General features: G+C 50.3%; 7 protein-coding genes across 8 annotated transcripts in view; 3 read left to right on the top strand and 4 right to left on the bottom strand.

Moving 5' to 3' along the window:
* Window positions 1-31,570, bottom strand: part of TKTL1 (transketolase like 1) — a 34,742-nt gene extending 3,172 nt beyond the window's left edge. Inside the window, exons 1-10 of one of the 2 annotated variants that reach the window (XM_030807196.1) lie at window positions 31,378-31,570; window positions 21,661-21,778; window positions 17,662-17,759; window positions 16,053-16,244; window positions 15,842-15,969; window positions 14,316-14,509; window positions 11,768-11,932; window positions 6,420-6,576; window positions 4,045-4,175; window positions 1,725-1,808 (exon numbers count right to left, since the gene is read on the bottom strand). In XM_030807196.1, coding sequence (XP_030663056.1) covers window positions 1,725-1,808; window positions 4,045-4,175; window positions 6,420-6,576; window positions 11,768-11,932; window positions 14,316-14,509; window positions 15,842-15,969; window positions 16,053-16,244; window positions 17,662-17,759; window positions 21,661-21,778; window positions 31,378-31,511 — 1,401 coding nt within the window. In that variant the 5' untranslated portion in view covers window positions 31,512-31,570. The remainder of the gene's footprint in view (window positions 1-1,724; window positions 1,809-4,044; window positions 4,176-6,419; window positions 6,577-11,767; window positions 11,933-14,315; window positions 14,510-15,841; window positions 15,970-16,052; window positions 16,245-17,661; window positions 17,760-21,660; window positions 21,779-31,377) is intronic. The other variant, XM_030807197.1, reaches the window with a different exon arrangement.
* Window positions 31,571-32,102: 532 nt separating this feature from the next.
* Window positions 32,103-52,558, top strand: LOC100596609 (testis-specific protein TEX28). Its single transcript, XM_003279303.4, is given in 6 exon segments — window positions 32,103-32,180; window positions 35,322-35,421; window positions 39,608-40,335; window positions 51,448-51,583; window positions 52,203-52,431; window positions 52,434-52,558. Coding segments are annotated over 5 exon segments (1,230 nt in total). The 5' UTR covers window positions 32,103-32,180; window positions 35,322-35,409.
* A 323-nt stretch (window positions 52,559-52,881) lies between these two features.
* On the bottom strand, window positions 52,882-67,262 carry LOC115833262 (medium-wave-sensitive opsin 1-like). The gene is made up of 6 exons (XM_030806799.1): window positions 67,151-67,262; window positions 60,959-61,255; window positions 58,803-58,971; window positions 57,169-57,334; window positions 55,371-55,610; window positions 52,882-53,098 (listed from the first exon to the last, which is right to left on the bottom strand). The coding sequence occupies exons 1-6, from the start codon at window positions 67,260-67,262 to the stop codon at window positions 52,988-52,990; spliced, it is 1,095 nt and encodes a 364-aa protein (XP_030662659.1). The 3' UTR covers window positions 52,882-52,987.
* Window positions 67,263-69,849: 2,587 nt separating this feature from the next.
* LOC115833324 (testis-specific protein TEX28-like) lies at window positions 69,850-86,974 on the top strand. Its single transcript, XM_030807417.1, has 4 exons — window positions 69,850-69,861; window positions 74,046-74,773; window positions 85,862-85,997; window positions 86,618-86,974. The coding sequence occupies exons 1-4, from the start codon at window positions 69,850-69,852 to the stop codon at window positions 86,972-86,974; spliced, it is 1,233 nt and encodes a 410-aa protein (XP_030663277.1).
* A 323-nt stretch (window positions 86,975-87,297) lies between these two features.
* On the bottom strand, window positions 87,298-101,754 carry OPN1MW (opsin 1, medium wave sensitive). The gene is made up of 6 exons (XM_003279299.2): window positions 101,567-101,754; window positions 95,370-95,666; window positions 93,214-93,382; window positions 91,580-91,745; window positions 89,786-90,025; window positions 87,298-87,514 (listed from the first exon to the last, which is right to left on the bottom strand). Exons 1-6 carry the CDS (start codon window positions 101,676-101,678, stop codon window positions 87,404-87,406), a joined length of 1,095 nt encoding a protein of 364 aa, XP_003279347.2. The 5' UTR covers window positions 101,679-101,754; the 3' UTR covers window positions 87,298-87,403.
* A 2,431-nt stretch (window positions 101,755-104,185) lies between these two features.
* On the top strand, window positions 104,186-121,568 carry LOC115833323 (testis-specific protein TEX28). Its single transcript, XM_030807416.1, has 4 exons — window positions 104,186-104,281; window positions 108,466-109,193; window positions 120,307-120,442; window positions 121,063-121,568. Exons 1-4 carry the CDS (start codon window positions 104,270-104,272, stop codon window positions 121,417-121,419), a joined length of 1,233 nt encoding a protein of 410 aa, XP_030663276.1. The 5' UTR covers window positions 104,186-104,269; the 3' UTR covers window positions 121,420-121,568.
* A 174-nt stretch (window positions 121,569-121,742) lies between these two features.
* On the bottom strand, window positions 121,743-136,486 carry OPN1LW (opsin 1, long wave sensitive). The gene is made up of 6 exons (XM_030807418.1): window positions 136,321-136,486; window positions 130,123-130,419; window positions 127,965-128,133; window positions 126,029-126,194; window positions 124,232-124,471; window positions 121,743-121,959 (listed from the first exon to the last, which is right to left on the bottom strand). The coding sequence occupies exons 1-6, from the start codon at window positions 136,475-136,477 to the stop codon at window positions 121,849-121,851; spliced, it is 1,140 nt and encodes a 379-aa protein (XP_030663278.1). The 5' UTR covers window positions 136,478-136,486; the 3' UTR covers window positions 121,743-121,848.
* Between the last annotated feature and the right edge of the window lie 3,246 nt (window positions 136,487-139,732).

The following is a 139,732-nucleotide window of genomic DNA, read 5'->3' as shown; positions in this document are numbered from 1 at the left end:
TGGCTCAGGGCAGCGCTGGGACCCACAGCCAGGCGGGGCTGACATCGAAGCCCTCGCTCTCAACAACGTACTATTCTGCAAGCAAAGACAGAGTTCCTGGGCTTCTTTCATAGGTTAGTTGCCTCCAAAACTACCCATCGGAGGCATCTGGAATTATTCTCCACTTCCTCTCTGTATAGGTTTCCCTGTAGCTAAAGAACCATTGCTGATAGTACAGAGAGGGTTTCTGAGCCACCCCATTCTTTAAGGATGTCCTGGCCTCTTAAAATACATATACACGCAGGCACACATATCCATGTCCGCTTTGCAAAGCCCAGCCCTTTAACGATCCATGCCATGCATGTTATCGCACACATTTAACTCACATCCTTTACTATCAGTAAATTGATTTTTGTCAGGACAGGAAAATTATTAGAAAAGAGACGACAGAAATAAGCAAGCTCTGCAAACCACGTGAATGTCAAGAGACCCTCCCCATAGACACAGAACCTGTAGTTAACACCAAAGGTGAACACTAACTTTCCATTCGGTGGCGTTTTCCAGCCACCTTATGGCACACAGTGGACAGTTCTGGAAACACCTGCTTTATGGCAGCACTCTGGCCCTTCTGAGCACTTGCAACTGTGAATTCTGGAGCAGCCTAGTCCTTAGCAACCAAACCGGATGTTACCCGCTGCTCTTTCAAGAGTGGCTATGGGCAAACCTTTCGATACAGTATGATCTCAACTGTGTAAAATATACATGTATGCCGAGAACAAAGACAGGAAGGAAGCATGCCAAAATGTCTACAAGCCCCACTCCCTGGGTGATGAGCAGTCACTTATTTTCTCCACAGACGTTTCTGGTTTTCTCCATGCATGGCCCTGACAGGCAGGCTGAGCAGGGGATGGTCAGCGTGGTGGGCAGGCCTGGGGAGACTGGGCTCACTACTCAGGCCTGGATTCTGGTCTTGGTACTCACAAGCTGTAAACCCTTAAGAAAGACACTTACTTTCTCCAATCCTCTTCTACAGATAGGACTGATAATCTGAACTTCTCAGGGCTTTTGTGAGAATACCAGAGATCATGTTCCCTTTTATTCCTGGCCTTAGATCTGTAAAATCTGAACCTAACAGATTATTCATTTCAAGTGATTTCTATTATTTTTTGTCTTGTTTTTAGAGACAGGGTCTTACTCTGTCACCCAGGCTGGAGTACAGTGGTGTGATCCATCATAGCTCACTGCTGCCTTGAATTCCTGTGCTCCTCCATCCTCCTTCCTCAGCCTCCTGAGTAGCTGAGACCACAGGTGCACGCCACCACACCCGGCTAATTTAAAAAATTTTTGTAGAGATGGGAATCTCGCTGTGTTGCCCAGGCTGCTCTGGAATTCCCTGCCTCAAGCAATCTTCCCGCCTTGGCCTCCCAAAGTGCTGGCTTCTGTTTTGTTTAGTTTGTGGCCAAGATAAATTATAGCCACGACCGCTCAAGTGGTTTCATGTTACTATCTTTGAGCTCAACAACAACAAAAGACTCCATTTGGAAAGCAGAAAAGTTCAGGCTAAGTTGAAATTCGTAGAATGTTCCTTCCCAAGGAAAAGCAGGTACAGGTCACAATTGTTTTTTAAAAATATGAGAACAAAGAAAGGATGATGTCTCAACTCTGAAGATACCTGGTGACAGATTCAGAAGTGTTCTTTTTACAGGAGACGATACTGAATAACACAGGAGTGCTTAAGCCCTTACCTTGGCCTGTCCGATCTCAAAGCGTTCCTGTGGGGTGTAAATAACCATAGTTTCTGGTCTGGTGGTCCGAATGAAGCACATCCCCTAGGGCATAAATGGAGCCATGGTTTAGAAAAGCAAACAATGAATTTCCAACAACAGACACTGAAAGAAGTGAGGGAGGGGTGTGAACAGGACAGCTCTTTCTACTAAAAGCACAGGCTTTGGAGCAAGGGGTGAGCATCTACAACCAGTGGACGACAGGTCCCAGCAGGACCCTGGGGCTGCCCTGAAGGCCAAGCTCCCCGTGCCATCACAGCAATCCCCCTGGAAGATTCCGCAATACTCACTGACTTGTTCTGTGCCGACAGAACATTGACTCACGGCAGGAGCACTGACTCACACTGACTAGAAAAGCCCGAATAAAGTGTTAAAACATTAACCTTTGCCACAATAACTTGTAATGCTTCATCCTTAGAAAGACCATAAACATCTATCTGAATACAAGATGACCGGCCCCTTTTCCAATAAAATGTAAATACATTTTTATGACCAATTTGAACACATAAACATTTACCTGTATAAATGAACACTTGTATGTCTAAAGTATTTGTTAATTTACATACATATTAATGGATGCATTATAAACGAATATAGCAAGAAACGTCCCTACTGTTCATTCATACGCTATGACCCATCTTTATTCAGTATCTTCACCAAGGCATAACTCAGCTGCAGTGAAATGCCCTTCCTGAATGCTGCATCCACCATGGAACCCTCATCCAAGCCCAGCAGCGCTTCCGCCAGCAGAGTTCCCTTGTGCCTCCTTCCAGTCAGTCTCCCCCCACTACAAAGCAACCTCTACTCTAATTTCTATCACCTAATCTTGTTTTGCGCCTCTCTTGACCTTTCTAGAAATGAAATCCTCTAACGTGTGAAATCACAGAACAATCTCCAAGATAAACTAATTTTAAAAGTACACAATTGGCCAGGTGCGGTGGCTCATGCCTGTAATCCCAGCAACTTTGGGATTATTTTTTGTCTTGTTTTTAGAGACAGGGTCTTACTCTGTCACCCAGGCTGGAGTACAGTGGTGTGATCCATCATAGCTCACTGCTGCCTTGAATTCCTGTGCTCCTCCATCCTCCTTCCTCAGCCTCCTGAGTAGCTGAGACCACAGGTGCACGCCACCATACCCGGCTAATTTAAAAAATTTTTGTAGAGATGGGAATCTCGCTGTGTTGCCCAGGCTGCTCTGGAATTCCCTGCCTCAAGCAATCTTCCCACCAGCCAAGGCAGGTGGATCACTTGAGGCCAGGAGTTTTGAGACTAGCTTGGCCAATATGGCGAAACCCCGTCTCTCCCCAAAAATACAAAAATTAGCCAGCCGTGGTGGAGTGCACCTCTAGTCCCAGCTACTCAGGAGGCTGAGGCAGGAGAATCTGGGAGGCAGAGGCTGCAGCGAGCCGAGATCGTGCCACTGCACTCTAGCCTGGGCGACAGAGTGAGACTCTATCTCCAAAAAAAAAAAAAAAAAAAAAAAAAAAAAAGAAAAAGAAAAAGAGTACCTAATAATATGTAAAGTGGGAGCCCATTTATAAAAAAAATCAAAGAAACACCCATGAGTGCTTGGAAAGGGAACGTACAGTCCCCATCCCGACTGTGCCAGGGGTTACCTGTGTGGGGCATGGGCGAGGTCCAGGGTGGCAAGAGGAACCTGCTGAACGTTAGCGGAAAAGGCTGGAAAGATCAAGACCACACTGCCTTGTCTCCCGTGCCGCTAGGTTCTGAACAGGAATTTGATTCTGTCCATCTGATGCCCTTGCATGAGGTCCTACACACTCTTGGTGCCCTAAGCTGTTCCAAAGGCAAGCCAGGGCCAGGGAACCCGGGTTCGTCTGTAGTGGCATCCTACCACCCGCTCTCCAGCTTCCTGGATGTCAGGACACAGCAGGAGCTTCTTCGCCTCTGGCTGCAGCTACTGGGGGCTAAACACTATAGTCTGGGACTCTGCCTGGAGCTTGCTCCTGCGGCTTCTTAAGCACCCTTTGTTAAACACCTTCTCCTGTTTACAACACGCAGAATGGTCCCTGTTTCTTCTGCTGAACCCTGACTGAGACAGGCTGTCAGGTTTTGTTCAGTATCCTGTACTGTTTGACTCTTTTACAAGGCAAATGTGTTTGTGTGCATAATCACCTGTGTTTTTGTAAAGAATCCTACCACCAAATTTCCTATAATGGATATCACTTTTATGTTGAGAAAAAAAAGTCCAATCATCAGTATGAAACTAGTAGAGTCCAGAAGCGTTTTCTGTCTGAAACTAGTGTCTCCTTACAAATACCTTGGCATTGGCCGCCAGAACAACAGCATGCTCCGTGGAGACGGCATCAGTTGGGTAGAAGATCGTGCATTTGGGAATGGTTCGGAACATGGCTATATCCTCCAGGGCCATCTGGGAAACACCATCTTCACCTGAGAGAAGCAGAGCCCGATGAAAACAGGAGCATAACCCCATTGGGAACCTGCCCCCCACCCGCTTCTAGCTCTGAAGAAGCAATTATTCCTATTGCCACGGGGTGTCCCGAGCTCAAGCAGGGCCCCATAAACGGTCCCGCTGCATCCTCGTAACTCATTTACATTGTGTTCTCGCACACCTGTCTCCCTTGACATCACACTGTGACACCTCGCGTTGATGGATCACTCCAAGTTACTGTCCACGATGGCTGAGCATTGGTGGCCCAAGTTTGAACTGCTAAGCCTCTGAACCCGTTCTCTTTAGGAAGGTCCTCAGGCTTTGTTCTCCCTTTTCTATATCCAGAGACTGGGTTTTGCATACCAAAGTGGTCTTTTTCATTTCTCCAGGCCTTCCAAGTAGCCAACACACCTTTAAGGCATATGCTGAGGGTACTACAGGGTACTTTAGGGTCTATCTGGGAACGTAGTTTCTAGCCAGAAATGTGAAAGAGAAATCTTAATGTGCACTGGGCGGCTTAGCTCTTCTCAGCTAGGAAGGGGACTGTCACCATGCACACTGCCTTGCCTAGGACCACTGTCTAACCTCAACAGCCCAGCTCTTTTTTTTAAAAAAAATTAACTATTATTATCTTGAGACAGAGTCTCGCTCTGTTGCCCAGGCTTGAGTGCACTAGGTGATCTCGGCTCACTGCAGCCTCCACCTCCCAGGTTCAAGCGATTCTCCTGCCTCAGCCTCCCAAGTAGCTGGGATTACAGTCATGTGCCAACATGCCTGGCTAAGTTTTGTATTTTTAGTAGAGATGGGGTTTCACCATATTGGTCAGGCTGGTCTCGAACTCCTGACCACAGGTGATCCACCTGCCTCAGCCTCCCAAAGTGCTGGGATTACAGGTGTGAGCTGCCGCCCTGGCTTTTTTTTTTTTTTTTTTTTTTTTTTTTTGACAAAGTCTCTCTCTGTCGCCAGGCTGGAGTGCAGTGGTGTGATCTTGGCTCACTGCAGCCTCTGCCTCCTGGGTTCAAGCAATTCTCCTGTCTCAGCGTCCTGAGTAGCTGGAATACAGGTGCGTGCCACCATACCTGGCTAATTTTTCTATTTTCAGTAGAGAAGGGGTTTCACCAAGTGCTAGGATTACGGGCATGAGCCACTGCGCCCAGCCTTCCAGTTCTTCTTTGGATGGAACCTAGAGCCACTTTCTGCACGTGACTATTTCAAAACTGATACTGAGCACAGCCACAGGTGGGCTCAAGGACCCTTTCCTAGGCCCCTCTGCCCCTGCAACACTGCCACGCCTCCTCTCCCTGGCCACCACCTGTGCCTCCAGCTTCACCCAGACAGCCGTGACTCCAGCTCCATGTAGCGCCATCTCGTCCAGCCTCATTCTCCCAGGGAGTCCCTGAGATGGCTCCCCAGTGTGCATCTCCGGCATTCTAGAAGCAAGTGTGTGCAGCCACATCTACTGAGCCCATCTGCCTGCCACAGGCACACCAGCTGGCTCATCTTTCCCATGTCATTTCTGTCATTCACGAAAATGACCCCCTGACGTTTCCCAAGTGAGGAATCCTGGAGACTCGTGTGTTTTGCTCTTCACACCATTGCAGAGTGCTCCATCTGCTAGGAGGCACACTCACCTCTTTCTTCACTCTCAGGTCCCCCCCTCCCCACCCCCCTGGTTTTCTCTCTTACCACCTTGCACACCTTGTTTCAATCCCCTCTCTGGCTTCCCGTTTCCTGTGCTGTGGTTTCCTCCTAGCCCACCTGCCAGGTGAATACTATTCTGAGAAGGGTGTGTTTGTAAGAGTTCCTGCCTCGTGTCATGCTCCATGGTTCTCGCTGCCCCAGGCAGGAAGGTGGGGATGGTGGTCCCAGCCCCCCTCCCACCTGAGCAGGCCGTGCAGCCAGCCAGAATGCTCCTCGTCCTCAGACTGCAACCACAGCGAGGGCAGAAAAGGCTCCGTGACTCTGCCAGTCCTGTTCATAACCTGCGCACAGCTCAACACACAAGGGGCACTCAGGATAAGCAACTGTTTCTGTCTGAAACAACAGTACCACCGAGAGATGTGCTTCAAAAGTTGCCCTGAGAGTCTGACACTTTTAAAGTACAATATGGCTTTTTCAAGAAAAAGGCTTGAATAATCAAACTTCATGGAACCATAAGGAAATTCATGGTTTCACCCATCACGTGCTAATCTTTCTCTGTGAAGGAGGAAGGCTCTCGAGATGATGGCATTTAGAACTCTTACCAACAGACACCCCACAGTGGGAACCAATAATGTTGATGTTGCTCTCAGAGAGGCCTCCTATCCGGATGTGATCAAATGCTCGAGTCAGAAAGGCAGCAAAGGTGCTAGCAAAAGCAATGGTCCGTCCACGGGAGGCACAGCCCAGCGCCACGCCCACCTGCAACACAGAGAACATGAATCAGAACATCCCTGGGCACTGCCCCCACCGCCCCTTCCCCCACAGTCCCCATGATAACCTCCATTCTGCACCTGGTGAACTGCTCTGAAGTTCTAGCATGCGTCCTTCCCACACCCCTCTTTCCTCAAACCCTGGGCACCCATCCGTCCCTCCTGCTCAGACGGTGCCCTCAACTCATAGCTCCTAGGGAGCAAGAGATGAGTGTCTCCTGCCTGCCCTCCTGGTGCCCGCAGCTTTCCAGGGTCCACGCCCCGACAGAACATCTTGAATCTGTCCTGTTCCTGCTTTCTCACAGGTCCCTCTAGCCATGTAGCTCCTCCTCCCCTCTTGTGCCACTTCCCTTTCTCTTGGATCATTCTATTTCCATTCAGGTGTGCGCCAGCACCTTTTATCCTCACACCCCCATTTCCGCCTTGTCCTGCTTTCACATCTGTGTTCTCCTTCGCAGCAAACTTCTCAAAACTTGCCTACAGTCATTGCCCCTGCCTTCTCATTTTCCACGCTCTTCCCAGCCTACTTCATCTAGGCCACCATCCCCACAAGGGACCTCGAAGCCACAAAACCAAGAGGCTGCCTGACCTTGAGTGGCCTGTGACTTGACTTGGCCCCTGATCTCAAGGCATCTCCTCCTCTCGGTTTCTGCAGTGTGGCAGTGGCCCGCTGCTGTCGCCTCATGGGCGCTGCTGGGGCAAGTCCTCAGGGCCCTGTGCACCCTCGGGAAGTCGCATCTGGCCCAATGCTCCCCTGATCTGCATTCTGGTAATGGCCCCCACTTTACATTGCCATTCCTTACCCCCCTTTCCCAGAAGTCCGGGCTCAAATACCCCAGTAGGCTTCAAACTAGAATATGAACCTCTCTGGGGCTACACACAGGCTTTCCAAAGGGGATGTGGCTGTGGGTGTTACACTCAAGATCCCAAACTCCAGACCAACTCTGTCTACATTCATCTGCCAAAAGGAGGGTCTGTGCTCCCCTCACAGTCTTTTTTTTTCTTTAGACAGGGTCTTGCTCTGTTGTCCAGGCTGGGGTGCAGTGGCGCAATCTTGGCTCACTGCAACCTCCACCTCCCGGGTTCAAGCGATTCTCCTGCCTCTGCCTCCCGAGTAGCTGGGATTACAAGCACCCGCCACCACGTCTGGCTAATTTTTGTATTTTTAGTAGGGACGAGGTTCCACCATATTGGTCAGGCTGGTCTCGAACTCCTGACCTCAGGTGATCCACCCACCTTGGCCGGCCTCCCAAAGTTCTGGGATTACGGGCATGAGCCACTGCCCCTGGGTCTCCCACTGTCTCTTTTAACAATCACCTTCTAGCAACCTGATCCCCAAAGGGCATGCTCTCAGCCACCTGACTCTTACAGGGGGATCATCCTGGAGTGCAGAACCTCCAGACCCAAGTAAAGAGGACAATTTGAAATAACTATGCTGGTGGAGAGAAAGTGAAGAACTTAATTAATGAAACTGTCAACTCTGTAAATAATTTTTATAAACAACTTTACATGAAAGATCACTATGTGATTTTTTGGCTTACAACTGGGAAGGAATTCAAAGAATTGAGTGACATTCCTCTAACAAAACTTCCCTTCCCATCTACTTATTCATGTGAGTAAGGTTTCATAGCACATCATTAAAATCAAAAACAGGAACAGAATCTGTTCTCAATGCTATCACATTCAAATCACAAGTATATTCATCCACTAACATACCAGCTAATAATAATAAAAACTCTCAGTCCAGAAAAAAAAAAACCTAATGCTTAGAGGCCTATATTACAATTTTTTTAAAAAGCTACCAATTTATATGCATATTTTTGTTGCAGACAAAAATGACAGGACAATCAATAAAAAGCTTTCATGCATAAAGATATATTGGGGAAATGAATGGAATGGAAATTGGAAATCAAGTAGAAAAAGGGATTTAATTTCTGACAAAGAAAAGTGGCTTGGAATGAATTTTTTTTTTTTTAATTACAGACCAGGTCTCACTATGTTGTTCAGGCTGGTCTTGAACTCTTTTTTTTTTTTTTGAGACGGAGGCTCGCTCTGTCACCCAGGCTGGACTGCAGTGGTGCGATCTCGGCTCACTGCAAGCTCCGCCTCACCAGTTCACGCCATTCTCCTGCCTCAGCCTCCTAAGTAGCTGGGACTACAGGCACCTGCCACCACGCCCGGCTAATTCTTTTTTTTTGTATTTTTAGTAGAAAAGGGGTTTCACCATGTTAGCCAGGATGGTCTCCATCTCCTGACCTCGTGATCTGTCCGCCTCCGCCTCCCAAAGTGCTGGGATTACAGGCATGAGCCACCGTGCCCGGCCTGGTCTTGAACTCCAGCAATCCTCCAGCTTCAGCCTCCCAAAGTGCTGGGATTACAGGTGTGAGCCACTATGCCCAGCCAGTGTCATCTTTAATGGCATGATTTGAGTATTAAAGTATCAAAAATGTCAATATATGAACAACTACATCCTTTGCAACTATTTAAATTTATGATTAAAAATTTCGATGTGGCCAGGCATGGTAGCTCATGCTCATAGTCCCAGCTCCTCAAGAGGCCGAGGCCAGAGGACCCCCTTGAGCCCAGGAGTTTGAGGCTGCAGTGAGCCATGATTGTGCCACTGCATTCCAGCCTGGGTGACAGAGCAAGACTCCATCTCTACAAAAAATAAAAATAAAAAATTGATGTTAGCTTAAAACTAGGCCAACGGATATGCAGTTTAGAAAACTGCATTTAGCGGTGTGGAGCGGCCACATGTGAAAATGACTGACCGACCTACTGCCCAGCCATCTGATACCACTGTCTCCCCTCTGTACATCTAACAGGTGACCCAACCCCCCAGGCCCACACAGAGCTCCTGATGGTGCCCCCCAGTCCACTTCTCCCCCAGTCTTGTCAATCTCAAGAGGTGACACCACCTTCCCCCAGGTGCTGCCACCTACACTCAAGCGCCAGCCTTGGTTCCTGTCCTGACACCTGCCATCGGCATCCTGCTGGCTCTCCTGCCAAGGCAGTATGCGACAAGTCTGCTTCCCTCCGACTCCACAGCTACTGCCCTGGTCCAAGTCACCCTCTCCTTCTCCTCCCTTTCCTACGTGAAGCCATTCTCCAGTCTTCAGAGTTTTGGAAAACGCAGGCTGTTGCTTTCCTGCTTAAAGCCCTCCAGTGGCTTCCCAGCAAACTGCAAGAGAACCAGACCCATTGAACAGGGCGCCTGTAAGACCCTGTATGACCTGGGCCCTGGAGACCTTTCTGCGTTCACCATGCTTCTACCACTTGGCCTTTCCTCTGCTCTCCAAACATTCCAAGCCTGGGCCTGCCTACAGCTGGCCATGCCCCCTGCTTGAAATGCTGTCTCCCACATCTGTACACGGCTGACCCCTCGTCACCTGAGACTCAGCTTAAGTATCACCTTTTCTATGAGGTTGTCCCTGACCACCCCTGGTCAAGCTCTACACTGTAGCCACCTCTTTCAGCATGGCACTGAATACCACCTGCTCGCCTTTTCTTTACAACTTTTTTCCAACTATGAGAACATATCAGCAGGCACGGAGTAGACTACATGGCTGTGTGCTGAGGAAATCAGTGAGGTGGAGAGCAAACTTTCTGATAGGAGCATTAATCCAGAAAATTACGGATTGCATTGTTTTCCATTCAAAATGAAAACAGCTTAATGAGCCAGGCTTGGGGGCTCACGCCTGTAATCCCAGCACTTTGGGAGGCCGAGGCAGGCAGATTACCTGAGGTCAGGAGTTGGAGACCAGCCTGACCAACATGGTGAAACCCTGTCTCTACTAAAAATACAAATTAGCCAGGCATGGTGGCGCATGTCTGTAATCCCAGCTACTTTTGAGGCTGAGGCAAGGGAATCGCTTGAACCTGGGAGGCAGAGGTTGCAGTGAGCTGAGATCGTGCCACTGCACTCCAGCCTCGGTGACAGAGAGACTCTGTCTGAAAAAAAAACAACCCAAAACCAAAAAACAAAAAACCCAAATGGCCCAGCAGAGCACGGGGAGCTGTGGGGGCGCCCATCTCAACAGGGGTGCTGTTTGGCTTCCGTCAACTGGCGTCAGGAGGGAATGCTACCCTATGGTAGTAGTTCTTCCCATTTTTCAAAAGAATCCAGCAATGTGTATTCTATATAAGACCTCCTGCTGCTGGCCGGGCGCGGTGGCTCACGCTTGTAATCCCAGCACTTTGGCAGGCCGAGGCGGGCGGATCACGAGGTCAGGAGATCGAGACCACGGTGAAACCCCGTCTCTACTAAAAATACAAAAAAAATTAGCCGGGCGTGGTGGCGGGCGCCTGTAGTCCCAGCTACTCGGAGAGGCTGAGGCAGGAGAATGGCGTGAACCCGGGAGGCGGAGCTTGCAGTGAGCCGAGCACTCCACTCTAGCCTGGGCGACAGAGCAAGACTTTGTCTTAAAATTTTTTTTTTTAAAAATACTACTTGTTCCAAATAAAGTCACTGGTGGTCACATAAGACCTGCTGGCCTGTGGTTTTCTGGCATAACGACAGGAGCTGGGCATCATCTTCTATGACGCTCAGAGCTTTAGAGTTCAAAGGGTTTATTGGCCGTAATTCCTTCCTCTCGAGAGGGGTGTGCTTGTGTGCATGTGCTTGAGATACTCCCTGCATTAATACCACTCTGGGGAGAGACTGAGGCACAGATAAGCAGAATGGCTCTGCCTAAGGCACCAGCTCTAAGCATTGATATTCTTGTGATTGCAGTAAGTGCAATATTTGCATTTCTGTGATATATTAGGTCCCTCTACAGTGGAGAGAAGGAAACTGCATTCCCTGTGACTCCTCAACCAATGTGCCTCTGGGTGGTTGCAGAATTGGGCAGAAGGAGCTACTAGGGAGCCTGGGATGCTTCAGGCCCAGAGCCCTGGGTTCAGATGGTTCTAGGCTCAGAGGACCCAGTGTCTGTGGCCTTGGGGCTGCTGCCCTCAGCCAACTTGGAGACTCCAAGTGCCGAGTAGTCTATTACGGCCCTCCTAGCAGACCTAGAAGCCGCCTCTCAGACTCCACCTGGCTACCTGCCTCCTGCTTCCCGGGAATTTTTTTTCTAGTCCTTTTGCTTTCATAAATGGAAAGAAAAACTAGCACAGGCTGGGCCTCTTGTGTCCAGTGGGCCATTGATTGTAAGCAGCCCTGAGAGACACTACACACTCACCATGTTTTGCTCAGCCATAAAGCACTCGATGAAACGCTCAGGGTACTCTTTGTTGAATATCTCAGAGAAGGTAGAGTACTTGGTGTCACCGTCCAGCACAATGACTCTGTTGTTTGCATGGCCCAGCTTGGCCAGAGCCAAACCACATGCTTTCCGAGTAGCTATCTAGAAGAAAGAGAGAATCAGGTGGTAGAGTTTCTTCAAATGCATTTAGAAGGAACGACTACAGAAGGTACCATATTGTAGAATGACAAATTATCATCTATCTTGAAGAAAGTAAATTTGTGACTCACCAAAAATTTCCTTTAATGTCATAAACATGGATTGCTGGCCAATCTTAAATCCATACTAAACAGCTGATGTGGCACCCAAGTTTTTCTCAAATTGTGCTCTTTTAGGTTAACATCCCCCCTCCCCCAACCCCCACCTTCTAAGCAGGTAAACACTCCACAGCTGAAGAGGGAGGTTTCCGACCTTAACGGTCCTCGTTATATTTTTCAAATTACTTGGCCGGGTGTGCTGGCTCATGCCTGTAATCCCAGCACTTTGGGAGGCTGAGGCAGGCGGACCACCTGAGGTCAGGAGTTCGAGACCAGCCTGGCTAACAAGGTGAAACCCCCCATCTCTACTAAATATACAAAAATCAGCTGGGCATGATGGCGGGAGCCTGTAATCCTAGCTACTTGGGAGGCTGAGGCAGGAGAATCGCTTGAATCCGGGAGGCAGAGGTTGCAGTGAGCCGAGATTGTGCCACTGCACTCCAGCCTGGGTGACTGAGCGAGACTCCATCTCAAAAAATAAATGTTGAATTTTATGAATTGCTTTTGTTTAGTGTGTAGATGATGATCACACTTCCCCCTTCCTTTGACCTAACACTAGAACAGTGAATTCTATTCCTAGGTCTCCTGGCATGAGTCATCTGCATTACTAATTTGAGCTCACTGATTCATTTAATTTTTTTAATGTACTAATGAAGTTGAGATGGGCTAATGTTCTATTTAGAATTTTTATATTGGTATTCATAAAGTTGCTCTACAGTTTTCTTTAGGCTAGCTTTGTCACATTTTCGCTTCATAAGTAAATCGGGATGACATTTTCATCTTCCTCCGTATTTGGAAAAATACGACACAGTTTAGAAATTACTGTTTTCATAAAGGTTACAAATGAGTCACTATATAACCTGGTGAGCCTGGTGCTTTGGGGCTACAGCACTTGGAAAATTTTCTCCATTTTTTTCTAGGGCTATTGATCCATTTAAGTTTTTTATACCTTTTAGTCAATTTTGATATTTTATGCATTCCTAAAAATGGTCCCCCCCCCTTTTTACACATTTTCATACCAATTATACAACTATGGAGTTATATAGTTTTCTCAAACTTTTTTTTTTTTTGAGACAGTCTCGCTCCGTTGCCCAGGCTGGAGTGCAGTGGCCCAATCATAGCTCACTATCCCCTCAAACTCCTGGACTCAGGTGATTCTCCTGCCTCAGCCTCCAGAGTAGCCAGAACCACATTATGGCACCATGCCTGGATAATTTTTAAATTATATGTAGAGATGGGGTCTCACTACTTCGCCCAGGCTAGTGTTGAACTCCTGGGCTCGAGTGGTCTTCCTGTCTTGGCCTCCTGATAGTGCTGGGATTACAGGGGTGAGCCACTGTGCCTGGCTCACCCTTTGTTGATACACCTTCTTCTTTCTTCTGGTTTTTGTCTTCTGATTTCTCAAGTATTCAAAATTCATTTATTTTTAACCCTCATTACCAGGCTAAGAAAACTTAAGCAACACTCAAGATTTCTCCAAATAAAGAAGGTTCAGAAAGTGTGTCCTTCCTCCCTAGGCTCGCCACCTTACTTCCTCTAGGCCATAAAGAACTTGCCTGTGTCAGGTCTGCTATGATATACCAGAAGGCAGGATGTAAATGTGCTAAAAACCAAAAAGACTTGATTATTCAGAGTTTTGTGCATAATTTGATTCCTTTTTGAGGTTTCTGATGAATTGGCCTGCCCCTCTGTGTAATTCAAAGAGTAAGTTCAAAAGATCAGCCTGCCTGGGGCCAGTCTTCTTAGCGGAGACACAGAATTGTGGCACTTCCGTGCACAAACCAAAGTTAGGAAGCTATAAAAAGGCACACCACACCAGGAGCTAATAAATAGCAATTGACCAATCAGAAAATTCAGACACACACGTGAAAGCCAAAAATAAAGATCAGACCTAATAAAAGAGAAGCGGGGCCAGGAGCGGTGAAAGATCAAGTACCTACCAGGTGCAATGTCCACTACTCCGATGCTGGGTGCACTGAAAGCCCAAACCTCACCACCACACAGTTTCTATCCATGTGACACAGCTGCACTTTGGACCCCTAAATGTATTTTTTAAAAATGGCAAACCTCTCTTTATTGCCTACAAACTGTTAGTTACACGTCACTCTAATAATTGGTTCGTCCATGGAGACCAGAATAAATGAAGAATCCTGCGTACATACGAACAAGATTAGAGAACAAAGCAGTTGACGTACCTGATTTATTCAATTATCCACCTTTCTGCCTACCTTGTCACCAACTGTGTAATCAGGTGGAGAGCTCATCCTGACATCTGTGATGTTGACTTCAGGTGAGTCCTCAATGGGGAGCTGTGGCTCAAGATTCCTGTTGGTCTCTATCTGGCTCTCAATTAATTTGATAATGGCATCTGCTCTTTCTCTTGGCATTGGCTTTCCATGCCAACTTTCTGCATCCTCAATACCTGCAATGAAACGAATAAAAGACATCCATTCCATAAATATTTAGTGAGTGCCTATGAGGTCACCTGAAAAACAGACCCTGATGAAAAAGATGTCACCCTAGGACTCACAGGAGGAACACCTGGCACAGAGGGCCTGGGATGCTGCTGCAGCCAGAGAGAACAGCTTGGACAAAGGCCCTGAGGCTTTCTGAGACAGGGGTCTCACGCTATGACTCCTCCCCAAGCTGGAGTGCAGTGGGTGATCATAACTCACCACAGCTTCCAACTCCTTGGGCTTGAGTGATCCTCCCGCCTCCACCTAAGTAGCTGGGATTATAGGTGCAAGCCATTGCACCTAGCTATGCCCCTGAGGGCCACTGGTGAGTGGAAGGGAGAATGAGAACAAGGTTGGAGAGACAGGTAGGGCAGACCATGAAGGGTGGGTCTTGTGGGTATGAGAAGTTTGAGTTTTATCCAAAGCAAGATTGGAAACCATTGAAGGATTTGGAGTGGGGAAAGTGACTGATCAGATCCACTGTAGAAAGACCACTGTGGCAGCAGTGTAGAGACTGGTGTGGAGGGAGGCCAGCTGGAACTTTGGGAGAGATGATGGGTGTGCCAACAGTCATGGTGGCAGAGATGGGGAGGAGTGAATGGGTCCAAGATGTAATCTAGGGGACTGGATGTATGTGTGGGCATATGAGGGGGAGGCAGAGGCAAGGACAATACCCAGGGTCCTGCCGGGAGCACACTGGTAAAATAATTTACTGAACGGAGGGTACCAGAGTAAAACTATATTTTCGGTAGCAGTCACAGAACAGTTTTATTCTAAAATGTCTATAGTCTTTTAAAAAAATCCAGGAGCCACACTCTTTGTGATGAGTTAAACTTGAGATAAACAATTTCAGCTGTCAGCCTTGAAATGTGATAGTTGGTGATTCCAAGCTCCCTTCTTCCCCAATTCCCAGGGTTCTTCCAGAAGAGAGTGGGCCTAGGCGCGTGTGTAGGTATGCACTCTCATTTCTGCACCTGCTCATACGCACAGCACACTTTCTGATTCTACTAACTGTAGAGATTGTTCCCTGTCAGTCCTCCAATGGGCTGTACTCCTAGCCACTCCCTCGTGCAGGCGGCACATCACTGTTCACCTGCTAGGGCTTTTGCTATCTCCTATCCTAAGCAGACACTAGCTAGTGAAAATAAGAGAGCAGGAGCCTCCAGCATATACTCCAGGCAGAATTGCTAGTCACGAAATGAGTCATCTGCCTAGGCCCATCTAAGCCTCTCCCGCCTCTGCTGCTGAGCGGACAGATGCTTTTAACAACCAGGAGCAGGAGGAAAGTGCTTGCTTACTTGGGGCGCCCCGGCCCTTGAAGGTCTTGGCCACCACAGCAGTGGGCTTGTGCTTCACCTGAGAAGCCTGCCAGAATACCTGGCACAGGGCCTCCACGTCCCGGCCGTCCACCACATAAGTGTTCCACCTGCCAACAGAGGAGCAGGCTGGGTTACAAGAGATGAAGGGGGCAGGACAGAATGGAAATCAAGCACAAGAGAATACAGTTACCCGAAGGCTTCGCAGCGCCTCTGATAGATGTCTATGCAGTGCTCGGCGGGCAATGCACCACTGTGTCCCAGGCGGTTCACATCAAAGATTGCCACAAGATTGTCCAGACTGTAGTAGGAAGCAAAGGCCATTGCCTCCCAGACAGAGCCTTCTGAGGACTCGCCGTCACTCATGAGGCAGAACACCCGGTAGCTGGAGCAAGACAAGAGAGGTTTAGGACCCCGTGGGGGATCATCTGGGCCAACCAAGCAAATGCATTTCAGGAGGAGAAACGGAAGCAACCAGAGCAGCTGCTCCAGACCATTCGCTTCCCACAGTTTCCCTCCCCACAATTTCCCTCATCAACTCTGCCCCAGCCCAGCAGCTAAGAAAGCCGAGCTTGAAAAGCCTGGGGCTCACAAACAGGCTTTGCCTCTGGCTAGTTTTCTCGTTCTAGCTGTAAAGCAACTTTTAGGTTCTTCTGCCACATTTCCTCATCAATAAGCAAACAGGGCCAGAGGGGAAGGGGAAGAAAGCAGCACCCTTAAGTTCCCCAAACATTTACACACTCATTTTTCTGGTAAGTTCCCTTTTAAAGCATTGCCACCTTCTAATTTTTTTTTTTTTTTTTTTTTTTTGAGACAGAGTTTCTGTCACCCAGGCTGGAAGGCTGGAGTGCAGTGGCATGATCTTGGCTCACTGCAACCTCCACCTCCCGGGTTCAAGCGATTCTCCTGCCTACAGGCCCACGCCACCATGTCCAGTTAGTTTTTGTATTTTTTAGTAGAGAGGGGGGGTTTCGCCATGTTGGCCAGGCTGGTCTCGAACTCCTGACCTCAGGTGATCCGCCCACCTCGGCCTCCCAAAGTGCTGGGATTACAGGCGTGAGCCACTACCTCCCGCCGCAACCTGCTGGTTCTGTTCTTACAACTTATTTACAATAATCACAACAATCAAAACACCCCACCTTGGAAACGTGTTCTGCTGTGAAGTAAATTCCTCCACAACCAACGACGTGAGTGTTCGCATCAAGAAAACACATCTGGCCAGGCACAGTGGCTCACACCTGTAATCCCAGCACTTTGGGAGGCCAAGGCAGATGGATCACCTGAGATCAGGAGTTTGAGACCAGCCTGGCCAACATGGCGAAACCCCATCTCTACTAAAAATACAAAAATTATCTGGGCGTGGTGGTGCATGCCTGTAATCCCAGCTACTCAGGAGGCTGAGGCAGGAGAATCACTTGAAACCGGGAGGCAGAGGTTGCAGTGAGCCGAGATCGTGCCACTGCACTCCCGCCTGGCCACAGAGTGAGACTCAGTCTCAAAAACAAACCACACATCCCAGACCCCACTAAACTGCTGGAAGTTTTAAAAAAGCTATCAACCCTAGGATAAGAATGGAAAGGCAACAGCAGCTGAAACCTTTCAACAGACCTGTGGGAGAGAAAGTGGGGCAGCCACCTGAGGAGGGGAGAAAGCACAGGGAAGGCCTTCCAGAGGGGTCACCACGGGATGTGATGGGGACTGGCCCTTCAGGGCTCTCCACCTCACGGAGACAGGTGGCTGCCGCCCGAGACTCTAGGAAGGGGATGCAGGGCAGTTAAATGGCTTCTGGGGAAGAACCTCACCTGGCCCTGTCGAAGTACTTGCCAGTATATGCCATTCCACATGCAACTCCCAGTCCTTGTCCAAGCCATCCTGTTGCCACATCCACAAACGACAGTCTCTGTAAGAGAAGGGACCCAGTGAGCCCGGACGCAGCTGTAGGACATGGTATCAGGTGGACTCACGCACTAAGTGCAGGCTGCTCCTGGCAGCTGTGTAGCAGCGTCCCATCCGAACAGCCCCTCGCGCCCTGCTGGGTGAATTCCTCTTTACCACACCCATATGCACCCCAAGCTTCCGATCAACGTTACAAGAGGAAAATGGGTCAAGCCCAGGGCTCAGCCTGGGCTGGAAACTCAGGTGACTAAGGTGATGAAGACATCCACTGTCCCTGCCCGGGGAGTCACAGGTAATCCATACAGTATGGCAAGGGTGGCTGGAGCTTTGGGAATAGAGACGGGGAGCCTAAATACAAAGCAGAAAACGTGAAGTATGATTCTTGCCATTTTCCCATGGCCTTTCCCAGTCATGCACAAATCACATGTTCAATCCTACGGAGGATATGGATTCTTAAAACAGAAACCAGAAACGGAATACTCTGGTTCCCTGGTTTATAAAACTCAGGTCAACTGAGATCTTCCAAGTGGTCATCTAGAAGTGCCCATGCTAGAAATGAATCCCTTTCTACTAGCATTTACCCCACCCCCAACATCCTGTTTGCAGGCACAGGGTCATCACTATCCCAAGCAGAAAATGTGGCCCTCTGTGGGCCACAAGGTCATGCCAAAGAGCTGCTGCACTGACTGGAGAAGCGCAACTTGCAAGCATACTGAATTTACCCAACAGCTTCTGCAGCCACCGTTTCGACCTGGTCTTCAACATCCGTTGCCTCTGTCACTGCAGTGGCCTCCCAGCCTCCCCCACAGCCATTCTCAATCTAGCCACAAGGGGGAGCCTGTTAAAACTGAAGTTGACTGATCACATCTCTGTTAACTTTCTAAGGTCTTCCGACCTCCCACCAAGTAGAGCTCAACTTTTTGCACCTGTCTGCCCCCCCAGCCCCCATCACCTCCATTTCTCCCTCCCACTGCTCCGGCACCCTGGCCTCCTTGCTGCTCCTTGAACACAGTGGGCATACACCTGCCTCAGGGCCTTAGCACTCATGGCACCCACTACTGGAGTGCTTGTGCCTGGATATGGGCACAGCTCACTCTCCTGCCTCTTCCAAATCCCTGCTCAAGCGTCCGCACTGAGGTCTTTCTGGACCACTCTTTTTCAACCAGTGCGTCCTACCTCTTCCACTTTTACCTGATTCCAGATGCTTGGCCCCACCTGACAGTCCATCTATTGACTTAAAAGTTTGTTTCCTGCCTGTCCTCCTCCTCTGCTCAAACGTCAGCGCCATCCGAGCAGAGATGAGCGGGATCGTCACTACTGTAGGTGGATGGATGGTATTTATGATTCTCAGATCTCCTGCTTCTTGCTTCCTACCCTCTGCTACTCCCTGGGTGCTCTTGACCTTCCCCGGAATTCTCTGCATGCTTTGTGCCCACCAGAGACTCCCTTTTGGTTCTGCATTTCCAGCCCAGCGGAACTGCCCCGTTCAACTCAAGTCTCTTTTGACTATGCCTCTAGCCACATCTCCCTCCCTATGGCATCCACCACACTCAAGTAACAAGCTCTGGCTCCCAGTCGCCTTGCATGCCCTTGGAAGTCCTATAACATAATGGACCAAGGCTGGGCTCAGCAGTCAGACCAACTCTGCTTCCCTCTGGCTGTGAAGTGTGAGGCCAGTGGGCCCATCTCAAAGACTTTATGGGTGCAATGGAGTCCAGAGCCCCCTTAGGTGAAGGAGGTCAAGGATAAAGTGAGGATAGATTGAGAAAATGGTGAAGCATCAGTGTGATGCCTGTTACGGCAGAAGTGCTCCCACGTGGGTGTTGTCTATCTCAAGAACCCTTATGCTGTGGGGGAGACGATTCACGGAGGTGAAAGGCTAGAATAAAGATCTGCTCTGCCTGGAGTATGGCTCTTTACCCCATTCCCAGGCAAACCACAATGGACTACGCTTCATGTTTTCTCTTTCGTTCCAATTTCATCGGCCAGCTAAATCTCATGAACACACAAATTCTGGCAGCCGAACAGTGCCTGGTGTGCTGCTGCCCGGCAGAAAGCCTCTTCATCCCCTAAGGCCAATGGCTCTGATAGCAGCTGTTAGATGACAGTCTAGATTTTTTTTTTTTTTTGAGATAGGGTCTTGCTCTCCCAGGCTCAAGTGATCCTCCCACCTTAGCCTCCTGAGTAGCTGCAGGCATGCACCACCACGCCCAGCTAATTTTCGTATTTTTTGTAGAGACTGGGGTCTTGCTATGTTGCCCAGGCCAGTCTCAAGAGATCCTCCTGCTGGAGCCCCCCAAAGCACTGGTGTGAGCCACTGTACCCAGACTTTCCTTATTTTAAACCAGAAATCTAAACACTCATATTGCATTTATATATCTTTTTTTTTTCAATTTTCCTTGTAAAGGGGGCTGGAAGCGGTGGCTTGTTGGCTGTAATCCCAGCACTTTGGGAGGCAGAGGTGGGCGCTTGGGCCCAAGAGTTTGAGGCCAGCCTGGGCAACATAGTGAGACCACGCCTCTACAAAAAATACAAAAATTAGCCAGTTTTGGTGGCGCATGCCTGTAATTCCATCTACTCAAGAGGCTGAAATGGGAAGATCACTTGAGGCCAGGAGGTCAGGGGTGCATTGAGCTGAGACCAGGCCACTGCACTCAAAGCCTGGGCAAGAGCGAGACTCTATCTCCCCGAAAAAAGAACAAAAAAAGATGTAAAAAAAACTTCAAGTTTATAGACATGTTTAAAGACTAGCATAGTGAATTCCTTCCTGTATACTGCTTACCTCCAATAACCAACTGAAAGCAATGGAAGGCATTTACTTCATCTCTCTCCACACATGCGTGTACACATGTAAATTCTATTATTTTTTGCCAAACCATTTGACATTATGGTTTAGACACCAAGACAAGGGTCACAATTATGACCTTTAGGCACTTCAGCTATGCCCAGTTTTTGTCTTTACTTCCTACTGTGCTAATCTGGCATTTCTATTTGGACACAGTACTCTACCCAGCCAGATTTGTCTTTTTTTTTTTTTTCCTCTTTTGAGATGGAGTCTCGCTCTATCGCCCAGGCTGGAGTGCAGTGGCACGATCTCGGCTCACTGTAACCTCTGCTTCCCAGCTTCAAACAATTCTTGTGCCTCAGCCTCCCGAAAAGCTGGGATTAGAGGCATGTGCTACCACGCCTAGCTAATTTTTGTTTTTTTTTTAAAGTAGAGACGGCGTTTTGCTATGTTGACCAGGCTGGTCTCGAACTCCTGGCCTCCAGTGATCCGCCCACCTCAGTCTCCCAAGGTGCTGGGAGTACAGGCATGAGCCACTGTACCCGGCCCCTAGCCAGGTTTTAATTTGCTTCGGGACGCAGTGTACTTTGAGATGGCATCAAACCAGCCACACATTCTCAAATTGACCTTGTTTTTAAGGTTCTTTTTCTTTCCTATCCCCCATGATACATCATGAAGTGGCTGGTATTTTGCCCCATCTCATGAGAAGTGCCCCATCAGTTTCAGGTCAGATCTGCAGAAACATAGAAGAGGAAGCTGACTGACAGGGGTGGGATGTCCCTCCCAGTTACGCTCAAGTTCCCCCAGGCTCAGTGAGTGGGATTCACTGAGGCTGCCCGCCTCTGCTCAGGCAGCACAGAGGGTGGGAGCAGCATAACCCTGCCATGGGGGAAGTTTCGTGCTAAGTGGGGCGAGGCAGGGTATGACCAAAGGAAAGGAAGGACAGTCAGCTCTCCCAAGCCACCCTTCCTACCATGCCATCACAGGGCTCCAAGTGGCCCTCACTAGAACACTAGAGCTTTAAGATGCAAAGAAAGAAGAACCAAAATAATAAACGAGGCCCATTTCAGGCCTTGCTCCCACACAGCGGCTGTTCAAACTGGGCTCCCCACCGGCATACCTTTGCGAGGACAAATCGGTCATTGTCCGGATTCTCTGGCTCTGACTGCTTGTACTTCATGATGTAGAACAATAGCACAGACATGATTTCGGCAGAACTGCTACATGATGTAGGGTGGCTGAAAGACAGACATGACGCTGGTCATTTCTCACAGCAACTGACTTCCTAGCACGTGACCTTGGCACACGGTCTCCTCATAGAAGCAGTCATTTCTCCTAGCCCGGGAAGAATCCAACCAACGGTAAGGAATGCCGGGCTCACAGGTTGGAAGGGTGCTTTAAAGGCCAGTAAGCTCACCACCCCTCCCCCTGCGCACAGCGAGGCCAGCTCCTAACAGCAGGGCACTGTGGACTCGGGGCAAGTTTCCTTCATGCCTCGGACATGAGTATTCTTTCACGTGCTTAAATTCATCTGTGGCCTTTCCACATGCCGAGGAACTTTCAGGAGCATCGTGAATCAGAAATGCCATGGAGATCCCATTCTACGTCCCACAATGAATTTCTTTTAGGAAGTGAATGGTGACAGACTGAGTAATTTGTCATGGTAGAGTAACTGAGGCCCTTTCTGAATGCTGCCAAAGTAACTGCTGCTCTTAGAAAGCGGCCTGCATGTGAGTCCAGCCAGGCCCTAATTAATTAAAAAGGGGGAGGGGACAAGACAGCAGGGGACAAAACCAACTCCCTGGAGCTCTGCCCCAACTGTAAGTAAAAAAAGATGTTAGGCCCAGCTCATATTAATCATCTCTCATTTCAAATTTCACTAAGAAAGCCCCCATTAAGAAAATGGGGACTGTCCCTCCCCCATTTTCTTAATGGGGACCCGTGAAGGGATGGGCCCTCGCTCTGTCACCCAGGCTGGAGTGCAGTGGCATGATCATAGCTCATTGCAGCCTCGACCTCCTGGGCTCAAGTGATTCTCCTGCCTCAGCCTCCCAAGGTGCTGGGATTACAGGCATGAGCCACGCACCCAGCCTGATAAAAAAAAAAGCTTCAAAGGACACAAAAAGAGGGCTTTTGTGCACATGCAACTGTCGAAGGTGATTGATGAATGGTTTTGGGGGGTTGATGGCAGAGCCCACCAGGCTGCAGGGCTGGCGTGGACATTCTCCTGCAGGGCTGGTGTGCACGTTCTCCAGGACCCCTCGTTCACACTCACTGTCCTGGACATCTTCCCTGCATTGCTAAGACACCTTGTTCTTTATTCACTAAGCTCTTTCCTGGCTCAGTGAGAGAAAACCGAGAGGCCCCGGCAGCAGAGGAATAACAGGCTTCAGTGGAGAAGGGACCGCAAAGGAAGTAATAAGAAATCTCTTCTTCCTCCCAGGTTCTATCTCCTCTGCTCACTCCCCGCTGCTGAGGGTCAGTAGAAAGGGGGATGACACACTCCCACCCCATCCTTGTCACACTGTGATCTCCCCCAACACATCAGTGCCTGCACCTTCCAGGCTCCGGAAAGACGACGTGCCCTTTCTATTTTGGAAAATCACAATTCTCAGAAGACCAACAGAAATACATGTAGAAAATGATGGAAATTACTGGGTATCAAAGGACACGATGACCTGAACGAGCAAGAAGATGGTGGGGGGCAAGGGGTAGGGTGGAAGCCAGCTAGGACTCGGTAGTGACAAATGCATAACTATTTGCTTATTTTCAGTGCCTTTTGCTTCAAATGAGAGGTTTCTGCTCTCCCACGGTGAAGTGTGAGCCATCAATCCTGCTTCATTATGGGGGACTTCCAAGGGAGTGGCACAGAGCCTAGGAGTCCCCCTGGCATGATGAGGGGGAAGTTGGGAAAGAGAAGCAGAAAGAAAATGGAAGGGGGCCAAACGCAGGAGGTGTGAGGAGGAAAGCCAAGGAAGACGAGGGGAGAGGGAATGATAAAAAGGAGGGAGAGACTAGGCTTGGGGGCTCACACCTGTAATCCCGGCTCTTCTGGAGGCTGATGCAGGAGGATTGCTTGAGCCCAGGAGTTTGAGACCAGCATGGGCAACATGGTGAAACCTCGTCTTTACAAAAAAAAAAAAAATTAGCTGGGCAAGGTGGCATGCACCTGTAGTTCAAGCTACTTGGGAGGCTGAGGTGGGAGGGTCGCTTAAGCCCAGGAGGTCAAGGCTGAGTAAGCCATGATCACGCCACTGCACCTCGAGGCTGAGCAACAGAGGGAAACCTTGCCGCAAAACAAACAAACAAACAAATAAATAAATAAAAATAAAAAAATGGGGAATGAGAGGTAGGGTCTAATAAGTAGGAGGCAAGGTAGGAGGCTGGCCCAGGAAACGAGTCGGGGTGTTATTTTGTGCGCTGATGCAATGGGTTAACGCATTAGTTTCCTAAGGCTGCCAGGATGAGTTGCCACAAACTTGATGGCTCAAAACAGAAATCCAAAATCCAGGTGGCAGCAGGGCCACGCTCTCCCCCTAGGTCCTAGGGGAGGATCCCCCTCGCCCTTGCCTCTCCAGCTGCTGCTGGCCCCAGGCGTTCTTCGTCTTGCAGCTGGGTCACTCCCGTCCCCGCCTCTCTGCCTTCACAGGACCTTTTCTCCTGCATTTCTGCACAGTGTCTGTGTGTCTCCTATCTCCCCCTTCTTTCTCGTATAAGGACACTAGACACTGGATTTAGGGTCCACCCTAAGTCCAGGATGATCTTATCTCAAGATCCTTAACTTAATTTCATCTACAAAACCCTATTTCCAAATAAGATCACATTCACAGGTACGGGGAGCCATGGACTGAATGTGTCCCGCCAGAATTCCTACGCTGAAATCCTAACGCCAGTGTGACAGTATTTGGAGGCGGGGCCTTTGGGAGGTGATTACGCTGTGAGAGTGGAGCCCTCATGAATGGGATTAACGCCTTTATGAGAAGAGGCTGGAGACCCACCATGTGAGGATACAGGGGGAAGGTAGTGCTCTTGAGCCCAGAAGCAGGTCCTCGCCAGCACTGACCATGCTAGCACCTTGATCTTGGATTTGCAGCCTCCAGACAGTGAGAGATGAATGTCTGCTGTTTAAGCCACCCAGTCTTGGCATTTCTTATAACAGCCCTAAGTGATAACTGATTTGGGTGCCCCTATTCAACCCTTGTTTTGACTTAGATGACATTCTCTACGGGGAAAATTTCTTAGGACTATTGGACAAAATGTAAAGTTCTTTTCTTGCTTTTTGCTTTGTTTTGCCAGAAAAAAGAAAGATGAATGCGTCAACCAGAACATCTGGAAAGTCTGGAATATCACTGAGGAAACACAGGGCGATTGAGAACCCGAAAGTGAATGGAAACCTACGATAGAAGTGAGATATGCTTTTCTGTTGTCACCTCATCAGACTGTGTGTGATGACACAAGTGCCAATAGCCGGCAAACAGTGAGGAAACGAACATGCTCCTGACAGTTTCAGGAGTGCCCACGCTGAATGATTTTTAAGTTGAATATCTGCCTAAAATAAATAATTGTCTCATTAAAAAAAAAAAGAAAAAAGAAAAAGAAAATGGGGACTTAGGCCAGGCACGGTGGCTCATGCCTGTAATCCCAGCATCTTGGGAGGCCGAGGTGGGCGGATCACCTGAGGTCGGGAGTTCGAGACCAGCCTGACCAACATGGAGAAGAAACCCCGTCTCTACTAAAAAAAAAAAAAAAAAAAAAAAAAAAAGAAAGAAAATGGGGACCAAAACCTCTTGCTTTGCAAATGTCCTCTAAGTGGATGATTTAGATTTAAAAGCCACACAGATCCCTTGAGGACGCAGCCACCTGTTACTAATTTTGAAGGTGAAGGGAACAAAATGAACATGTACAAATTCAGACATATATGGTTCTTAACTGCACCCACACTGTCCTTTCTTTTTTTTTTTTTTTTTTTTTTGAGAAGGAGTCTCGCTCTTTCACCCAGGCTGGAGTGCAGTGGCGCGATCTCGGCTCACTGCAGACTCTGCCCCCCGGGGTTCACGCCATTCTCCTGCCTCAGCCTCCCGCGTAGCTGGGACTACAGGCGCCTGCCACCTCGCCCGGCTAATTTTTTGTATTTTTAGTAGAGACGGGGTTTCACCGTGTTAGCCAGGATGGTCTCGATCTCCTGACCTCGTGATCCGCCCGCCTCGGCCTCCCAAAGTGCTGGGATTACAGGCGTGAGCCACCACGCCCGGCCCACACTGTCCTTTTACTATCTAGCCCAGGCTCTGGAACAAGATTTATTTCATTTATTTATTTTTTGAGACAGAGTCTCACTCTGTCGCCCAGGCTGGAGTACAGTGGCACTATCTCGGCTCACTGCAACCTCCGCCTTCCGGGTTCAAGCGATTCTCCTGCCTCCGCCTCCCAAGTATCTGGGATTACAGAGGTGCACCACCACGCCTGGCTAATTTTTGCATTTTTAGTAGAGACAGGGTTTCACCATGTTGGCCAGGCTGGTCTCAAACTCCTGACCTCAGGTGATCCACCCACCTCAGCCTCCCAAAGTGCTGGGATTACAGGCAGGAGCCACCGCGCCCGGCCAACAAGATTTAAAAAGACATATTGTACTAAGTATTTTCTCTAACCACAATGGGATGAGGTTAGAAATCAGTAATGGATGGAAAACTGGAAAATTCACAAATTTGTGAAAATTAAGCAACACACTCTTACACAACCAAAGAGCAATGGCGAAATAAAGGGCATCCAAATTGGAGAAGAGGAAGTCAAACTAGTGCTGTAACAATGATGATACAATCATACAGCTAGAAAACCCTAGGCCAGGCGCGGTTGGCTCACGTCTGTAATTCCAGCACTTTGGGAGGCCTAAATGGGCGGATCACCTGAAGTTAGGAGTTCAAGACCAGCCTGGCCATGGTCTGGTGAAACCTTGTCTCTACCAAAAATACAAAAATTAGCCGGGTGCGGTGGCACACACCTGTAGTCCCAGCTACTCGGGTAAAGCAGGAGAATCACTTGAACCCGGGAAGTGGAGGTTGCAGCGAGCCGAGATCATGCCACTGCACTCTAGCCTGGGTGACAGAAACTCCATCAAAAACAAGCAAACAAAAACAAACAAAATCCTAAAGACTCATCCAAAAGACTCTTAGATCTGATGAACAAATTCAGTAGTCTCAGGTTACAAAATAAATGCACACAAATCAGTAGCACTACACCGACAACGACAAAGCTTGAGAATCAAATCAAGAACTCAATCCCTTTTTACAACAGCAAAAACAACAAATAAAACCCACCCTAGGAATATACTTAACCAAGGAGGTGAAAGACAGCTACAAGAAAAACTACAAAACACTACTGAAAGACATCACAGATGACACAAACAGAAAGATATCTCATGCTCATGGATAGGAAGAATCAATATTGTGAAAATGGCCATACTGCCCAAAGCAATCTACAGATTCAATGCAATTCCCATCAAAATACAGCATCGGGCTGGGCACGGTGGCTCACGCCTGTAATCTCAGCACTTTGGGAGGCCGAGGCGGGCGGATCAGGAGGTCAAGAGACCGAGACCAGCTTGGCCAACATGGTGAAACCCCGTCTCTACTAAAAATACAAAAATTAGCTGGGAGTGGTGGCATGCCTGTAGTCCCAGCTACTCGGAAGGCTAAGGCAGGAGAATCGCTTGAACCCGGGCAGCAGAGGTTGCAGTGAGCCAAGACTGCACCACTGCACTCCAGCCTGGGCGACAGAGCAAGACTCCGTCTCAAGACAAAACAAAACAAAACAAAACAAAACTGAAAGTAGTAGATCTACCATCTATCTACCATTCAATCCAGAAATTCCATTACTGGCTATCTACCCAAAGGAAAAAGTCATTATATGAAAAAGGTACATGCACACACGTTTATAGGCAGCACGATTCACAATTGCAAAGATAAGGAACCAACCTAAGTGTCCATCAACCAATGGGTGGATAAAGAATGTGGTATATATACAACATAGAATACTGCTCAGCCATAAAAAACAATGTATTTTGTAGCAACTTGGGTGGAGCTGGAGGCCATTATTTTAAGCGAAGTAACTCAGGAATAGAAAACCAAATACTGTATGTTTTCACTTGTAAGTGGAGCTAAGTTTTGGAGTGATATAATGGACTTTGGGGAGGAGAGTGAAGGGGGAGGGTAGGAAGGAGGTGAGGAATAAAAGACTACATATTGGGGACATTGTACACTGCTTGGGTGATGGGTACACTAAAATCTCAGAATTCACCAATATAGAATTTATTCACCTAAGCAAAAACAACTTATACCCCTAAAACTATTAAAATTAAAAAAAGAAAATGAGAGGCTGCGTGCGGTGGCTCATGCCTGTAATCCCAGCACTTTGGGAGGCCGAGGTGGGTGGATCGCCTGAGGTCAGGAGTTTTAGACCAGCCTGACCAACACGGAGAAACCCTGTCTCTACTAAAAATACAAAATTAGCTGGGTGTGGAGGCGCATGTGTGTAATCCCAGCTACTTGGGAGGCTGAGGCAGGAGAATTGCTTGAACCTGGGAGGCGGAGGTTGTGGTAAGCCTAGATTGTGCCATTGCACTCCAGCCTGGGCAACAAAAACAAAATTCCATCTCAAAAAAAAAAAAAAAAGAAAGAAAAAGAAAAAAAAAGAAAAAGAAAACGGAAAATCCCTTAGAGACAAATGAAAACAGAAGCACAAAATACCAAAACCTATGTGATATAGCAAAAGCAGTGCCAAGTGGGACATTTCTAGCTGTAAACACATTTTTTAAAAACCCCTCAAATCTGGCCGGGTGTGGTGGCTCACACCTGTAATCCCAGAACTTTGGGAGCCGAAACGGGCAGATCACTTGAGGCCAGGGGTCTGAGACCAGCCTGGCCAACAGGGAGAAACCCCATCTCTAGCCTGGGCGACACAGCAAGACTCTGTCTCAAAAAATAATAATAAATAAATAACCCTTCAAATCAACAACCTAACTTTACAACTTAAGGACTAAACCCAAAGCTGGCAGGAGAAAAGAAATAAAAAAGATCAAAGCACAAATAAAACAGAGACTAAGAAAATAGAAAACCAATTTTTTTTTCTTTTTGAGACAGGGTCTCACTTTGTCACCCAAGCTGGAGTGTAGGGCACAAACATGACTCACTGCAGCCTCAAGCAATCCTTCCGCCTCAGCCTTCCAAGTAGCTGGGACTATAGGTGCTCGCCACTTCTAGCTAATTGTTGTATTTTTGGCAGAGACGGGGTTTCCCCATGTTGCCCAGGCTTGTCCTGAACTCTTGAGCTCAAGTGATCCAGCTGCCTCGGCCTCCTAAAGTGCTGAGGTTACAGGCGTGAGCCACCTCCCCTAGCCAAAGCTGGTTCTTTATAAAAGGTCAACAAAACTAGCTATTAATAGATGGGCAGGGCATGCTGATGTGCACCTGTAGTTCCAGCTACTCAAGAGGCTGAGAGAGAGGCAGGAGAGTCGCTTGAGCCCAGGAGAGTTCCAGGCTGCAGTGAACTATGATTGCACCACCAGACTCCAGCCTGGGTGAAAGACCAAGACCCTGCCTCAAAAAAAAAAAAAGTACAATCAAGTTAAAGTGGAGTCATTAATACCACTTCTACAGAAATAAAAAGAGTGACAATGTACTATGAATAACTGCATGCCAACAAATAGACTAACCTACAAGAAATGGATGAATTCCTAGAAACAGAAAGCCTCACAAGACTTAATCAGGACAAGAAATTCTGAATAGACCAACAACTAACTAGTAAGGAGACTAAAGCAGTAATTAAAAAAACGCCCAATAAATAAAAGCCTCATTGGTAATTACTACCAAACATTTAAAGAAAAATTTACAACAATCCTCTTCAAACTCCTCGAAAAAAATTTTCTTTTCCTCTACAAGGTCTCGCTTCCTCTGTTGCCCAGGTTGTAGTGGCGCAATCTCAGTTCACTGCAAACTCTGTCCCCCGCGTAGCTGGGACTACAGGCACGTGCCACCACGCCCAGCTAATTTTTGTAACATTCTGCACAGGGGATTGCCATCTTGCCCAGGCTGACCTCGAACTTTCTAGGCTCACATAATCCGCCTGCTTTGGCCTCCCAAAGTGCTGGGATTACAGGTGGGAGCCACCACGCCCGACCTCTCCAAAAAATTTAAGATGGAACACTTTGAAACTCATCCTATGAAGCCAGCATTATACTTTGACACCAAAAGCAAACACTACAATAAAACTATAGACCAGGCCAGGCGCGGTGGCTCACGCCTGTAATCCCAGCACTTTGGGAGGCCGAGGCGGGCGGATCACGAGGTCAGGAGATCGAGACCATCCTGGCTAACACGGTGAAACCCCGTCTCTACTAAAAAATAGAAAAAAATTAGCCAGGCGTGGTGGCGGGCGCCTGTAGTCCCAGCTACTCGGGAGGCTGAGGCAGGAGAATGGCGGGAACCCAGGAGGCGGAGCTTGCAGTGAGCCGAGATCGTGCCACTGCACTCCAGCCTGGGCGACAGAGTGATACTCCGTCTCAAAACAAAAAAACAAAAACACAAAAAAACTATAGACCAATATCCGTTATACTGATGCAAAAACCATCAACCGCATACTAGCAAATCCAACAGCTCATTTTTGTTCCAATTCGTACTCAATTGCCAGTTTCTTTTATTTCTGGTTTTTTTTTTTTTTTTTTTTTTTTTTTTAGAGACAGGATCTCACTATTTGCCAAACTGAATGCGAACTCCTGGGCTCAAGCGATCCTCCCGCCTCAGGCCCCACGTACTGAGACTGCAGGCATGAGCCACCGCCCTCAGCTAGGTTTAACTTTTTTTTCTTTGAGGCACGGTCTCGCTCTTGCCCAGGCTGGAGTGCGGCGGCGCAATCTCAGTTCACTGCAACCTGAGCCCCTCAGCCTCCTGCGTAGCTGGGACTACAGGCACGTGCCACCACGCCCAGCTAATTTTTGTAACATTGTGTACAGAGGCTCGCCATCTTGCCCAGGCTGATCTCGAACTAGTTTCTAGGCTCACACGATCCGTCTGCCTCGGCCTCCCAAAGTACTTGGGATTACAAGTGGCAGCCACTACACCCAGCCACTACAAAAAATTTAAGATGGAACACTTTGAAACATCCTATGAAGCCAGCATTACACTTTGATACCAAAACCAAATACTACAATACAACTAGAGACCAATATCCCTCAAACTGACGCAAAAACCATCAACTGCATACCAGCAAACCCAACAGCACAAGCAAGCTTCCCGCCTCAGCCTCCCGAATAGCTGGGAGTGCAGGTGTGCACCCCCATGCCCGACTCATTTTTTATTTTTGTTGTTTGGTAAGAGGCGGGGTTTTGCCATGCTGCCCAAGCTGGAATTTTAACTGCTTTTTATCCTCACATCCTGGGTTACGGTCGCTCATTCACCCTCAGGGATCCACTACAACTGCTTACCCGGGAAGCTCTGCTCCCCGCTAAAATGAAAACCACAGCTAGCCCAATCTGATCCCAGCGACATCCCCCCGCCACCTCAGTCCAGTCTGGATCCTTGTCTCCCAACTGGGGATCTTGGCAACCTCCAGAACTTCGGCCGTGGGTAAACGAGGGGTGGGCTCCAGAGCCCGTGGCCGACCGACCCTTGGGCTGGCGGGAATAGTGCCTCGCCGCCATCTAGGGTGCTCGACCGGGCCCCAACAGCCCAAGACAGGGCGTCTACGACACAGCCCATTGTGCCTCTGAGGGCTCTCCCTTCACCACACGGCCTCATGGCCACCGGGCCCGTGGCCCTGCACGACCCAGACTTCAATGAGGGGAACCTACCCAGAGCTCGTGGAGCATGTGGCCCTGATGGAATGGATTCGCAAGCGGCTGGCCATATCTCGCAGCACCTGCAAGGTGCCCCTGTCGGGTCTGGCCTCCTCCTGCAACTCAGCGCTCGCCTCAGCATCCGCCATTAGTCCAACCCTTTTGGTGTCTGAAGAAGCAGCCCGATCTCTCCGGCGTCTGAAGAGCGAATGGCACCTGTGAGCTGCCCCGTATTTATGTGATGTCGGTGCAGCTCCCTCCGCGGGCCGCATGCCGCGTGCCGCTCCCTCCGCGTGCCGCTCCCTCCGCGTGCCGCTCCCTCCGCGTGCCACTCCCTCTGTGTGCCGCTCCTTCCGCAAGCAATTCAAGGGATCTGGAATGTTTGTGACTTGTGTGTGTGAAGTTATTGAAAATAGTCCTATTCTCATCTTCTCTCCTGCAATCTCAAAAGGGCTCCCTCCATGTGGGTGCAGGGTCTTCTTTCTGTGCGCAAAAAGTTCCGGCACTAGCTGTGTGGTGCACGTGTCAGGGGGTGGTGCTGCACGTGGCACGTGCAGCTGCAACTGTAAAGGGGGGGAGGGGGAGCTGCTTTGGCGCAATTTTTTGTTTTGTGGTAAATGCTCACCCCTCCCCCACAACAGCCCAGGCTGTGGCAGGCGGGGTGGGGGTGGGGCAGTGCTCAGGGTTCTGAGACTGCTGGCGCCTGCGCCAGCCACCTTTCCCTTTCAAGAACATTCTATGAGGCAAGCCCCATGTGATTGTTGAGGAGGGGTTAGCGCATTGCCAGCCTGTGACGTGACTGACTTGAGTGAACCCTGGTAACTAGGGAATGTGCTCGCCCTCTGTCTGAAATGCCCTATGTCTGGTGGTGCCTGCACTAGCCCCCATGTCGGTCTCAGAGAACCTTCTACCCACCTCTGAGGTGAGCTACCGACCCAGAACTAGTATGAATCCCAACAGCGCCAGCTCCACAGCACCGTGCCCAAGTCCAGACATTTGGGATCCCAAGTGCTGTTCCTTGGTTCAAAAATGCCGAATTTCTACGTGAGCTCAAATCCGGCCGCCTGGTCGCGCCACAGGCTGAATGCCCTTGGGTTCCCATGTTCTGCTGGGTTAAAGGGAATGTGTGTTTCTATATTTTTTTTTTTTTTGAGACAGAGTCTCGCCCTGTTGCCCAGGCTGGAGTGCAGTGGCTCAATCTTAGCTCATTGTAACCTCCGCCTCCCGGGTTCAAGCGATTCTCCTGCCTCAGCCTCCCGAATAGCTGGAATTACAGGCATCTGCCACCACACCTGGCTAATTTTCTGTATTTTTAGTAGAGACGGGGTTTCACCGTGTTGGCCAGGTTGGTCTCCAACTCCTGACCTCAGGTGATCCACCCACCTCGGCCTCCCAAAGTGTTGGGATTACAGGTGTGAGCCACCACACCAGGCCGTGGTGGGCACCTGTAATCCCAGCTACTGGGAATCTGAGGCAGGAGAATTGCTTGAATCCAGGAGGCGGAGGTTGCAGTGAGCCGAGATGGCGCCACTGCACTCCAGCCTGGGCGACAGAGCAAGACTCCATCTAAAAAAAAAAAAAGTGTCTGGGCACAGTGGCACACATGCCTGTAATGCCAGCACTTTGGGAGGCCAAAGTGGGTGGATCAACTGAGATCAGGAGTTCCCGACCAGCCTAACGTGGTGCAACCCCGTTTCTACTAAATACAAAAAAATTAGCGGCCGGGCGTGGTGGCTCACTCTTGTAATCCCAGTACTTTGGGAGGCCGAGGCGGGTGGATCACGAGGTCAGGAGATCGAGACCACGGTGAAACCCCGTCTCTACTAAAAATACAAAAAATTAGGTGGGCGTGGTGGCGGGCGCCTGTAGTCCCAGCTACTCGGAGAGGCTGAGGCAGGAGAATGGCGTGAACCCGGGAGGCGGAGCTTGCAGTGAGTCTCAAAAAAAAAATAAATTAGCTGGGCTTACTGGCACATACCTGTACTAGCTACTTGGGAGGCTGAGACAGGAGAATCACTTGTACCTGGGAGGTCGAGGTTGCGGTGAGCCATGATCGAGCCATTGCACTCCAGCCTGGGCAACAAGAGCAAAACTCTGTCTGAAGAAAAAAAATTTAACAGGCCACCTAATTGTGACAAAAAAAAAACAAACAAACAAACCCTGAACCTGTTTAGATTCCCACTTGCAGGGTATGTGACATCACCTTCTGCCACATTCTCGCCAGCCCTGGTCATTGTTAGGCTTTTTAATTTTTGGCGTTCTGGTGGATGAGAAAATAGTATTTAATCGTTGCTTTTTGCTTACTATTCCTGGATCACCTTGCAATTACACGTTTTTTCATACGTTTACTGCCTTTCGTTTTTCGTCGTCTGAGATGTCCATGGCTACCCTTTAATGTCTTTATAGTGGGTTATTTGCTCTTAGTTTACTGATTTGCAGTTCTTTATATATTGTGTTGATTAGCCTTTTATCTATCAGATATATTTCAAGCCTTTTTTTTTTTTCTTGTTTGCTTTTATTTATTTTATGAGGTGGGGTCTCAGTCTGCCACCCCAGCTGGAGGGCAGTGGTGGGATCATGGCAGCCTCGACATCCCCGGGATCAAGTGATCCTCTCGTCTCAGCCTCCTGGGTAGCTGGGACTGCAGGTGTGCACCACCACTCCAGGATAATTTTTGTATTAATTTTTTTTAATAGAGACAGGGGTTTCGCCATGTTGCCCAGGCTGGTCTCGACCTCCTGGGCTCAAGAGATCCATCCACCTGGGCTTCCAAAGTGCTGGGATTACAGGCATGAGCCAGCACACCCAGCCCTTGTTTTTTTTTTTTTTTTTTTTTGCTCCCCCTTTCTTTCTTTTTTTTCTTTTTGATTAATCAAGTCCCATTTTTTTCTCCCCTTGGTTATTTGGATGTTATGTACATATGTAGCTTCTTTTCTAGTGATTACTTTTTTTTTTTTGAGACAATCTCACTCTTTCAGTCAGGCTGGAGTGCAGTGGCGCAATCTCAGCTCACTGCAACCCCCGTCTCCCCGGCTCAAACAATTCTCCTGCCTCAGCCTCCCCAGTAGCTGGGATTACAGGTGTGTGCCACCATGCCCGGCTAATTTTTGTATTTTTAGTAGAGACAGTGTTTCACAGTGTTGACCACCATGGTGGTCTCAAACTCCTGACCTCAAGGGATCCACCCGCCTTGGCCTCCCAAAGTGGTGGGATCACAGGTGTGAGCCACCACGCCCCTCCCTTTTTTTTTTTTGAGACAAGGTCTCACTCTGTCACCCAGGTTGGAGGGCAGTAACACAGTCACAGGTCACTGCAGCCTCTACTTGCTGGGCACAAGTAATCCTCCTGCCTCAGCATCCTGAGTAGCTGGGACCACAGGTGCACACCACTGCCCTGGCAAGACTTGCTTTTTAAACAGTTGTTGAATTCTTACATTTGTCAGTGGTGTACTGAACTCCTTCATGTCTAAAAATGTCTTTAGTCTAACCCCACAGTTGACAGTTGGGGTGTAGAATTTTAGGCTGGGAAATCACTTTTCCCTCAGAATTTCGAAGGCAGCACTTCATTGTCTTTTTTTTTTTTTTGAGACAGAGTCTTGCTCTGTTACCCAGGCTGGAGTACAGGGGAGTGATCTCGGCTCACTGCAACCTCTTGGGTTCAAGCGATTCTCTTGCCTCAGCCTCCTGAGTAGCTGGGATTACAGGTGCCCACCACCATGCTCGGCTAATTTTTTATTTTTAGTAGAGACAGAGTTTCCTCATGTTGGCCAGGCTGGTCTCAAACTCTTGACTTCAAGTGATCTGCCTGCCTGGGCTTCCCAGAGTGCTGAGATTACAGGTGTGAGCCACCGTGCCCAGCCAGCACTTCATTGTCTTCTAGTTCCCCATGCTGTTGCTGAAGTCTGAAGCCATTCTGACTTCTGATTCTTTGCATGTGACCTATTTTTTCCTCTCTGACAGTTATTCTCTCAGTGTATCGAAGATATCAGTCAACTATCTTCTGGATTGCATTGATGCTATTGAGAAGGCAGCCTGCAGTCTAAAAGTCATGGTTTTAAAGGTAATCAGCTTTTTTTCCTCTGGTTGCTTTTAACATCTTGTGTCGGCCGGGGGCTGTGGCTCATGCTTGTAATCCCAGCACTTTGGGAGGCCGAGGTGGGCGGATCATTTGAGGTCAGGAGTTCCAGACCAGCCTGGCCAGCATGGTGAAACACTGTCTCTACTAAAAATACAAAAATTAGCTGGGCATGGTGGTGGGCGCCTGTAATCCCAGCTACTTGGGAGGCTGAGGCAGGAGAATCGCTTGAACCCGGGAGGCAGAGGTTGCAGTGAGCCGAGATCACGCCACTGCACTCCGGCCTGGGCGACAAGAGCGAAACACTTTCAAAAAAAAAAAAAAAAATCTTGTGTTCATGTGTGGACTTATTTCTGTCTTCCCTGCTTAGGATTTACTGGGCTTCTTGAATTTGTGAATTTGTGTCTTTCTTCAGTTCTGGAAAGTTCTTAGGGAGTTATCTCTTAAAATGTTGCTGCTGTGGCCGGTCGTAGTGGCTCATGCCTGTAATCCCAGCACTTTGGGAGGCCGAGGTGGGTGGATCACCTGATGTTGAGAGTTCGAGAACAGTCTTGCCAACATGATGAAACCCCATCTCTACTAAAAATACAAAAGAATTAGCTAGCCGTGATGGCACGCGCCTGTACTCCCAGCTACTCCGGAGGCTGAGGCACGAGAAGTGCTTGAACCCGGGCAGCAGAGGTTGGCAGTGAGCTGAGATTGTGCCACGGCACCCCAGCCTAGGCGACAGAGTGTGACTCCGTTTCCATTTAAAAAAAAAGAAAAATATATATATATTGCTGCTGCTTCATTCTCTGTCTTCTCTCTCTGGAGTGACAATTGGATTTTTGTTAGACCTACTCATGCTACCTTCCATGTCTTCTATTTTTCAAGTTTTCTATTTCTTTGTGCCTCTGTGCTGCATTCTGGATACTTTTTTTCTTTTCTTTTCTTTTCTTCCCCTCCTTCCTTCCTTCCTTCCTTTCTTTCGTCTTTCTTTTTTTGAGATGGTGTTTTGCTCTTGTTGCCCAGGTTGGAGTGCAGTGGCGCGATCTCGGCTCACTGCCACCTCTGCCTCCTGGGTTCAAGCGATTCTCCTCCCTCAGCCTCCCAAGTAGCTGGGATTACAGGTGTCCACCACCATGCCCAGTTAATTTTTTGTATTTTTTAGTAGAGACAGGGTTTCACCATGTTGGTCAGGTTGGCCTCAAACTCCTGACGTCAGGTGATCCACCCACCTTGGCCTCCCAAAATGTTGGGATTACAGGTGTGTGAGCCACCGCACCCGGCCTGGATACTTTCTTTAGCTCCTCTGTGCAATTTACTGATAGTGTCTCCAGCCATATCAAAACTGCCATTAAATCCATCAATTGAACATTTATTTATTTATTATTTATTATTTTTTTGAGACGAAGTCTCACTCTACCGCCCAGGCTGGAGTGCAGTGGCGCGATCTCAGCTCGATGCAACTTCTGCCTCCTGTGTTCAAGCGATTCTCCTGCCTCAGCCTCTCGAGTAGCTGGGACTACAGGCGTGTGCCACCACGCCCGGCTAATTTTTGTATTTTTAGTAGAGATGGGGTTTCATCATGTTGCCCAGGCTGGTCTCGAACTTCTGACCTCAAGTGATCCTCCCACCTTGGCCTCCCAATGTGCTGGGATTACAGGCGTGAACCACCAAGCCCGGCCTTGTTTATTCAATTTTTGAGACAAGGTCTCACTGTGCCACCCAGGCTGGAGTGCAGTGGCATAATCTTGGTTCACTGCAACCTGTACCTCCCGGGTTCAGGTGATTCTCCCACCTCAGCCTCCCGAGTAGCTGGGATTACAGGTGTGTGCCACCACGCCTGAGTAATTTTTGTATTTTTATTTTATTTTATTTATTTATTTTTGAGATGAAGTTTCGCTCTTGCCCAGGCTAGAGTGCAATGGCACGTTCTCGGCTCACTGCAACCTCCGCCTTCTGGGTTCAAGCGATTCTCCTGCCTCAGCCTCCCGAGTAGCTGGCATTACAGGCATGCACCACCACGCCTGGCTAATTTTGTATTTTTAGTAGAGATGGGGTTTCTCCATGTTGGTCAGGCTGGTCTTGAACTCCCGACCTCAGGTGATCCACCCGCCTCGGCCTCCCAAAGTGCTGGAATTACAGGTGTGAGCCACCGTGCCAGGCATTTGTTGTTGTTGTTGTTGTTTTCTATTTTGTACAGACGGGGTTTCACCATGTTGGCCAGATTGGTTTTGAACTCCTGACCTCAAGTGATCCGCCTGCCTCGGCCTCCCAAAGTGCTGGGATTACAGGCGTGAGCCACTACACCTGGCCTATATTGAACATTTAAATAGTTTGAAAACTGTGAAATCTGGCGTATGTATATAAAGGTGCAGAAAACATTGATGTATGTTTTAAGAAATAACGATAAGGTGAACACACGTTTAACCACTACTCAGGCCAGGCACCCCAGCCTCCACAGTCACCCCAATCATAATCCCCTTCTCCCGCCCTAGTGGGAACCACCATCCTGGGATTTCTGTTGCCAACATCCATGCTGCTCTTTATGCTTTCCTGCCTGTGTAGTCATCCCTATATAATATTGTTTAGTTTTGCCTGCTCTTGGAATTTATGTAAATGGAACCATATATAGTATGGATTTTCTGTCTGGTTTCTTTTGTTCAACATTATGCTTGTGAAATGCATTCATGTTTTTCAAGGCTGTAGTTCATTCTCATTGCTGTACAGTAGTATATTGTTGCATATATTACAGTTTACTTACACTTTCTGGGCAGGTGGTTTGTTGCTAGTTGTTGGATATCGGGAACATCAGTGTACTTGTCTCCTGGGAATATTGCCTATGAATGCAGTTGCTGGATCATTTGGTATGCATGTCTTCAACTTTGTGATACTGTCAAGTGCTTTCCTAAGGTGGTTGTAGTACAAATTTTCTTCCCACCAGTAATGATTGAGAGTTCCTGTTGCTCTATATCCTTGCCAGCTCTTATTGTTGTCAGTCTGTCTGAGTTTGACCAATCTACTGGGTACATAGCGGTATCACTTTGCGTTTTAAAAATTGAGGCATAGGCCAGATGCGGTGGCTCACCCCTGTAATCCCAGCACTCTTTGGGAGGCCAAGGCAGGAGCATCACTTGAGGTCAGGAGTTGGAAACCAGCCTGGTCAACATGGTGAAACCCTGTCTCTACTAATAATACAAAAATTAGCTGGGTGTGGTGGTGCACACCTGTGATCCCAGCTACTGAGGAGGCTGAGGCATGAGAATTGCTTTAACCCGGGAGGCGAAGGTTGTAGTGAGCCGAGATTGCACCACTGCACTCCAGCCTGGGTGACAGAGTGAGACTCTGTCTCAAAAAAAAAAAAAAGTAGAAACAGAACAGAGGCTGCACCTGAGCTGCCCCCCACCTCCCTCTCCTAGCTCCTTGCTCTGGTGGGCTGGGTTCCAGCTATGCTGCTCTTGCCATCTTTATTTTACAGGTAAGAAAACTGAGCCTCAGAGCAGTTTATTAACTTGCTCAAGGTCTCAGAGTGGTGGAGCCAGGATTTGAACTGGGCTCTTTGTCAAAGGCAATGTTAACCCCCTCACCATGTGAGAGACTCATTCTTTTGTGTTACGATAGAATTTTCTGCCGTAGACCGTCAGCTGTATGAGATCAAGGAATGTATCTGGCTTCTGTACCACGTGGTAGGCACTCAGAAAATACGTGTTGAATGAATGATTGGATGAATGAATGAACCTCTTAGGAGGCAAATCTCTCTGCCTAACCCTTCCTGTCTCCCTGGGAGTAGCAATACAGCAAGCTGTAAGGGTTAATGGAAATAAGTTTATGCCATACTTTACAAGAATAGTTCTTTATAAATGAGACCCACAACTGGTAATTTTTGGAAGAGAAAATAGGAGTGCAGTGCAAAAACAGGCAGACGTAGAAGGCAGTCTGGCCACCTGTGGGTCTTAGTGAGGCATACATGTGGAGCAAGGAGTCAGACGCTGAAAAGGCGGAGAGAGGGGCCCTGAAGATGAGCATCACCTCCTCAGTCTGTGTCGGGCCCATCTTGAATGCACGAATCTTGCGTGTGTAAGTATCCATGTGCATGTGGAAGTGTTTTATGGAGTCATAACGTGTCCAATTCTCCCACACTTTGCGGCCCACAGAGCACCGTATTGTGATTTCTTGTTTCCCAATGTAGGCGGAACACACCAGGAGCCCCAGCGCAACCCTCCCCTCCAATGTGCCTTCATGCAGGTCCCTGTCATCCAGCGAAGGCGGCCCCAGTGGCCCTTCCAGCCTCTCGGATGGGGGCCTAGCCCACAACTTACAGGATAGTGTCAGGCACCGGATCCTCTACCTCTCAGAGCAGCTGAGAGTGGAGAAGGCCAGTCGGGATGGCAACACTGTGAGCTACCTCAAGCTGGTATCCAAAGCAGACCGCCACCAGGTGCCGCACATCCGGCAGGCCTTTGAGAAGGTGAACCAGCGCACCTCTGCCACCATCGCCCAGATCGAGCACAGGCTCCGCCAGTGTCACCAGCAGCTCCAGGAGCTGGAGGAAGGCTGCAGGCCCAAGGGCTTACTGCTGATGGCAGAAAGCGACCCAGCCAATTGCGAGCCACCCAGCGAGAAGGCCCTGCTTTCAGAGCCCCCCAAGCCAGGTGGGGAAGACGGGCCTGTCAACCTGCCTGATGCCAGCAGACCCTTCACCTTGGAGAGTCGCTTCCAGAGCTTACAGCAGGGGACGCGCTTAGAGACAGAGGATGTGGCCCAGCAACAAAATCTGCTGTTGCAGAAGGTAAAGGAAGAGCTGGAAGAAGCCAAGAGGTTCCACCTCAGCCTCCAGGAGTCCTATCACAGCCTAAAGGAGAGGTCTCTGACTGACCTGCAGCTGTTGCTGGAGTCCCTTCAGGAGGAGAAGTGTAGGTGAGGCCTTGGCTTTGGGGACTGGAAGCAGAGGAGGAACTGCTCCCAGCAGCCACCTATGGGAGGGTGAAAGGGAGCCAGGACAGGAGCCTGGAGAGCCAGGGTGAGGGGCCAGTTGGAAGAGCAGGTCCACGCTTCTCTTAGCGACTGGGCCCTGCAGTGGGGCGAGCCAGCCCTCTCCCTGCAGTCTCACACCTGCCTTGACCCTTGCTGGCGAAAAGGCTCCAGCTCGGCAGCCCCTGCCAGGTGGTTGCAGCACCACAGCGGCTGGCCCTGACTCTGTGGTGGCAGGAGACAACATGGGGGTGGCAAGAGTCCGCTAGATACCTGGCACTAGTTAGGGAGGTGGCGTCCTTTGGTCGCAGTCGGCTGGGAAGGTGGGAGTCAGGACCAGAATCACCTCGCCAGCTCTGGTCTCTTCACATGTGCTCCTAGCTGAGCTGGGGCACAAGTCGGGTCTCAGATACTTATTTCAAAAATGACTGCCTTCTGGCGAATGCTTTCTCTGCACCATGCAGTAGCTCGATTTTCTTTTTCTTTTTTTTTCTTTTGAGATGGAGTCTCACTCTGTCGCCAGGCTGGAGTGCAGTGGCACGATCTCGGCCCACTGCAACCTCCACCTCCCGGGTTCAAGCTATTCTCCTGCCTCAGCCTCCCGAGTCGCTGGGATTACAGGCACCCGCCAGCATGCCTGGCTACTTTTTGTATTTTTCAGTAGAGATGGGGTTTGGCCATGTTGACCAGGGGTCTCGAACTCCTGACCTGAAGTGATCCACCCGCCTCGGCCTCCCAAAGTGCTGGGGTTACAGGTGTGAGCCCCTACACCTGGCTGGAGGACATTGCTTCTTACCCCATTTCTAATTCCCAAGACCTGCCTTGGCATCAACTCACTGAAGGCTCCACTTGGTGACAAGGAACCAGCTTATTTGGAAACAGGGTCCTTGCAGATGTGATGAGTTAGATTTGGACGAGGTCGTTCTGCAGAGGGGTGGGCCCTAATGCAATGTGACCTGTGTCCTGACAGAAAGGGGAGACGGAGACACAGACACACCCAGAGGGAGAGCACGGTGTGGAGACAGAGGCTGAGGCCGACCTGCCGTGGCAGAAGCCAAGGAAGCCCGCAGATGGGCAGCAGGGCAGAAGCTGGGACAGAGGCCCCGAGCGGAGGCGCCTTCTCGGTCCTTGGCAGAAGCCCGCCCCGCCTGCGCCTTCCTCTCGGACTGCTGGACCCCCAGCCAGGAGAGAGGCCATCTCTGCTGCGAAAGCCACTCAAAGTTTGTAACGCTTTGTGATGGCAGCCACAGGAAACTCCCACACTCAGCTTGTCCTTTAGGCTCTGCTCTGATGTCCTCTCCTCAAAGGGACTTCCCAGGCTACCACGTTCAAATGGCCTCTTCTTTTATTCTTTTGGAAGCGGGGTTTTTTGAAGTAAAGTTTTTTTTTTTTTTTCAGATGGAGTTTTGCTCTTGTTGCCCAGACTGGAGTGCAATGGCGCGATCTCGGCTCACTGCAACCTCCGCCTCCTGAGTTCAAGCGATTCTCCTGCCTCAGCCTCCCGAGTAGCTGGGATTAGAGGCATGCACCACCACGCCTGGCTAATTTTGTATTTTTAGTAGAGATGGGGTTTCTCCATGTTGGTCAGGCTGGTCTCGAACTCCTGTCCTCAGGTGATCCACCTGCCTCGGCCTCCCAAAATGCTGGGATTACGGGAGTGAGCCACCGCGCCTGGCCTTTTTGAGGTAAATTTTATACAGTGAAATTGCATTGAAGTTTAGGCATACAGTTTAACAAGTTTTGACAAAGGTTTACACCTGGGCAAATAAATGCCAATAAAGAGCTTTGCCACCACCCCAGAAAGTACCTTCACACCCTCTTCCAGTGAATGCCCGTCTCCCATAATTGGCCACTGTTCTGGTTTCTGTCACTCTAGCTTCGTCTCCTCTTGAACATCATGTAAGTGGAATCGCACGGCACGCGGTGCTTTGCGTCTGGCTGCTTTTGCTCCGTGGAATTGTTTTGAGATCTACCCAAGCTGTGTGAGTGAGTAGCTCATGGCTTCGTATTGCTTGGCAGGCTTCCATTGCATGGAGACGCCGCAGGTTGCTTATGCCCTGGTCCGCTGCCAGTTGGGGCAACTGAATAAAGCTGCTATGAACGTTCTCACCCAAGTCTTCCTGTGAACATATGCTTTCATATATGGAATTGCTAGATAACAGAGAAGTGTTATGTGTCTTAGTCCCACTTTCTGTTGCTGTAACAGAGTACCTCAGGCTGGGTAGTTTATAAAGAAAGGAAGTTCAATGTCAAGGCGCTGGCAGCTGGTGAGGACCTCTGTACTGCATCATCCTATGGCAGAAGGCAGAAGGGCAAGAGGGCGTGAGAGAGCGAGCGGGGGCCAAACTTTCATGATAACAATATTAATATTAATCGCCTCTTACCAGTCCCACCCCTTAACACCATCACATGGCCATTAAATTTCAACATGAGTTTTGGGGGGGACATGTACACCATAGCAGTATGCTTAGCCTTTTAAGAAAGAGGAAGGCTGGGCGCGGTGGCTCAGCCCTGTAATCCCAGCACTTTGGGAGGCTGAGGCAGGTGGATCACCTGAGGTCGGGAGTTCGAGACCAGCCTGACCAACATGGAGTAAACCCTGTCTCTACTAAAAATACAAAATTAGCCAGGCGTGGTGGCACATGCCTGTAATCCCAGCTACTCGGGAGGCTGACGCAGGAGAATCGCTTGAACTCAGGAGGCGGAGGTTGCGGTGAGCCGAGATCGTGCCATTGCACTCCAGCCTGGGCAACGAGTGAAACTCCATCTCAAAAAAAAAAAAAAAAAAAAAGAAAAGAAAAAAAAAGAGGAACTGTTTTCCGACATGGTTATACCATTTTACAGTCCTGCTAGGAGTGTATAAGAGTTCCAGTTGCCAACGTTTGGCAAGATCAGTCTTTTAAATTTCAGCCTCTTAAGTTCAGCCACAACTTGGTGAAATTAGACTCCAAAATTTCATCACCCTAGCCCATGTTCTGTCAACCTTGGCACTGTCGACATTTTGGCCCAGATGATTCTCTGTTGTGCGGGGCTGTCCTGTACATTCTAGGATGATGAGCAGCATCCCTGGTCTCCACTTACTTGATGCCAGTGGTGCCGTGAATTAATTACCTGATGCTGCCGTGACAAATTGCCCCCAACTTCATGGCTTAAAATAACAGAAAGTGATTCTCTCACAGTCCTGGAGGCTAGAAGGCTGAAATCAGTTTCACTGGGCTGAAATCAGGCGAGGACACACTGTCATTGGAGGCTCTAGGGGACAAACTGATCTTTGCCTCTTCCAGTTTCTGGTGGCTGCCAAATTCCTTAATTTTGTGGCCACATCATTCCAGTCCTGAAGGGCAGCATCTTCAAACCTGTGTTCTGTCTTCACATGACATTCTCGTCTGTGCGTGTCTAATGTCCTTTTGCCTCTCTCTCATACATGTGATTGCATTTAGGGCCACCAGGATAATCTAGGATAATCTTTGCATCTCAATACCCTTAAACTCACCACTTCTGGAAAGCCCCCTTTTTTGTCCATAGAAGGTAACATTCACAGTTTCCAAGGATTATGACATAGATATCTTTTGCGGGGGGGCTTTTTTTGTTTTTTTTTTAAGACAGAGTCTCGCTCTGTCACCCAGGCTGGAGTGCAGTGGCATGATCTTGGCTCACTGCAACCTCCGCCTCCGGGGTTCAAGCAATTCTCCTGCCTCAGCCTCCCAAGTAGCTGGGACTACAAGCGCGTGCCACCACACCCAACTAATTTTTTGTATTTTTAATAGAGACGGGGTTTCACCCTGTTGCCCAGGGTGGTCTCGAACTCCTGAGCTCAGGCAACCTGCCCACCACAGCCTCACAAAGTGCTGGGGTTACAGATGTGAGCCACCGTGCCCAGCCTAGGGGGGCAATTTTAGCCTACTGTGCCCCACCTATTTGTAACAACCAGAAGTGTCTCTCCAGAGATTGCCAAATGTCCCTTGGCAGGGCGGGGCGGCAAATCGCTCCTGGTTGAGAACCACTATCCTAGCCCATGAAACTAGTGGGTGTGACCCTGTCTCTCATGATTAATGATGCTGAACCCCTTTTCATGTGCTTATCAGCCAACAAGTCTTTGGCTTGTTTTCAACTTGGATTGCCTTTTTATTGTTGAGTTGTCAGATCTCTTTATATACTCCGGACCAGTCTTTGTCACTCCCCTACTTTTTCCTTTCTCGCAGCACTCACCGCCTGAACTGCTCTCCCTTGTGTAGGTATTCATTTGTGTTGTATTGTTCTCGTCAAAATATCAGCACATTCAGGTCGGCCACTGTGTCTAAGTGACTGCCCAAAGACATGTTGGCACATGATGGCTGTTCTGTGAGTACCTGTTTCGTGGATCAGTCTGGATGCTTCTTTTCCTCCCTTCCTGAAGGGACCCAGCTCGCCCTCTGGGCTGCCTCCCTCCTCCATGTATGTCAGAACTCTATCTGCTGTGTCTTGGGAACATCAGGGCAGGGTCAGGAGGGCTGATTCTGGATTTAGGCCTGGCCCAGCCTCCTCTCTGCCAGGTATTTACTGAATTACCTTGGACAAGGTGCTTCAAGTGTGCAATCCTCAGTTTTCACACTGTAACACGGAGGTAATAATGATCCCACTATTGTTGGAACTGTTGTGAGAATTAATTAATACTTGTGTGTAAGCCCCAAGTAGATGCTGATGGAACTGAATTTACAATTCCTTTCTGCTTCCTATCTGCAAACTAAGTCCTTGAAAGATCGTAAAGAAAAATTGGGCCAGATGTGGTGGCTTATGGCTGTAATCCCAGTGCTTTGGGGGGTCGAGGCAGGAGGATTGCTTGAGTCCAGGAGTTTGAGACCAGCTTGGGTAACAAAGTGAGACCATATCTCTGCAAAAAAATTTAAAAGTATTAACCGGACTTGGTGGCACATGCCTGTAGTCCCTGCTACATGGGAGGCTGAGACAGGAGGATCGCTTGAGCCCGAGAGTTTTATGTTGCAGTGAGGTATGATTGTGCCACTGTACTCCAGCCTGGGTGATAGAGGACAGAGTGAGACCTTGTCTCAAAAAAAAAAAGAAAGAAAGAAAAAGAAAGAGAAAGAGAAGGAAGAAAGAAGGAAAGAAAGAGAAAGAAAGAAAGAAAGAAAGAAGAAAGAAAGAAAGAAAGAAAGAAAGAAAGAAAGAAAGAAAGAAGGAAAGTTGTTGATGGCTTTTTTTTTTGAGATGGTGTCTTGCTCTGTTGCCCAGGCTGGAGGGAGTGCAGTGGCTCGATCTCAGCTCACTGCAACCTCTGTGTCCCGGATTCAAGTGATTCTCCTGTCTCAGCCTCCTGAGTAGCCGAGATTACAGGCATGCACCACCACGCCCAGCTAATTTTTGTATTTTTTAGTAGAGACGGGGTTTCATGATGTTGGCCAGGCTGGTCTCCAACTCCTAATCTCAAATGATCCACCTGCCTTGGCCTCCCAAAGTGCTGTGATTACAGGCGTGAGCCACCACTCCCGGCCAATGACTCTTGATAAATTCATCAATGGAGTACCCTAGGTTGATGAGCTCAGGGATTTGGCCAAGATCTCAACCTGACCCTGCCTTCCTCTTCTTTCCCTGAGTCAATGCCTCCTGGGTTTGTCATTCCTGCTGCCCTCTCCTATCCAAAGCATTACAGTGCCCCACTACCCCTTACTTTGGTTGTCTGTCATTTTCTAGCAGCTTCTCTAGGACCGTCTCCACATATCTGATGATCTTGTCCATCTCTCATTCAGAAATTGCTGGTAGAGGTTCAGAGATAAGAAGCTACTCAAGTCAGAAAGCGGATTGGTGGTTGCCAGGGACTGGGGTGATGGGGAATGGGGAGTGACTGCTAAATAGTATTTTTTCGAGGGGGGTGATGAAAATGTCTTGGAACAATTTTTTTTTTTTTTTTTGAGACAAGAGTCTCGCTCTGTTGCCAGGCTGGAGTGCAGTGACATGATCTCGGCTCACTGCAACCTCTGCCTCCCAGGTTCAAGCGATTCTCCTGCCTCAGCCTCCCGAGTAGCTGGGACTACAGGTGCGCACCACCATGCCCAGCTACTTTTTGTATTTTTAGTAGAGACGGGGTTTCACCATGTTGGCCAGGATGGTCTTGATCTCTTGACCTCGTGATCCGCCCACCTCGGCCTCCCAAAGAGCTGGGATTACAGGCGTGACTGCAGCCGGCCAATGTGCTGGAACTATTAATAGCCACAGTGGTTGCACAACACCACATGTGCTAAATGCCACTGAATTGTTCACCTTAAAATAATTCATTTTATGTTACATGAAATTTACCTCAATAAAAATTGAATAAAAAAGAAGCTGCTCAGGTGCCGAGTACGCAAAACTTTCACTCTTGCTTTGTATTTCTGGCTGTATCCGCAAGTGGGCAGTCGCGAAATTTTCTTATAGCTTCTCTTGTCATATTGAAAATGCCCTGAAGTGAATATGCCAGGTCTCCATGCTTTTCTTTCCCTTCTGGACACCAGGTCCTTGAGGGCATCCAGACCCTAGCTCCTCTGTCCCAAGAATGTCCTGGTATGTTTCGCTTTCAGACAAGGCTCGGAGATAACAGGCTATGGTTACTAGAGGCTTCAGTGTTGCTCTGCGACCTCTCAGCCCCAGGGACCCAGTCTCGGGCTGACTTTCCTCAAGGTATCTGCTTAGGCCTTTGTTGCAGGCTTTTGGGTCGTGTTAACTTGAAGGCACAAGATCTTCCATTTTTCCCCCGACTTCTCCTCCATGTCAGAGCATGCTGCATCTTTGGATCTCTGAGGAGGTCTGACCTAAGGTCTGATCTGTTCTCTGAACTGGTTCCTCTCATTCTTATTGTGTTGAAGCAAAGCACAGACATTATATCAGTTCATCTGTAAATATTTCAGTGTGAACCTGAAATATGGATCATTTTGTTAACATAGCCTAAATGCCATAGCAAAAATGTTTTAAAACAAGTCCACAATGTTAAATATGCAGTCACTGTCACCTTATTGCCTCACACATGCCATCATTCCTTTTTATTTCTGAAGGATTTTTTTTTCTTTTTTTTGTGAGATGGAGTCTCACCCCGTCGCCCAGCTTGGAGTGCAATGGTGAGATCTTGGCTCACTGCAACCTCTGCCTCCCAGGTTCAAGTGATTCCCCTGCCTCAGCCTCCTGAGTAGCTGGGATTACGGGCATGTGCCACTATGCCCGGCTAATTTTTGTATCTTTAGTGGAGACGGGGTTTCACCATGTTGGCCAGGCCAGTCTTGAACTCCTGACCTCGTGATCCGCCTGCCTCGGCCTCCCAAAGTGCTGGGATTACAGGCGTGAGCCACCACGCCCGGCCCTGAAGGATATTTTTTGCTGGACATAGAATTCTAAGTTGGCACTTAATTTTTGGAAATAATAAGCATTTTGAACAAATCATTCCCTTCTGACTTTCATGGTTTCTGTTGAAAAGGCAGCTGCCAGTCTTCTTGTTGCTCCTTGGATCACAGTTTTGTTTTCCTCAGGCTCCTTTTAAGATCTTTTGTTTTTCTTTGTTGTTTAGTGGTTTTGCTATGATGATGTTTGGTGTGATTTTCTTTCTCTCTTCTTTTTTGTGCCGCTGACCCTCCCCTTGGTGTGATTTTCTTTGCATTCATCCCGCTTGGGCTTCGCATTGCCACTTGGGTTTATGGCTTGATGTTTTTTGTCAATTTTGGACATTTTCAGCCATTATATTTTCAAATAGTGATTCTGCCCTAGTCTCTCATTTCTCCCCTTCTAAGGCCCCAGTTACATGTATGTTCGACCTTTCCACTGTAACCCTACATCCTCTGGATTCCTGTGTGAGCCGTCCTGGCGATCTTCCTCCCACTTTGGCTTCTGTTTTGTTGGCTCTTCCCCCAGCTCCCCAGGGCCCCTTGCTTTGGCACAGTTGCTCAGAGCGAGCTCATCCATCTCAGCCACATGTACCGATTGCACCCGGGCTATTGACCCCTCCTACAGCTGTTTCTCCATCTCAGACGTTTCCTCCAAGTTGCAGGCCATGATTAGGCTCTAGCTCAATTTGCCAAAAGCAAATTCTCAGAAATGATCAAGAATATACTCTTTCTGGCTGGGCCCAATGGCTCACGCCTGTAATCCCAGCACTTTGGGAGGCCGAGGCAGGTGGGTCACCTGAGGTCAGGAGTTGGAGACCAGCCTGGCCAACATGGTGAAACCCTGTCTCTAGTAAAAATACAAAAAATTAGCCGGGCATGATGGCGCATACCTGTAGTCCCAGCTACTCAGGAGGCCGAGGCAGGAAAATCACTTGAACCCGGGAGGCGGAGGTTGCGGCAAGCCAAGATCGTGCCACTGCACTCCAGCCTGGGCAAACAGAAGGAGATCCGTCTCAAAAACAAAACAAAACAAAACACTATTTTGAAAAAAAAATAAAGTTTAGAACACTTTGTGTTGGAGAGGGTGGTCTTAACACCTTTGGTCTGTCTTGAGGGTGTCTGGGTTGACTGGTCATTGTTTTGTCTTCATAAGAGCATTCTCCAGAGTTGTCCATTTGCCTCTGTGACTGTAGGAGGTGGAGAGAGAGGGGTCCTTGACCAAGGAAGAGTAGGGAGCGCGGCTGCCAGAGGGCCAGGAGATGGGGGCCAGAGAGAAGGGGAGACTGAGAGAATATCCTTACGAAAATATTGTTTACTAACATCTGAATAGGCTCTTCAAGAATGCATTGAAGAATATCTTCATGTATCTTTACCAATACATTGATGAAGATTGACTTCATATTCCCGAGGACAGTTAAAATCTTGAATGTTCTCGCAGCTACATCATTCATGTAAATGGAAAGACAGTAATGAGGAATCTATTTTCGGGGTGACCATCCTGCCGACCCACTCCCCCTCTCTGTGAGCAGTAGCCTAGTCCATGTTGTCCACCGACTCTCTTCTTAACAGGGACCTGGGGCAGAGACAAATGGAATATTCCTTGAAATGCTGCAAGGAACCAGCTTTTGACAAATTGGCTTTCAACAAATGAGCTGTCAGCTTATTCAGTGCCCAGGGGATTTCTCCGTGTGGGTGTTGGTCAAGTCCTTGGAGTGGGACCGAATAGAAGTCGTCACTGTTTTCCCCGTCTCTGTCAGCACCACCGTTTAGACCTCCTGCACCTGAGGCCTGCCGCCACCCTCCTGGGCCTCCTGGGGCGGCAGCCCTGCCAGTCTATGGGTTGCATCACTCTCCGGTGCCTTCTCTCTTCTACGTAAGCGGTGGTGCCAGAGCCCCCTCACTGGCCCCCTGGCCTCTGTCCTTCTGGCCTGTTCTTTGTGGTGCCAAAAGGGGAACTTTGTAGAAGTTTTTAAATTATGAAGTATTTCAAGCAAAGGGAAAATGTACAGGATAACATAATTAACAGCCCCAAGCTTTCTGAAATCTTAACATTTGCCATATTCACTTCAAATCTTATTTTTTTAGGAAATAAAACTTTAAAATATTCCGTTGAAGCCCTCATTACCCCTTTCCAGCACCATCTCCCTTCCTTGCTATTCTGGCCTCGCTATACTGGCCTCGCCATTCTCATTTGGGTGCTTATCTTTTCCATGCATGGTTTTATACTTTTACTACTTATATACACAACAGGTAGTGATTGTTTTCTTTTAGAGATGGGGTCCCAGTCTGCTGCCCAGGCTGGAGTGCAGTGCCATGATGGCAGCTCACTGCAGCTTCGAACACCTGGACTCAAGAGGTCCTCCTGCCTCAGCCTCCAGAGTAGCTGAGACTACAGGCGCATGCCACCACACCTAGATAATTAAATTTTTTTTTTTTTGTAGAGACAGGGTCTCACTGTATTGCCCAGACTGGTCTTGAATTCCTCGTGGCCTCAAACAATCCCCTTGCCTTGGCCTCCCAAAGGGCTGGGATTGCAACTGTGAACCACTGCACCTGGCCTGCTTGTGGTTTTTTAACAGCTCTATTGAGATATAATTTACATATTATAAAATACACCATTTTAACTACATTTCAATGGTTTTTAGTAAATTTACTGATTTGTGCAACTATTGCCATGATTCACTTTTCTCTTTTTGTTTAAATAACAGCTCTATTGAGATATAATTCACATCCCATAAAATTCACGATTTTAAAGTGTACAATTCACAGGTTTTTAGTATATTCACAGAGTTGTTCAGCCATCACCACTATCTAATTCGACAATATTCTCTTTTTTTTTTTTTTTTTTTGAGACGGAGTCTCGCTCTGTCGCCCCGGCTAGAGTGCAGTGGTGTGAACTCTGCTCACTGCAAGCTCCCCCTCCCGGGTTCACGCCATTCTCCTGCCTCAGCCTCCCGAGTAGCTGGGACTACGGGCGTCTGCCACCACGGCTGGCTAATTTTATTTTGTATTTTTAGTAGAGACGGGGTTTCACCGTGTTAGCCAGGATGGTCTCGATCTCCTGACCTCGTGATCCACCCGCCTTGGCCTCCCAAAGTGCTGGGATTACAGGCGTGAGCCACCGTGCCCGGTCCTACCATATTTTCACCAGCCCCAAAGCAACCCTGTACTCATTAGCAGCCACTGCCCATCCCCCACCCCCAGCCCGTGGCACCCACTAATCTGCTTTCTGTCTCTATGGATTTGCCTATTCTGGACATTTCGTAACTAATGGAATTGTACTGGAATCTGTGGTCTTTTGTGACTTTTCAATCCTTATAGTCACCATGTTTCTATAGAGTAACTGCAGGCTAAACTGCAGGCTGGACTTCATGCTCAACACTGGTCCCGGGGGATTTGCGGAACCGAAGCGCACACAGCGATAGTTCACACTGTCATTTCTACAACCTCTCGTCTGTGGCTATTTTTGTAAAGCTGTTACAAAGGAGTAACTACATATAAAATATATATGAATATTGGTGTGCGTGTGGCTGGCGTTGTGTTTGGGGTGTTCCCAGGCAGACCTGGAGTGGGAGACAGGCTTTCCCTAGAGCCTGGGGAGGGAGGAGGAAGGCAGAAGCTGAACCCAAATCTAGTCTAGGTCAGGACCGCTCGCTGTTGGCATGAGCTCTGAGCGAGGCACTGAAGGAATCTTACTTTCTCTTTTGCTCCCAAGACAAGCACTGATGGAAGAACAGGTGAATGGTCGCCTGCAGGGACAGCTGAATGAGATTTACAACCTCCAATACAATCTGGCCTGCAGCGAAGAGAGAATGGCCTATCTATCCTATGAGAGAGCCAAGGAAATATGGGTGAGAACCTCCTGGGGGAGCCTTGTGAGAAGACTGCAGGGATGAGCGAATCCATTCTGATACCCCCAAACCAAAGCAAGACACGGGTCCTCGAGCTGCCCGCTCCTGAGGGTTGAATGGCCACACACGTTTGTTTCAGAGCTAGCAGCATCTGATCTTTACACTCACGCTCTGCTTCCCACCATCTGGCTGAGCTGCTTTTGCCACTCTGGTGCTGCAGTGCTCCCCCGTGAACCTCTGACTCGGGAGATCTGGGGTGGAGCTGCTTCTGCTGCGGCTGCAGGTGTAGGGAGCGCCCTCTCAGGACCCCTCCTTAGACCTGGCTTCCCTCTCCTCACTTTTCCATTCCCATAGCGCCCACCCCCGTCCCTGGGTAGCTGTGTCTTGACCAGGTCCTCAGCTTTGGGAGACAGTGGATGGGGGAGTGCAGCCGGGTCAGATGAAGCTTTCCCCGTTGCTGGAGAGCCTGCGCCCTCCCCTCTGCCCTGAATGTGCTCTAGGCTGTCCGCTTCCCTCCTCGAATACCCACCCCACAGTGCTTTCTGCTCACCCCTAAGAACTCAATAAACGACCACAGCTCTGTGCTGACTTCTGGTGCGTGCATTTTCGTCTCCTGCAGGAGATCATGGAGACCTTCAATAGCCGAATATCCAAGCTGGAGATGCTACAGCAAGTCACCCAACTGGAGGCAGCGGAGCACCTCCAAAGCCGTCCCCCGCAGATGTTGTTCAAGTTCATGAGTCTGCTCCTCTCGCTGGCAACCGTCCTCTTGGTCTTTGTCTCCACCTTGTGTACCTGCCCCTCGTCACTGATCAGCTCACGCCTGTGCGCTTGCACCACGCTGATGCTGATGGGCTTGGGGTCCTGGCCTGGCAGAGGTGGCATGCCATCCCTGCCACAGACTGGCAGGAATGGGTCCCCTCCAGGTGTAGACTGTACTCCAAGGACTCTGGGCCTCCAGCAGATGGACCTTAAGGGGCCAGGAGGGCCACCTGCCTTAGCTTGCTAGCTCCCTCCCTCCTCCTGGGTGTTGAGGGCATCCAGCAAGCCCTCCACAGCTCTTGCTTGCCGATTATGTAACCATCAGCCTGGTGAAATGGATATAGACGCCCACCTGCCTCACACTTCCATTTTGCCAGGATCCTTTCACGCCATCGGTAGACATGAGGCTCGAGAAAACTTAAAGTCTAGGAAGCGCTCTCTCCTCTTTATCCCCCTTGCACCCTCTCGAGACCCAGTGCCTGCACACGCAGAGGCTCAGGTGGTCCCACACTGCAGTGAAAGCCTCTGTGACTTTGTTGGTTTTGGCAAAGATAAATTACATTTATTTCACAGGGATGGAGAAGGAGGGGGAAAGGAGAGGTGGCCAAAGCCCCGATGGGCGGGATGGGTAGGAGGCAGACCTCATGCAGGCGATACGGAGGACACAGATGAGACCTCCGTTTTGGAGGCGCTGGAGAGTTCAGAGCCATCGTCAACCTTCTTCCCAAAAAGCTGCAAGATGCAGTTTCGAAACTGGAAGGACAGAAAGTGTTATTGAGCAGAGCAGGGAAGGGTGGAGCACTGTGCTGAATGTACGTGCCCGAGCCTTCCCTTCACCCATTCCGAATCCCATGGGGGATGGAGGAAGGCTTGGATTATTTCTCCCTCACACGCGGGGATGTCATCTGACTTAGCAGTTGATGGTGACTACACAGGGTTGAAGTGTGTCCCCCAAAAGATGTGTTCAGGTTCAGACGAGGTCACGCTGGGGCAGGGTGGGTCCTAATCGAATGACTGGTGTCCTGATAAGAAAAGGAACGCTTGGACACAGACACGCAGACAGAGGGAAGAAGGCCACGTGAAGAGGAAGGCAGAGACTGGGGCGACACACCTTGGAGTCAAGGAACGCCAAGGACTGCCAGCAGCCCTGCAGCTGCTTCTGCCTCTCGGCCTCCATAGGGAACCTTTCCATTTGCCAACACCCTGATTTCAGACTCAAGATTTCCAGAACCCTGAGAGAATCCATTTCTGTGGTTTGAAGCCACTGAGTTTGTGGTAGTTTGTGACGGCAGCCCCACGACACTCATCCACAGTGACAGCTAAGGCACAGTGGTGACCTGTCCCCAGACTGTCTGGTGAGCGGCTCAGAGGAATGCTAATGAAAAGGCATGTGGTTGTCATGGTTTTTCCAGTCCATGGATCTGGGGCAAGGTGAGGCCTAGGTAATGACAATCTAGCCCCCACGTCATCTCTCCAGCCAAGCGTCTTCCGGTACCAGGAGGGGTCTGTCTTTGCTGCTTCACCCCAAAGAGATCTGGGCCATACGAATGTCTCAAATCATGTCCTGTGTCATCACTGAAGTAACCACAATGCTTTGAGGACCCAGACCAAAGGCATTTTCTAAATATTTCAGGCCTACCCTTGACTAGCTCTAACTCCCTCTAGCATCAAAACTCTCAAAATAAAAAATATGATGGTTGAAATTAATAACATAAGAAACGGGACGAACAGCAGAATGAGCTCGGCTGAAGAGCTGGGAGACAGGGCTGAGGAACCCATTCAGCAGCTGCTGCTTGAGCACACACTGTGTGCCAGACTCTGTCCTGAGCAAAATTTGCTGTCTTCATGGAACTGCATTCCAGAAAATTCTCTCAGAATGTGGCAGGACAGGATAATTACGTGGAAAGGGTAAAAGCAAAGTTCGAGGCCTGGTGAGGTCCAGAAGTGCGGACATCTGTCTAGGAGGGGGAGTTCTGGAAGGGAGAATGGAAATAATCCAGTAAAGACAGTACTTGGCAAGAGAGTTTAGGATTCCAGAAACCTGAAAAAGACCCTCATGAAAGTCAGGAAACGGGGGTCAGGGACAGAACTACACTCCGGGCATCAGTGTGCTACAGCGAGTTCCCGGAAATCCACTGCAGGCCTGGTCCTACTTACTGTTTAAAAGTTACCAGAGAGAATGAACCCTTAATGAACTCTGCAGACTTGGCTTGTGTGAGTCAAAGCTGAGCCAAAGGGGCTGGAGCCGTTGAGTGGCTCTAAGATGGAGAAGCAAGGAAGAGCCCAGTGGAAGGGATGCACTGGGCCTGGTGAGGTGGGAGGCCTCTGCACACCTTTCTGGCCATCATCAAGTCACATCACAGCTGCGCTTTAATGAAGCCTGTAACCTACAGAGGTGGGGGGATTTAGGTGTGCGAGCAGCTTGCTGCTGAGGCCCAGTATGCCAGCTGAGGAGGCTGCCTCTGGGCAGGACCACAGCACGTCCCCCCGAACTAACCCGCGAACTCGTGAAAGCTCTTGAACTCTTGGTCAGCGTAGCCAAGGAGGGCCGGCTTTTGTTCTTATAGGAAGACAAATTCCAGAGGTTATGGTTTGAAAATGGAGAGATGAAGGTTGAGAAGGGTCGAGTCTGAACAGAAGAGGGGCACACCTAGGGTGGATGTACCTAGGGCTCACCAACTCCTAGAGCGTCTGAACGCCAGGAGAGCCCCTGAAGCTCGGCAGCCATAGTTCTGGGGCCACCGGAAGGGAAGAACACACGGCACACCGACGCTTTGGGAAATGCCACCCTCAGGCCGAGACTATGAAGGATTCCAGAGGGCACACCTAAGCCTTCTGCTAAGGGCCAGCTGGAGTACTGGCTGGGGCTGGGTCACATGCTGAGCCTTTCCCGGTCGTTTCCCTGGAGGGTCCCCCAGATGCTCCACGGGCTGGTGATCAGAGACATGATTCCAGGTGGGGCCATCACTGCACCCTTCTAGGGCACACGGCATTTTGAGTGGGATCTGCTGATGGTGTTGCTTACCTGCCGGTTCATAAAGACATAGATAACAGGGTTGTAGATAGTGGCACTTTTGGCAAAGAATGCTGGCAGGGCAGCCATCAAAGGGTGGAAGGGGTAGCCAGGGTTGGCAGCAGCAAAGCATGCGAAGAAGGCGTATGGTCCCCAGCAGAAGCAGAATGCCAGGACCATCACCACCACCATGCGTGTCACTTCCTTCTCTGCCTTCTGGGTGGATTCAGACTCTTTCTGCTGCTTTGCCACCTGAGGGAGACAGGGACAGTGAGTTGGGAGTTGGGGGGCAGCAAGAGGCAGGTGACCCAGGCATAGGGAGTTGTGGGGAGGAGGAGAGGAGCCCAGCAGCCAGCTTCCAGCCCTGAGTGGAGCACAGCCGGCCCCAGGCGGACATGGCGGCCTCAGGCTGGCCCCGGGCGAGTTCTTCTAGAATTGGAGGTGGCACACAGCTAGGCGTGGCCTAAGATGACCCCAGAGCTGGATCTAACAAGCTCCTTTGCTTCACCTGATCCCGTAACAGACTGTCCTGTTCTGCGCTCAGGCCTGAGCATGGAGGCCTGATTTGATTGATCACTGAGCGTGGAGAATGAAGGAGCTAACAAGATGGAGATGGCGGGGGAGGCGAAAGCAGTGGCCGGTGGGATGCGCGATGGGAGTGTCAGAGCAATGCATACACTTCCCTCAGGCTTCCTAGGCCAGGTTGGCCACTCTGTGGACTAAATCCTGCCCTGGACTCATGGTGAGGCAGCTGAGGGCAGCTGTGGTGGGGTGGCTCCTTCACACCTGCTGAGAGGAGGGAGACGAATGGCCTCCAGGCAGAGGCACTGTGGGGGAGGCCACAGAGGCCAGCCACCGCCTGCCAGGGATGAGGGACTGACGGCAGGCAGATGAGTGGGGATGAGAGAGGGAGTGTGAGGGCTGGAATGCAGGGACGGCCGAGACAGCAGAGCTGGGGCCACATTCTGGAGCTAGGGATCCACCATCCCAGACTAATACAGCCCAAGCCATGGTTGGGTACCTGTGGGAGCCTTCACCCCAAGGTGGCGGGGTGAGGGGGCCTTTCATAGGCTCACAGACTCCTCTAGAGAGAGCTTGGCAGGCATGCCCATCCAATTGTGGGCACAGGCAGCTTCATATAGGAAAGTCAGCACCCTGAAAAGGCTCCCACTGCTAACAGAAACAACCAGCCTGGCTCTCCTCCCTTGCGCTGACTTCCTGCAGGGCTCCCAGTGGTAACCTAGGCTACGGATGGGGGGTGATGGCTGTGGACAGGATCAGCTTCCCAGGGCAGAGGGCCAGACATGGAGGGTGGAGAGTGGCTCGGGGGGCAAATGGCACACTCGGGTCCACTCCTTGGTCAGCCCCACAGCTTATGAAAGGGACAAGGGTACTCTGGTGGCAGCCTCATAAAAACACGCCTTGATTTGCAGGTGTCATTTGCTGATGTGGCTGCTCCACTCTACTCTGTGGGAAAGGCAGCCTTTCCACCCCGGGGAGAACTGTCCAGGGTCGGGGCAAGGCACACCTCTGTTCCCCTAGTGGACTCCTCCAGGGAGAGAGTGGCAGTGCTTTCCCGTCTCACAGAGCTGAGGACAACGGGGCTGGGGCTGAACCTGCAGCCACTGGTACAGCCCCAAAGGAATCGCCTGATTCTCATCGCTGGATCTTAATATTTTCTTATAGCGGTAGAATCCTCTTCTCTAGAGATTTTTGAAAAAATAGTTTAGGAGTCTCAGTGGACTGATTTGAGGGCAGAGCAGCTTAGGGGCAGGACGGGGGTGAGGCCAGGAGGAATGGGGGGGCTTACCGCTCGGATGGCCAGCCACACTTGGAGGTAGCAGAGCACGATGATGCTGAGTGGGGTGATGCAGCAGGTGACCATGAGGACAATCATGTAAGACTGCACCCCGGGGTACGAGCTGCCGCTGAACACGTCTGGGCCGCATGAAGTCTTCAGGCCATGGGGCCAGTACCTGGAGAGAAGGGCCGGCAGCCAGTCCTGATGCAGGGTGGGGTGACCCAGGACCCCCAGCCCAGGCATGGTGCTAACTCGGGTGGGGTTTGTTTTTTTTAATTGAGGTGAAATTCACGTTGCATGAGGTTACCCAATTTGAAGCGATCAGTTCGGTGGCAGTCACCACCTCTGCTTCCAGAACATTTTCATCAACCCAAAACGAAACCGTTGGGTAGGATTTTGGTAAATCCTTGTCCGTTTTTAGATGTCATGCCTTTCCTCTTTTTAAAATTGTGGTAAAATACACATAACATAAAATGTGCCATTATAGGCCAGGCACAATGGCTCACGCCTATAGTCCCAGCACATTTGGAGGCAGAAGTAGGAGGATTGCTTGAGCCCAGGAATTCAAGACTAGAGCCTGGAACACATAGTGAGATCTTGTCTCTACAAAAAAAAAAAAAAAATTAGCCAGGTGAAGTGGTGCACCTGTAGGCCCAGCTCCTCAGGAGGCTGAGGTAGGAGGATCACTTGAGCCCAGGAGGTCGAGGCTGCAGTGAGCCATAATTACACCACTGCACTGTGCCAGCCTGGGTGACACAGTGAGACCCTGTCTCAAAAAAAAAAAGTACCATTATGACCTATGGTACCTTCACAGTGCTGTGCAACCATCTCCACTATCTGCTTCCAGAACATTTTCATCTTCCCAATCACTCCCCTTCTTTACGAAGGGAGTGTGAGGTTCTGTCTTGCCCTGACCTTCTGAGAACACCCATGAAGAGCTGAGTCTTTTATCTGAGGTCAGCTAGGCCGTGACTGAAATAAAGGGCCCTGCTCACTTGGTGGCCTGGAGGATTAAATGAGATAACCCGCGGGAGAGCCTCCACCAGGGTCAGCTCGCCACACATGTTTGATAACGGGCAGCTGTGTGGGGCATGGCGGCATGAGGAGGGTGGGAGACAGAGACAGGCTTCCACAAGGTTTGTTTCCTAGAATTGTGGAACGTTCTGGAGGAAAGAACATTCCCTCTCCAAACACCACGAGAACTTATTCACAAGCTTGTCGATAAAACAGTGAAATGCTGTCCCATCCAGTCCATCCCAATCAAACATTTGAGCCACTTGCTTGGCCTGGCCAGGACATGTGCTCTGTAGGCCCAGGTGGATCTATGACCCAAGCAGCCTCTGAAAGGTGGGGGGCGGGGTGGGGCAGCATGTGCAAGAAAGAGACCTGGAATGCAAACACGCTGTGCGTTCACTGACAGCTGTGCTCATGGCCTCAGCTCCGTGTGCTCCTGTGACCTGATCGTGCTTGGGACAAATATGTTTCCAGAGGTTTGGGGACCACAGAGCCATTCCTACATTGCAGCCACATTCATACATTGATAGACATTGCACGCTCATAGGGGCCCAGAGAAAGGAAGTGATTTGCCTTAAGGTCACAGAGTCTGACCCTGCCCAATCCATCTCGTGCCCTCGCACCCTTACCTGCTCCAACCAAAGATGGGCGGGGCCGTCCACACAGCAGCCCAGACCCAGGAGAAGACGATGCCCACGATGGCCAGCTTGGCATCAAATCTCACGTTGCCAAAGGGCTTGCAGACCACCATCCATCTCTCCCAGGAAATGATGGCCAGGGACCAGAGACCTGTGATCCCTATGGGGAGAGCAGACAGATGAGGGCTTTGAGCCAAAGCAAAGGTGGGAAGCAAAGCTTCCCACTCTCCTGCTTAGACCCCAAACGTCTGCACAGAGAATTCAGGGTTCCGTGGACTGAGGTGGAAATATGACATCTTTCTTTCCACCAACCTCGAACAGACACTGGGCATTTCCTTCCGTTATGAACATGGCAGTATTAGCAGTACCCGTGACTCGGTCAGCAAGAGAGGACACAGATGTTTTCCTGTCAATTCATAGAGGTGGCAGACAGTTCGAATATCACTTATGTTCATCACTACTCTGAAATAACAGTGGTTGTCAGGCGGGATCCTGTTATTTAATACCTTAGCACTGAGTGGTGTCACTAATGCGTTTAATACATGCTTTCATTTTTATTTACTTTTTGAGACAGAATCTCACTCTGTTGCCCAGGCTGAGTGCAGTGGTGCCATCATAGCTCACTGTAGCCTTGACCTCCGGAGCTCAAGCCATCCTCCCGCCTGAGCCTCCTGAGTAGCTGGGACTACTGGTGTGCCACCACACCCAGCTGTTTTTATTTGTCGTACAGAAGAGGTCTCACTATGTTGCCCAGGCTGGTGTCAAACTCCTGGAGGCAAGCAGTCCTCCCACCTCAGGCTCCCAAAGTGCTGGGATTACAGGCATGAGCCTGGCCAATAAATGCTTTTAACTAAAGACTATGTTACTGATGAATGTTTAATACTTTGATAACTGTATTTCAATATAATTTGCTGCCTTCGTAATCCTATGGGTCTCGTTTTATGCGTTTGCAGCTATTCCTCTAAGATGGGGTCCACAGGCTTCCCACATGGCCAAGGGCATCTGTGGACCAAAACTGGTGGGGAAGTGCCGGCTGCTTGGCACCTGACTGACCCAAGAACAGACCATGAGCAGAGGCAAGGGTGAGCGGGAGACCATGGCAGAAACGGAGACAGCCGTGGGCGGAGATGCAGGGGGCACTCGGGAAGGGCCGTGTGACCATCGAGGCCATGCCTGCTGCAGAGAGCACTTGGACCTGGGGACGGACCTTCTCTGCCTGACCTTCCCTTGGCTCCCCTTCTAGACTGTCGGGGTAGTGCCAGGACTTGGACAAGCACCCACTCTGGTCTGGGCCATCGTGGGTACAATTTGAGGCAGTTGACAGGGGGTGGGGTTGGGGAGGCTGCTAAGAGTTGTGGGGAGGCAAGAACAGGAGCTGCTGCTGCTGGATGTGGGGTCTCCCCCTCCTGAAATAAAGTCCCAGCTCCTGGGCGTGACCTCTGAGGCCTCTGAGACCTGGGCCTGCCCACCTCGTGTCCGCCAGCCACGGCTGCTTGGTGGTACTCTACCCACTCGAACCACAAACTGCTCCCAGCCGCTCCTCCACCACCTGCCCCAGGCCCCTTCTTGTCTGAGAGGACTGATGATGGTACTGTGTGGTCGCCATCTGGGTATAGGGCCCCCTCCTTAGCACAGAGCCTGGCACACTGGCACCTCTCGGCCACTGTCTCCTGACCTGAGCGAAATAGTGGCCCACAGAGATATTAGTGATGGGGATCGGGAGAGGATCTGGGAATTGTGTCTCCTCCGGGAAAAGAGGATGCTGGTGAGCTGAAAGAGCAGGCATCCCTAATTGCAGGGGAGTTCTGTCCAGGGTGCCCAGAGTCTCCACCCCCCTACCGTTCTGGGGTCGTCTAGCTCTGTATCTGTCTCCTCCCACACCAGCCCCACAGCTCCAAACTGGCTGTCCCCGGGCAGAGCCTGACTCATTAGTAGGAACTCAGGGTATGTTTGACTTAAGGGAGCTGAATTTAATGTGAGTGTTCAGATGGAAGCCTCCAGAACCCGTCAGTATACGGATGTGAGGCACAGATGTGGAGGGAGACAGACCTACAGGAGCAGCTGGGCCCAGGTCATCATGAGGTGGCCGGAGGGGCTTGCAGGGTGAATGAGTGGTTTCCGCTGAGCCTGGGCCCCGACTGGCTTACCACACAGGGAGACGGTGTAGCCCTCCAGGACACACATAGGGTGGCCCAGCACGAAGTAGCCATAGATCTGGTTCACAACGCTAATAGTGCTGGCGATGACGGTCTCTGCTAGGTCAGCGATCGCCAGGTTCACCAGGATCCAGTTCAGCGGGTGGCGCAGCTTCTTGAACTTCATGGTGGCCGCCAGCACAAGCCCATTTGTGAAGACGGATGCGATGACCACAAAGATCATCCAGACACTGGTGAGGTGGTACACCCATCTGGGAGCGATGTGGTAATTCGGGCCTTCGAAGGGGTCTGCGGGCAGGAGGCAGAGGAGAGAGAGGAGCTGGGCTGCAGCACCACCTGTCTATACCAGTGCTGATCCCACCTCTCCCCTCCCCCTCCGCCCTCCTGCCTTTGCAGTTGGCTCTTTCCCTCCAGCTTTGTCCATCCTCAGACAGTCTCCCCTCCATCCTGTCCCTCAAGCCAGAGACCATCGCCTGCTGGTCACTGGCACTGGCACCTTGAACTTAACAGAACTCCTCATCGTCTGCTTCATCTGATTCCCCACTCCCAGTGTGCAGTCACCCCACTTCCCTGCTCCCCTCTTCCCTTTGCCCCAGCCCCACCTCCTACCTCCGAGTCCTCTGCCCTTCCGTAGACAAGCGCTTTCCTCGTGTAAAGCCCAGCTCATATGCATTTGCCTTCCAGAAGCCTTTCCAGATTCCCCAGCTAGTGGCAACTCACCCCCTTGAGGGGAAGACCACTACCCACCTCTGTCACCTTCTGTCACATATAGGAGTTACTGTTCATGATGATCTGAATGTACGTGCCCCCCATAAATTCCTGTGTTGAAATCCCAACCCCCAAGGTGATGGTATTAGGAGATGGGGCCTTTGGCAGGTCTTTTCGGTCATGTGTGCAGAGCAAGTGCGGCCCTCATGAATGGAATTAGTGCCTTATAAAAGGTCCTAGAAGCTGGGCCTGGTGGCTCACGCCTGTAGCCCCAGCTACTCAGGAGGCCAACGTGGGAGGATCACTTGAGCCTTTGGGAACAGCCCAAATTAGCTGGGAATGGTGGCTCATGCCTGTAATCCCAGCACTTTGGGAGGCTGAGGCAGGAGGGTTGCTTGAGCCCAGGAGTTCAAATCCAACCTGGGCATGTAAAAAAATTTTTTTAAATTAAAACTTAAAAAAAAAAAGAGTCTCTAGAGTGCTCTCTAGCTCTCTTTCTACCATGTGAGGATAGAATGAGTTGTTGGCAATCTGCAGTCAGGAAGAGGGTCCTCGCCAGAGCCCAGCACACTAGCACCCTGACTTCCAGCCTCCAGAGCTGTGAGAAATAAATTTGTCATTTAAAAGCCACCCAATCTATGGTAATTTCTCTTTGGTTCTTTTCTTTTCCTTTCTTTTCTTTTCTTTTTTTTTTTTTTTGAGACAAAGTCTTGCTCTGTCGCCCAGGCTGGAGTGCAGTGATGTGATCTCGGGTCACTGCAACCTCTGCCTCCTGGGTTCAAGCGATTCTCCTGCCTCAGCCTCCCGAGTAGTAGCTGGGATTTACAGGCACCCACCACCACACCCAGCTAATTTTGTACTTTTAGTAGACATGGGGTTTCACCATGTTGACCAGGCTGTTCTCAAACTCCTGACCTCAAGAGATCCTCCTGCCTTGTCCTCCCAAAGTACTGTGATTGCAGGCCTGAGCCCCCGAGCACAGCCTGGTAATTTCTTATAGCAGCCAGTACTGAGACACAAATATAAGCCTTGTCTTTCTCACCAGAGACTGTGACTCATTCATCCTCACAGAGTGTCCAGCATACACTAGATGCTCAGAAAATAAATGAATGAGGAAATTCATCAACGAATGTGTTATGAGTTGAATTGTGTCCCACCCAAATTCATAGGTTGGAGTCCTAACTCCAATACCTCAGAATGTGACCACTTTCAGAGATAGGGCCTTTACAGAAATGACCAAGTTTAAATGAGGTCATTAGGGTGGGCCCTAATCCAATATGACTGGTGTCCTGATTATGACTGTGATTATTGTATATTTAGAGATACAGTCAGCTGGGAGCGGTGGCTCACGCCTGTAATCCCAGCACTTTGGGAGGCCGAAGGGGTGGATCACTTGAGGTCAGGAGTTCAAAACCAGCTGGCCATGGTGAAACCCCGTCTCTACTAAAAGTACAAAAAAAAATTAGCCAGGTGTGGTGGCTGGCGCCTGTAGTCCCAGCTACTCAGGAGGCTGAGGCGGGAGAATCACTTGAACCCAGGAAGCAGAGGTTGCAGTGAGCTGAGATCACGCCACTGCACTCCAGCCGGGGGGTGACAGAACAAGACTCCGTCTCAAAAACAACAACAACAACAACAACAAAAAATAGAGATAGAGTCTGGCTCTGGCACCCAGGCTGGGGTACAGTGGCACAATCATAACTCACTGCAACGTGGAACTCCTGGGCTCAAGGGATCCTCCTGCCTCAACCTGTCGAGTATCTGGGACTACAGCCGTGCATTACCACAATGGCAATTTTTTTATTTCTGTAGAGATGGGGTCTGGCTATGTTGCCTAGGCTGGTCTCGAACTCCTGACTTCAAGTGATCCTCCCACCTTGGCCTCCCAAGTAGCTGGGACTACAAACGAATTATTTCTCCTTTTATTCTGTAGGAGTTTGCTAGGGCTCTACACCTTTTGTGTTGGAAAGACCTTTGTCATAACACTGTTTTTGGCAGATTACTTGAAGGGATTGCAAGCCACAGACCTGCTGCCATATAAGGCCTCATGGAGAGTCCCAAGATTTATCAAGAGATTCTTTAGCTGTGTGTTAGAAAAGCCCAGCTCAAGCTAGCTTAAGAAAAATGGGGATTTCCTGGCTACGGCCAGGAGAGACAGATAAATCTCACCCCTAGCACAGCTGGATCCCACAAGACCTCTGCTGCCCTCTGTGCACGGGCCCCATTTGTTCCTAACACAAGGAGCTTCCGGAAACCCACAGGCAATGTCTGCAATCCCGATACTTGGCACTGGCTCCCGAGGAACCCCCAGTATGAGCAGTAGGGACAGATCATTGACAATTGAAGACCTGCATGGCATCAGTCTCCGTGCAGAAGGAAGCAGAGGGGAGCAATGGGGTTGCTGATGGACCTAAGAACAGAGAACCCCCAAACTGTCGGCAGCTCTTCCCTGGGAAGTACCTCGGGTGAACTGGGGAAGAGCCGCTGAGACTGGGAGGGTTTGGGACACTCTGGCCTGCAGGCAAGTGCAAGGTGCTGGAGCAACCTAGGTGCTACGACCTCTGAAAACAAGGCAGCCAGTGCCCTTCGTGCCTTCCCTGGCAACCCTTGCGGTCCAAATTGGGCAGTGCAGGGACAAGGGGGCAAAGGAGAGAACAGGTCCCAGCAGCAGTGGGGGAGGGGACAGGAGCTGCCACCAGTGTAACTGGGGCTGGTGTCATGGCCTACCCCTTCCTCCTGAAAGTTCTGGAACTGATTTCATGAAGCAACGAGCAAGAGAATCAAAGTCAACTCCCAGGCAAAGTGATTCAAGGAAATACAGGTAGATAGGGAAGGGGCGGGGGGTGGTGGCGCAGAGAAGCCAGACTTCTTCAAATACACCTTCTTTTCTAGATTTTAATTGGAAACTTTTAACTGTTTTATGACATAATTATAAAACAAAATTTAAGTGGCCGGGGGCGGTGGCTCACACCTGTAATCCCAGCACTTTGGGAAGCCGAGGTCGGCAGATGACTTGAGGTCAGCAGTTCGAGACCAGCCTGGCCACATGGTGAAACCCCATCTCTACTAAAAATAAAAAAAATTAGCTGGGCGTGGTGGCTCGCACCTGTAGTCCCAGCTCCTCGGGAGGCTGAGGGAGAAGAATCGCTTGAACCCAGGAGGCGGAGGTTGCAGTGAGCAGAGATCGTGCCACTGCACTCCAGCCTGGGTGACAGAGTGAGACTGTCTCGAAAAAGTAAAATAAAATAAAATAAAAATTTAAATTTACAGAACAATCTCTGAAAATCAGCAACAAAAGAAATGAAGCTAAATGCATATCCACTTGAGTGGCATATCACTTAGAGAGGGACTATTCTAAGGCACTTGAAACACACTGGTTTACTACGCAACCTAGTGGCATATACCCTCAGGGTAAGAAGACCTGTGAAGATGTTACGGTTTTGGTCACCAATAGGTGAAGGCAGGGTAAGGTGTCCGAATGCCGTCGTTCTCCATCCCCAGTGGTTTAATTGGTCTGGGCACTGAGTTTCGGTAGCTGCCAACACCCCAGGAAAGAGACACTCTCCTTGCCAAAACACACCAACAAATCCAACCTGCCTCTGGTCAGATCCTCAGATCAACTACCGATTTACAGAAAAATCATAAGAACAACGTCAGAGGGGCCTGTTAAGCTACGTCGTGAACGACTTGCTTTCTTCCACAAATAAATTGCAGGGAGATAGAAAGAGAACCTCTAGATTCAAAGGTAGTCAAAAGGCGTATCAATCAATCTGAATGTGTGGACCTTATTTGAGCCCTGATTCAAGCAAACTGAAAATACGTATGACATTTTTTGAACACTAGTAGGATATTTGAAGCTATTCAGGAAATATTGTTACACTTGTCGGTGTGATGATGACTTGTGGTTATGTATTGAGAAGAGCCGTTTTCTCCTAGAGGAACATAGTAAAGATTTACAGAGGGAAGGGTGTGATGCCTTGGATTTGCTTCCAAGAATCAGGAAGAAAGGGTAGTGGAGGGGTTACAGATGAAATGAGATGAAACCGTGGAAGCTGAGTGATGGGTCCTGGGGTTCATTACACTCTTCCCTCTACTTTAGTAGATGCTTGAAGTTTTGTGGGGGAAAAAAAACCCACCCCGACATTTGAAAAGAGTGCATTGAAGCATCATGCATTGATGAAGTCTGGGGGCATCTAGGAAGAGACTGTTGCATTGCCACCGAGGAAATTCTGGGCACAGTCATATTGAAGTCAACTGCAAGATCCTCATCCGGTTTGGTCTGGGCACTCTGTCACTAATTGGCACTCGGTCCTGGCCACCCCACAGCGGGATATTTATTGGCAACCAAGGAGCTGGCGTGGCTTCTGGAAACCACAGCCTGCACGATGTTGTTTTTTGTTTTGTTTTGTTTTGAGACACAGTCTCACTCTGTGGCCAGGCTGGAGCATAGTGGCGTGATCTCGGCTCACTGCAACCTCCACCTCCCGGGTTCAAGCGATTCTCCTGCCTCGGCCTCCTGAGTAGCTGAGACTACAGGCATGCGCCACCAAGCCCAGCTAATTTTTGCATTTTTAGTAGAGATGGGGTTTCAGTATGTTGGCCAGGATGGTCTCTATCTGTTGACCTCGTCATCTGCCCGCCTCTGCCTCCCAAAGTACTGGGATTACAGGAGTGAGCCACTGCGCCCGGCCTGCACGATGTTCTTGAAGGCACCAAAGGAATTTGGTTTGGAGGAGGGACCCGGGGAGAGGGTCAGGAGTGGGGCGGTCACTGTCGTCCTCAGCTTCTTTGAGGGCCTGCGTGCAAAACTTTTGGATTGGGCAACTCCCAATGGCAGAACTCGGGCTGCCCTGATGAGAGCTTTCAGCTTTCTGTTGGGCCTGAGCCCTCTCTCCCAGGACTGCTCCAAATGGAAAGATGGCCCTGGGCGCCAGTGCAGCCTCTTCCCCCAGAGGTGTGCAGCCAAAAGCCGTGTGGCCCCATCATGGAGTTCGACAAAATGACTGCTACAGCCTTTGACGACCCTGAAGTTCTAGAAGTTTCTTGCCCTCTGCTGCTGTCTTCCCCACCCTCCCGCCTCCCTTGGGTGTGTCAGTACGTTGCCTCCTTTTGGCTTCAAATGTAAAGACAGACCCAGCTCTTCCCCAGGAAGCTGAGGGACTCCGTGGAATGAGAGGTCACTCGCTAGCAGTGAACACACTCATCTACGGGCCACAAAGAAAGAGCACATAAACTCTCCCCGGCCACGGATTCTCAAAGGGGCTAGGAAGCCTGTGTGGCTTGAGAATGCATATTCGATATTATGGTGTCCTTCAAGATTTGGAGAGGACCCCCCAATTCGTGTCATCAGAAAAGCTATGGGAGAAAGCCTTCTCTGCTGGTGGGGATGTGCAGAAGAGAGATTCCCTTGGGTGGGGCAGGTGGGTGGCCGGTGGCCCCCAGTGCAGCCACCCAGCCTCCACGGGCCTGCTGGCTCACCTCTGGTGGAGTTGCTGTTGGTGTAGGTGAAGATGCTGGACTGGGTGCTGTCCTCATAGCTGTCCTGCGGATGGCGGCCTGCGAGCCTTTGGAGGCTCCACTGCTGGGCCATGGCTATGGAAAGCCCTGTCCCCGACGGCAGCCAGCCCTGGTGCGTCACCTGAGGGTCACGGCGCTTTATACCGGCCAGTGGGATCAGCCCGGGCCTCTTCACCTTAAAAGCTCCCAAATCCTACACCATCTGATCTCTTAATTGGGCCTGGGACTTAGACCTCCTCCTCCCACCCCTTGCTTCCTTGCTCCTGAGGCGAGCCCCCCGGGGGCGGCTCAGAGGGATTTGCTGGAAACCTGTAATCCCAGCTACTGGGAGGTTGAGGCAGGAGATCGCTTGAATCTGGGAGGCAGAGGTTGCAGTGAGCTGAGATGGCGCCACTGCACTCTAGCCTGGGCAACAGAGCAAGACTCTGTCTAAAAAAAAGTGGCTGGGCACAGTGGCACACGCCTATAATCCCAGCACTTTGGGAGGCCAAGGCAGGTAGATCACCTGAGGTCAAGAGTTCGTGACCAGCCTGACTAACATGGTGTAACCCCGTTTCTACTAAATACAAAAAATTAGCTGGGCTTGTGGCACATACCCGTACTCCTAGCTACTTGCGAGGCTGAGACAGGAGAATCACTTGTACCTGGGAGGTCGAGGTTGCGGTGAGCCATGATCGAGCCATTGCACTCCAGCCTGGGCAACAAGAGCAAAACTCTGTCTGAAGAAAAAAAATTTAACAGGCCACCTAATTGCGACAAAAAAAACCCAAACAAACCCTGAACCTGTTTAGATTCCCACTTGCAGGGTATGTGACATCACCTTCTGCCACATTCTCGCCAGCCCTGGTCATTGTTAGGTTTTTAATTTTTGGCGTTCTGGTGGATGAGGAAATAGTATTTAATCGTTGCTTTTTGCTTACTATTCCTGGATCACGTTGCAATTACACGTTTTTTCCTACGTTTACTGCCTTTCGTTTTTCGTCGTCTGAGATGTCCATGGCTACCCTTTAATGTCTTTATATTGGGTTATTTGCTCTTAGTTTACTGATTTGCAGTTCTTTATATATTGTGTTGATTAGCCTTTTATCTATCAGATATATTTCAAGCCTTTTTTTTTTCTTGTTTGCTTTTATTTATTTTATGAGATGGGGTCTCAGTCTGCCACCCCGGCTGGAGGGCAGTGGTGCGATCACAGCAGCCTCGACATCCCCGGGATCAAGTGATCCTCTCGTCTCAGCCTCCTGGGTAGCTGGGACTACGGGTATGCACCACCACTCCAGGATAATTTTTGTATTAATTTTTTTTAATAGAGACAGGGGTTTCGCCATGTTGCCCAGGCTGGTCTCGACCTCCTGGGCTCAAGAGATCCACCCACCTGGGCTTCCAAAGTGCTGGGATTACAGGCATGAGCCAGCACACCCAGCCCTTGTTTTTGTTTTATTTTTTGCTCCCCCTTTCTTTCTTTTTTTTTTTTTTTTGATTAATCAAGTCCCATTTTTTTCTCCCCTTTGTTATTTGGATGTTTTGTACATATGTAGCTTCTTTTCTAGTGATTACTTTTTTTTTTTTTTTGAGACGATCTCACTCTGTCAGTCAGGCTGGAGTGCAGTGGCGCAATGTCGGCTCACTGCAACCTCCGTCTCCCAGGCTCAAATAATTCTCCTGCCTCAGCCTCTCCAGTAGCTGGGATTACAGGTGTGTGCCACCATGCCCGGCTAATTTTTGTATTTTTAGTAGAGACAGTGTTTCACAGTGTTGACCATGATGGTCTCAAACTCCTGACCTCAAGGGATCCACCCGCCTTGGCCTCCCAAAGTGGTGGGATCACAGGTGTGAGCCACCACGCCCCCCCCTTTTTTTTAATTGAGACAAGGTCTCACTCTGTCACCCAGGTTGGAGGGCAGTAACACAGTCACAGGTCACTGCAGCCTCTACTTGCTGGGCACAAGTAATCCTCCTGCCTCAGCATCCTGAGTAGCTGGGACCACAGGTGCACACCACTGCCCTGGCAAGACTTGCTTTTTAAACAGTTGTTGAATTCTTGCATTTGTCAGTGGTGTACTGAACTCCTTCATGTCTAAAAATGTCTTTAGTCTAACCCCACAGTTGACAGTTGGGGTGTAGAATTTTAGGCTGGGAAATCACTTTTCCCTCAGAATTTCGAAGGCAGCACTTCATTGTCTTTTTTTTTTTTTTTTGAGACAGAGTCTTGCTCTGTTACCCAGGCTGGAGTACAGGGGAGTGATCTCGGCTCACTGCAACCTCTTGGGTTCAAGCGATTCTCTTGCCTCAGCCTCCTGAGTAGCTGGGATTACAGGTGCCCACCACCATGCTCGGCTAATTTTTATTTTTAGTAGAGACAGAGTTTCCTCATGTTGGCCAGGCTGGTCTCAAACTCTTGACTTCAAGTGATCTGCCTGCCTGGGCTTCCCAGAGTGCTGAGATTACAGGTGTGAGCCACCGTGCCCAGCCAGCACTTCATTGTCTTCTAGTTCCCCATGCTGTTGCTGAAGTCTGAAGCCATTCTGACTTCTGATTCTTTGCATGTGACCTATTTTTTCCTCTCTGACAGTTATTCTCTCAGTGTATCGAAGATATCAGTCAACTATCTTCTGGATTGCATTGATGCTATTGAGAAGGCAGCCTGCAGTCTAAAAGTCATGGTTTTAAAGGTAATCAGCTTTTTTTCCTCTGGTTGCTTTTAACATCTTGTGTCGGCCGGGGGCTGTGGCTCATGCTTGTAATCCCAGCACTTTGGGAGGCCGAGGTGGGCGGATCATTTGAGGTCAGGAGTTCCAGACCAGCCTGGCCAACATGGTGAAACACTGTCTCTACTAAAAATACAAAAATTAGCTGGGCATGGTGGTGGGCGCCTGTAATCCCAGCTACTTGGGAGGCTGAGGCAGGAGAATCGCTTGAACCCGGGAGGCAGAGGTTGCAGTGAGCCGAGATCACGCCACTGCACTCCGGCCTGGGCGACAAGAGCGAAACACTTTCAAAAAAAAAAAAAAAAAAATCTTGTGTTCATGTGTGGACTTATTTCTGTCTTCCCTGCTTAGGATTTACTGGGCTTCTTGAATTTGTGAATTTGTGTCTTTCTTCAGTTCTGGAAAGTTCTTAGGGAGTTATCTCTTAAAATGTTGCTGCTGTGGCCGGTCGTAGTGGCTCATGCCTGTAATCCCAGCACTTTGGGAGGCCGAGGTGGGTGGATCACCTGATGTTGAGAGTTCGAGAACAGTCTTGCCAACATGATGAAACCCCATCTCTACTAAAAATACAAAAGAATTAGCTAGCCGTGATGGCACGCGCCTGTAGTCCCAGCTACTCAGGAGGCTGAGGCACGAGAAGTGCTTGAACCCGGGCAGCAGAGGTTGGCAGTGAGCTGAGATTGTGCCACGGCACCCCAGCCTAGGCGACAGAGTGTGACTCCGTTTCCATTTAAAAAAAAAGAAAAATATATATATATTGCTGCTGCTTCATTCTCTGTCTTCTCTCTCTGGAGTGACAATTGGATTTTTGTTAGACCTACTCATGCTACCTTCCATGTCTTCTATTTTTCAAGTTTTCTATTTCTTTGTGCCTCTGTGCTGCATTCTGGATACTTTTTTTCTTTTCTTTTCTTTTCTTCCCCTCCTTCCTTCCTTCCTTCCTTTCTTTCGTCTTTCTTTTTTTGAGATGGTGTTTTGCTCTTGTTGCCCAGGTTGGAGTGCAGTGGCGCGATCTCGGCTCACTGCCACCTCTGCCTCCTGGGTTCAAGCGATTCTCCTCCCTCAGCCTCCCAAGTAGCTGGGATTACAGGTGTCCACCACCATGCCCAGTTAATTTTTTGTATTTTTTAGTAGAGACAGGGTTTCACCATGTTGGTCAGGTTGGCCTCAAACTCCTGACGTCAGGTGATCCACCCACCTTGGCCTCCCAAAATGTTGGGATTACAGGTGTGTGAGCCACCGCACCCGGCCTGGATACTTTCTTTAGCTCCTCTGTGCAATTTACTGATAGTGTCTCCAGCCATATCAAATCTGCCATTAAATCCATCAATTGAACATTTATTTATTTATTATTTATTATTTTTTTGAGACGAAGTCTCACTCTACCGCCCAGGCTGGAGTGCAGTGGCGCGATCTCAGCTCGATGCAACTTCTGCCTCCTGTGTTCAAGCGATTCTCCTGCCTCAGCCTCTCGAGTAGCTGGGACTACAGGCGTGTGCCACCACGCCCGGCTAATTTTTGTATTTTTAGTAGAGATGGGGTTTCATCATGTTGCCCAGGCTGGTCTCGAACTTCTGACCTCAAGTGATCCTCCCACCTTGGCCTCCCAATGTGCTGGGATTACAGGCGTGAACCACCAAGCCCGGCCTTGTTTATTCAATTTTTGAGACAAGGTCTCACTGTGCCACCCAGGCTGGAGTGCAGTGGCATAATCTTGGTTCACTGCAACCTGTACTCCCGGGTTCAGGTGATTCTCCCACCTCAGCCTCCCGAGTAGCTGGGATTACAGGTGTGTGCCACCACGCCTGAGTAATTTTTGTATTTTTATTTTATTTTATTTATTTATTTTTGAGATGAAGTTTCGCTCTTGCCCAGGCTAGAGTGCAATGGCACGTTCTCGGCTCACTGCAACCTCCGCCTTCTGGGTTCAAGCGATTCTCCTGCCTCAGCCTCCCGAGTAGCTGGCATTACAGGCATGCACCACCACGCCTGGCTAATTTTGTATTTTTAGTAGAGATGGGGTTTCTCCATGTTGGTCAGGCTGGTCTTGAACTCCCGACCTCAGGTGATCCACCCGCCTCGGCCTCCCAAAGTGCTGGAATTACAGGTGTGAGCCACCATGCCAGGCATTTGTTGTTGTTGTTGTTGTTTTCTATTTTGTACAGACGGGGTTTCACCATGTTGGCCAGATTGGTTTTGAACTCCTGACCTCAAGTGATCCGCCTGCCTCGGCCTCCCAAAGTGCTGGGATTACAGGCGTGAGCCACTACACCTGGCCTATATTGAACATTTAAATAGTTTGAAAACTGTGAAATCTGGCGTATGTATATAAAGGTGCAGAAAACATTGATGTATGTTTTAAGAAATAACGATAAGGTGAACACACATTTAACCACTACTCAGGCCAGGCACCCCAGCCTCCACAGTCACCCCAATCATAATCCCCTTCTCCCGCCCTAGTGGGAACCACCATCCTGGGATTTCTGTTGCCAACATCCATGCTGCTCTTTATGCTTTCCTGCCTGTGTAGTCATCCCTATATAATATTGTTTAGTTTTGCCTGCTCTTGGAATTTATGTAAATGGAACCATATATAGTATGGATTTTCTGTCTGGTTTCTTTTGTTCAACATTATGCTTGTGAAATGCATTCATGTTTTTCAAGGCTGTAGTTCATTCTCATTGCTGTACAGTAGTATATTGTTGCATATATTACAGTTTACTTACACTTTCTGGGCAGGTGGTTTGTTGCTAGTTGTTGGATATCGGGAACATCAGTGTACTTGTCTCCTGGGAATATTGCCTATGAATGCAGTTGCTGGATCATTTGGTATGCATGTCTTCAACTTTGTGATACTGTCAAGTGCTTTCCTAAGGTGGTTGTAGTACAAATTTTCTTCCCACCAGTAATGATTGAGAGTTCCTGTTGCTCTATATCCTTGCCAGCTCTTATTGTTGTCAGTCTGTCTGAGTTTGACCAATCTACTGGGTACATAGCGGTATCACTTTGCGTTTTAAAAATTGAGGTATAGGCCAGATGCGGTGGCTCACCCCTGTAATCCCAGCACTCTTTGGGAGGCCGAGGCGGGAGCATCACTTGAGGTCAGGAGTTGGAAACCAGCCTGGTCAACATGGTGAAACCCTGTCTCTACTAATAATACAAAAATTAGCTGGGTGTGGTGGTGCACACCTGTGATCCCAGCTACTGAGGAGGCTGAGGCATGAGAATTGCTTTAACCCGGGAGGCGAAGGTTGTAGTGAGCCGAGATTGCACCACTGCACTCCAGCCTGGGTGACAGAGTGTGACTCTGTCTCAAAAAAAAAAAAAAAGTAGAAACAGAACAGAGGCTGCACCTGAGCTGCCCCCCACCTCCCTCTCCTAGCTCCTTGCTCTGGTGGGCTGGGTTCCAGCTATGCTGCTCTTGCCATCTTTATTTTACAGGTAAGAAAACTGAGCCTCAGAGCAGTTTATTAACTTGCTCAAGGTCTCAGAGTGGTGGAGCCAGGATTTGAACTGGGCTCTTTGTCAAAGGCAATGTTAACCCCCTCACCATGTGAGAGACTCATTCTTTTGTGTTACGATAGAATTTTCTGCCGTAGACCGTCAGCTGTATGAGATCAAGGAATGTATCTGGCTTCTGTACCACGTGGTAGGCACTCAGAAAATACGTGTTGAATGAATGATTGGATGAATGAATGAACCTCTTAGGAGGCAAATCTCTCTGCCTAACCCTTCCTGTCTCCCTGGGAGTAGCAATACAGCAAGCTGTAAGGGTTAACGGAAATAAGTTTATGCCATACTTTACAAGAATAGTTCTTTATAAATGAGACCCACAACTGGTAATTTTTGGAAGAGAAAATAGGAGTGCAGTGCAAAAACAGGCAGACGTAGAAGGCAGTCTGGCCACCTGTGGGTCTTAGGCATACATGTGGAGCAAGGAGTCAGACGCTGAAAAGGCGGAGAGAGGGGCCCTGAAGATGAGCATCACCTCCTCAGTCTGTGTCGGGCCCATCTTGAATGCACGAATCTTGCGTGTGTAAGTATCCATGTGTATGTGGAAGTGTTTTATGGAGTCATAACGTGTCCAATTCTCCCACACTTTGCGGCCCACAGAGCACCGTACTGTGATTTCTTGTTTCCCAATGTAGGCGGAACACACCAGGAGCCCCAGCGCAACCCTCCCCTCCAATGTGCCTTCATGCAGGTCCCTGTCATCCAGCGAAGGCGGCCCCAGTGGCCCTTCCAGCCTCTCGGATGGGGGCCTAGCCCACAACTTACAGGATAGTGTCAGGCACCGGATCCTCTACCTCTCAGAGCAGCTGAGAGTGGAGAAGGCCAGTCGGGATGGCAACACTGTGAGCTACCTCAAGCTGGTATCCAAAGCAGACCGCCACCAGGTGCCGCACATCCGGCAGGCCTTTGAGAAGGTGAACCAGCGCACCTCTGCCACCATCGCCCAGATCGAGCACAGGCTCCGCCAGTGTCACCAGCAGCTCCAGGAGCTGGAGGAAGGCTGCAGGCCCAAGGGCTTACTGCTGATGGCAGAAAGCGACCCAGCCAATTGCGAGCCACCCAGCGAGAAGGCCCTGCTTTCAGAGCCCCCCAAGCCAGGTGGGGAAGACGGGCCTGTCAACCTGCCTGATGCCAGCAGACCCTTCACCTTGGAGAGTCGCTTCCAGAGCTTACAGCAGGGGACGCGCTTAGAGACAGAGGATGTGGCCCAGCAACAAAATCTGCTGTTGCAGAAGGTAAAGGAAGAGCTGGAAGAAGCCAAGAGGTTCCACCTCAGCCTCCAGGAGTCCTATCACAGCCTAAAGGAGAGGTCTCTGACTGACCTGCAGCTGTTGCTGGAGTCCCTTCAGGAGGAGAAGTGTAGGTGAGGCCTTGGCTTTGGGGACTGGAAGCAGAGGAGGAACTGCTCCCAGCAGCCACCTATGGGAGGGTGAAAGGGAGCCAGGACAGGAGCCTGGAGAGCCAGGGTGAGGGGCCAGTTGGAAGAGCAGGTCCACGCTTCTCTTAGCGACTGGGCCCTGCAGTGGGGCGAGCCAGCCCTCTCCCTGCAGTCTCACACCTGCCTTGACCCTTGCTGGCGAAAAGGCTCCAGCTCGGCAGCCCCTGCCAGGTGGTTGCAGCGCCACAGCGGCTGGCCCTGACTCTGTGGTGGCAGGAGACAACATGGGGGTGGCAAGAGTCCGCTAGATACCTGGCACTAGTTAGGGAGGTGGCGTCCTTTGGTCGCAGTCGGCTGGGAAGGTGGGAGTCAGGACCAGAATCACCTCGCCAGCTCTGGTCTCTTCACATGTGCTCCTAGCTGAGCTGGGGCACAAGTCGGGTCTCAGATACTTATTTCAAAAATGACTGCCTTCTGGCGAATGCTTTCTCTGCACCATGCAGTAGCTCGATTTTCTTTTTCTTTTTTTTTCTTTTGAGATGGAGTCTCACTCTGTCGCCAGGCTGGAGTGCAGTGGCACGATCTCGGCCCACTGCAACCTCCACCTCCCGGGTTCAAGCTATTCTCCTGCCTCAGCCTCCCGAGTCGCTGGGATTACAGGCACCCGCCAGCATGCCTGGCTACTTTTTGTATTTTTCAGTAGAGATGGGGTTTGGCCTGTTGACCAGGGGTCTCGAACTCCTGACCTGAAGTGATCCACCCGCCTCGGCCTCCCAAAGTGCTGGGGTTACAGGTGTGAGCCCCTACACCTGGCTGGAGGACATTGCTTCTTACCCCATTTCTAATTCCCAAGACCTGCCTTGGCATCAACTCACTGAAGGCTCCACTTGGTGACAAGGAACCAGCTTATTTGGAAACAGGGTCCTTGCAGATGTGATGAGTTAGATTTGGACGAGGTCGTTCTGCAGAGGGGTGGGCCCTAATGCAATGTGACCTGTGTCCTGACAGAAAGGGGAGACGGAGACACAGACACACCCAGAGGGAGAGCACGGTGTGGAGACAGAGGCTGAGGCCGACCTGCCGTGGCAGAAGCCAAGGAAGCCCGCAGATGGGCAGCAGGGCAGAAGCTGGGACAGAGGCCCCGAGCGGAGGCGCCTTCTCGGTCCTTGGCAGAAGCCCGCCCCGCCTGCGCCTTCCTCTCGGACTGCTGGACCCCCAGCCAGGAGAGAGGCCATCTCTGCTGCGAAAGCCACTCAAAGTTTGTAACGCTTTGTGATGGCAGCCACAGGAAACTCCCACGCTCAGCTTGTCCTTTAGGCTCTGCTCTGATGTCCTCTCCTCAAAGGGACTTCCCAGGCTACCACGTTCAAATGGCCTCTTCTTTTATTCTTTTGGAAGCGGGGTTTTTTGAAGTAAAGTTTTTTTTTTTTTTTCAGATGGAGTTTTGCTCTTGTTGCCCAGACTGGAGTGCAATGGCGCGATCTCGGCTCACTGCAACCTCTGCCTCCTGAGTTCAAGCGATTCTCCTGCCTCAGCCTCCCGAGTAGCTGGGATTAGAGGCATGCACCACCACGCCTGGCTAATTTTGTATTTTTAGTAGAGATGGGGTTTCTCCATGTTGGTCAGGCTGGTCTCGAACTCCTGTCCTCAGGTGATCCACCTGCCTCGGCCTCCCAAAATGCTGGGATTACGGGAGTGAGCCACCGCGCCTGGCCTTTTTGAGGTAATTTTATACAGTGAAATTGCATTGAAGTTTAGGCATACAGTTTAACAAGTTTTGACAAAGGTTTACACCTGGGCAAATAAATGCCAATAAAGAGCTTTGCCACCACCCCAGAAAGTACCTTCACACCCTCTTCCAGTGAATGCCCGTCTCCCATAATTGGCCACTGTTCTGGTTTCTGTCACTCTAGCTTCGTCTCCTCTTGAACATCATGTAAGTGGAATCGCACGGCACGCGGTGCTTTGCGTCTGGCTGCTTTTGCTCCGTGGAATTGTTTTGAGATCTACCCAAGCTGTGTGAGTGAGTAGCTCATGGCTTCGTATTGCTTGGCAGGCTTCCATTGCATGGAGACGCTGCAGGTTGCTTATGCCCTGGTCCGCTGCCAGTTGGGGCAACTGAATAAAGCTGCTACGAACGTTCTCACCCAAGTCTTTCTGTGAACATATGCTTTCATATATGGAATTGCTAGATAACAGAGAAGTGTTATGTGTCTTAGTCCCACTTTCTGTTGCTGTAACAGAGTACCTCAGGCTGGGTAGTTTATAAAGAAAGGAAGTTCAATGTCAAGGCGCTGGCAGCTGGTGAGGACCTCTGTACTGCATCATCCTATGGCAGAAGGCAGAAGGGCAAGAGGGCGTGAGAGAGCGAGCGGGGGCCAAACTTTCATGATAACAATATTAATATTAATCGCCTCTTACCAGTCCCACCCCTTAACACCATCACATGGCCATTAAATTTCAACATGAGTTTTGGGGGGGACATGTACACCATAGCAGTATGCTTAGCCTTTTAAGAAAGAGGAAGGCTGGGCGCGGTGGCTCAGCCCTGTAATCCCAGCACTTTGGGAGGCTGAGGCAGGTGGATCACCTGAGGTCGGGAGTTCGAGACCAGCCTGACCAACATGGAGTAAACCCTGTCTCTACTAAAAATACAAAATTAGCCAGGCGTGGTGGCACATGCCTGTAATCCCAGCTACTCGGGAGGCTGACGCAGGAGAATCGCTTGAACTCAGGAGGCGGAGGTTGCGGTGAGCCGAGATCGTGCCATTGCACTCCAGCCTGGGCAACGAGTGAAACTCCATCTCAAAAAAAAAAAAAAAAAAAAGAAAAGAAAAAAAAAGAGGAACTGTTTTCCAACATGGTTATACCATTTTACAGTCCTGCTAGGAGTGTATAAGAGTTCCAGTTGCCAACGTTTGGCAAGATCAGTCTTTTAAATTTCAGCCTCTTAAGTTCAGCCACAACTTGGTGAAATTAGACTCCAAAATTTCATCACCCTAGCCCATGTTCTGTCAACCTTGGCACTGTCGACATTTTGGCCCAGATGATTCTCTGTTGTGCGGGGCTGTCCTGTACATTCTAGGATGATGAGCAGCATCCCTGGTCTCCACTTACTTGATGCCAGTGGTGCCGTGAATTAATTACCTGATGCTGCCGTGACAAATTGCCCCCAACTTCATGGCTTAAAATAACAGAAAGTGATTCTCTCACAGTCCTGGAGGCTAGAAGGCTGAAATCAGTTTCACTGGGCTGAAATCAGGCGAGGACACACTGTCATTGGAGGCTCTAGGGGACAAACTGATCTTTGCCTCTTCCAGTTTCTGGTGGCTGCCAAATTCCTTAATTTTGTGGCCACATCATTCCAGTCCTGAAGGGCAGCATCTTCAAACCTGTGTTCTGTCTTCACATGACATTCTCGTCTGTGCGTGTCTAATGTCCTTTTGCCTCTCTCTCATACATGTGATTGCATTTAGGGCCACCAGGATAATCTAGGATAATCTTTGCATCTCAATACCCTTAAACTCACCACTTCTGGAAAGCCCCCTTTTTGTCCATAGAAGGTAACATTCACAGTTTCCAAGGATTATGACATAGATATCTTTTGCGGGGGGGCTTTTTTTGTTTTTTTTTTAAGACAGAGTCTCGCTCTGTCACCCAGGCTGGAGTGCAGTGGCATGATCTTGGCTCACTGCAACCTCCGCCTCCGGGGTTCAAGCAATTCTCCTGCCTCAGCCTCCCAAGTAGCTGGGACTACAAGCGCGTGCCACCACACCCAACTAATTTTTTGTATTTTTAATAGAGACGGGGTTTCACCCTGTTGCCCAGGGTGGTCTCGAACTCCTGAGCTCAGGCAAGCTGCCCACCACAGCCTCACAAAGTGCTGGGGTTACAGATGTGAGCCACCGTGCCAGCCTAGGGGGGCAATTTTAGCCTACTGTGCCCCACCTATTTGTAACAACCAGAAGTGTCTCTCCAGAGATTGCCAAATGTCCCTTGGCGGGCGGGGCGGCAAATCGCTCCTGGTTGAGAACCACTATCCTAGCCCATGAAACTAGTGGGTGTGACCCTGTCTCTCATGATTAATGATGCTGAACCCCTTTTCATGTGCTTATCAGCCAACAAGTCTTTGGCTTGTTTTCAACTTGGATTGCCTTTTTATTGTTGAGTTGTCAGAGCTCTTTATATACTCCGGACCAGTCTTTGTCACTCCCCTACTTTTTCCTTTCTCGCAGCACTCACTGCCTGAACTGCTCTCCCTTGTGTAGGTATTCATTTGTGTTGTATTGTTCTCGTCAAAATATCAGCACATTCAGGTCGGCCACTGTGTCTAAGTGACTGCCCAAAGACATGTTGGCACATGATGGCTGTTCTGTGAGTACCTGTTTCGTGGATCAGTCTGGATGCTTCTTTTCCTCCCTTCCTGAAGGGACCCAGCTCGCCCTCTGGGCTGCCTCCCTCCTCCATGTATGTCAGAACTCTATCTGCTGTGTCTTGGGAACATCAGGGCAGGGTCAGGAGGGCTGATTCTGGATTTAGGCCTGGCCCAGCCTCCTCTCTGCCAGGTATTTACTGAATTACCTTGGACAAGGTGCTTCAAGTGTGCAATCCTCAGTTTTCACACTGTAACACGGAGGTAATAATGATCCCACTATTGTTGGAACTGTTGTGAGAATTAATTAATACTTGTGTGTAAGCCCCAAGTAGATGCTGATGGAACTGAATTTACAATTCCTTTCTGCTTCCTATCTGCAAACTAAGTCCTTGAAAGATCGTAAAGAAAAATTGGGCCAGATGTGGTGGCTTATGGCTGTAATCCCAGTGCTTTGGGGGGTCGAGGCAGGAGGATTGCTTGAGTCCAGGAGTTTGAGACCAGCTTGGGTAACAAAGTGAGACCATATCTCTGCAAAAAAATTTAAAAGTATTAACTGGACTTGGTGGCACATGCCTGTAGTCCCTGCTACATGGGAGGCTGAGACAGGAGGATCGCTTGAGCCCGAGAGTTTTATGTTGCAGTGAGGTATGATTGTGCCACTGTACTCCAGCCTGGGTGATAGAGGACAGAGTGAGACCTTGTCTCAAAAAAAAAAAAGAAAGAAAGAAAAAGAAAGAGAAAGAGAAGGAAGAAAGAAGGAAAGAAAGAGAAAGAAAGAAAGAAAGAAAGAAGAAAGAAGGAAAGAAAGAAGAAAGAAAGAAAGAAAGAAAGAAAAAAGTAAGTTGTTGATGGCTTTTTTTTTTGAGATGGTGTCTTGCTCTGTTGCCCAGGCTGGAGGGAGTGCAGTGGCTCGATCTCAGCTCACTGCAACCTCTGTGTCCCGGATTCAAGTGATTCTCCTGTCTCAGCCTCCTGAGTAGCTGAGATTACAGGCATGCACCACCACGCCCAGCTAATTTTTGTATTTTTTAGTAGAGACGGGGTTTCATGATGTTGGCCAGGCTGGTCTCCAACTCCTAATCTCAAATGATCCACCTGCCTTGGCCTCCCAAAGTGCTGTGATTACAGGCGTGAGCCACCACTCCCGGCCAATGACTCTTGATAATTCATCAATGGAGTACCCTAGGTTGATGAGCTCAGGGATTTGGCCAAGATCTCAACCTGACCCTGCCTTCCTCTTCTTTCCCTGAGTCAATGCCTCCTGGGTTTGTCATTCCTGCTGCCCTCTCCTCTCCAAAGCATTACAGTGCCCCACTACCCCTTACTTGGTTGTCTGTCATTTTCTAGCAGCTTCTCTAGGACCGTCTCCACATATCTGATGATCTTGTCCATCTCTCATTCAGAAATTGCTGGTAGAGGTTCAGAGATAAGAAGCTACTCAAGTCAGAAAGCGGATTGGTGGTTGCCAGGGACTGGGGTGATGGGGAATGGGGAGTGACTGCTAAATAGTATTTTTTCAAGGGGGGTGATGAAAATGTCTTGGAACAATTTTTTTTTTTTTTTTGAGACAAGAGTCTCGCTCTGTTGCCAGGCTGGAGTGCAGTGACATGATCTCGGCTCACTGCAACCTCTGCCTCCCAGGTTCAAGCGATTCTCCTGCCTCAGCCTCCCGAGTAGCTGGGACTACAGGTGCGCACCACCATGCCCAGCTATTTTTGTATTTTTAGTAGAGACGGGGTTTCACCATGTTGGCCAGGCGGTCTTGATCTCTTGACCTCGTGATCCGCCCCCTCGGCCTCCCAAAGAGCTGGGATTACAGGCGTGACTGCAGCCGGCCAATGTGCTGGAACTATTAATAGCCACGGTGGTTGCACAACACCACATGTGCTAAATGCCACTGAATTGTTCACCTTAAAATAATTCATTTTATGTTACATGAAATTTACCTCAATAAAAATTGAATAAAAAAGAAGCTGCTCAGGTGCCGAGTACGCAAAACTTTCACTCTTGCTTTGTATTTCTGGCTGTATCCGCAAGTGGGCAGTCGCGAAATTTTCTTATAGCTTCTCTTGTCATATTGAAAATGCCCTGAAGTGAATATGCCAGGTCTCCATGCTTTTCTTTCCCTTCTGGACACCAGGTCCTTGAGGGCATCCAGACCCTAGCTCCTCTGTCCCAAGAATGTCCTGGTATGTTTCGCTTTCAGACAAGGCTCGGAGATAACAGGCTATGGTTACTAGAGGCTTCAGTGTTGCTCTGCGACCTCTCAGCCCCAGGGACCCAGTCTCGGGCTGACTTTCCTCAAGGTATCTGCTTAGGCCTTTGTTGCAGGCTTTTGGGTCGTGTTAACTTGAAGGCACAAGATCTTCCATTTTTCCCCCGACTTCTCCTCCATGTCAGAGCATGCTGCATCTTTGGATCTCTGAGGAGGTCTGACCTAAGGTCTGATCTGTTCTCTGAACTGGTTCCTCTCATTCTTATTGTGTTGAAGCAAAGCACAGACATTATATCAGTTCATCTGTAAATATTTCAGTGTGAACCTGAAATATGGATCATTTTGTTAACATAGCCTAAATGCCATACAAAAATGTTTTAAAACAAGTCCACAATGTTAAATATGCAGTCACTGTCACCTTATTGCCTCACACATGCCATCATTCCTTTTTATTTCTGAAGGATTTTTTTTTTCTTTTTTTGTGAGATGGAGTCTCACCCCGTCGCCCAGCTTGGAGTGCAATGGTGAGATCTTGGCTCACTGCAACCTCTGCCTCCCAGGTTCAAGTGATTCCCCTGCCTCAGCCTCCTGAGTAGCTGGGATTACGGGCATGTGCCACCATGCCCGGCTAATTTTTGTATCTTTAGTGGAGACGGGGTTTCACCATGTTGGCCAGGCCGGTCTTGAACTCCTGACCTCGTGATCCGCCTGCCTCGGCCTCCCAAAGTGCTGGGATTACAGGCGTGAGCCACCACGCCCGGCCCTGAAGGATATTTTTTGCTGGACATAGAATTCTAAGTTGGCACTTAATTTTTGGAAATAATAAGCATTTTGAACAAATCATTCCCTTCTGACTTTCATGGTTTCTGTTGAAAAGGCAGCTGCCAGTCTTCTTGTTGCTCCTTGGATCACAGTTTTGTTTTCCTCAGGCTCCTTTTAAGATCTTTTGTTTTTCTTTGTTGTTTAGTGGTTTTGCTATGATGATGTTTGGTGTGATTTCTTTCTCTTCTTTTTTGTGCCGCTGACCCTCCCCTTGGTGTGATTTTCTTTGCATTCATCCCGCTTGGGCTTCGCATTGCCACTTGGGTTTATGGCTTGATGTTTTTTGTCAATTTTGGACATTTTCAGCCATTATATTTTCAAATAGTGATTCTGCCCTAGTCTCTCATTTCTCCCCTTCTAAGGCCCCAGTTACATGTATGTTCGACCTTTCCACTGTAACCCTACATCCTCTGGATTCCTGTGTGAGCCATCCTGGCGATCTTCCTCCCACTTTGGCTTCTGTTTTGTTGGCTCTTCCCCAGCTCCCCAGGGCCCTTGCTTTGGCACAGTTGCTCAGAGCGAGCTCATCCATCTCAGCCACATGTACCGATTGCACCCGGGCTATTGACCCCTCCTACAGCTGTTTCTCCATCTCAGACGTTTCCTCCAAGTTGCAGGCCATGATTAGGCTCTAGCTCAATTTGCCAAAAGCAAATTCTCAGAAATGATCAAGAATATACTCTTTCTGGCTGGGCCCAATGGCTCACGCCTGTAATCCCAGCACTTTGGGAGGCCGAGGCAGGTGGGTCACCTGAGGTCAGGAGTTGGAGACCAGCCTGGCCAACATGGTGAAACCCTGTCTCTAGTAAAAATACAAAAATTAGCCGGGCATGATGGCGCATACTGTAGTCCCAGCTACTCAGGAGGCCGAGGCAGGAAAATCACTTGAACCCGGGAGGCGGAGGTTGCGGCAAGCCAAGATCGTGCCACTGCACTCCAGCCTGGGCAAACAGAAGGAGATCCGTCTCAAAAACAAAACAAAACAAAACACTATTTTGAAAAAAAAATAAAGTTTAGAACACTTTGTGTTGGAGAGGGTGGTCTTAACACCTTTGGTCTGTCTTGAGGGTGTCTGGGTTGACTGGTCATTGTTTTGTCTTCATAAGAGCATTCTCCAGAGTTGTCCATTTGCCTCTGTGACTGTAGGAGGTGGAGAGAGAGGGGTCCTTGACCAAGGAAGAGTAGGGAGCGCGGCTGCCAGAGGGCCAGGAGATGGGGGCCAGAGAGAAGGGGAGACTGAGAGAATATCCTTACGAAAATATTGTTTACTAACATCTGAATAGGCTCTTCAAGAATGCATTGAAGAATATCTTCATGTATCTTTACCAATACATTGATGAAGATTGACTTCATATTCCCGAGGACAGTTAAATCTTGAATGTTCTCGCAGCTACATCATTCATGTAAATGGAAAGACAGTAATGAGGAATCTATTTTCGGGGTGACCATCCTGCCGACCCACTCCCCCTCTCTGTGAGCAGTAGCCTAGTCCATGTTGTCCACCGACTCTCTTCTTAACAGGGACCTGGGGCAGAGACAAATGGAATATTCCTTGAAATGCTGCAAGGAACCAGCTTTTGACAAATTGGCTTTCAACAAATGAGCTGTCAGCTTATTCAGTGCCCAGGGGATTTCTCCGTGTGGGTGTTGGTCAAGTCCTTGGAGTGGGACCGAATAGAAGTCGTCACTGTTTTCCCCGTCTCTGTCAGCACCACCGTTTAGACCTCCTGCACCTGAGGCCTGCCGCCACCCTCCTGGGCCTCCTGGGGCGGCAGCCCTGCCAGTCTATGGGTTGCATCACTCTCCGGTGCCTTCTCTCTTCTACGTAAGCGGTGGTGCCAGAGCCCCCTCACTGGCCCCCTGGCCTCTGTCCTTCTGGCCTGTTCTTTGTGGTGCCAAAAGGGGAACTTTGTAGAAGTTTTTAAATTATGAAGTATTTCAAGCAAAGGGAAAATGTACAGGATAACATAATTAACAGCCCAAGCTTTCTGAAATCTTAACATTTGCCATATTCACTTCAAATCTTATTTTTTTAGGAAATAAAACTTTAAAATATTCCGTTGAAGCCCTCATTACCCCTTTCCAGCACCATCTCCCTTCCTTGCTATTCTGGCCTCGCTATACTGGCCTCGCCATTCTCATTTGGGTGCTTATCTTTTCCATGCATGGTTTTATACTTTTACTACTTATATACACAACAGGTAGTGATTGTTTTCTTTTAGAGATGGGGTCCCAGTCTGCTGCCCAGGCTGGAGTGCAGTGCCGTGATGGCAGCTCACTGCAGCTCGAACCCTGGACTCAAGAGGTCCTCCTGCCTCAGCCTCCAGAGTAGCTGAGACTACAGGCGCATGCCACCACACCTAGATAATTAAATTTTTTTTTTTTTGTAAGACAGGGTCTCACTGTATTGCCCAGACTGGTCTTGAATTCCTCGTGGCCTCAAACAATCCCCTTGCCTTGGCCTCCCAAAGGGCTGGGATTGCAACTGTGAACCACTGCACCTGGCCTGCTTGTGGTTTTTTAACAGCTCTATTGAGATATAATTTACATATTATAAAATACACCATTTTAACTACATTTCAATGGTTTTTAGTAAATTTACTGATTGTGCAACTATTGCCATGATTCACTTTTCTCTTTTTGTTTAAATAACAGCTCTATTGAGATATAATTCACATCCCATAAAATTCACGATTTTAAAGTGTACAATTCACAGGTTTTTAGTATATTCACAGAGTTGTTCAGCCATCACCACTATCTAATTCGACAATATTCTCTTTTTTTTTTTTTTTTTGAGACGGAGTCTCGCTCTGTCGCCCCGGCTAGAGTGCAGTGGTGTGAACTCTGCTCACTGCAAGCTCCCCCTCCCGGGTTCACGCCATTCTCCTGCCTCAGCCTCCCGAGTAGCTGGGACTACGGGCGTCTGCCACCACGGCTGGCTAATTTTATTTTGTATTTTTAGTAGAGACGGGGTTTCACCGTGTTAGCCAGGATGGTCTCGATCTCCTGACCTCGTGATCCACCCGCCTTGGCCTCCCAAAGTGCTGGGATTACAGGCGTGAGCCACCGTGCCCCGGTCCTACCATATTTTCACCAGCCCCAAAGCAACCCTGTACTCATTAGCAGCCACTGCCCATCCCCCACCCCCAGCCCGTGGCACCCACTAATCTGCTTTCTGTCTCTATGGATTTGCCTATTCTGGACATTTCGTAACTAATGGAATTGTACTGGAATCTGTGGTCTTTTGTGACTTTTCAATCCTTATAGTCACCATGTTTCTATAGAGTAACTGCAGGCTAAACTGCAGGCTGGACTTCATGCTCAACACTGGTCCCGGGGGATTTGCGGAACCGAAGCGCACACAGCGATAGTTCACACTGTCATTTCTACAACCTCTCGTCTGTGGCTATTTTTGTAAAGCTGTTACAAAGGAGTAACTACATATAAAATATATATGAATATTGGTGTGCGTGTGGCTGGCGTTGTGTTTGGGGTGTTCCCAGGCAGACCTGGAGTGGGAGACAGGCTTTCCCTAGAGCCTGGGGAGGGAGGAGGAAGGCAGAAGCTGAACCCAAATCTAGTCTAGGTCAGGACCGCTCGCTGTTGGCATGAGCTCTGAGCGAGGCACTGAAGGAATCTTACTTTCTCTTTTGCTCCCAAGACAAGCACTGATGGAAGAACAGGTGAATGGTCGCCTGCAGGGACAGCTGAATGAGATTTACAACCTCCAATACAATCTGGCCTGCAGCGAAGAGAGAATGGCCTATCTATCCTATGAGAGAGCCAAGGAAATATGGGTGAGAACCTCCTGGGGGAGCCTTGTGAGAAGACTGCAGGGATGAGCGAATCCATTCTGATACCCCCAAACCAAAGCAAGACACGGGTCCTCGAGCTGCCCGCTCCTGAGGGTTGAATGGCCACACACGTTTGTTTCAGAGCTAGCAGCATCTGATCTTTACACTCACGCTCTGCTTCCCACCATCTGGCTGAGCTGCTTTTGCCACTCTGGTGCTGCAGTGCTCCCCCCGTGAACCTCTGACTCGGGAGATCTGGGGTGGAGCTGCTTCTGCTGCGGCTGCAGGTGTAGGGAGCGCCCTCTCAGGACCCCTCCTTAGACCTGGCTTCCCTCTCCTCACTTTTCCATTCCCATAGCGCCCACCCCCGTCCCTGGGTAGCTGTGTCTTGACCAGGTCCTCAGCTTTGGGAGACAGTGGATGGGGGAGTGCAGCCGGGTCAGATGAAGCTTTCCCCGTTGCTGGAGAGCCTGCGCCCTCCCCTCTGCCCTGAATGTGCTCTAGGCTGTCCGCTTCCCTCCTCGAATACCCACCCCACAGTGCTTTCTGCTCACCCCTAAGAACTCAATAAACGACCACAGCTCTGTGCTGACTTCTGGTGCGTGCATTTTCGTCTCCTGCAGGAGATCATGGAGACCTTCAATAGCCGAATATCCAAGCTGGAGATGCTACAGCAAGTCACCCAACTGGAGGCAGCGGAGCACCTCCAAAGCCGTCCCCCGCAGATGTTGTTCAAGTTCATGAGTCTGCTCCTCTCGCTGGCAACCGTCCTCTTGGTCTTTGTCTCCACCTTGTGTACCTGCCCCTCGTCACTGATCAGCTCACGCCTGTGCGCTTGCACCACGCTGATGCTGATCGGGCTTGGGGTCCTGGCCTGGCAGAGGTGGCATGCCATCCCTGCCACAGACTGGCAGGAATGGGTCCCCTCCAGGTGTAGACTGTACTCCAAGGACTCTGGGCCTCAAGCAGATGGACCTTAAGGGGCCAGGAGGGCCACCTGCCTTAGCTTGCTAGCTCCCTCCCTCCTCCTGGGTGTTGAGGGCATCCAGCAAGCCCTCCACAGCTCTTGCTTGCCGATTATGTAACCATCAGCCTGGTGAAATGGATATAGACGCCCACCTGCCTCACACTTCCATTTTGCCAGGATCCTTTCACGCCATCGGTAGACATGAGGCTCGAGAAAACTTAAAGTCTAGGAAGCGCTCTCTCCTCTTTATCCCCCTTGCACCCTCTCGAGACCCAGTGCCTGCACACGCAGAGGCTCAGGTGGTCCCACACTGCAGTGAAAGCCTCTGTGACTTTGTTGGTTTTGGCAAAGATAAATTACATTTATTTCACAGGGATGGAGAAGGAGGGGGAAAGGAGAGGTGGCCAAAGCCCCGATGGGCGGGATGGGTAGGAGGCAGACCTCATGCAGGCGATACGGAGGACACAGATGAGACCTCCGTTTTGGAGGCGCTGGAGAGTTCAGAGCCATCGTCAACCTTCTTCCCAAAAAGCTGCAAGATGCAGTTTCGAAACTGGAAGGACAGAAAGTGTTATTGAGCAGAGCAGGGAAGGGTGGAGCACTGTGCTGAATGTACGTGCCCGAGCCTTCCCTTCACCCATTCCGAATCCCATGGGGGATGGAGGAAGGCTTGGATTATTTCTCCCTCACACGCGGGGATGTCATCTGACTTAGCAGTTGATGGTGACTACACAGGGTTGAAGTGTGTCCCCCAAAAGATGTGTTCAGGTTCAGACGAGGTCACGCTGGGGCAGGGTGGGTCCTAATCGAATGACTGGTGTCCTGATAAGAAAAGGAACGCTTGGACACAGACACGCAGACAGAGGGAAGAAGGCCACGTGAAGAGGAAGGCAGAGACTGGGGCGACACACCTTGGAGTCAAGGAACGCCAAGGACTGCCAGCAGCCCTGCAGCTGCTTCTGCCTCTCGGCCTCCATAGGGAACCTTTCCATTTGCCAACACCCTGATTTCAGACTCAAGATTTCCAGAACCCTGAGAGAATCCATTTCTGTGGTTTGAAGCCACTGAGTTTGTGGTAGTTTGTGACGGCAGCCCCACGACACTCATCCACAGTGACAGCTAAGGCACAGTGGTGACCTGTCCCCAGACTGTCTGGTGAGCGGCTCAGAGGAATGCTAATGAAAAGGCATGTGGTTGTCATGGTTTTTCCAGTCCATGGATCTGGGGCAAGGTGAGGCCTAGGTAATGACAATCTAGCCCCCACGTCATCTCTCCAGCCAAGCGTCTTCCGGTACCAGGAGGGGTCTGTCTTTGCTGCTTCACCCCAAAGAGATCTGGGCCATACGAATGTCTCAAATCATGTCCTGTGTCATCACTGAAGTAACCACAATGCTTTGAGGACCCAGACCAAAGGCATTTTCTAAATATTTCAGGCCTACCCTTGACTAGCTCTAACTCCCTCTAGCATCAAAACTCTCAAAATAAAAATATGATGGTTGAAATTAATAACATAAGAAACGGGACGAACAGCAGAATGAGCTCGGCTGAAGAGCTGGGAGACAGGGCTGAGGAACCCATTCAGCAGCTGCTGCTTGAGCACACACTGTGTGCCAGACTCTGTCCTGAGCAAAATTTGCTGTCTTCATGGAACTGCATTCCAGAAAATTCTCTCAGAATGTGGCAGGACAGGATAATTACGTGGAAAGGGTAAAAGCAAAGTTCGAGGCCTGGTGAGGTCCAGAAGTGCGGACATCTGTCTAGGAGGGGGAGTTCTGGAAGGGAGAATGGAAATAATCCAGTAAAGACAGTACTTGGCAAGAGAGTTTAGGATTCCAGAAACCTGAAAAAGACCCTCATGAAAGTCAGGAAACGGGGGTCAGGGACAGAACTACACTCCGGGCATCAGTGTGCTACAGCGAGTTCCCGGAAATCCACTGCAGGCCTGGTCCTACTTACTGTTTAAAAGTTACCAGAGAGAATGAACCCTTAATGAACTCTGCAGACTTGGCTTGTGTGAGTCAAAGCTGAGCCAAAGGGGCTGGAGCCGTTGAGTGGCTCTAAGATGGAGAAGCAAGGAAGAGCCCAGTGGAAGGGATGCACTGGGCCTGGTGAGGTGGGAGGCCTCTGCACACCTTTCTGGCCATCATCAAGTCACATCACAGCTGCGCTTTAATGAAGCCTGTAACCTACAGAGGTGGGGGGATTTAGGTGTGCGAGCAGCTTGCTGCTGAGGCCCAGTATGCCAGCTGAGGAGGCTGCCTCTGGGCAGGACCACAGCACGTCCCCCCGAACTAACCCGCGAACTCGTGAAAGCTCTTGAACTCTTGGTCAGCGTAGCCAAGGAGGGCCGGCTTTTGTTCTTATAGGAAGACAAATTCCAGAGGTTATGGTTTGAAAATGGAGAGATGAAGGTTGAGAAGGGTCGAGTCTGAACAGAAGAGGGGCACACCTAGGGTGGATGTACCTAGGGCTCACCAACTCCTAGAGCGTCTGAACGCCAGGAGAGCCCCTGAAGCTCGGCAGCCATAGTTCTGGGGCCACCGGAAGGGAAGAACACACGGCACACCGACGCTTTGGGAAATGCCACCCTCAGGCCGAGACTATGAAGGATTCCAGAGGGCACACCTAAGCCTTCTGCTAAGGGCCAGCTGGAGTACTGGCTGGGGCTGGGTCACATGCTGAGCCTTTCCCGGTCGTTTCCCTGGAGGGTCCCCCAGATGCTCCACGGGCTTGTGATCAGAGACATGATTCCAGGTGGGGCCATCACTGCACCCTTCTAGGGCACACGGCATTTTGAGTGGGATCTGCTGATGGTGTTGCTTACCTGCCGGTTCATAAAGACATAGATAACAGGGTTGTAGATAGTGGCACTTTTGGCAAAGAATGCTGGCAGGGCAGCCATCAAAGGGTGGAAGGGGTAGCCAGGGTTGGCAGCAGCAAAGCATGCGAAGAAGGCGTATGGTCCCCAGCAGAAGCAGAATGCCAGGACCATCACCACCACCATGCGTGTCACTTCCTTCTCTGCCTTCTGGGTGGATTCAGACTCTTTCTGCTGCTTTGCCACCTGAGGGAGACAGGGACAGTGAGTTGGGAGTTGGGGGGCAGCAAGAGGCAGGTGACCCAGGCATAGGGAGTTGTGGGGAGGAGGAGAGGAGCCCAGCAGCCAGCTTCCAGCCCTGAGTGGAGCACAGCCGGCCCCAGGCGGACATGGCGGCCTCAGGCTGGCCCGGGCGAGTTCTTCTAGAATTGGAGGTGGCACACAGCTAGGCGTGGCCTAAGATGACCCCAGAGCTGGATCTAACAAGCTCCTTTGCTTCACCTGATCCCGTAACAGACTGTCCTGTTCTGCGCTCAGGCCTGAGCATGGAGGCCTGATTTGATTGATCACTGAGCGTGGAGAATGAAGGAGCTACAAGATGGAGATGGCGGGGGAGGCGAAAGCAGTGGCCGGTGGGATGCGCGATGGGAGTGTCAGAGCAATGCATACACTTCCCTCAGGCTTCCTAGGCCAGGTTGGCCACTCTGTGGACTAAATCCTGCCCTGGACTCATGGTGAGGCAGCTGAGGGCAGCTGTGGTGGGGTGGCTCCTTCACACCTGCTGAGAGGAGGGAGACGAATGGCCTCCAGGCAGAGGCACTGTGGGGGAGGCCACAGAGGCCAGCCACCGCCTGCCAGGGATGAGGGACTGACGGCAGGCAGATGAGTGGGGATGAGAGAGGGAGTGTGAGGGCTGGAATGCAGGGACGGCCGAGACAGCAGAGCTGGGGCCACATTCTGGAGCTAGGGATCCACCATCCCAGACTAATACAGCCCAAGCCATGGTTGGGTACCTGTGGGAGCCTTCACCCCAAGGTGGCGGGGTGAGGGGGCCTTTCATAGGCTCACAGACTCCTCTAGAGAGAGCTTGGCAGGCATGCCCATCCAATTGTGGGCACAGGCAGCTTCATATAGGAAAGTCAGCACCCTGAAAAGGCTCCCACTGCTAACAGAAACAACCAGCCTGGCTCTCCTCCCTTGCGCTGACTTCCTGCAGGGCTCCCAGTGGTAACCTAGGCTACGGATGGGGGGTGATGGCTGTGGACAGGATCAGCTTCCCAGGGCAGAGGGCCAGACATGGAGGGTGGAGAGTGGCTCGGGGGCAAATGGCACACTCGGGTCCACTCCTTGGTCAGCCCCACAGCTTATGAAAGGGACAAGGGTACTCTGGTGGCAGCCTCATAAAAACACGCCTTGATTTGCAGGTGTCATTTGCTGATGTGGCTGCTCCACTCTACTCTGTGGGAAAGGCAGCCTTTCCACCCCGGGGAGAACTGTCCAGGGTCGGGGCAAGGCACACCTCTGTTCCCCTAGTGGACTCCTCCAGGGAGAGAGTGGCAGTGCTTTCCCGTCTCACAGAGCTGAGGACAACGGGGCTGGGGCTGAACCTGCAGCCACTGGTACAGCCCCAAAGGAATCGCCTGATTCTCATCGCTGGATCTTAATATTTTCTTATAGCGGTAGAATCCTCTTCTCTAGAGATTTTTGAAAAAATAGTTTAGGAGTCTCAGTGGACTGATTTGAGGGCAGAGCAGCTTAGGGGCAGGACGGGGGTGAGGCCAGGAGGAATGGGGGGCTTACCGCTCGGATGGCCAGCCACACTTGGAGGTAGCAGAGCACGATGATGCTGAGTGGGGTGATGCAGCAGGTGACCATGAGGACAATCATGTAAGACTGCACCCCGGGGTACGAGCTGCCGCTGAACACGTCTGGGCCGCATGAAGTCTTCAGGCCATGGGGCCAGTACCTGGAGAGAAGGGCCGGCAGCCAGTCCTGATGCAGGGTGGGGTGACCCAGGACCCCCAGCCCAGGCATGGTGCTAACTCGGGTGGGGTTTGTTTTTTTTAATTGAGGTGAAATTCACGTTGCATGAGGTTACCCAATTTGAAGCGATCAGTTCGGTGGCAGTCACCACCTCTGCTTCCAGAACATTTTCATCAACCCAAAACGAAACCGTTGGGTAGGATTTTGGTAAATCCTTGTCCGTTTTTAGATGTCATGCCTTTCCTCTTTTTAAAATTGTGGTAAAATACACATAACATAAAATGTGCCATTATAGGCCAGGCACAATGGCTCACGCCTATAGTCCCAGCACATTTGGAGGCAGAAGTAGGAGGATTGCTTGAGCCCAGGAATTCAAGACTAGAGCCTGGAACACATAGTGAGATCTTGTCTCTACAAAAAAAAAAAAAAAATTAGCCAGGTGAAGTGGTGCACCTGTAGGCCCAGCTCCTCAGGAGGCTGAGGTAGGAGGATCACTTGAGCCCAGGAGGTCGAGGCTGCAGTGAGCCATAATTACACCACTGCACTGTGCCAGCCTGGGTGACACAGTGAGACCCTGTCTCAAAAAAAAAAAGTACCATTATGACCTATGGTACCTTCACAGTGCTGTGCAACCATCTCCACTATCTGCTTCCAGAACATTTTCATCTTCCCAATCACTCCCCTTCTTTACGAAGGGAGTGTGAGGTTCTGTCTTGCCCTGACCTTCTGAGAACACCCATGAAGAGCTGAGTCTTTTATCTGAGGTCAGCTAGGCCGTGACTGAAATAAAGGGCCCTGCTCACTTGGTGGCCTGGAGGATTAAATGAGATAACCCGCGGGAGAGCCTCCACCAGGGTCAGCTCGCCACACATGTTTGATAACGGGCAGCTGTGTGGGGCATGGCGGCATGAGGAGGGTGGGAGACAGAGACAGGCTTCCACAAGGTTTGTTTCCTAGAATTGTGGAACGTTCTGGAGGAAAGAACATTCCCTCTCCAAACACCACGAGAACTTATTCACAAGCTTGTCGATAAAACAGTGAAATGCTGTCCCATCCAGTCCATCCCAATCAAACATTTGAGCCACTTGCTTGGCCTGGCCAGGACATGTGCTCTGTAGGCCCAGGTGGATCTATGACCCAAGCAGCCTCTGAAAGGTGGGGGGCGGGGTGGGGCAGCATGTGCAAGAAAGAGACCTGGAATGCAAACACGCTGTGCGTTCACTGACAGCTGTGCTCATGGCCTCAGCTCCGTGTGCTCCTGTGACCTGATCGTGCTTGGGACAAATATGTTTCCAGAGGTTTGGGGACCACAGAGCCATTCCTACATTGCAGCCACATTCATACATTGATAGACATTGCACGCTCATAGGGGCCCAGAGAAAGGAAGTGATTTGCCTTAAGGTCACAGAGTCTGACCCTGCCCAATCCATCTCGTGCCCTCGCACCCTTACCTGCTCCAACCAAAGATGGGCGGGGCCGTCCACACAGCAGCCCAGACCCAGGAGAAGACGATGCCCACGATGGCCAGCTTGGCATCAAATCTCACGTTGCCAAAGGGCTTGCAGACCACCATCCATCTCTCCCAGGAAATGATGGCCAGGGACCAGAGACCTGTGATCCCTATGGGGAGAGCAGACAGATGAGGGCTTTGAGCCAAAGCAAAGGTGGGAAGCAAAGCTTCCCACTCTCCTGCTTAGACCCCAAACGTCTGCACAGAGAATTCAGGGTTCCGTGGACTGAGGTGGAAATATGACATCTTTCTTTCCACCAACCTCGAACAGACACTGGGCATTTCCTTCCGTTATGAACATGGCAGTATTAGCAGTACCCGTGACTCGGTCAGCAAGAGAGGACACAGATGTTTTCCTGTCAATTCATAGAGGTGGCAGACAGTTCGAATATCACTTATGTTCATCACTACTCTGAAATAACAGTGGTTGTCAGGCGGGATCCTGTTATTTAATACCTTAGCACTGAGTGGTGTCACTAATGCGTTTAATACATGCTTTCATTTTTATTTACTTTTTGAGACAGAATCTCACTCTGTTGCCCAGGCTGAGTGCAGTGGTGCCATCATAGCTCACTGTAGCCTTGACCTCCGGAGCTCAAGCCATCCTCCCGCCTGAGCCTCCTGAGTAGCTGGGACTACTGGTGTGCCACCACACCCAGCTGTTTTTATTTGTCGTACAGAAGAGGTCTCACTATGTTGCCCAGGCTGGTGTCAAACTCCTGGAGGCAAGCAGTCCTCCCACCTCAGGCTCCCAAAGTGCTGGGATTACAGGCATGAGCCTGGCCAATAAATGCTTTTAACTAAAGACTATGTTACTGATGAATGTTTAATACTTTGATAACTGTATTTCAATATAATTTGCTGCCTTCGTAATCCTATGGGTCTCGTTTTATGCGTTTGCAGCTATTCCTCTAAGATGGGGTCCACAGGCTTCCCACATGGCCAAGGGCATCTGTGGACCAAAACTGGTGGGGAAGTGCCGGCTGCTTGGCACCTGACTGACCCAAGAACAGACCATGAGCAGAGGCAAGGGTGAGCGGGAGACCATGGCAGAAACGGAGACAGCCGTGGGCGGAGATGCAGGGGGCACTCGGGAAGGGCCGTGTGACCATCGAGGCCATGCCTGCTGCAGAGAGCACTTGGACCTGGGGACGGACCTTCTCTGCCTGACCTTCCCTTGGCTCCCCTTCTAGACTGTCGGGGTAGTGCCAGGACTTGGACAAGCACCCACTCTGGTCTGGGCCATCGTGGGTACAATTTGAGGCAGTTGACAGGGGGTGGGGTTGGGGAGGCTGCTAAGAGTTGTGGGGAGGCAAGAACAGGAGCTGCTGCTGCTGGATGTGGGGTCTCCCCCTCCTGAAATAAAGTCCCAGCTCCTGGGCGTGACCTCTGAGGCCTCTGAGACCTGGGCCTGCCCACCTCGTGTCCGCCAGCCACGGCTGCTTGGTGGTACTCTACCCACTCGAACCACAAACTGCTCCCAGCCGCTCCTCCACCACCTGCCCCAGGCCCCTTCTTGTCTGAGAGGACTGATGATGGTACTGTGTGGTCGCCATCTGGGTATAGGGCCCCCTCCTTAGCACAGAGCCTGGCACACTGGCACCTCTCGGCCACTGTCTCCTGACCTGAGCGAAATAGTGGCCCACAGAGATATTAGTGATGGGGATCGGGAGAGGATCTGGGAATTGTGTCTCCTCCGGGAAAAGAGGATGCTGGTGAGCTGAAAGAGCAGGCATCCCTAATTGCAGGGGAGTTCTGTCCAGGGTGCCCAGAGTCTCCACCCCCCTACCGTTCTGGGGTCGTCTAGCTCTGTATCTGTCTCCTCCCACACCAGCCCCACAGCTCCAAACTGGCTGTCCCCGGGCAGAGCCTGACTCATTAGTAGGAACTCAGGGTATGTTTGACTTAAGGGAGCTGAATTTAATGTGAGTGTTCAGATGGAAGCCTCCAGAACCCGTCAGTATACGGATGTGAGGCACAGATGTGGAGGGAGACAGACCTACAGGAGCAGCTGGGCCCAGGTCATCATGAGGTGGCCGGAGGGGCTTGCAGGGTGAATGAGTGGTTTCCGCTGAGCCTGGGCCCCGACTGGCTTACCACACAGGGAGACGGTGTAGCCCTCCAGGACACACATAGGGTGGCCCAGCACGAAGTAGCCATAGATCTGGTTCACAACGCTAATAGTGCTGGCGATGACGGTCTCTGCTAGGTCAGCGATCGCCAGGTTCACCAGGATCCAGTTCAGCGGGTGGCGCAGCTTCTTGAACTTCATGGTGGCCGCCAGCACAAGCCCATTTGTGAAGACGGATGCGATGACCACAAAGATCATCCAGACACTGGTGAGGTGGTACACCCATCTGGGAGCGATGTGGTAATTCGGGCCTTCGAAGGGGGCTGCGGGCAGGAGGCAGAGGAGAGAGAGGAGCTGGGCTGCAGCACCACCTGTCTATACCAGTGCTGATCCCACCTCTCCCCTCCCCCTCCCGCCCTCCTGCCTTTGCAGTTGGCTCTTTCCCTCCAGCTTTGTCCATCCTCAGACAGTCTCCCCTCCATCCTGTCCCTCAAGCCAGAGACCATCGCCTGCTGGTCACTGGCACTGGCACCTTGAACTTAACAGAACTCCTCATCGTCTGCTTCATCTGATTCCCCACTCCCAGTGTGCAGTCACCCCACTTCCCTGCTCCCCTCTTCCCTTTGCCCCAGCCCCACCTCCTACCTCCGAGTCCTCTGCCCTTCCGTAGACAAGCGCTTTCCTCGTGTAAAGCCCAGCTCATATGCATTTGCCTTCCAGAAGCCTTTCCAGATTCCCCAGCTAGTGGCAACTCACCCCCTTGAGGGGAAGACCACTACCCACCTCTGTCACCTTCTGTCACATATAGGAGTTACTGTTCATGATGATCTGAATGTACGTGCCCCCCATAAATTCCTGTGTTGAAATCCCAACCCCCAAGGTGATGGTATTAGGAGATGGGGCCTTTGGCAGGTCTTTTCGGTCATGTGTGCAGAGCAAGTGCGGCCCTCATGAATGGAATTAGTGCCTTATAAAAGGTCCTAGAAGCTGGGCCTGGTGGCTCACGCCTGTAGCCCCAGCTACTCAGGAGGCCAACGTGGGAGGATCACTTGAGCCTTTGGGAACAGCCCAAATTAGCTGGGAATGGTGGCTCATGCCTGTAATCCCAGCACTTTGGGAGGCTGAGGCAGGAGGGTTGCTTGAGCCCAGGAGTTCAAATCCAACCTGGGCATGTAAAAAAATTTTTTTAAATTAAAACTTAAAAAAAAAAAGAGTCTCTAGAGTGCTCTCTAGCTCTCTTTCTACCATGTGAGGATAGAATGAGTTGTTGGCAATCTGCAGTCAGGAAGAGGGTCCTCGCCAGAGCCCAGCACACTAGCACCCTGACTTCCAGCCTCCAGAGCTGTGAGAAATAAATTTGTCATTTAAAAGCCACCCAATCTATGGTAATTTCTCTTTGGTTCTTTTCTTTTCCTTTCTTTTCTTTTCTTTTTTTTTTTTTTTTGAGACAAAGTCTTGCTCTGTCGCCCAGGCTGGAGTGCAGTGATGTGATCTCGGGTCACTGCAACCTCTGCCTCCTGGGTTCAAGCGATTCTCCTGCCTCAGCCTCCCGAGTAGTAGCTGGGATTTACAGGCACCCACCACCACACCCAGCTAATTTTTGTACTTTTAGTAGACATGGGGTTTCACCATGTTGACCAGGCTGTTCTCAAACTCCTGACCTCAAGAGATCCTCCTGCCTTGTCCTCCCAAAGTACTGTGATTGCAGGCCTGAGCCCCCGAGCACAGCCTGGTAATTTCTTATAGCAGCCAGTACTGAGACACAAATATAAGCCTTGTCTTTCTCACCAGAGACTGTGACTCATTCATCCTCACAGAGTGTCCAGCATACACTAGATGCTCAGAAAATAAATGAATGAGGAAATTCATCAACGAATGTGTTATGAGTTGAATTGTGTCCCACCCAAATTCATAGGTTGGAGTCCTAACTCCAATACCTCAGAATGTGACCACTTTCAGAGATAGGGCCTTTACAGAAATGACCAAGTTTAAATGAGGTCATTAGGGTGGGCCCTAATCCAATATGACTGGTGTCCTGATTATGACTGTGATTATTGTATATTTAGAGATACAGTCAGCTGGGAGCGGTGGCTCACGCCTGTAATCCCAGCACTTTGGGAGGCCGAAGGGGTGGATCACTTGAGGTCAGGAGTTCAAAACCAGCTGGCCATGGTGAAACCCCGTCTCTACTAAAAGTACAAAAAAAAATTAGCCAGGTGTGGTGGCTGGCGCCTGTAGTCCCAGCTACTCAGGAGGCTGAGGCGGGAGAATCACTTGAACCCAGGAAGCAGAGGTTGCAGTGAGCTGAGATCACGCCACTGCACTCCAGCCGGGGTGACAGAACAAGACTCCGTCTCAAAAACAACAACAACAACAACAACAAAAAATAGAGATAGAGTCTGGCTCTGGCACCCAGGCTGGGGTACAGTGGCACAATCATAACTCACTGCAACGTGGAACTCCTGGGCTCAAGGGATCCTCCTGCCTCAACCTGTCGAGTATCTGGGACTACAGCCGTGCATTACCACAATGGCAATTTTTTTATTTCTGTAGAGATGGGGTCTGGCTATGTTGCCTAGGCTGGTCTCGAACTCCTGACTTCAAGTGATCCTCCCACCTTGGCCTCCCAAGTAGCTGGGACTACAAACGAATTATTTCTCCTTTTTATTCTGTAGGAGTTTGCTAGGGCTCTACACCTTTTGTGTTGGAAAGACCTTTGTCATAACACTGTTTTTGGCAGATTACTTGAAGGGATTGCAAGCCACAGACCTGCTGCCATATAAGGCCTCATGGAGAGTCCCAAGATTTATCAAGAGATTCTTTAGCTGTGTGTTAGAAAAGCCCAGCTCAAGCTAGCTTAAGAAAAATGGGGATTTCCTGGCTACGGCCAGGAGAGACAGATAAATCTCACCCCTAGCACAGCTGGATCCCACAAGACCTCTGCTGCCCTCTGTGCACGGGCCCCATTTGTTCCTAACACAAGGAGCTTCCGGAAACCCACAGGCAATGTCTGCAATCCCGATACTTGGCACTGGCTCCCGAGGAACCCCCAGTATGAGCAGTAGGGACAGATCATTGACAATTGAAGACCTGCATGGCATCAGTCTCCGTGCAGAAGGAAGCAGAGGGGAGCAATGGGGTTGCTGATGGACCTAAGAACAGAGAACCCCCAAACTGTCGGCAGCTCTTCCCTGGGAAGTACCTCGGGTGAACTGGGGAAGAGCCGCTGAGACTGGGAGGGTTTGGGACACTCTGGCCTGCAGGCAAGTGCAAGGTGCTGGAGCAACCTAGGTGCTACGACCTCTGAAAACAAGGCAGCCAGTGCCCTTCGTGCCCTTCCCTGGCAACCCTTGCGGTCCAAATTGGGCAGTGCAGGGACAAGGGGGCAAAGGAGAGAACAGGTCCCAGCAGCAGTGGGGGAGGGGACAGGAGCTGCCACCAGTGTAACTGGGGCTGGTGTCATGGCCTACCCCTTCCTCCTGAAAGTTCTGGAACTGATTTCATGAAGCAACGAGCAAGAGAATCAAAGTCAACTCCCAGGCAAAGTGATTCAAGGAAATACAGGTAGATAGGGAAGGGGCGGGGGGTGGTGGCGCAGAGAAGCCAGACTTCTTCAAATACACCTTCTTTTCTAGATTTTAATTGGAAACTTTTAACTGTTTTATGACATAATTATAAAACAAAATTTAAGTGGCCGGGGGCGGTGGCTCACACCTGTAATCCCAGCACTTTGGGAAGCCGAGGTCGGCAGATGACTTGAGGTCAGCAGTTCGAGACCAGCCTGGCCAACATGGTGAAACCCCATCTCTACTAAAAATAAAAAAAATTAGCTGGGCGTGGTGGCTCGCACCTGTAGTCCCAGCTCCTCGGGAGGCTGAGGGAGAAGAATCGCTTGAACCCAGGAGGCGGAGGTTGCAGTGAGCAGAGATCGTGCCACTGCACTCCAGCCTGGGTGACAGAGTGAGACTGTCTCGAAAAAGTAAAATAAAATAAAATAAAAATTTAAATTTACAGAACAATCTCTGAAAATCAGCAACAAAAGAAATGAAGCTAAATGCATATCCACTTGAGTGGCATATCACTTAGAGAGGGACTATTCTAAGGCACTTGAAACACACTGGTTTACTACGCAACCTAGTGGCATATACCCTCAGGGTAAGAAGACCTGTGAAGATGTTACGGTTTTGGTCACCAATAGGTGAAGGCAGGGTAAGGTGTCCGAATGCCGTCGTTCTCCATCCCCAGTGGTTTAATTGGTCTGGGCACTGAGTTTCGGTAGCTGCCAACACCCCAGGAAAGAGACACTCTCCTTGCCAAAACACACCAACAAATCCAACCTGCCTCTGGTCAGATCCTCAGATCAACTACCGATTTACAGAAAAATCATAAGAACAACGTCAGAGGGGCCTGTTAAGCTACGTCGTGAACGACTTGCTTTCTTCCACAAATAAATTGCAGGGAGATAGAAAGAGAACCTCTAGATTCAAAGGTAGTCAAAAGGCGTATCAATCAATCTGAATGTGTGGACCTTATTTGAGCCCTGATTCAAGCAAACTGAAAATACGTATGACATTTTTTGAACACTAGTAGGATATTTGAAGCTATTCAGGAAATATTGTTACACTTGTCGGTGTGATGATGACTTGTGGTTATGTATTGAGAAGAGCCGTTTTCTCCTAGAGGAACATAGTAAAGATTTACAGAGGGAAGGGTGTGATGCCTTGGATTTGCTTCCAAGAATCAGGAAGAAAGGGTAGTGGAGGGGTTACAGATGAAATGAGATGAAACCGTGGAAGCTGAGTGATGGGTCCTGGGGTTCATTACACTCTTCCCTCTACTTTAGTAGATGCTTGAAGTTTTGTGGGGGAAAAAAAACCCACCCCGACATTTGAAAAGAGTGCATTGAAGCATCATGCATTGATGAAGTCTGGGGGCATCTAGGAAGAGACTGTTGCATTGCCACCGAGGAAATTCTGGGCACAGTCATATTGAAGTCAACTGCAAGATCCTCATCCGGTTTGGTCTGGGCACTCTGTCACTAATTGGCACTCGGTCCTGGCCACCCCACAGCGGGATATTTATTGGCAACCAAGGAGCTGGCGTGGCTTCTGGAAACCACAGCCTGCACGATGTTGTTTTTTGTTTTGTTTTGTTTTGAGACACAGTCTCACTCTGTGGCCAGGCTGGAGCATAGTGGCGTGATCTCGGCTCACTGCAACCTCCACCTCCCGGGTTCAAGCGATTCTCCTGCCTCGGCCTCCTGAGTAGCTGAGACTACAGGCATGCGCCACCAAGCCCAGCTAATTTTTGCATTTTTAGTAGAGATGGGGTTTCAGTATGTTGGCCAGGATGGTCTCTATCTGTTGACCTCGTCATCTGCCCGCCTCTGCCTCCCAAAGTACTGGGATTACAGGAGTGAGCCACTGCGCCCGGCCTGCACGATGTTCTTGAAGGCACCAAAGGAATTTGGTTTGGAGGAGGGACCCGGGGAGAGGGTCAGGAGTGGGGCGGTCACTGTCGTCCTCAGCTTCTTTGAGGGCCTGCGTGCAAAACTTTTGGATTGGGCAACTCCCAATGGCAGAACTCGGGCTGCCCTGATGAGAGCTTTCAGCTTTCTGTTGGGCCTGAGCCCTCTCTCCCAGGACTGCGCCAAATGGAAAGATGGCCCTGGGCGCCAGTGCAGCCTCTTCCCCCAGAGGTGTGCAGCCAAAAGCCGTGTGGCCCCATCATGGAGTTCGACAAAATGACTGCTACAGCCTTTGACGACCCTGAAGTTCTAGAAGTTTCTTGCCCTCTGCTGCTGTCTTCCCCACCCTCCCGCCTCCCTTGGGTGTGTCAGTACGTTGCCTCCTTTTGGCTTCAAATGTAAAGACAGACCCAGCTCTTCCCCAGGAAGCTGAGGGACTCCGTGGAATGAGAGGTCACTCGCTAGCAGTGAACACACTCATCTACGGGCCACAAAGAAAGAGCACATAAACTCTTCCCCGGCCACGGATTCTCAAAGGGGCTAGGAAGCCTGTGTGGCTTGAGAATGCATATTCGATATTATGGTGTCCTTCAAGATTTGGAGAGGACCCCCCAATTCGTGTCATCAGAAAAGCTATGGGAGAAAGCCTTCTCTGCTGGTGGGGATGTGCAGAAGAGAGATTCCCTTGGGTGGGGCAGGTGGGTGGCCGGTGGCCCCCAGTGCAGCCACCCAGCCTCCACGGGCCTGCTGGCTCACCTCTGGTGGAGTTGCTGTTGGTGTAGGTGAAGATGCTGGACTGGGTGCTGTCCTCATAGCTGTCCTGCGGATGGCGGCCTGCGAGCCTTTGGAGGCTCCACTGCTGGGCCATGGCTATGGAAAGCCCTGTCCCCGACGGCAGCCAGCCCTGGTGCGTCACCTGAGGGTCACGGCGCTTTATACCGGCCAGTGGGATCAGCCCGGGCCTCTTCACCTTAAAAGCTCCCAAATCCTACACCATCTGATCTCTTAATTGGGCCTGGGACTTAGACCTCCTCCTCCCACCCCTTGCTTCCTTGCTCCTGAGGCGAGCCCCCGGGGGCGGCTCAGAGGGATTTGCTGGAAACCTGTAATCCCAGCTACTGGGAGGTTGAGGCAGGAGAATCGCTTGAATCTGGGAGGCAGAGGTTGCAGTGAGCTGAGATGGCGCCACTGCACTCTAGCCTGGGCAACAGAGCAAGACTCTGTCTAAAAAAAGTGGCTGGGCACAGTGGCACACGCCTATAATCCCAGCACTTTGGGAGGCCAAGGCAGGTAGATCACCTGAGGTCAAGAGTTCGTGACCAGCCTGACTAACATGGTGTAACCCCGTTTCTACTAAATACAAAAAAATTAGCTGGGCTTGGTGGCACATACCCGTACTCCTAGCTACTTGCGAGGCTGAGACAGGAGAATCACTTGTACCTGGGAGGTCGAGGTTGCGGTGAGCCATGATCGAGCCATTGCACTCCAGCCTGGGCAACAAGAGCAAAACTCTGTCTGAAGAAAAAAAATTTAACAGGCCACCTAATTGCGACAAAAAAAACCCAAACAAACCCTGAACCTGTTTAGATTCCCACTTGCAGGGTATGTGACATCACCTTCTGCCACATTCTCGCCAGCCCTGGTCATTGTTAGGTTTTTTAATTTTTGGCGTTCTGGTGGATGAGGAAATAGTATTTAATCGTTGCTTTTTGCTTACTATTCCTGGATCACGTTGCAATTACACGTTTTTTCCTACGTTTACTGCCTTTCGTTTTTCGTCGTCTGAGATGTCCATGGCTACCCTTTAATGTCTTTATATTGGGTTATTTGCTCTTAGTTTACTGATTTGCAGTTCTTTATATATTGTGTTGATTAGCCTTTTATCTATCAGATATATTTCAAGCCTTTTTTTTTTCTTGTTTGCTTTTATTTATTTTATGAGATGGGGTCTCAGTCTGCCACCCCGGCTGGAGGGCAGTGGTGCGATCACAGCAGCCTCGACATCCCCGGGATCAAGTGATCCTCTCGTCTCAGCCTCCTGGGTAGCTGGGACTACGGGTATGCACCACCACTCCAGGATAATTTTTGTATTAATTTTTTTTAATAGAGACAGGGGTTTCGCCATGTTGCCCAGGCTGGTCTCGACCTCCTGGGCTCAAGAGATCCACCCACCTGGGCTTCCAAAGTGCTGGGATTACAGGCATGAGCCAGCACACCCAGCCCTTGTTTTTGTTTTATTTTTTTGCTCCCCCTTTCTTTCTTTTTTTTTTTTTTTTGATTAATCAAGTCCCATTTTTTTCTCCCCTTTGTTATTTGGATGTTTTGTACATATGTAGCTTCTTTTCTAGTGATTACTTTTTTTTTTTTTTTGAGACGATCTCACTCTGTCAGTCAGGCTGGAGTGCAGTGGCGCAATGTCGGCTCACTGCAACCTCCGTCTCCCAGGCTCAAATAATTCTCCTGCCTCAGCCTCTCCAGTAGCTGGGATTACAGGTGTGTGCCACCATGCCCGGCTAATTTTTGTATTTTTAGTAGAGACAGTGTTTCACAGTGTTGACCATGATGGTCTCAAACTCCTGACCTCAAGGGATCCACCCGCCTTGGCCTCCCAAAGTGGTGGGATCACAGGTGTGAGCCACCACGCCCCCCCCTTTTTTTTAATTGAGACAAGGTCTCACTCTGTCACCCAGGTTGGAGGGCAGTAACACAGTCACAGGTCACTGCAGCCTCTACTTGCTGGGCACAAGTAATCCTCCTGCCTCAGCATCCTGAGTAGCTGGGACCACAGGTGCACACCACTGCCCTGGCAAGACTTGCTTTTTAAACAGTTGTTGAATTCTTGCATTTGTCAGTGGTGTACTGAACTCCTTCATGTCTAAAAATGTCTTTAGTCTAACCCCACAGTTGACAGTTGGGGTGTAGAATTTTAGGCTGGGAAATCACTTTTCCCTCAGAATTTCGAAGGCAGCACTTCATTGTCTTTTTTTTTTTTTTTTGAGACAGAGTCTTGCTCTGTTACCCAGGCTGGAGTACAGGGGAGTGATCTCGGCTCACTGCAACCTCTTGGGTTCAAGCGATTCTCTTGCCTCAGCCTCCTGAGTAGCTGGGATTACAGGTGCCCACCACCATGCTCGGCTAATTTTTTATTTTTAGTAGAGACAGAGTTTCCTCATGTTGGCCAGGCTGGTCTCAAACTCTTGACTTCAAGTGATCTGCCTGCCTGGGCTTCCCAGAGTGCTGAGATTACAGGTGTGAGCCACCGTGCCCAGCCAGCACTTCATTGTCTTCTAGTTCCCCATGCTGTTGCTGAAGTCTGAAGCCATTCTGACTTCTGATTCTTTGCATGTGACCTATTTTTTCCTCTCTGACAGTTATTCTCTCAGTGTATCGAAGATATCAGTCAACTATCTTCTGGATTGCATTGATGCTATTGAGAAGGCAGCCTGCAGTCTAAAAGTCATGGTTTTAAAGGTAATCAGCTTTTTTTCCTCTGGTTGCTTTTAACATCTTGTGTCGGCCGGGGGCTGTGGCTCATGCTTGTAATCCCAGCACTTTGGGAGGCCGAGGTGGGTGGATCATTTGAGGTCAGGAGTTCCAGACCAGCCTGGCCAACATGGTGAAACACTGTCTCTACTAAAAATACAAAAATTAGCTGGGCATGGTGGTGGGCGCCTGTAATCCCAGCTACTTGGGAGGCTGAGGCAGGAGAATCGCTTGAACCCGGGAGGCAGAGGTTGCAGTGAGCCGAGATCACGCCACTGCACTCCGGCCTGGGCGACAAGAGCGAAACACTTTCAAAAAAAAAAAAAAAAAAATCTTGTGTTCATGTGTGGACTTATTTCTGTCTTCCCTGCTTAGGATTTACTGGGCTTCTTGAATTTGTGAATTTGTGTCTTTCTTCAGTTCTGGAAAGTTCTTAGGGAGTTATCTCTTAAAATGTTGCTGCTGTGGCCGGTCGTAGTGGCTCATGCCTGTAATCCCAGCACTTTGGGAGGCCGAGGTGGGTGGATCACCTGATGTTGAGAGTTCGAGAACAGTCTTGCCAACATGATGAAACCCCATCTCTACTAAAAATACAAAAGAATTAGCTAGCCGTGATGGCACGCGCCTGTAGTCCCAGCTACTCAGGAGGCTGAGGCACGAGAAGTGCTTGAACCCGGGCAGCAGAGGTTGGCAGTGAGCTGAGATTGTGCCACGGCACCCCAGCCTAGGCGACAGAGTGTGACTCCGTTTCCATTTAAAAAAAAAGAAAAATATATATATATTGCTGCTGCTTCATTCTCTGTCTTCTCTCTCTGGAGTGACAATTGGATTTTTGTTAGACCTACTCATGCTACCTTCCATGTCTTCTATTTTTCAAGTTTTCTATTTCTTTGTGCCTCTGTGCTGCATTCTGGATACTTTTTTTCTTTTCTTTTCTTTTCTTCCCCTCCTTCCTTCCTTCCTTCCTTTCTTTCGTCTTTCTTTTTTTGAGATGGTGTTTTGCTCTTGTTGCCCAGGTTGGAGTGCAGTGGCGCGATCTCGGCTCACTGCCACCTCTGCCTCCTGGGTTCAAGCGATTCTCCTCCCTCAGCCTCCCAAGTAGCTGGGATTACAGGTGTCCACCACCATGCCCAGTTAATTTTTTGTATTTTTTAGTAGAGACAGGGTTTCACCATGTTGGTCAGGTTGGCCTCAAACTCCTGACGTCAGGTGATCCACCCACCTTGGCCTCCCAAAATGTTGGGATTACAGGTGTGTGAGCCACCGCACCCGGCCTGGATACTTTCTTTAGCTCCTCTGTGCAATTTACTGATAGTGTCTCCAGCCATATCAAATCTGCCATTAAATCCATCAATTGAACATTTATTTATTTATTATTTATTATTTTTTTGAGACGAAGTCTCACTCTACCGCCCAGGCTGGAGTGCAGTGGCGCGATCTCAGCTCGATGCAACTTCTGCCTCCTGTGTTCAAGCGATTCTCCTGCCTCAGCCTCTCGAGTAGCTGGGACTACAGGCGTGTGCCACCACGCCCGGCTAATTTTTGTATTTTTAGTAGAGATGGGGTTTCATCATGTTGCCCAGGCTGGTCTCGAACTTCTGACCTCAAGTGATCCTCCCACCTTGGCCTCCCAATGTGCTGGGATTACAGGCGTGAACCACCAAGCCCGGCCTTGTTTATTCAATTTTTGAGACAAGGTCTCACTGTGCCACCCAGGCTGGAGTGCAGTGGCATAATCTTGGTTCACTGCAACCTGTACCTCCCGGGTTCAGGTGATTCTCCCACCTCAGCCTCCCGAGTAGCTGGGATTACAGGTGTGTGCCACCACGCCTGAGTAATTTTTGTATTTTTATTTTATTTTATTTATTTATTTTTGAGATGAAGTTTCGCTCTTGCCCAGGCTAGAGTGCAATGGCACGTTCTCGGCTCACTGCAACCTCCGCCTTCTGGGTTCAAGCGATTCTCCTGCCTCAGCCTCCCGAGTAGCTGGCATTACAGGCATGCACCACCACGCCTGGCTAATTTTGTATTTTTAGTAGAGATGGGGTTTCTCCATGTTGGTCAGGCTGGTCTTGAACTCCCGACCTCAGGTGATCCACCCGCCTCGGCCTCCCAAAGTGCTGGAATTACAGGTGTGAGCCACCATGCCAGGCATTTGTTGTTGTTGTTGTTGTTTTCTATTTTGTACAGACGGGGTTTCACCATGTTGGCCAGATTGGTTTTGAACTCCTGACCTCAAGTGATCCGCCTGCCTCGGCCTCCCAAAGTGCTGGGATTACAGGCGTGAGCCACTACACCTGGCCTATATTGAACATTTAAATAGTTTGAAAACTGTGAAATCTGGCGTATGTATATAAAGGTGCAGAAAACATTGATGTATGTTTTAAGAAATAACGATAAGGTGAACACACATTTAACCACTACTCAGGCCAGGCACCCCAGCCTCCACAGTCACCCCAATCATAATCCCCTTCTCCCGCCCTAGTGGGAACCACCATCCTGGGATTTCTGTTGCCAACATCCATGCTGCTCTTTATGCTTTCCTGCCTGTGTAGTCATCCCTATATAATATTGTTTAGTTTTGCCTGCTCTTGGAATTTATGTAAATGGAACCATATATAGTATGGATTTTCTGTCTGGTTTCTTTTGTTCAACATTATGCTTGTGAAATGCATTCATGTTTTTCAAGGCTGTAGTTCATTCTCATTGCTGTACAGTAGTATATTGTTGCATATATTACAGTTTACTTACACTTTCTGGGCAGGTGGTTTGTTGCTAGTTGTTGGATATCGGGAACATCAGTGTACTTGTCTCCTGGGAATATTGCCTATGAATGCAGTTGCTGGATCATTTGGTATGCATGTCTTCAACTTTGTGATACTGTCAAGTGCTTTCCTAAGGTGGTTGTAGTACAAATTTTCTTCCCACCAGTAATGATTGAGAGTTCCTGTTGCTCTATATCCTTGCCAGCTCTTATTGTTGTCAGTCTGTCTGAGTTTGACCAATCTACTGGGTACATAGCGGTATCACTTTGCGTTTTAAAAATTGAGGTATAGGCCAGATGCGGTGGCTCACCCCTGTAATCCCAGCACTCTTTGGGAGGCCGAGGCGGGAGCATCACTTGAGGTCAGGAGTTGGAAACCAGCCTGGTCAACATGGTGAAACCCTGTCTCTACTAATAATACAAAAATTAGCTGGGTGTGGTGGTGCACACCTGTGATCCCAGCTACTGAGGAGGCTGAGGCATGAGAATTGCTTTAACCCGGGAGGCGAAGGTTGTAGTGAGCCGAGATTGCACCACTGCACTCCAGCCTGGGTGACAGAGTGAGACTCTGTCTCAAAAAAAAAAAAAAAGTAGAAACAGAACAGAGGCTGCACCTGAGCTGCCCCCACCTCCCTCTCCTAGCTCCTTGCTCTGGTGGGCTGGGTTCCAGCTATGCTGCTCTTGCCATCTTTATTTTACAGGTAAGAAAACTGAGCCTCAGAGCAGTTTATTAACTTGCTCAAGGTCTCAGAGTGGTGGAGCCAGGATTTGAACTGGGCTCTTTGTCAAAGGCAATGTTAACCCCCTCACCATGTGAGAGACTCATTCTTTTGTGTTACGATAGAATTTTCTGCCGTAGACCGTCAGCTGTATGAGATCAAGGAATGTATCTGGCTTCTGTACCACGTGGTAGGCACTCAGAAAATACGTGTTGAATGAATGATTGGATGAATGAATGAACCTCTTAGGAGGCAAATCTCTCTGCCTAACCCTTCCTGTCTCCCTGGGAGTAGCAATACAGCAAGCTGTAAGGGTTAACGGAAATAAGTTTATGCCATACTTTACAAGAATAGTTCTTTATAAATGAGACCCACAACTGGTAATTTTTGGAAGAGAAAATAGGAGTGCAGTGCAAAAACAGGCAGACGTAGAAGGCAGTCTGGCCACCTGTGGGTCTTAGGCATACATGTGGAGCAAGGAGTCAGACGCTGAAAAGGCGGAGAGAGGGGCCCTGAAGATGAGCATCACCTCCTCAGTCTGTGTCGGGCCCATCTTGAATGCACGAATCTTGCGTGTGTAAGTATCCATGTGTATGTGGAAGTGTTTTATGGAGTCATAACGTGTCCAATTCTCCCACACTTTGCGGCCCACAGAGCACCGTATTGTGATTTCTTGTTTCCCAATGTAGGCGGAACACACCAGGAGCCCCAGCGCAACCCTCCCCTCCAATGTGCCTTCATGCAGGTCCCTGTCATCCAGCGAAGGCGGCCCCAGTGGCCCTTCCAGCCTCTCGGATGGGGGCCTAGCCCACAACTTACAGGATAGTGTCAGGCACCGGATCCTCTACCTCTCAGAGCAGCTGAGAGTGGAGAAGGCCAGTCGGGATGGCAACACTGTGAGCTACCTCAAGCTGGTATCCAAAGCAGACCGCCACCAGGTGCCGCACATCCGGCAGGCCTTTGAGAAGGTGAACCAGCGCACCTCTGCCACCATCGCCCAGATCGAGCACAGGCTCCGCCAGTGTCACCAGCAGCTCCAGGAGCTGGAGGAAGGCTGCAGGCCCAAGGGCTTACTGCTGATGGCAGAAAGCGACCCAGCCAATTGCGAGCCACCCAGCGAGAAGGCCCTGCTTTCAGAGCCCCCCAAGCCAGGTGGGGAAGACGGGCCTGTCAACCTGCCTGATGCCAGCAGACCCTTCACCTTGGAGAGTCGCTTCCAGAGCTTACAGCAGGGGACGCGCTTAGAGACAGAGGATGTGGCCCAGCAACAAAATCTGCTGTTGCAGAAGGTAAAGGAAGAGCTGGAAGAAGCCAAGAGGTTCCACCTCAGCCTCCAGGAGTCCTATCACAGCCTAAAGGAGAGGTCTCTGACTGACCTGCAGCTGTTGCTGGAGTCCCTTCAGGAGGAGAAGTGTAGGTGAGGCCTTGGCTTTGGGGACTGGAAGCAGAGGAGGAACTGCTCCCAGCAGCCACCTATGGGAGGGTGAAAGGGAGCCAGGACAGGAGCCTGGAGAGCCAGGGTGAGGGGCCAGTTGGAAGAGCAGGTCCACGCTTCTCTTAGCGACTGGGCCCTGCAGTGGGGCGAGCCAGCCCTCTCCCTGCAGTCTCACACCTGCCTTGACCCTTGCTGGCGAAAAGGCTCCAGCTCGGCAGCCCCTGCCAGGTGGTTGCAGCGCCACAGCGGCTGGCCCTGACTCTGTGGTGGCAGGAGACAACATGGGGGTGGCAAGAGTCCGCTAGATACCTGGCACTAGTTAGGGAGGTGGCGTCCTTTGGTCGCAGTCGGCTGGGAAGGTGGGAGTCAGGACCAGAATCACCTCGCCAGCTCTGGTCTCTTCACATGTGCTCCTAGCTGAGCTGGGGCACAAGTCGGGTCTCAGATACTTATTTCAAAAATGACTGCCTTCTGGCGAATGCTTTCTCTGCACCATGCAGTAGCTCGATTTTCTTTTTCTTTTTTTTTCTTTTGAGATGGAGTCTCACTCTGTCGCCAGGCTGGAGTGCAGTGGCACGATCTCGGCCCACTGCAACCTCCACCTCCCGGGTTCAAGCTATTCTCCTGCCTCAGCCTCCCGAGTCGCTGGGATTACAGGCACCCGCCAGCATGCCTGGCTACTTTTTGTATTTTCAGTAGAGATGGGGTTTGGCCTGTTGACCAGGGGTCTCGAACTCCTGACCTGAAGTGATCCACCCGCCTCGGCCTCCCAAAGTGCTGGGGTTACAGGTGTGAGCCCCTACACCTGGCTGGAGGACATTGCTTCTTACCCCATTTCTAATTCCCAAGACCTGCCTTGGCATCAACTCACTGAAGGCTCCACTTGGTGACAAGGAACCAGCTTATTTGGAAACAGGGTCCTTGCAGATGTGATGAGTTAGATTTGGACGAGGTCGTTCTGCAGAGGGGTGGGCCCTAATGCAATGTGACCTGTGTCCTGACAGAAAGGGGAGACGGAGACACAGACACACCCAGAGGGAGAGCACGGTGTGGAGACAGAGGCTGAGGCCGACCTGCCGTGGCAGAAGCCAAGGAAGCCCGCAGATGGGCAGCAGGGCAGAAGCTGGGACAGAGGCCCCGAGCGGAGGCGCCTTCTCGGTCCTTGGCAGAAGCCCGCCCCGCCTGCGCCTTCCTCTCGGACTGCTGGACCCCCAGCCAGGAGAGAGGCCATCTCTGCTGCGAAAGCCACTCAAAGTTTGTAACGCTTTGTGATGGCAGCCACAGGAAACTCCCACGCTCAGCTTGTCCTTTAGGCTCTGCTCTGATGTCCTCTCCTCAAAGGGACTTCCCAGGCTACCACGTTCAAATGGCCTCTTCTTTTATTCTTTTGGAAGCGGGGTTTTTTGAAGTAAAGTTTTTTTTTTTCAGATGGAGTTTTGCTCTTGTTGCCCAGACTGGAGTGCAATGGCGCGATCTCGGCTCACTGCAACCTCTGCCTCCTGAGTTCAAGCGATTCTCCTGCCTCAGCCTCCCGAGTAGCTGGGATTAGAGGCATGCACCACCACGCCTGGCTAATTTTGTATTTTTAGTAGAGATGGGGTTTCTCCATGTTGGTCAGGCTGGTCTCGAACTCCTGTCCTCAGGTGATCCACCTGCCTCGGCCTCCCAAAATGCTGGGATTACGGGAGTGAGCCACCGCGCCTGGCCTTTTTGAGGTAAATTTTATACAGTGAAATTGCATTGAAGTTTAGGCATACAGTTTAACAAGTTTTGACAAAGGTTTACACCTGGGCAAATAAATGCCAATAAAGAGCTTTGCCACCACCCCAGAAAGTACCTCACACCCTCTTCCAGTGAATGCCCGTCTCCCATAATTGGCCACTGTTCTGGTTTCTGTCACTCTAGCTTCGTCTCCTCTTGAACATCATGTAAGTGGAATCGCACGGCACGCGGTGCTTTGCGTCTGGCTGCTTTTGCTCCGTGGAATTGTTTTGAGATCTACCCAAGCTGTGTGAGTGAGTAGCTCATGGCTTCGTATTGCTTGGCAGGCTTCCATTGCATGGAGACGCTGCAGGTTGCTTATGCCCTGGTCCGCTGCCAGTTGGGGCAACTGAATAAAGCTGCTACGAACGTTCTCACCCAAGTCTTTCTGTGAACATATGCTTTCATATATGGAATTGCTAGATAACAGAGAAGTGTTTTGTTTCTTAGTCCCACTTTCTGTTGCTGTAACAGAGTACCTCAGGCTGGGTAGTTTATAAAGAAAGGAAGTTCAATGTCAAGGCGCTGGCAGCTGGTGAGGACCTCTGTACTGCATCATCCTATGGCAGAAGGCAGAAGGGCAAGAGGGCGTGAGAGAGCGAGCGGGGGCCAAACTTTCATGATAACAATATTAATATTAATCGCCTCTTACCAGTCCCACCCCTTAACACCATCACATGGCCATTAAATTTCAACATGAGTTTTGGGGGGGACATGTACACCATAGCAGTATGCTTAGCCTTTTAAGAAAGAGGAAGGCTGGGCGCGGTGGCTCAGCCCTGTAATCCCAGCACTTTGGGAGGCTGAGGCAGGTGGATCACCTGAGGTCGGGAGTTCGAGACCAGCCTGACCAACATGGAGTAAACCCTGTCTCTACTAAAAATACAAAATTAGCCAGGCGTGGTGGCACATGCCTGTAATCCCAGCTACTCGGGAGGCTGACGCAGGAGAATCGCTTGAACTCAGGAGGCGGAGGTTGCGGTGAGCCGAGATCGTGCCATTGCACTCCAGCCTGGGCAACGAGTGAAACTCCATCTCAAAAAAAAAAAAAAAAAAAGAAAAGAAAAAAAAAGAGGAACTGTTTTCCAACATGGTTATACCATTTTACAGTCCTGCTAGGAGTGTATAAGAGTTCCAGTTGCCAACGTTTGGCAAGATCAGTCTTTTAAATTTCAGCCTCTTAAGTTCAGCCACAACTTGGTGAAATTAGACTCCAAAATTTCATCACCCTAGCCCATGTTCTGTCAACCTTGGCACTGTCGACATTTTGGCCCAGATGATTCTCTGTTGTGCGGGGCTGTCCTGTACATTCTAGGATGATGAGCAGCATCCCTGGTCTCCACTTACTTGATGCCAGTGGTGCCGTGAATTAATTACCTGATGCTGCCGTGACAAATTGCCCCCAACTTCATGGCTTAAAATAACAGAAAGTGATTCTCTCACAGTCCTGGAGGCTAGAAGGCTGAAATCAGTTTCACTGGGCTGAAATCAGGCGAGGACACACTGTCATTGGAGGCTCTAGGGGACAAACTGATCTTTGCCTCTTCCAGTTTCTGGTGGCTGCCAAATTCCTTAATTTTGTGGCCACATCATTCCAGTCCTGAAGGGCAGCATCTTCAAACCTGTGTTCTGTCTTCACATGACATTCTCGTCTGTGCGTGTCTAATGTCCTTTTGCCTCTCTCTCATACATGTGATTGCATTTAGGGCCACCAGGATAATCTAGGATAATCTTTGCATCTCAATACCCTTAAACTCACCACTTCTGGAAAGCCCCCTTTTTTGTCCATAGAAGGTAACATTCACAGTTTCCAAGGATTATGACATAGATATCTTTTGCGGGGGGGCTTTTTTTGTTTTTTTTTTTAAGACAGAGTCTCGCTCTGTCACCCAGGCTGGAGTGCAGTGGCATGATCTTGGCTCACTGCAACCTCCGCCTCCGGGGTTCAAGCAATTCTCCTGCCTCAGCCTCCCAAGTAGCTGGGACTACAAGCGCGTGCCACCACACCCAACTAATTTTTTGTATTTTTAATAGAGACGGGGTGTCACCCTGTTGCCCAGGGTGGTCTCGAACTCCTGAGCTCAGGCAAGCTGCCCACCACAGCCTCACAAAGTGCTGGGGTTACAGATGTGAGCCACCGTGCCCAGCCTAGGGGGGCAATTTTAGCCTACTGTGCCCCACCTATTTGTAACAACCAGAAGTGTCTCTCCAGAGATTGCCAAATGTCCCTTGGCGGGGCGGGGCGGCAAATCGCTCCTGGTTGAGAACCACTATCCTAGCCCATGAAACTAGTGGGTGTGACCCTGTCTCTCATGATTAATGATGCTGAACCCCTTTTCATGTGCTTATCAGCCAACAAGTCTTTGGCTTGTTTTCAACTTGGATTGCCTTTTTATTGTTGAGTTGTCAGAGCTCTTTATATACTCCGGACCAGTCTTTGTCACTCCCCTACTTTTTCCTTTCTCGCAGCACTCACTGCCTGAACTGCTCTCCCTTGTGTAGGTATTCATTTGTGTTGTATTGTTCTCGTCAAAATATCAGCACATTCAGGTCGGCCACTGTGTCTAAGTGACTGCCCAAAGACATGTTGGCACATGATGGCTGTTCTGTGAGTACCTGTTTCGTGGATCAGTCTGGATGCTTCTTTTCCTCCCTTCCTGAAGGGACCCAGCTCGCCCTCTGGGCTGCCTCCCTCCTCCATGTATGTCAGAACTCTATCTGCTGTGTCTTGGGAACATCAGGGCAGGGTCAGGAGGGCTGATTCTGGATTTAGGCCTGGCCCAGCCTCCTCTCTGCCAGGTATTTACTGAATTACCTTGGACAAGGTGCTTCAAGTGTGCAATCCTCAGTTTTCACACTGTAACACGGAGGTAATAATGATCCCACTATTGTTGGAACTGTTGTGAGAATTAATTAATACTTGTGTGTAAGCCCCAAGTAGATGCTGATGGAACTGAATTTACAATTCCTTTCTGCTTCCTATCTGCAAACTAAGTCCTTGAAAGATCGTAAAGAAAAATTGGGCCAGATGTGGTGGCTTATGGCTGTAATCCCAGTGCTTTGGGGGGTCGAGGCAGGAGGATTGCTTGAGTCCAGGAGTTTGAGACCAGCTTGGGTAACAAAGTGAGACCATATCTCTGCAAAAAAATTTAAAAGTATTAACTGGACTTGGTGGCACATGCCTGTAGTCCCTGCTACATGGGAGGCTGAGACAGGAGGATCGCTTGAGCCCGAGAGTTTTATGTTGCAGTGAGGTATGATTGTGCCACTGTACTCCAGCCTGGGTGATAGAGGACAGAGTGAGACCTTGTCTCAAAAAAAAAAAAGAAAGAAAGAAAAAGAAAGAGAAAGAGAAGGAAGAAAGAAGGAAAGAAAGAGAAAGAAAGAAAGAAAGAAAGAAAGAAAGAAGGAAAGAAAGAAGAAAGAAAGAAAGAAAGAAAGAAAGAAAGTAAGTTGTTGATGGCTTTTTTTTTTGAGATGGTGTCTTGCTCTGTTGCCCAGGCTGGAGGGAGTGCAGTGGCTCGATCTCAGCTCACTGCAACCTCTGTGTCCCGGATTCAAGTGATTCTCCTGTCTCAGCCTCCTGAGTAGCTGAGATTACAGGCATGCACCACCACGCCCAGCTAATTTTTGTATTTTTTAGTAGAGACGGGGTTTCATGATGTTGGCCAGGCTGGTCTCCAACTCCTAATCTCAAATGATCCACCTGCCTTGGCCTCCCAAAGTGCTGTGATTACAGGCGTGAGCCACCACTCCCGGCCAATGACTCTTGATAGATTCATCAATGGAGTACCCTAGGTTGATGAGCTCAGGGATTTGGCCAAGATCTCAACCTGACCCTGCCTTCCTCTTCTTTCCCTGAGTCAATGCCTCCTGGGTTTGTCATTCCTGCTGCCCTCTCCTCTCCAAAGCATTACAGTGCCCCACTACCCCTTACTCTGGTTGTCTGTCATTTTCTAGCAGCTTCTCTAGGACCGTCTCCACATATCTGATGATCTTGTCCATCTCTCATTCAGAAATTGCTGGTAGAGGTTCAGAGATAAGAAGCTACTCAAGTCAGAAAGCGGATTGGTGGTTGCCAGGGACTGGGGTGATGGGGAATGGGGAGTGACTGCTAAATAGTATTTTTTCAAGGGGGGTGATGAAAATGTCTTGGAACAATTTTTTTTTTTTTTTTTGAGACAAGAGTCTCGCTCTGTTGCCAGGCTGGAGTGCAGTGACATGATCTCGGCTCACTGCAACCTCTGCCTCCCAGGTTCAAGCGATTCTCCTGCCTCAGCCTCCCGAGTAGCTGGGACTAGGTGCGCACCACCATGCCCAGCTAATTTTTGTATTTTTAGTAGAGACGGGGTTTCACCATGTTGGCCAGGCCGGTCTTGATCTCTTGACCTCGTGATCCGCCCGCCTCGGCCTCCCAAAGAGCTGGGATTACAGGCGTGACTGCAGCCGGCCAATGTGCTGGAACTATTAATAGCCACGGTGGTTGCACAACACCACATGTGCTAAATGCCACTGAATTGTTCACCTTAAAATAATTCATTTTATGTTACATGAAATTTACCTCAATAAAAATTGAATAAAAAAGAAGCTGCTCAGGTGCCGAGTACGCAAAACTTTCACTCTTGCTTTGTATTTCTGGCTGTATCCGCAAGTGGGCAGTCGCGAAATTTTCTTATAGCTTCTCTTGTCATATTGAAAATGCCCTGAAGTGAATATGCCAGGTCTCCATGCTTTTCTTTCCCTTCTGGACACCAGGTCCTTGAGGGCATCCAGACCCTAGCTCCTCTGTCCCAAGAATGTCCTGGTATGTTTCGCTTTCAGACAAGGCTCGGAGATAACAGGCTATGGTTACTAGAGGCTTCAGTGTTGCTCTGCGACCTCTCAGCCCCAGGGACCCAGTCTCGGGCTGACTTTCCTCAAGGTATCTGCTTAGGCCTTTGTTGCAGGCTTTTGGGTCGTGTTAACTTGAAGGCACAAGATCTTCCATTTTTCCCCCGACTTCTCCTCCATGTCAGAGCATGCTGCATCTTTGGATCTCTGAGGAGGTCTGACCTAAGGTCTGATCTGTTCTCTGAACTGGTTCCTCTCATTCTTATTGTGTTGAAGCAAAGCACAGACATTATATCAGTTCATCTGTAAATATTTCAGTGTGAACCTGAAATATGGATCATTTTGTTAACATAGCCTAAATGCCATACCAAAAATGTTTTAAAACAAGTCCACAATGTTAAATATGCAGTCACTGTCACCTTATTGCCTCACACATGCCATCATTCCTTTTTATTTCTGAAGGATTTTTTTTTCTTTTTTTTGTGAGATGGAGTCTCACCCCGTCGCCCAGCTTGGAGTGCAATGGTGAGATCTTGGCTCACTGCAACCTCTGCCTCCCAGGTTCAAGTGATTCCCCTGCCTCAGCCTCCTGAGTAGCTGGGATTACGGGCATGTGCCACCATGCCCGGCTAATTTTTGTATCTTTAGTGGAGACGGGGTTTCACCATGTTGGCCAGGCCGGTCTTGAACTCCTGACCTCGTGATCCGCCTGCCTCGGCCTCCCAAAGTGCTGGGATTACAGGCGTGAGCCACCACGCCCGGCCCTGAAGGATATTTTTTGCTGGACATAGAATTCTAAGTTGGCACTTAATTTTTGGAAATAATAAGCATTTTGAACAAATCATTCCCTTCTGACTTTCATGGTTTCTGTTGAAAAGGCAGCTGCCAGTCTTCTTGTTGCTCCTTGGATCACAGTTTTGTTTTCCTCAGGCTCCTTTTAAGATCTTTTGTTTTTCTTTGTTGTTTAGTGGTTTTGCTATGATGATGTTTGGTGTGATTTTCTTTCTCTCTTCTTTTTTGTGCCGCTGACCCTCCCCTTGGTGTGATTTTCTTTGCATTCATCCCGCTTGGGCTTCGCATTGCCACTTGGGTTTATGGCTTGATGTTTTTTGTCAATTTTGGACATTTTCAGCCATTATATTTTCAAATAGTGATTCTGCCCTAGTCTCTCATTTCTCCCCTTCTAAGGCCCCAGTTACATGTATGTTCGACCTTTCCACTGTAACCCTACATCCTCTGGATTCCTGTGTGAGCCATCCTGGCGATCTTCCTCCCACTTTGGCTTCTGTTTTGTTGGCTCTTCCCCCAGCTCCCCAGGGCCCCTTGCTTTGGCACAGTTGCTCAGAGCGAGCTCATCCATCTCAGCCACATGTACCGATTGCACCCGGGCTATTGACCCCTCCTACAGCTGTTTCTCCATCTCAGACGTTTCCTCCAAGTTGCAGGCCATGATTAGGCTCTAGCTCAATTTGCCAAAAGCAAATTCTCAGAAATGATCAAGAATATACTCTTTCTGGCTGGGCCCAATGGCTCACGCCTGTAATCCCAGCACTTTGGGAGGCCGAGGCAGGTGGGTCACCTGAGGTCAGGAGTTGGAGACCAGCCTGGCCAACATGGTGAAACCCTGTCTCTAGTAAAAATACAAAAAATTAGCCGGGCATGATGGCGCATACCTGTAGTCCCAGCTACTCAGGAGGCCGAGGCAGGAAAATCACTTGAACCCGGGAGGCGGAGGTTGCGGCAAGCCAAGATCGTGCCACTGCACTCCAGCCTGGGCAAACAGAAGGAGATCCGTCTCAAAAACAAAACAAAACAAAACAAAACACTATTTTGAAAAAAAAAATAAAGTTTAGAACACTTTGTGTTGGAGAGGGTGGTCTTAACACCTTTGGTCTGTCTTGAGGGTGTCTGGGTTGACTGGTCATTGTTTTGTCTTCATAAGAGCATTCTCCAGAGTTGTCCATTTGCCTCTGTGACTGTAGGAGGTGGAGAGAGAGGGGTCCTTGACCAAGGAAGAGTAGGGAGCGCGGCTGCCAGAGGGCCAGGAGATGGGGGCCAGAGAGAAGGGGAGACTGAGAGAATATCCTTACGAAAATATTGTTTACTAACATCTGAATAGGCTCTTCAAGAATGCATTGAAGAATATCTTCATGTATCTTTACCAATACATTGATGAAGATTGACTTCATATTCCCGAGGACAGTTAAAATCTTGAATGTTCTCGCAGCTACATCATTCATGTAAATGGAAAGACAGTAATGAGGAATCTATTTTCGGGGTGACCATCCTGCCGACCCACTCCCCCTCTCTGTGAGCAGTAGCCTAGTCCATGTTGTCCACCGACTCTCTTCTTAACAGGGACCTGGGGCAGAGACAAATGGAATATTCCTTGAAATGCTGCAAGGAACCAGCTTTTGACAAATTGGCTTTCAACAAATGAGCTGTCAGCTTATTCAGTGCCCAGGGGATTTCTCCGTGTGGGTGTTGGTCAAGTCCTTGGAGTGGGACCGAATAGAAGTCGTCACTGTTTTCCCCGTCTCTGTCAGCACCACCGTTTAGACCTCCTGCACCTGAGGCCTGCCGCCACCCTCCTGGGCCTCCTGGGGCGGCAGCCCTGCCAGTCTATGGGTTGCATCACTCTCCGGTGCCTTCTCTCTTCTACGTAAGCGGTGGTGCCAGAGCCCCCTCACTGGCCCCCTGGCCTCTGTCCTTCTGGCCTGTTCTTTGTGGTGCCAAAAGGGGAACTTTGTAGAAGTTTTTAAATTATGAAGTATTTCAAGCAAAGGGAAAATGTACAGGATAACATAATTAACAGCCCCAAGCTTTCTGAAATCTTAACATTTGCCATATTCACTTCAAATCTTATTTTTTTAGGAAATAAAACTTTAAAATATTCCGTTGAAGCCCTCATTACCCCTTTCCAGCACCATCTCCCTTCCTTGCTATTCTGGCCTCGCTATACTGGCCTCGCCATTCTCATTTGGGTGCTTATCTTTTCCATGCATGGTTTTATACTTTTACTACTTATATACACAACAGGTAGTGATTGTTTTCTTTTAGAGATGGGGTCCCAGTCTGCTGCCCAGGCTGGAGTGCAGTGCCGTGATGGCAGCTCACTGCAGCCTCGAACTCCTGGACTCAAGAGGTCCTCCTGCCTCAGCCTCCAGAGTAGCTGAGACTACAGGCGCATGCCACCACACCTAGATAATTAAATTTTTTTTTTTTTTGTAAAGACAGGGTCTCACTGTATTGCCCAGACTGGTCTTGAATTCCTCGTGGCCTCAAACAATCCCCTTGCCTTGGCCTCCCAAAGGGCTGGGATTGCAACTGTGAACCACTGCACCTGGCCTGCTTGTGGTTTTTTAACAGCTCTATTGAGATATAATTTACATATTATAAAATACACCATTTTAACTACATTTCAATGGTTTTTAGTAAATTTACTGAGTTGTGCAACTATTGCCATGATTCACTTTTCTCTTTTTGTTTAAATAACAGCTCTATTGAGATATAATTCACATCCCATAAAATTCACGATTTTAAAGTGTACAATTCACAGGTTTTTAGTATATTCACAGAGTTGTTCAGCCATCACCACTATCTAATTCGACAATATTCTCTTTTTTTTTTTTTTTTTTGAGACGGAGTCTCGCTCTGTCGCCCCGGCTAGAGTGCAGTGGTGTGAACTCTGCTCACTGCAAGCTCCCCCTCCCGGGTTCACGCCATTCTCCTGCCTCAGCCTCCCAAGTAGCTGGGACTACGGGCGTCTGCCACCACGGCTGGCTAATTTTATTTTGTATTTTTAGTAGAGACGGGGTTTCACCGTGTTAGCCAGGATGGTCTCGATCTCCTGACCTCGTGATCCACCCGCCTTGGCCTCCCAAAGTGCTGGGATTACAGGCGTGAGCCACCGTGCCCGGTCCTACCATATTTTCACCAGCCCCAAAGCAACCCTGTACTCATTAGCAGCCACTGCCCATCCCCCACCCCCAGCCCTTGGCACCCACTAATCTGCTTTCTGTCTCTATGGATTTGCCTATTCTGGACATTTCGTAACTAATGGAATTGTACTGGAATCTGTGGTCTTTTGTGACTTTTCAATCCTTATAGTCACCATGTTTCTATAGAGTAACTGCAGGCTAAACTGCAGGCTGGACTTCATGCTCAACACTGGTCCCGGGGGATTTGCGGAACCGAAGCGCACACAGCGATAGTTCACACTGTCATTTCTACAACCTCTAGTCTGTGGCTATTTTTGTAAAGCTGTTACAAAGGAGTAACTACATATAAAATATATATGAATATTGGTGTGCGTGTGGCTGGCGTTGTGTTTGGGGTGTTCCCAGGAAGACCTGGAGTGGGAGACAGGCTTTCCCTAGAGCCTGGGGAGGGAGGAGGAAGGCAGAAGCTGAACCCAAATCTAGTCTAGGTCAGGACCGCTCGCTGTTGGCATGAGCTCTGAGCGAGGCACTGAAGGAATCTTACTTTCTCTTTTGCTCCCAAGACAAGCACTGATGGAAGAACAGGTGAATGGTCGCCTGCAGGGACAGCTGAATGAGATTTACAACCTCCAATACAATCTGGCCTGCAGCGAAGAGAGAATGGCCTATCTATCCTATGAGAGAGCCAAGGAAATATGGGTGAGAACCTCCTGGGGGAGCCTTGTGAGAAGACTGCAGGGATGAGCGAATCCATTCTGATACCCCCAAACCAAAGCAAGACACGGGTCCTCGAGCTGCCCGCTCCTGAGGGTTGAATGGCCACACACGTTTGTTTCAGAGCTAGCAGCATCTGATCTTTACACTCACGCTCTGCTTCCCACCATCTGGCTGAGCTGCTTTTGCCACTCTGGTGCTGCAGTGCTCCCCCCGTGAACCTCTGACTCGGGAGATCTGGGGTGGAGCTGCTTCTGCTGCGGCTGCAGGTGTAGGGAGCGCCCTCTCAGGACCCCTCCTTAGACCTGGCTTCCCTCTCCTCACTTTTCCATTCCCATAGCGCCCACCCCCGTCCCTGGGTAGCTGTGTCTTGACCAGGTCCTCAGCTTTGGGAGGCAGTGGATGGGGGAGTGCAGCCGGGTCAGATGAAGCTTTCCCCGTTGCTGGAGAGCCTGCGCCCTCCCCTCTGCCCTGAATGTGCTCTAGGCTGTCCGCTTCCCTCCTCGAATACCCACCCCACAGTGCTTTCTGCTCACCCCTAAGAACTCAATAAACGACCACAGCTCTGTGCTGACTTCTGGTGCGTGCATTTTCGTCTCCTGCAGGAGATCATGGAGACCTTCAATAGCCGAATATCCAAGCTGGAGATGCTACAGCAAGTCACCCAACTGGAGGCAGCGGAGCACCTCCAAAGCCGTCCCCCGCAGATGTTGTTCAAGTTCATGAGTCTGCTCCTCTCGCTGGCAACCGTCCTCTTGGTCTTTGTCTCCACCTTGTGTACCTGCCCCTCGTCACTGATCAGCTCACGCCTGTGCGCTTGCACCACGCTGATGCTGATCGGGCTTGGGGTCCTGGCCTGGCAGAGGTGGCATGCCATCCCTGCCACAGACTGGCAGGAATGGGTCCCCTCCAGGTGTAGACTGTACTCCAAGGACTCTGGGCCTCCAGCAGATGGACCTTAAGGGGCCAGGAGGGCCACCTGCCTTAGCTTGCTAGCTCCCTCCCTCCTCCTGGGTGTTGAGGGCATCCAGCAAGCCCTCCACAGCTCTTGCTTGCCGATTATGTAACCATCAGCCTGGTGAAATGGATATAGACGCCCACCTGCCTCACACTTCCATTTTGCCAGGATCCTTTCACGCCATCGGTAGACATGAGGCTCGAGAAAACTTAAAGTCTAGGAAGCGCTCTCTCCTCTTTATCCCCCTTGCACCCTCTCGAGACCCAGTGCCTGCACACGCAGAGGCTCAGGTGGTCCCACACTGCAGTGAAAGCCTCTGTGACTTTGTTGGTTTTGGCAAAGATAAATTACATTTATTTCACAGGGATGGAGAAGGAGGGGGAAAGGAGAGGTGGCCAAAGCCCCGGTGGGCGGGATGGGTAGGAGGCAGACCTCATGCAGGCGATACGGAGGACACAGATGAGACCTCCGTTTTGGAGGCGCTGGAGAGTTCAGAGCCATCGTCAACCTTCTTCCCAAAAAGCTGCAAGATGCAGTTTCGAAACTGGAAGGACAGAAAGTGTTATTGAGCAGAGCAGGGAAGGGTGGAGCACTGTGCTGAATGTACGTGCCCGAGCCTTCCCTTCACCCATTCCGAATCCCATGGGGGATGGAGGAAGGCTTGGATTATTTCTCCCTCACACGCGGGGATGTCATCTGACTTAGCAGTTGATGGTGACTACACAGGGTTGAAGTGTGTCCCCCAAAAGATGTGTTCAGGTTCAGACGAGGTCACACTGGGGCAGGGTGGGTCCTAATCGAATGACTGGTGTCCTGATAAGAAAAGGAACGCTTGGACACAGACACGCAGACAGAGGGAAGAAGGCCACGTGAAGAGGAAGGCAGAGACTGGGGCGACACACCTTGGAGTCAAGGAACGCCAAGGACTGCCAGCAGCCCTGCAGCTGCTTCTGCCTCTCGGCCTCCATAGGGAACCTTTCCATTTGCCAACACCCTGATTTCAGACTCAAGATTTCCAGAACCCTGAGAGAATCCATTTCTGTGGTTTGAAGCCACTGAGTTTGTGGTAGTTTGTGACGGCAGCCCCACGACACTCATCCACAGTGACAGCTAAGGCACAGTGGTGACCTGTCCCCAGACTGTCTGGTGAGCGGCTCAGAGGAATGCTAATGAAAAGGCATGTGGTTGTCAGGTTTTTTCCAGTCCATGGATCTGGGGCAAGGTGAGGCCTAGGTAATGACAATCTAGCCCCCACGTCATCTCTCCAGCCAAGCGTCTTCCGGTACCAGGAGGGGTCTGTCTTTGCTGCTTCACCCCAAAGAGATCTGGGCCATACGAATGTCTCAAATCATGTCCTGTGTCATCACTGAAGTAACCACAATGCTTTGAGGACCCAGACCAAAGGCATTTTCTAAATATTTCAGGCCTACCCTTGACTAGCTCTAACTCCCTCTAGCATCAAAACTCTCAAAATAAAAAATATGATGGTTGAAATTAATAACATAAGAAACGGGACGAACAGCAGAATGAGCTCGGCTGAAGAGCTGGGAGACAGGGCTGAGGAACCCATTCAGCAGCTGCTGCTTGAGCACACACTGTGTGCCAGACTCTGTCCTGAGCAAAATTTGCTGTCTTCATGGAACTGCATTCCAGAAAATTCTCTCAGAATGTGGCAGGACAGGATAATTATGTGGAAAGGGTAAAAGCAAAGTTCGAGGCCTGGTGAGGTCCAGAAGTGCGGACATCTGTCTAGGAGGGGGAGTTCTGGAAGGGAGAATGGAAATAATCCAGTAAAGACAGTACTTGGCAAGAGAGTTTAGGATTCCAGAAACCTGAAAAAGACCCTCATGAAAGTCAGGAAACGGGGGTCAGGGACAGAACTACACTCCGGGCATCAGTGTGCTACAGCGAGTTCCCGGAAATCCACTGCAGGCCTGGTCCTACTTACTGTTTAAAAGTTACCAGAGAGAATGAACCCTTAATGAACTCTGCAGACTTGGCTTGTGTGAGTCAAAGCTGAGCCAAAGGGGCTGGAGCCGTTGAGTGGCTCTAAGATGGAGAAGCAAGGAAGAGCCCAGTGGAAGGGATGCACTGGGCCTGGTGAGGTGGGAGGCCTCTGCACACCTTTCTGGCCATCATCAAGTCACATCACAGCTGCGCTTTAATGAAGCCTGTAACCTACAGAGGTGGGGGGATTTAGGTGTGCGAGCAGCTTGCTGCTGAGGCCCAGTATGCCAGCTGAGGAGGCTGCCTCTGGGCAGGACCACAGCACGTCCCCCCGAACTAACCCGCGAACTCGTGAAAGCTCTTGAACTCTTGGTCAGCGTAGCCAAGGAGGGCCGGCTTTTGTTCTTATAGGAAGACAAATTCCAGAGGTTATGGTTTGAAAATGGAGAGATGAAGGTTGAGAAGGGTCGAGTCTGAACAGAAGAGGGGCACACCTAGGGTGGATGTACCTAGGGCTCACCAACTCCTAGAGCGTCTGAACGCCAGGAGAGCCCCTGAAGCTCGGCAGCCATAGTTCTGGGGCCACCGGAAGGGAAGAACACACGGCACACCGACGCTTTGGGAAATGCCACCCTCAGGCCGAGACTATGAAGGATTCCAGAGGGCACACCTAAGCCTTCTGCTAAGGGCCAGCTGGAGTACTGGCTGGGGCTGGGTCACATGCTGAGCCTTTCCCGGTCGTTTCCCTGGAGGGTCCCCCAGATGCTCCACGGGCTTGTGATCAGAGACATGATTCCAGGTGGGGCCATCACTGCACCCTTCTAGGGCACACGGCATTTTGAGTGGGATCTGCTGATGGTGTTGCTTACCTGCCGGTTCATAAAGACATAGATAACAGGATTGTAGATAGTGGCACTTTTGGCAAAGTAGGCTGGCAGGGCAGCCATCAAAGGGTGGAAGGCGTAGCCAGGGTTGGCAGCAGCAAAGCATGCGAAGAAGGTATAGGGTCCCCAGCAGACGCAGTACGCAAAGATCATCACCACCACCATGCGTGTCACTTCCTTCTCTGCCTTCTGGGTGGATTCAGACTCTTTCTGCTGCTTTGCCACCTGAGGGAGACAGGGACAGTGAGTTGGGAGTTGGGGGGCAGCAAGAGGCAGGTGACCCAGGCATAGGGAGTTGTGGGGAGGAGGAGAGGAGCCCAGCAGCCAGCTTCCAGCCCTGAGTGGAGCACAGCCGGCCCCAGGCGGACATGGCGGCCTCAGGCTGGCCCCGGGCGAGTTCTTCTAGAATTGGAGGTGGCACGCAGCTAGGCGTGGCCTAAGATGACCCCAGAGCTGGATCTAACAAGCTCCTTTGCTTCACCTGATCCCGTAACAGACTGTCCTGTTCTGCGCTCAGGCCTGAGCATGGAGGCCTGATTTGATTGATCACTGAGCGTGGAGAATGAAGGAGCTAACAAGATGGAGATGGCGGGGGAGGCGAAAGCAGTGGCCGGTGGGATGCGCGATGGGAGTGTCGGAGCAATGCATACACTTCCCTCAGGCTTCCTAGGCCAGGTTGGCCACTCTGTGGACTAAATCCTGCCCTGGACTCATGGTGAGGCAGCTGAGGGCAGCTGTGGTGGGGTGGCTCCTTCACACCTGCTGAGAGGAAGGAGACGAATGGCCTCCAGGCAGAGGCACTGTGGGGGAGGCCACAGAGGCCAGCCACCGCCTGCCAGGGATGAGGGACTGACGGCAGGCAGATGAGTGGCGATGAGAGAGGGAGTGTAGGGCTGTAATGCAGGGACGGCCGGGACAGCAGAGCTGCGGCCACATTCTGGAGCTAGGGATCCACCATCCCAGACTAATACAGCCCAAGCCATGGTTGGGTACCTGTGGGAGCCTTCACCCCAAGGTGGCGGGGTGAGGGGGCCTTTCATAGGCTCACAGACTCCTCTAGAGAGAGCTTGGCAGGCATGCCCATCCAATTGTGGGCACAGGCAGCTTCATATAGGAAAGCCAGCACCCTGAAAAGGCTCCCACTGCTAACAGAAACAACCAGCCTGGCTCTCCTCCCTTGCGCTGACTTCCTGCAGGGCTCCCAGTGGTAACCTAGGCTAGGGATGGGGGGTGATGGCTGTGGACAGGATCAGCTTCCCAGGGCAGAGGGCCAGACATGGAGGGTGGAGAGTGGGTCGGGGGGCAAATGGCACACTCGGGTCCACTCCTTGGTCAGCCCCACAGCTTATGAAAGGGACAAGGGTACTCTGGTGGCAGCCTCATAAAAACACACCTTGATTTGCAGGTGTCATTTGCTGATGTGGCTGCTCCACTCTACTCTGTGGGAAAGGCAGCCTTTCCACCCCGGGGAGAACTGTCCAGGGTCGGGGCAAGGCACACCTTTGTTCCCCTAGTGGACTCCTCCAGGGAGAGAGTGGCAGTGCTTTCCCGTCTCACAGAGCTGAGGACAACGGGCCTGGGGCTGAACCTGCAGCCACTGGTACAGCCCCAAAGGAATCGCCTGCTTCTCATCGCTGGATCTTAATATTTTCTTATAGGGGTAAAAACCTCTTCTCTAGGGATTTTTGAAAAAATAGTTTAGGAGTCTCAGTGGACTGATTTGAGGGCAGAGCACCTTAGGGGCAAGAGGGGGGTGAGGCCAGGAGGAATCGGGGGGCTTACCGCTCGGATGGCCAGCCACACTTGGAGGTAGCAGAGCACGATGATAGCGAGTGGGATGATGCAGCAGGTGACCATGAGGACAATCATGTAAGACTGCACCCCGGGGTACGAGCTGCCGCTGAACACGTCTGGGCCGCATGAAGTCTTCAGGCCATGGGGCCAGTACCTGGAGAGAAGGGCCGGCAGCCAGTCCTGATGCAGGGTGGGGTGACCCACGACCCCCAGCCCAGGCATGGTGCTGTTTTTTTTTCTTTGTTTGTTTGTTTGTTTGTTTTTGAGATGGAGTCTGGCTCTGTCGCCCAGGCTGGAGTGCAGTGGCGAGATCTCGGCTCACTGCAACCTCCGCCTCCTGGATTGAACCGATTCTCCTGCCTCAGCCTCCTGAGTAGCTGGGACCATAGGCACCCACCACCAGGCCCGGCTAATTTTTTTGTATTTTTAATAGAGACAGGGTTTCACTGTGTTAGCCAAGATGGTCTCGATCTCCTGACCTCATGATCCGCCCACCTCTGCTTCCCAAAGTGCTGGGATTATAGGCGTGAGCCACCACGCCTGGCCTGTTTTTTTTAATTGAGGTGAAATTCACGTTGCATGAGGTTACCCAATTTGAAGCGATCAGTTCGGTGGCAGTCACCACCTCTGCTTCCAGAACATTTTCATCAACCCAAAACGAAACCGTTGGGTAGGATTTTGGTAAATCCTTGTCCGTTTTTAGATGTCATGCCTTTCCTCTTTTTAAAATTGTGGTAAAATACACATAACATAAAATGTGCCATTATAGGCCAGGCACAATGGCTCACGCCTATAGTCCCAGCACATTTGGAGGCAGAGGTAGGAGGATTGCTTGAGCCCAGGAATTCAAGACTAGAGCCTGGAACACATAGTGAGATCTTGTCTCTACAAAAAATAAAAAAAATTAGCCAGGTGAAGTGGTGCACCTGTAGGCCCAGCTCCTCAGGAGGCTGAGGTAGGAGGATCACTTGAGCCCAGGAGGTCGAGGCTGCAGTGAGCCATAATTACACCACTGCACTGTGCCAGCCTGGGTGACACAGTGAGACCCTGTCTCAAAAAAAAAAAGTACCATTATGACCTATGGTACCTTCACAGTGCTGTGCAACCATCTCCACTATCTGCTTCCAGAACATTTTCATCTTCCCAATCACTCCCCTTCTTTACGAAGGGAGTGTGAGGCTCCGTCTTGCCCTGACCTTCTGAGAACACCCATGAAGAGCTGAGTCTTTTATCTGAGGTCAGCTAGGCCGTGACTGAAATAAAGGGCCCTGCTCACTTGGTGGCCTGGAGGATTAAATGAGATAACCCGCGGGAGAGCCTCCACCAGGGTCAGCTCGCCACACATGTTTGATAACGGGCAGCTGTGTGGGGCATGGCGGCATGAGGAGGGTGGGAGACAGAGACAGGCTTCCACAAGGTTTGTTTCCTAGAATTGTGGAACGTTCTGGAGGAAAGAACATTCCCTCTCCAAACACCACGAGAACTTATTCACAAGCTTGTCGATAAAACAGTGAAATGCTGTCCCATCCAGTCCATCCCAATCAAACATTTGAGCCACTTGCTTGGCCTGGCCAGGACATGTGCTCTGTAGGCCCAGGTGGATCTATGACCCAAGCAGCCTCTGAAAGGTGGGGGGCGGGGTGGGGCAGCATGTGCAAGAAAGAGACCTGGAATGCAAACACGCTGTGCGTTCACTGACAGCTGTGCTCATGGCCTCAGCTCCGTGTGCTCCTGTGACCTGATCGTGCTTGGGACAAATATGTTTCCAGAGGTTTGGGGACCACAGAGCCATTCCTACATTGCAGCCACATTCATACATTGATAGACATTGCACGCTCATAGGGGCCCAGAGAAAGGAAGTGATTTGCCTTAAGGTCACAGAGTCTGACCCTGCCCAATCCATCTCGTGCCCTCGCACCCTTACCTGCTCCAACCAAAGATGGGCGGGGCCGTCCACACAGCAGACCAGATCCAGGAGAAGGCAATGCCAATGATGGCCAGCTTGGCATCAAATCTCACGTTGCCAAAGGGCTTGCAGACCACCAGCCACCTCTCCCAGGAAATGATGGCCAGGGACCAGAGACCTGTGATCCCTATGGGAAGAGCAGACAGATGAGGGCTTTGAGTCAAAGCAAAGGTGGGAAGCAAAGCTTCCCACTCTCCTGCTCAGACCCCAAACGTCTGCACAGAGAATTCAGGGTTCCGTGGACTGAGGTGGAAATATGACATCTTTCTTTCCACCAACCTCGAACAGACACTGGGCATTTCCTTCCGTTATGAACATGGCACAGTATTAGCAGTACCCGTGACTCGGTCAGCAAGAGAGGAGACAGATGTTTTCCTGTCAATTCATAGAGGTGGCAGACAGTTCGAATATCACTTATGTTCATCACTACTCTGAAATAACAGTGGTTGTCAGGCGGGATCCTGTTATTTAATACCTTAGTAATGAGTGGTGTCACTAATGCGTTTAATACATGCTTTCATTTTTATTTACTTTTTGAGACAGAATCTCACTCTGTTGCCCAGGCTGAGTGCAGTGGTGCCATCATAGCTCACTGCAGCCTTGACCTCCAGAGCTCAAGCCATCCTCCCGCCTGAGCCTCCTGAGTAGCTGGGACTACTGGTGTGCCACCACACCCAGCTGTTTTTATTTGTCATACAGAAGAGGTCTCACTATGTTGCCCAGGCTGGTCCCAAACTCCTGGAGGCAAGCAGTCCTCCCACCTCAGCCTCCCAAAGTGCTGGGATTACAGGCATGAGCCTGGCCAATAAATGCTTTTAACTAAAGACTATGTTACTGATGAATGTTTAATACTTTGATAACTGTATTTCAATATAATTTGCTGCCTTCGTAATCCTATGGGTCTCATTTTATGCGTTTGCAGCTATTCCTCTAAGATGGGGTCCACAGGCTTCCCACATGGCCAAGGGCATCTGTGGACCAAAACTGGTGGGGAAGTGCCGGCTGCTTGGCACCTGACTGACCCAAGAACAGACCATGAGCAGAGGCAAGGGTGAGCGGGAGACCATGGCAGAAACGGAGACAGCCGTGGGCGGAGATGCAGGGGGCACTCGGGAAGGGCCGTGTGACCATCGAGGCCATGCCTGCTGCAGAGAGCACTTGGACCTGGGGACGGACCTTCTCTGCCTGACCTTCCCTTGGCTCCCCTTCTAGACTGTCGGGGTAGTGCCAGGACTTGGACAAGCACCCACTCTGGTCTGGGCCATCGTGGGTACAATTTGAGGCAGTTGACAGGGGGTGGGGTTGGGGAGGCTGCTAAGAGTTGTGGGGAGGCAAGAACAGGAGCTGCTGCTGCTGGATGTGGGGTCTCCCCCTCCTGAAATAAAGTCCCAGCTCCTGGGCGTGACCTCTGAGGCCTCTGAGACCTGGGCCTGCCCACCTCGTGTCCGCCAGCCACGGCTGCTTGGTGGTACTCTACCCACTCGAACCACAAACTGCTCCCAGCCGCTCCTCCACCACCTGCCCCAGGCCCCTTCTTGTCTGAGAGGACTGATGATGGTACTGTGTGGTCGCCATCTGGGTATAGGGCCCCCTCCTTAGCACAGAGCCTGGCACACTGGCACCTCTCGGCCACTGTCTCCTGACCTGAGCGGAATAGTGGCCCACAGAGATATTAGTGATGGGGATCGGGAGAGGATCTGGGAATTGTGTCTCCTCCGGGAAAAGAGGATGCTGGTGAGCTGAAAGAGCAGGCATCCCTAATTGCAGGGGAGTTCTGTCCAGGGTGCCCAGAGTCTCCACCCCCCTACCGTTCTGGGGTCGTCTAGCTCTGTATCTGTCTCCTCCCACACCAGCCCCACAGCTCCAAACTGGCTGTCCCCGGGCAGAGCCTGACTCAATAGTAGGAACTCAGGGTATGTTTGACTCAAGGGAGCTGAATTTAATGTGAGTGTTCAGATGGAAGCCTCCAGAACCCGTCAGTATATGGATGTGAGGCACAGATGTGGAGGGAGACAGACCTACAGGAGCAGCTGGGCCCAGGTCATCATGAGGTGGCCGGAGGGGCTTGCAGGGTGAATGAGTGGTTTCCGCTGAGCCTGGGCCCCGACTGGCTTACCACACAGGGAGACGGTGTAGCCCTCCAGGACACACATAGGGTGGCCCAGCACGAAGTAGCCAGAGACCTGGTTGACAACGCTAATAGTGCTGGCGATGACGGTCTCTGCTAGGTCAGCGACCGCCAGGTTCACCAGGATCCAGTTCAGCGGGTGGCGCAGCTTCTTGAACTTCATGGTGGCCGCCAGCACAAGCCCATTTGTGAAGACGGATGCGGTGACCACAAAGATCATCCAGACACTGGTGAGGTGGTACACCCATCTGGGAGCGATGTGGTAATTCGGGCCTTCGAAGGGGCCTGAGGGCAGGAGGCAGAGGAGAGAGAGGAGCTGGGCTGCAGCACCACCTGTCTATACCAGTGCTGATCCCACCTCTCCCCTCCCCCTCCCGCCCTCCTGCCTTTGCAGTTGGCTCTTTCCCTCCAGCTTTGTCCATCCTCAGACAGTCTCCTCTCCATCCTGTCCCTCAAGCCAGAGACCATCGCCTGCTGGTCACTGGCACTGGCACCTTGAACTTAACAGAACTCCTCATCGTCTGCTTCATCTGATTCCCCACTCCCAGTGTGCAGTCACCCCACTTCCCTGCTCCCCTCTTCCCTTTGCCCCAGCCCCACCTCCTACCTCCGAGTCCTCTGCCCTTCCGTAGACAAGCGCTTTCCTCGTGTAAAGCCCAGCTCATATGCATTTGCCTTCCAGAAGCCTTTCCAGATTCCCCAGCTAGTGGCAACTCACCCCCTTGAGGGGAAGACCACTACCCACCTCTGTCACCTTCTGTCACATATAGGAGTTACTGCTCATGATGATCTGAATGTACGTGCCCCCCATAAATTCCTGTGTTGAAATCCCAACCCCCAAGGTGATGGTATTAGGAGGTGGGGCCTTTGGCAGGTCTTTTAGGTCATGTGTGCAGAGCAAGTGCGGCCCTCATGAATGGAATTAGTGTCTTATAAAAGGTCCTAGAAGCTGGGCCTGGTGGCTCACGCCTGTAGCCCCAGCTACTCAGGAGGCCAACGTGGGAGGATCACTTGAGCCTTTGGGAACAGCCCAAATTAGCTGGGAATGGTGGCTCATGCCTGTAATCCCAGCACTTTGGGAGGCTGAGGCAGGAGGATTGCTTGAGCCCAGGAGTTCAAATCCAACCTGGGCATGTAAAAAAATTTTTTTAAATTAAAACTTAAAAAAAAAAAGAGTCTCTAGAGTGCTCTCTAGCTCTCTTTCTACCATGTGAGGATAGAATGAGTTGTTGGCAATCTTCAGTCAGGAAGAGGGTCCTCACCAGAGCCCAGCACACTAGCACCCTGACTTCCAGCCTCCAGAGCTGTGAGAAATAAATTTGTCATTTAAAAGCCACCCAATCTATGGTAATTTCTCTTTGGTTCTTTTCTTTTCCTTTCTTTTCTTTTCTTTTTTTTTTTTTTTTTTGAGACAAAGTCTTGCTCTGTCGCCCAGGCTGGAGTGCAGTGATGTGATCTCGGGTCACTGCAACCTCTGCCTCCTGGGTTCAAGCGATTCTCCTGCCTCAGCCTCCCGAGTAGTAGCTGGGATTTACAGGCACCCACCACCACACCCAGCTAATTTTTGTACTTTTAGTAGACATGGGGTTTCACCATGTTGACCAGGCTGTTCTCAAACTCCTGACCTCAAGAGATCCTCCTGCCTTGTCCTCCCAAAGTACTGTGATTGCAGGCCTGAGCCCCCGAGCACAGCCTGGTAATTTCTTATAGCAGCCAGTACTGAGACACAAATATAAGCCTTGTCTTTCTCACCAGAGACTGTGACTCATTCATCCTCACAGAGTGTCCAGCATACACTAGATGCTCAGAAAATAAATGAATGAGGAAATTCATCAACGAATGTGTTATGAATTGAATTGTGTCCCACCCAAATTCATAGGTTGGAGTCCTAACTCCAATACCTCAGAATGTGACCACTTTCAGAGATAGGGTCTTTACAGAAATGACCAAGTTTAAATGAGGTCATTAGGGTGGGCCCTAATCCAATATGACTGGTGTCCTGATTATGATTGTGATTATTGTATATTTAGAGATACAGTCGGCTGGGAGCGGTGGCTCACGCCTGTAATCCCAGCACTTTGGGAGGCCGAAGGGGTGGATCACTTGAGGTCAGGAGTTCAAAACCAGCTGGCCATGGTGAAACCCCGTCTCTACTAAAAGTACAAAAAAAAATTAGCCAGGTGTGGTGGCTGGCGCCTGTAGTCCCAGCTACTCAGGAGGCTGAGGCGGGAGAATCACTTGAACCCAGGAAGCAGAGGTTGCAGTGAGCTGAGATCACGCCACTGCACTCCAGCCGGGGTGACAGAACAAGACTCCGTCTCAAAAACAACAACAACAACAACAACAAAAAATAGAGATAGAGTCTGGCTCTGGCACCCAGGCTGGGGTACAGTGGCACAATCATAACTCACTGCAACGTGGAACTCCTGGGCTCAAGGGATCCTCCTGCCTCAACCTGTCGAGTATCTGGGACTACAGCCGTGCATTACCACAATGGCAATTTTTTTATTTCTGTAGAGATGGGGTCTGGCTATGTTGCCTAGGCTGGTCTCGAACTCCTGACTTCAAGTGATCCTCCCACCTTGGCCTCCCAAGTAGCTGGGACTACAAACGAATTATTTCTCCTTTTTATTCTGTAGGAGTTTGCTAGGGCTCTACACCTTTTGTGTTGGAAAGACCTTTGTCATAACACTGTTTTTGGCAGATTACTTGAAGGGATTGCAAGCCACAGACCTGCTGCCATATAAGGCCTCATGGAGAGTCCCAAGATTTATCAAGAGATTCTTTAGCTGTGTGTTAGAAAAGCCCAGCTCAAGCTAGCTTAAGAAAAATGGGGATTTCCTGGCTACGGCCAGGAGAGACAGATAAATCTCACCCCTAGCACAGCTGGATCCCACAAGACCTCTGCTGCCCTCTGTGCACGGGCCCCATTTGTTCCTAACACAAGGAGCTTCCGGAAACCCACAGGCAATGTCTGCAATCCCGATACTTGGCACTGGCTCCCGAGGAACCCCCAGTATGAGCAGTAGGGACAGATCACTGACAATTGAAGACCTGCATGGCATCAGTCTCCGTGCAGAAGGAAGCAGAGGGGAGCAATGGGGTTGCTGATGGACCTAAGAACAGAGAACCCCCAAACTGTCGGCAGCTCTTCCCTGGGAAGTACCTCGGGTGAACTGGGGAAGAGCCGCTGAGACTGGGAGGGTTTGGGACACTCTGGCCTGCAGGCAAGTGCAAGGTGCTGGAGCAACCTAGGTGCTACGACCTCTGAAAACAAGGCAGCCAGTGCCCTTCGTGCCCTTCCCTGGCAACCCTTGCGGTCCAAATTGGGCAGTGCAGGGACAAGGGGGCAAAGGAGAGAACAGGTCCCAGCAGCAGTGGGGGAGGGGACAGGAGCTGCCACCAGTGTAACTGGGGCTGGTGTCATGGCCTACCCCTTCCTCCTGAAAGTTCTGGAACTGATTTCATGAAGCAACGAGCAAGAGAATCAAAGTCAACTCCCAGGCAAAGTGATTCAAGGAAATACAGGTAGATAGGGAAGGGGCGGGGGGTGGTGGCGCAGAGAAGCCAGACTTCTTCAAATACACCTTCTTTTCTAGATTTTAATTGGAAACTTTTAACTGTTTTATGACATAATTATAAAACAAAATTTAAGTGGCCGGGGGCGGTGGCTCACACCTGTAATCCCAGCACTTTGGGAAGCCGAGGTCGGCAGATGACTTGAGGTCAGCAGTTCGAGACCAGCCTGGCCAACATGGTGAAACCCCATCTCTACTAAAAATAAAAAAAATTAGCTGGGCGTGGTGGCTCGCACCTGTAGTCCCAGCTCCTCGGGAGGCTGAGGCAGAAGAATCGCTTGAACCTAGGAGGCGGAGGTTGCAGTGAGCTGAGATCGTGCCACTGCACTCCAGCCTGGGTGACAGAGTAAGACTGTCTCGAAAAAGTAAAATAAAATAAAATAAAAATTTAAATTTACAGAACAATCTCTGAAAATCAGCAACAAAAGAAATGAAGCTAAATGCATATCCACTTGAGTGGCATATCACTTAGAGAGGGACTATTCTAAGGCACTTGAAACACACTGGTTTACTACGCAACCTAGTGGCATATACCCTCAGGGTAAGAAGACCTGTGAAGATGTTACGGTTTTGGTCACCAATAGGTGAAGGCAGGGTAAGGTGTCCGAATGCCGTCGTTCTCCATCCCCAGTGGTTTAATTGGTCTGGGCATTGAGTTTCGGTAGCTGCCAACACCCCAGGAAAGAGACACTCTCCTTGCCAAAACACACCAACAAATCCAACCTGCCTCTGGTCAGATCCTCAGATCAACTACCGATTTACAGAAAAATCATAAGAACAACGTCAGAGGGGCCTGTTAAGCTACGTCGTGAACGACTTGCTTTCTTCCACAAATAAATTGCAGGGAGATAGAAAGAGAACCTCTAGATTCAAAGGTAGTCAAAAGGCGTATCAATCAATCTGAATGTGTGGACCTTATTTGAGCCCTGATTCAAGCAAACTGAAAATACGTATGACATTTTTTGAACACTAGTAGGATATTTGAAGCTATTCAGGAAATATTGTTACACTTGTCGGTGTGATGATGACTTGTGGTTATGTATTGAGAAGAGCCGTTTTCTCCTAGAGGAACATAGTAAAGATTTACAGAGGGAAGGGTGTGATGCCTTGGATTTGCTTCCAAGAATCAGGAAGAAAGGGTAGTGGAGGGGTTACAGATGAAATGAGATGAAACCGTGGAAGCTGAGTGATGGGTCCTGGGGTTCATTACACACTTCCCTCTACTTTAGTAGATGCTTGAAGTTTTGTGGGGGAAAAAAAACCCACCCCGACATTTGAAAAGAGTGCATTGAAGCATCATGCATTGATGAAGTCTGGGGGCATCTAGGAAGAGACTGTTGTATTGCCAACGAGGAAATTCTGGGCACAGTCATATTGAAGTCAACTGCAAGATCCTCATCCGGTTTGGTCTGGGCACTCTGTCACTAATTGGCACTCGGTCCTGGCCACCCCACAGCGGGATATTTATTGGCAACCAAGGAGCTGGCGTGGCTTCTGGAAACCACAGCCTGCACGATGTTGTTTTTTGTTTTGTTTTGTTTTGAGACACAGTCTCACTCTGTGGCCAGGCTGGAGCATAGTGGCGTGATCTCGGCTCACTGCAACCTCCACCTCCCGGGTTCAAGCGATTCTCCTGCCTCGGCCTCCCGAGTAGCTGAGACTACAGGCATGCGCCACCAAGCCCAGCTAATTTTTGCATTTTTAGTAGAGATGGGGTTTCAGTATGTTGGCCAGGATGGTCTCTATCTGTTGACCTCGTCATCTGCCCGCCTCTGCCTCCCAAAGTACTGGGATTACAGGAGTGAGCCACTGCGCCCGGCCTGCACGATGTTCTTGAAGGCACCAAAGGAATTTGGTTTGGAGGAGGGACCCGGGGAGAGGGTCAGGAGTGGGGCGGTCACTGTCGTCCTCAGCTTCTTTGAGGGCCTGCGTGCAAAACTTTTGGATTGGGCAACTCCCAATGGCAGAACTCGGGCTGCCCTGATGAGAGCTTTCAGCTTTCTGTTGGGCCTGAGCCCTCTCTCCCAGGACTGCTCCAAATGGAAAGATGGCCCTGGGCGCCAATGCAGCCTCTTCCCCCAGAGGTGTGCAGCCAAAAGCCGTGTGGCCCCATCATGGAGTTCGACAAAATGACTGCTACAGCCTTTGACGACCCTGAAGTTCTAGAAGTTTCTTGCCCTCTGCTGCTGTCTTCCCCACCCTCCCGCCTCCCTTGGGTGTGTCAGTACGTTGCCTCCTTTTGGCTTCAAATGTAAAGACAGACCCAGCTCTTCCCCAGGAAGCTGAGGGACTCCGTGGAATGAGAGGTCACTCGCTAGCAGTGAACACACTCATCTACGGGCCACAAAGAAAGAGCACATAAACTCTTCCCCGGCCACGGATTCTCAAAGGGGCTGGGAAGCTGTGTGGCTTGAGAATGCATATTCGATATTATGGTGTCCTTCAAGATTTGGAGAGGACCCCCCAATTCGTGTCATCAGAAAAGCTATGGGAGAAAGCCTTCTCTGCTGGTGGGGACGTGCAGAAGAGAGATTCCCTTGGGCGGGGCAGGTGGGTGGCCGGTGGCCCCCAGTGCAGCCACCCAGCCTCCACGGGCCTGCTGGCTCACCTCTGGTGGAGTTGCTGTTGGTGTAGGTGAAGATGCTGGACTGGGTGCTGTCCTCATAGCTGTCCTGCGGATGGCGGCCTGCGAGCCTTTGGAGGCTCCACTGCTGGGCCATGGCTATGGAAAGCCCTGTCCCCGACGGCAGCCAGCCCTGGCGCATCACCTGAGGGTCACGGCGCTTTATACTGGCCTGTGGGATCAGCCCGGGCCTCTTCACCTTAAAAGCTCCCAAACCCTACACTACCTGATCTCTTAATTGGGCCTGGGACTTAGACCTCCTCCTCCCACCCCTTGCTTCCTTGCTCCTGAGGCGAGCCCCCGGGGGCGGCTCAGAGGGATTTGCTGGGAACCAAACTCAGACGCCCCACCCATCCCACCAGGCAGGTGGAGGTGACTGTGGGAGCCGCTGTGGCCCTCTCTGTGTTTATGTGTCCTCTGTTCCCTTCTACTGTCCTGCGCCCGCCTTTGGGGCAGGTGGACCCACGGGTCAGGATTTGCAGACTAGGGGGTGGGTGGTGAAGCTGCTCAGAGCCCGAATCCTCCTTTCTCATGTGGTTCTCTTGAAAGCCCAGGGAGACTTTTTAGGGCCGAGGCCTGGAACCGGATCCTCCTTGCGAGGCTGGCCATCTCCGTGGGCCCAAACGGGCCAGATTTGTGCCGGGGGGGCTCCTCCTCCAGGGTTGGGGGGGGCAGACTGACTGCACACATCCTGCTCTTGGCTTCCCTCCTCCCCCTTGCCCCCATGAGCTGGAGGTCCTTCGGCCACCAGGGTGCTCATGCAGTGCCTCCGTCAGCCCACGGCAGCGCCTGCTCACGTCTCCCTTGCCCTGAGTTCACAGCCTTGCCTTGGGCTTCACCAACCACAGGCCCCCCGTCGACAGAGTGTTCAGACAGGCCATCTCTGGTGTCCCTCTGTCCCCACCCTTGGCAGGGGCACGGATGACCTGTTAGTGCCCAATTCCGTAGCCTCGCCTCAGTTTCCAACCAAGGGGCCCTGTCCCCTCCACGGCCCACCCACCTCAGCACCTCCCCGGGAGCACATCCCCTTTCACAGCTTCCATCAGCTCCCAGCTCCTCAGTCCCCAAATCCAGCTCCTTCCAGGTACCTCCTTTTGGGTTTATTCCTTAAGCTCAGGAAAGCCAAGGCGTGAGCTTGTGGCCTCCTGTCCCTGTTCTCAGAGCCGCGGTTCTCCAGCATTCCTGGCTCACACTTACACTCCTGGCAGCATGGCCCCTGCTGCAGGCACAAGGGGGCCCTGGCTGCCAAGCTGAAGGCCAGGACTGCATGGAGCCCCAGCCTGGCTACCCATAGCAAGAATGGCTCTTAACATCCGTCGCTGCCTGCCGCGTGCTAGGTGCCAAGCTAGGGGCCCCATGTGGAAAAGAAGACGAGTCCTGGCCACAGACTTGCCAGGGTCCATTCACAGCCTAGAAAGATGGGCTCGATGCCCAGCGGCACCGGTGAGCTTTTTCCCTGACTCTGGCACTTCTACGCCTGTGTACCCAAGAGACTTGAAAATGTGTGTCCACACAAAAACCCGTACATGAATACAAACAGAGCACTGTTCCCAACAGGCCACTTGGTAGAAGCAACCCAAAAGTCCAGAAGCAGATGAGTGGGTAAAAAGTGGCCTGTCTGTACAATGGAGTATCATTTGGCCATAACAGGGAATGAAGGGCTGACCTACGCTACAACATGGATGGACCTAGAAAACAGCACGCTCAGTGAGCGAAGCCAGACACAAAACACCACGGAGCGCATGGCTCCGTCTCTGTGAAATGCTTAGATAGGCCAATCCAGAGACACAGAAAGCAGAGGAATGGGTGCCAGGACAGGGGAGGGAGGGAAATGGAGGATGACTTCTTAATGGGTACAGGTAATGCTTTATGGGTGATAAAAATGTTCTAAAATTGGATTGTGATGGTGCAGCCACTGTGGAAACCAGTTCGGCAGCTCCTCTAAAAGTTAAACCTAGAATTCCCATAGGACCCAGCAACCGTACTGCTGGGTATAGGCCCAGAGGAATGGAAGGCAGGGTCTGGAAGGGCTGTTTGCACACACATGTTCACAGCAGCGTGATTCACAACAGCTGTAACATGGAAGCAACCCGTGCCCATCAATGGGCAATTGGGCTGGACATAGTGGCTCATGCCTGTAATCCCAGTTCTTTGGGAGGCCGAGGTGAGAGGATCACTTGAGCCCAGGAGTTCGAGACTAGCCTGGGCAACATAGTGAGACCCTGTCTCTACAAAAAATACAAAAATTAACAGGGCACAGTGGCAGGTGCCTGTAGTCGCAGCTACTTGGGAGGTAGAGAGGTGGGTGGATTTCTTGAGCCTGGGAGGTTGAGGCTGTGGTGAGCTCTGATGGCGCCAGGGCACTCCAGCCTGAGTGACAGAGCAAGACTCTGTCTCAAAACAAACAAATAAACAAACATCAACGGATGATTAGCTAAACAAATTGTGGTCTCTACAGACAATGGAATATGATTCACCCTTAAAAAGAAATGAAATTTGACACATGCTCCAACATGGATGACCCCTGAGGACATTGCTCAGTGAAATGAGCCAGTCACAGGAGGGCAAATACTGTAAAATTCCACTTCTGTGAGGGCCCTAGAGTGGTCAAATCTATAGAGACAGACAGTGGAAGGTTGGGTGCCAGGGGCTGGGGGGTGGGGAGTTGGGGTTGAACCAGGGCTTCAGTTTGGGAAGATGAAGAAGTTCTGCGGCTGGATGGTGGTGATGGCTGCACAGCACCGTGAATAGACTAAAAACCACCAAGTGTCTTTCCTGCTCTTATTTGTTTTTAGGGCCTAACTCCTAAAGAGGCCCCTCCTGCAGAAAGACCTCCCTGATGGCCTTGGCCTCAGGCCCCTGCTCTGAAGTCCCCTCTCAGACTTGCATCCTGCCTCTGCGGCGGTGCTTCAGCTGGGACCCCTTGACTTTCCAGTCTGGCTGCCGGCAGCATGGTGTGTGCCACCCGCTTCTCGGCAAGATGGAATGGTCATTGTCCCTGTTCTGTGGATGAGATGCCTGAGGTGGGTTCAAGGCACAGATCTCACAATGCCACTTGCTGAAACAGTGTCAAGACCCTAGAACTCAATCCCAAGTGACTTCCAAGGGTCCCTCTTCCCGGGTCCAAGAGAACTTGGTCTGCCTGTCCCCACCAGAGTCAGAGGACCCGAGGATCCAAGAATGTGAGACCCAGAAGTGAGCCTCCTCTGAGATCGCCTGTCCCATTACCGCCATGAGCTGGCCGGGTGGCCTTGGACAGGGGGACCTCTCCCTCTTGACCGAGATTCCCCTTCTGTCTCGAGGGAGATAGGCAACTCTGAGGCTTCCCTGGGCATCCGAGGCCACCGTGCTATTTGGAAGCCCTTTGAGAACACGAAGTGCCCTATGAAGTGGGGGT

This window comes from Nomascus leucogenys, chromosome X (genome assembly GCF_006542625.1).
Source record: "Nomascus leucogenys isolate Asia chromosome X, Asia_NLE_v1, whole genome shotgun sequence".
NCBI classification, from domain to species: Eukaryota; Metazoa; Chordata; class Mammalia; order Primates; family Hylobatidae; genus Nomascus; species Nomascus leucogenys.
The sequence above is the reverse complement of the archived record's forward strand: the minus strand, read 5'-3'. Positions and strand labels throughout refer to the sequence as shown.

Coding starts and splice junctions, on each gene's coding strand:
- LOC115833323 (XM_030807416.1), top strand. Junction 109,194..120,306: donor CTTCAGGAGGAGAAGTGTAG/GTGAGGCCTTGG, acceptor TTTGCTCCCAAG/ACAAGCACTGATGGAAGAAC. Junction 120,443..121,062: donor AGAGAGCCAAGGAAATATGG/GTGAGAACCTCC, acceptor CGTCTCCTGCAG/GAGATCATGGAGACCTTCAA.
- LOC115833262 (XM_030806799.1), bottom strand. CDS start 67,262: ATGGCCCAGCAGTGGAGCCTCCAAAGGCTCGCAGGCCGCCATCCGCAG. Junction 58,972..60,958: donor CTACACCGTCTCCCTGTGTG/GTAAGCCAGTCG, acceptor CTCTCCCCATAG/GGATCACAGGTCTCTGGTCC. Junction 55,611..57,168: donor TGTGGCTGGCCATCCGAGCG/GTAAGCCCCCCC, acceptor TGTCTCCCTCAG/GTGGCAAAGCAGCAGAAAGA.
- OPN1LW (XM_030807418.1), bottom strand. CDS start 136,477: ATGCGCCAGGGCTGGCTGCCGTCGGGGACAGGGCTTTCCATAGCCATG. Junction 130,420..136,320: donor CAACAGCAACTCCACCAGAG/GTGAGCCAGCAG, acceptor TCCTGCCCTCAG/GCCCCTTCGAAGGCCCGAAT. Junction 128,134..130,122: donor CTACACCGTCTCCCTGTGTG/GTAAGCCAGTCG, acceptor CTCTTCCCATAG/GGATCACAGGTCTCTGGTCC.
- LOC115833324 (XM_030807417.1), top strand. Junction 74,774..85,861: donor CTTCAGGAGGAGAAGTGTAG/GTGAGGCCTTGG, acceptor TTTGCTCCCAAG/ACAAGCACTGATGGAAGAAC. Junction 85,998..86,617: donor AGAGAGCCAAGGAAATATGG/GTGAGAACCTCC, acceptor CGTCTCCTGCAG/GAGATCATGGAGACCTTCAA.
- OPN1MW (XM_003279299.2), bottom strand. CDS start 101,678: ATGGCCCAGCAGTGGAGCCTCCAAAGGCTCGCAGGCCGCCATCCGCAG. Junction 95,667..101,566: donor CAACAGCAACTCCACCAGAG/GTGAGCCAGCAG, acceptor TCCTGCCCGCAG/CCCCCTTCGAAGGCCCGAAT. Junction 90,026..91,579: donor TGTGGCTGGCCATCCGAGCG/GTAAGCCCCCCA, acceptor TGTCTCCCTCAG/GTGGCAAAGCAGCAGAAAGA.